The sequence below is a fragment of the Ananas comosus genome, linkage group 11 (assembly GCF_001540865.1).
Source record: "Ananas comosus cultivar F153 linkage group 11, ASM154086v1, whole genome shotgun sequence".
NCBI lineage: Eukaryota > Viridiplantae > Streptophyta > Magnoliopsida > Poales > Bromeliaceae > Ananas > Ananas comosus.
In genome coordinates this window covers 11,145,851-11,263,611 of record NC_033631.1, presented here as the reverse complement: position 1 = coordinate 11,263,611, position 117,761 = coordinate 11,145,851, and the positions used below count along the sequence as shown (strand labels likewise).

Below are 117,761 nucleotides of genomic sequence, written 5' to 3'. Positions count from 1 at the left end.
AACAACGCACTATTCTTCTTATTCTACCTATTTCAATCAAACGCTATTTTTTTTATATCCGGATTAAGTTCAATTCTCAACCAAACACAAAATTACTCTAATTTCATTTTAATCCTGAATTTAATTCTATTTCTAGAATAACTGGTTTTTACTTAACCCCGAACCAAACACTATGCTTTGTCTGGACTTTTGGCTCCTGTTGGCCAATTGCTTATGCTTGCATAACATTAAATGGTTGCTTTAGGTTGATATGAGTAATACAAACTGGATTTTAAGCCATATGAGAAAAAACATATTTAAATCACAAACCTGTTTTGATTTGTAGCGCGCACTTGATTTGTTACCTGCAATTGAAATAAGGGTAGTTTGAGTACCTAAACATTTGATTAACTGATTTTATCTGGATAACAAAAATTTCTGCTTTTTGGATAGGCACCACGAACTAAATTTTATATTATATATTTAAATTTTCATCAGTTAGTACGTGGACTAAACCCAGGCCGCATATATCCGCACAAAAACTCGACCTCGACCTTGGTTCGCACGAGTCGCGCCGGAGTTAACTATACTCACTTATCACTGGCACGTGCGAATCGCCGCTCTTCTATTTAAGTAGTTGGTAACTCTCAAACTTTTGCCCTAGGGGGATCGCTCGAGAGAAGAGGGCTCTCCCGCTCCGCCGCCCCGGCCCCGAAAATAAATAAATATAAATAATCGGCGGCTCCTCGTCCCTTCTCTTGTTTACACAAGTTTCAAAATCTCTCCCTCCTTTATTCGGATGCGATGAAGAGACGCAATTAATCTCTTTCGAAGGTCGTCGTCGTTTCGCAACGATCGGTCGATCGATCTGTATGAGAGATCATCCCATTTGGTTCGTATTCGCTGAGCATCCATTACCTTTTCCTCTCCTGTTTCTCGTTTTCATTATTATTTTCTTATGATTTTTGTTTTTTGATTCTTTCGAAACAACGAAGGACCTATGGATTAATCGCTTTTGCCAAAAGTGCGGTTTAATCCAAGTTTGCCTTCGGATAGTAAAATCGGCAACGCTTTTCGGATCCCGCCGGATTATCAACTGCGCTTTTGAGTTTGGTCGTTTCGGATCCATCAATTTGCCACATTTTTTCGGGAGAGAATTTAAGGATTTTTTTTTAATTAAATTTTTTTTAAAAAAAGACGGTGCGAAGGGCCCAGCGGAGGGGTGTAAATCTCCTACTATTGTTGAGACCTCTCTAACGATTGTATCTAACCTTCGTACATAAGTCACAGCCGTTTCGTAGGACGCGTGGATTGCATATTTTGTTAGGGTTTCACGGCGTCTGAAACCGCGGCAACATTGACGACCCCTGATCTTCTTTTTCTTTTTTTTTTTTTTCCTTTTTTCTTTTTTTCCCCTTCAACTAATCAATCTATATGAGCAACAGGGGAGTAATATAGTTGGAAACAATTACTATTCCATCCATCCTATGGGTACTTGATTCCAAGCTTAACGGGTGGAAACGATTTTTCATACCCCGTATTGGAACCGAAATTCACATTGTTGCAACTAGAGGCTATCATCATTGCAACAACCCAAATCTAAACACTTTCAATTTACAACATGAAAATCAAAATCATCTGTTTCTCTCCGGACAATTAACTTGCAATCATCTAACAACTTCGAACATGGACGACGATCGAGCAGTCCATGAATTAGCTCTTGTAAACATCGATAACAAGCTGTCAGTTCCTCTCGAGCTTCGGATAGGCCCACAACTTGGGAAGCTGCCGTGCTCTGCTCGGCAACAGGTCCTCGGAATCACTATTATCACTATCTGAAGAGGAAGAACCATCAGAGGACGACGATGTCAACTTCGCCGCACCCAACAGATACTCCACAACCTGGTACCAGGAAACGGCTATTATGTCGTTGAAACACTAGATAGCAATGCAGATTTAGGTACGTAGATAGGAGCATGTTGTTTGAAGTGATGAATCTAGAATTTGCACCAGCATTACATGTCAAGGAGAAGAAAAAAAAAAGTCTTTAAAGGGCAAGAGAGAAGTTTTTGTTTTATTTTTTGGGAATGTAAGCATAGAGCTGATCATATATACCAGAGAGTATGCCATGTTAAAACTTATTATTTTTGAACTCCATTTTTCGTAAAAGTTTCTTCAACATATAGTTAACAGTATAAATGATCGCATTAGAGAGGCAAAATATGTGGAAACAAACATCAGCAGTCCAAATTAATTGAGAGAATTACCCGACTAGTGGATATTGGTCTTATTTTTCCTTCATAATTCCCGAGCTTGTGGCAGTCGTGTGGGGTAGCACATGTCAGATTACTGAACCAAAATTTTGATCCACAGCATGTGCAAAATGCCCTAATTGGTGTGAACTTGAACGATGAATTACCTGTAATATAGTTATCCACTCATCCATCATAGACACTAGACAAGAGAAACACTGCTACTTCACCACAACCATGGAAGAAAATAAACAACCAATGCGAAAGAGAAGCAGAAAATATAAGATGTATCCAAATTGCAGTTCAATATTGGAGCCATCCATGTAGCACAAACTAAAAGCAGGAAGGTATTTTTCAATGGCGAGTTTTTCTTCAGGCTGTAATGTCTTCCCTTAATCCTAATCATGCGAATGCCTGAAATGTCTAAGATGGCTAGGTTGCTAAAATAACCAATGATTAAAAGATGATGAGCAACCATATGAGGGATAAGACGAACATGACTAAATAAACTACTTTAGTGAGACGGAACATAAGCGGCATACCAGAGGAATAAGAGAACTGATCAGCGGAGATGAAAGATTGCTGAAAACTCACAATTTAGGAAGAGTATAGAAGAACAGAGATTACTGCAGGTAAACAATCTCTGGTTCTTGATAAATGTGGATACACGCAGATGTATATAAAACACACAATTGCCATAGATAAGTGGAGTCAAGGAAATAATGTGTCGGATCGTTGGCGCTAACTATTAATCCCAAAAGCTCGAGCTGTTAGAAATACGCAACCAATTCACTTAAAGCGTACAGAAACAGCGCCCACGGGTCTCGATTGTGACTCGGCCCACCTGGCCTCACGCCACTTCGAACATGACTCGGCCCAACCCAGCCTCACGCCATTTCGAACATGACTCGGCCCACATGGCCTCCCGCCACAGGGCAGGATGCTGGCCCATTTAAGCCAACATAATGGAATATCAAGAACTATCATTCACATATTATCCTCTCTTTACTGTAATTTTGGTACCCTTTTTTTTTTTGGCGGTAGCTTTACATGTTTATGTATTTTGAATATAAAGTGCTAGAATAATGGTGCCCAAAGCAGCTAGCATATGAAAGTTACCTGAAACATTACAAGGAAAAGATTGTACCTGTATATTTCCTCCGGAAAGCCCTTTTCCAATTAAAACTGCTCGCTGGATTCACATCTGTTATTCTTTCTGGACCTATCCTGTTGTGCTGAATAGATTGATAACCTTCCTCTTCACTTCCACAAATCTTATAGCCATCCCCGAAGAACAGCGAATACAGCATCTGCCACAAGTTATTACCATTTGCAGCAGAGTTCCATGCCCTTCTAAGAGAAGATGGATAGTGTTAACAATAGGCAAGAAAATTATTTGCGTGAATTGAGCATGAAAAAAGCAGCATACCAGCAGACCAAACTCACAGCTACTAAAGATCGCACGTCCAGATATCTGAAGATGTGAACAAGCAAATCATACGGTAATTGCACCGAATCTGACGAGGAAAAATAAGTCAGTACTGTACAATAGAGTAACATCCAACAGCTCCCGAAGAGAACAGGACAGAGTCTCTAGTAGGCTATCAGAAGCATCATCTAGCAATGAACTGCAGTTTAATTGGTTAATGAACATTCTTTTAATTGGTAATTAGGTCTTAAAAGTTCAAAGCACATTTGGAAACTCAACATCTATGCTGCTTAAATTGAACTAGATAATTTGTAAATTATGTATGTTTAGTTGTATATACAGCATCTCTTAGCTACCTCCAACTTGGTGCGCTTTCGCACGCCTCAAATGCGCAATGACAGAGTGCTTGTACTCCGAAGCCACCAGCGCCTTTTTCTGTTTGGGCAGTACAGCTTCTGCAGCTTGTACAAGGATGTTGGCTGATGATATCGCATTCCCCGTCTGCGCACTGCAGCACCGGCAACTCAGCTAATTTCTTTCACGCATACTAAAACCAGAGAAACAAACCAAGAAACATATATCTATCGATAATACCCTATACCATTTTTAATGAAACATGATATCTGACGTTTTAGGAGAACATGACAAGGTACTACAATGGAAAATTTTCCAATATAAATTGTTAGAGATCAAGCAACAGAGTCGTAAACACCTGCAATCATGTACAAATATGATCCAAAAAAAAAAAAAACTCCTAGTTCGCAGGAATATCAGTAATAACAAGAAGTGCCGATTTATCCATAATAACTCGTGAGAGAGGATTAAATCACATCGCCAATAGATTTAGACCTAAATTGCGAGTGAAAAACTTGCGATTAGCAATAAAATGAAACGAAGTTCGAATCGAGAACAATTCAAAACTACGATTAGCGTGCGCGGAGAAATCGAGTTTACTCGGGGAGGATTCGGAGGGCGAAGAGGGTGTCGTCGAGGACGAGGGATTTGAAGCCCTTGGGGAGGGGCGCGTAGGCGAGGCGGAGGGTGCGGGCGAGCTCGTAACACGCCCCCGCGTAGTCGGCATCGCGCGAGAGCGCTTCCCTGAGCCCTAATCGCTCGTACCTCTCCTCCGCCGAACTCGCCTCCCCCATCAACGCCGACTCCGTCCGCCGCCGACTCCTCCTCCTTCCTCCCCTCCGGCGATCTTTGGCTTGACGCGTTTCCGGTCGTTAGGTTTCGGGGGGCGACGATGATGCAACTCCGGGTAAAAATGTATGGCCGGTCCCTGTACTGTTCTCTTGTTGCGAAACGGGGCTTGGTTGCTTCTGAACTTTTCTGAGACTTTGTTTGGTTCACCAATTTTACATTTTGGAATCAGATCAGAGTTTGCTGATTTTGATTATTGTTATTTGTTTCACGGGAATCTAATTTTGATACCTATTTTCCTTTTAGAACGAAAATGATTCAATGAATTTATGACTCAATCGGAACCTCTAAATTCTGAATAAGCTCATTATAAATATCTTTTCTCTCTCCTTTAATCACTCTTTTTTTTTTTAATTAAGATTCTCTCTTAAAATTTTAGGTGTTCATTTTGGTTTCCGTTTTAAAAATAAACCAAATATTTTTTTGGATGGTTCATTATTTTATTATTTATTCTAATGCAATTTAATTTAATTTTTTTTATTTGTACCTCAATCATGAACTAAATATGCCCTTACATTACATTATAGTTTTAATTCTGAGTGTTGAAATAACTAGTGCTGCAGTGACTAAGCTATTTACATATGAAAAGAGTGCAGTAATTATTTTATCAAAAATTTTAAATGCTTCAGTAAAAAGTGTAATTACCAAATTGCAATATAGGATAGTGAAGGACGATCTACAAATTTTACCCTAGTTTCCTATTTCGCCATTTTGGTTTTATTTTTTTTAAAAAAAAAACAAAGACAAAATTTCCAACAAATCGGCAGTAATTTAGGGTTCGAGGAATGGAATGTGCAGTGCACGAGCCAAGAACATACAGTGAAAACATGTATTAAAAACTATAAATATGCATCTTCCAACACGCGCGCAAGCACACAGCTGAGAAAGAGAATAATCATGATTCATTCAACCTAAATACACTACCCCACCAAATGGGAGGGATAAATTTATACAACCAAATGCCAAATCTAATTGACAAATACAAATACATATCTACATACCAAATATATATATATATATATATATAGAGAGAGAGAGAGAGAGAGCGAGAGAGAGCTAAGAAAGAATGTTACAATATGATTGTGATTCATAAGTGGTCTTCGACAGAGGAATGAAGAAGTTCTTAGTAATATGAAAGAAACGACTCTGCTAGAAAACCGCGTGTATGTAAACTAGTGCCATTTTAAGGGCCAAACCACATGTCCAAATGTACGTAGATCGGTCGGCGTTCTACAAGAAGTATGACAACTGCTGCTTTTTCCGAGATCCCCCTTCCCCGTAGAGATCATTCCACTGCTTCAATTCACCCATAACAGAACCTTCGGCAGCAAAACTAGCAGCAACCTGAAAGGTATTGTTTTGTCAAATAACTTTAGTCGGCAGAAATGGAAGATCTTATATGCCTAGAGCAAGAAAATTTTGGGCATGTCAAACATGCTGCTTTTCAACATAAACAGAGCATTTGAACAAACATAAAAACTCACCTGACTCTTTGCCTGCCTCAAGTCTTCCATGTTTAATGGTCTGAGGGTGATTTTCTGCTCTTCATTATCTTCCTTGCTTTCAGCAGCCTCCGTGGCACTCTCGCCACTGTCAGTTTTTTGTTTCCTCTCCTGCCATGTAGAGTATTTACTGCTTTAAAAGCTTGATCAACAAATAAAACAGGTATCGCAGCTTCCACAGTTAAGGAATCAAAGAACATCAAACAAGCCGAAGCAAGAGAGGAAAGATTATGCAAGAGAATTAAGGAAGAGATAGGTTAATGTAACCCTTTCATTTAATAAGATTCACCACATAGATAGATTTTCCGTTTTAGTGAGAGGCAAAAGTAGAATGATTGCTAAAAGATTTAAATAGAGGAAAAAATGTCTTATCCAGATGCAGATTCTGCTTTCTTTTTCAACCAAAAACTATGAACGCATCAAAACTGCATAGAGAAGTAAGGAAAACAAGTTTTACCAGTTCTTTTTGTCTTTCTTTCTGAATCAGCTCCCTAACAGGACGATATGCAGCCGTCACACACAGATTCTGTGCCCAAATTTTTCACAGTTAGCAATTACTCATATTGTTGTTACAACAATATTAAAAAGATACAGACCTTAAGATCACTCCCACTGTATCCTTCAGTCATAGTCGCGAGTTCCTTAAAATCGAGCCCTTCCTCAACCTTTTCTTTCGATAGAAGTGTTTTCAGAATCAATTCCCTGCTCTCAACAGTTGGGAGGCCAACCATGATCCTGTTCATGAAAGGACGTAAGAGCCAAAAAAGAAACATTTACTTTCACCATGAAATGACTTAGGTCTCTGAAGTTTGCCCCATTTTTCAGTTCTACGAGTTTCAATTTTAACAAAGCAATCTAACATAGTGCTAACAGGACTTAGTAGTTACATGAAATAAATTTCAATGACTAAATTGGTATAATCAGAACAGCATAGACGAAATCAATATCAGTGTCAAACTTCAGGGATTAAATTCGGAATTTCTCCAATAGCTTAATTACTCTTACGACATCTGTGAATTTTATCACTAGACTAACCTGCGCTCAAACCTCCTAATAATCGCTTCATCGAGGTCAAATGGCCTGTTTGTCGCCGCAAGAACAAGGATTCTCTCCTCCAACTTTGTCAAAAGCCCATCCCAATGAGTCATGAACTCATTCTTGATCTTCCGCATCGCCTCGTGCTCCCCAGCCCTAGTTCGCTGCCCTAGCATACTGTCAACCTCATCCACAAAAATAATAGTAGGGGCAACCTTTGCAGCTAAAGTGAACAGAGCCCTGACATTCTTCTCATCCTCCCCAAACCATTTGGATGTGATAGTGGACATTGACACGTTAATAAAACTTGCACCAGCTTCATTTGCTATGGCCTTTGCAAGCATCGTTTTACCTGTTCCAGGTGGACCAAACAGCAGTATACCACGGCATGGCTTTAAAAGGCCACCTTTGAAGAGGTCGGGCCGGCGAAGAGGGAGCATGACTAGCTCTTGAAGTGATTCTTTTATATCGTCCATCGCACCAATGTCATCGAAAGTCACTCCAATTTCATTGGCTGGAATAACCTCTGGTCTGATCCGTTTCTCGAATTCATTGTCTGGAGCTACCTCCTGCTTAAGGAAATCAGAAAAAAGTTCAAAAAAAAAAAAAACAACAACCTTCAGGNGGGGCGGAGAATATGTTCTGGTATTGCTACTTTAGACATACCAAATATAATCAAACTTACAGGAGGTTTTGTTGGCAGAGATGAACTCTCGCTGTCCTTAGCCACTGCTGATGCTGACTTCTCTGGGTCACTTTTGTTTTCATGGGTTGATGCTTTACTAGTACCCTCAGATTTGGTGGCAGCTGCATCATCCTTTGGGGCTTCCTGAAAACATACTTACGTGAATCACTTGCTTTTATCTTAACACAACACCGTATTTAATTATTCATCTGGAAGCTTTGCATACCTCTCCTGATTCAATATTCACTTCCAGCTTCAGGGTATCCTTCCCAGAATTCTTGCTTTCTTGGAATATGCTCAATCCATGAGATAAGCTATTCACACAAACATATAATTAGAAGAAGCAAGAAAACAATCCAATAAAAAAGATCCCCAAAATCATGATGCACAATCTGACCTGTTTAAAGAAATAACAAGCTTTCCGCTCCTGTACTCGGGTTCCTTATTATTCATCAAATGATGAGAGACTGCCGATATAATAATTTCCTCTATGTAATTGCTGAGAACCAGAGTGTCCTCTAAGCAGATTGAGCCCAAATCATCACAGTCGAGATCATTAGCTGCTAGAACCTCTGTGATGTGGTTTCTGTTATCCTGAATTTTGATCAATTTCATGTCGTCTTCAAGCTGGGATTTCCAGCTGACAAGGTGGGTCTCATCTTCAGGAGGCTTAATTTCTATGTTGTATGGGAATAGAATGCTAAGCCTCCCTTCAACATCTTTATAATCACTATCAGGCTCCAGCAACCTTGAACCAAGTATTAACACCGGACCAGATAGTTTGTTCAACATTTTCTGAAACAAATTGTACATCCTTTGTGATCTATGCAGAAGGCTCTCGACATCCCTTATGTAAAGGACAATGGGATTGCTTGTGGAGATTGAATCAAGAACCTGGACATACAGTTGTACTACATTATTTCTCAGGGCTAAGGAATATTTTTTGTAAAGATTTGAGGATATCAACCAATACTGAATTGTACCTTGTAAAGTGATTGAACAAGAACTTTCTCGTCAAAAGACCAACTGATGTTTCGTTTATGAGAAACTGCCCAATTGAAAAATCACGAGAAAGTAAAAAAAAAGGGGGGGAAATAATGTCAAGGGAGCACTTAGTAAAGTTTAAGCACCTATTTTACTGGCTAAATTAGAAATGACTGAAACTACCTGGATTACTTGTGTTTTGTTGCGAGAGGCTGCTCATATCAGTTGAAACTGAGGCATTTTTTCGAAGCACAGGTTCATTGCCAGTGCAATCTGAACCCCTGAGAAGAAAGAGCACGTGTCAATAAAATAAAATGAAGATATTCATGGTGAATGTGATCATTAATACAATTAGTATAGTACCTTGACCTTAACTCCACACTGCTGCTTCGCCTTCGCAGTACTCCTACAATAACTTTTACAATTAATAAAATGTATTTATGAATGGAGGGGCAAGTTTATCTGTGAATGAGTCAACAAGCATATTTGCCAGTAATTTACTATCACGGTATTGTGCATACTATCACTTTAATCTTTAAAAGGGCTCAACAACTATAACAATTGACAGGAATGCAGCAAATAGGAATCCATTAATACCATTTTGTTCCTCCCTCTTAGTAAGTATTGAAAAAGATCCGAGTAAATCAGACATCTTCTCCAATGTCGCCTCCTTTATGGATCCTCTATTGGACTGAAAGCAGTAGAAGCAGAAATTATTCCAAATATAGCATCCAATCTCGCCATATGGACTTCAATTACAAGATGTATACACTTCACAATTATGCAGCAACAAAATGTTGATTTGAATTTATATGCAATCACAATACATGAGTCTAATAAGTGACTTCAACATCAATTACTCACACCAATATTGATTACCCAGATGTCTCTTTTCTCCCACAAAGGAAGCGAATATGCAAAGAAATAATGCTAAACAATACAAACTAAATGTGGTACATATGTAACATAAAGTTGTTACCAAATCTTTGTTGCATAAACCATATTTGCTCTGGATCTGCAATTCAATAATGTAGGTAAAGTCAGAATCACTATCATTTAACACAACCCCCAAAGAAAAGAAAAGAAAAGAAAAGCATAGCATTTAAGTTACCTTAAGTGAGAAATCAGGAACATCTAGCAGCAGCAACTTGGACTCAAAGTAATGTGCAAGGGCTTTGGCAAGCATCTGCTGGTAAAGCTCTTCAGACAGATTCTCATAATCAGCTTCAAATAAATGATTTAAAACACAGAAATTAAGGAACAAGGAATATGATCAAATAAATAACAAGTTAAATGTTACCTGCAGGGCCTGAAAGTAGAATAGCCCGGCTAGCAGGAGTAAGGTTTCGCGTGTACTTGGACATTTCTGTTTGCTTCAAATGAACATAGGCCACACTTGTTAAGACAGCTCGCGTCTGCTCACTGTCAAGAAGATCCAAAGCAGTAAAATTTAGAATGTAAGAAAGAGATACTAGCAGTATTAACTTCTGACACTAAAGATAGAAAGAAAATCAAACAGGCAGAAGAATCCAGTGTATTTCTCCTTCAGAAATGGACAAGAATTTGCAACTTGGCAATTCATTCACACGCCACACATAAGACCTCTGGTGTCTGAATTGAATGATAATGAGTTGAAGGTGCTAAAAGGCTTAGCATGCTGAAGTTATGAGGACAAAAAAAAGGAAAACAGATAGCTGATTCCGTTAGTGTATTGAAACCAAAGTTATACTCTATGGATACTTCTAGTCACCATCAAATTAAACAATGGAATATTCCATGAGCATTCCCAGAAAGCGAATAATGAGAGACAGCTTTAGTTTATTAAGGAAACCCTGTCAACTAAACAAGACACTCCTGATCCAACAGGTTGAAGCTAAAATTTGTGTGCATGGCATTTACCTGACTACATGTGCATAAGTAAAGAATGTTCACTGGCCAACTAGGGGGCTCAAATTAAGTTAGCTTAGCCGAAAAATAGCTCGACAAGGGCGGTATACAAATATAGTGCCAATCATCCATAAATTCTAATTTAACCCTCAGTCGGAAATCATTGAGAACATACTAAAAGATGGAAAAAAATTTACAAATGGTAACCAAAGGATAAATGCAACATTAGTTATTATGTTATTTCTCATTATTTCTACCCGTAATCCAATTAAAAAGATAAGAATATCTCTGTCGTGCAAGCTTAAATCTCTATTCACTGAAAAATGAAAAAAAAATTCCCACGTTGGATGACAGTAGAATAGGTAGAGTGGGCAAGCACAAAATAAGTAAGATTGGCTGTTGTCTGTTGTAGCAGCAAAATTGGACAATGCCCATTACTCAAAATTCCCATCACCAGGATGAAAGTCCTTATAATTGTAGAAGAACCAAAAAAAATTACCTTGACAGAGTATACAACAAAGTCCAAGTGAAACCATCAGAGTTCATGTTGTATACTGTTGATAGTAAATGAATAGTATTTACTGTCAACTTTGTGGCCCTTGGATCGATACTACTCCACCTACCCTACTAATCCCTAGGCACCCAAAGAATAAAAAGTTGATAATAAACACTATTCTTGGCGATATAGCGTTGGGATATATTATAATACCAGCCTCATTCCGCATTGGGAATATATTATAATACCAAAAATCCAGGACAAGTTGGCGATATAGCGTTTGGCTTTGAGTTATTGGCATAATTATTATTGCTTGCCCCCCTGTTCTTTCAAGGCATGGCAAAAATGATGTAATAGGAGAACTACAGAACACCCCTATTGGTGACCCCATCTGACACAAAATCCGCCTCAGAGAACCACACAAGCATTAAAGAAAAAAAAAATCCCAAGAATAACAGACACCAATTGGAAACAAAAGAAGCAGCCCAACAAGTACTATTTTATTGTAAACAATTTAATAAGGGAATCCATAGGACAGAGAGGATCCAATAATTTCACATAAAAGACGCTTTTTTTTTTCTTTTGTTTTTCAATCTCCCTTCACAAGGCCTCGTGATTACATTCGGCGGTATGAATTAAATATTGATAAAACTTAAAATAGATCCAACGAAAGAGATAGAAAAGATACGGGTTAATTGTACCATTTAGTTTTGAAATTTTTATTTTTTACAATTAAATACTTTATAATAATTAATTATTTTAATTAAGATATTTTGTGAATACTAAACTATGTCAGCCGCATCAGCTCCAAAGCTTACGGCATGGTAATATTTATCTGAATAATTGATATTTTATCAAAAACATTTTGGAAATAATTAACAGATACTGTGTACTCAATGTTGTATTGTTGTTTATTTTGTTTTTATAAGTAAAATTTTACATAATGGGATATGTCTAACGTGATTTTTTGTAGTATTCTTACCATTGCTAGTTAGCTAGCTTGGAAATACCACACACACAAAAAAAAAAAGGTATCAAATTTGTTATAGTTTTGTTGCCTAAAAATTTTCACAAAAACAATACTCCTGAACATGAAATTATACTAAAAAATGATAAAAATTACAAATATCAAACGAAACCTTAGAAACTAAATTAATCGGAAAAAAAAAATGGAGAGAGGAATTAATCAAATTATACAGAGGTAGAGCCAAAAAAGAGAAATTTACCTGAGGTAATACGGAAACTCATCGAAGGTGACTTTGCTCTCCCTCCCATCCACCACCTGCCTCATCAGCTCCGCCTCCACGTCGTCGGGCGCCGCCCCGCCCGGCGGCGGCGCCGCCGCCGCCGCCCACTTCCCTACGCCGAGCCCCACCCCGACGCCGAGCCCCACGCCGAGGGCCGATACGAGGAATCGCCTCTGCTCCATCTCTCCTCTCCACCATGCACGTACGGACCCGACCTCGAGCTCCGGACAACGCTAGATATGGCGAAATCGCAAAGAGAGGAGGGGGACTTCGGATACTAATTTTAGGGTTTTGTGGATTCGAGCAGGAGCTCCGAGAAATGCTACGAGGAATCGACCCAAGGGTCTATTTATAGATGTACTTGGGGAGAGGGCACTTACCAAAAAAAAAAAAAAAAGAGAAAAAAAGAAAAAGAAAAAAGAAAAAAAGGCGCTTTTAGAAAAAGCCGCGCGAAGGGAAAGCGGGTGCAGCAGCAGCGGAGGAAGCGTTAGTCGAAGCCGAATTGGTGGGTTCCCGCTGGAGGGCTCTTTTTCGAAATGGCTTTTCCGAAAAGGGCTTTTTGGCGAATGGGAAATGGAATCTTAGTCGAGGGAGAGGGGCCGGTGTTGTTCGTGGCTGTGGAGGTTGACGTGTTCCCGTGCTGTTTTGACGTTGCTTCGACACTTTTGAGGGCCCGAAGACACCGCTCCTTTTTCTTCGCCACTGTTCGGAATCCTGCAGCTCCAAGTACAAAAAGATTTGTGAATCTAACAAACTCATCTATTTTTATATTTTATAATTTTATAAAATAATTATTGTGCTCTAAAATTTAAATAATTCTAGAAGCTTGACGTGACTTTCTTGCGTGATTCAAATTCAGAACCTTCTATTCTGATACCATATAAAATAATCATTATATTCTAAAAATTTGAGCTATTGAAAAACGGTGTTTATATATTTTTATATTTAATATGGTATCGGGGCCAAATTTTAGATGATCTTGTATGAAATGACAATCGAGTTCAATGTGTTTCGTTCGCTCCTGAAAGACGGAATTCTCGGCGATATGCAGTGCGGCCTGATTATCATAAAAAATTTAAGTTGTTAGAGAACAGTATTTGTATGTTTTTATATCTAACAAATTTCGGCACCAAAGCACATGCCATGCATGAAGACTGCTTAATTTTTTGGAATCGCCAATTAAGCACCTGAGATTCAAAAAAATACAAATAAATTTTTTATTGCGTAAGTGGTTGTTACTGCACGTTTAGACTATATACCTCTTATCTATAGAGGTCAACTATAAAATATAAAACAATAATGCGTTGAGATACGATCACTATATGTGATAGATGTTAGAGTTAAAAAAAAAAAAATTAAGGAGAGAATAAGGATACCTTATTGCATTTTTATTTGGACTAGAGAGATGAATTTCAAGTTCTCGAACGGAAGCTTAATTTGCGACTCTTGCTTTTTTCTGCTAACACATTTGTTAGAGCAACATAAATGAAAAGATAATAAAATCATAAATTATCCGCAAAGAAAATGTTACACACCGATCGTCCCTAAAACAAGTGGTAAAGGACTTGATGATTGGTACCCGAGACCCAAGTTCGAATCCTAGTTGATTCACATTTCCAGCTAAGCTTATTTCTAAATAAATAATCGAAGCGGGTACGTAGTATGCTATCTATCTCTTTCAAAAAAAAAAAAAGAAGAAAATGTTTCACTTAGTAGGTACCTAAATTTCTCTTGCATAAAAAATTATATTGATTTTAACTTTGCTTTTCAGTTACTAATCATTAGAAATAAATTGAAAAAATTGGAATGCATGATCGTAAGTTTTCATACAAAAACTTTATTTCAAAGTCTTGGTATATTGTGTCCACTTTATAACTAAGGCATAGTTTTATATTAATATAAAGACAGAAAAATTCAAAATACTTTGAACCTTCACTTGTTAAACGTCATAAAATTACTGTGAAAGTACTCAAGTAGTCACTAAAATGCAAGTAACGCTTATTTAATTCCTCAGTAATGGTTTAATTTTATTATTATTTGATACTATTAATGAAGATGATGTGTAAAATAGTTTTTAAATTTTTTTTAGTCTATATAAACGTATGTATTTTTAGACAAATGGCCCTTCAAACTAGTCCTAGGATTAAATCTAAATCAAATATTCATGTCCACAACAGCTCTCGATCCTAAACGGATTCAATATATGCCACCGTAGCTGTAAATTTTGGTAACACACAAGTGGAGACAAGCACGTGTAAATGTTGGCCACTTCCCAGAGCTTTTTTTTTTTTTTAATAAGTTTCTGATAGTTTTTGTTATTTTTTTTACTTTAATATTCTATAATTTTTAACAATAAGTCTAATAAAATATGTTATATTTTGAATCCGCAACTGAAGTATTACCAAATATGTACACAGACTCGTCAAATTGACAGAATTTTTTATGTCCGTCCAAAGTGTGTCTTAGCCTACCTGTATAAAACATTCCAAATCTGAATAATACACAAGAACCCATATCAACTTGACAAAATATAAAAAAAAAAAATTAAAAAAAATACGGTTAAAAATATAAAATAACTAGATTTTTATAAGTTATAGAACCTCAAACACTAACCATAAGATGAGAAATTCTATACTGCCACGCTTGCACCACACCATCAAGGGCTTTTTTTGCATTTAGACCCCTGACAAATTTTTATTTTAAAAATGGCTCTGTCAAAATTTAATTTGCAAAAATGACCCTGGGCCTGCCACGCAGGCGCCACGTCAGCACCACACGGGCAGGGCCAGGGCCAATGTGTTAAGTTAAACACGGTGAATCATTCATCGTGTTTAGACACGGTGAATGGTTCACCGTGTTTAGTATGTATATTTTGTATGTTAAAAGGAGAAATATGGAGTAGGGATGTCAATAGGTATGGATATCCGAAATATTATCCGAGCCCAAACCCGAATAAATTATATATATATATATANAATCTATACCGTTGGATGAAGATCTAAGAAATAAAATTATTAAATATTTTATATATTGTATAAATAAATAAAAATAAATTACGTATATATATAATTTATTCGGGTTTGGATTTGGATAATATTTCGGGTATCCATACCTATTGACATCCATATTCCTTATTCCACTTTTCAATATACAAAAAATACGTAAGAAACACGATGAACCATTCACCGTGTTTAGACACGGTGAATGATTCACCGTGTTCAACTTAATATCCTGTCCCCAGCCCTGCCCGCGTGGCGCTGACGTGGCGCCTGCGTAGCAGGGACAGGGCCATTTTTACAATTTTAATTTTGATAGGGCTATATTTAAAATAAAAATTGCTCAGGGGGCTATTTGTAAAAAAAGCCCCACCATCAATAAGACAATAACAAATCAATCACATTTTTTTTTTTAAACAAAAATATAACAAAAATATTTTTTTATAATCATGATGATGAAACATATATATCTAAAAAGAGATATTTAATTGGTTTGTGACGCCACGTCACCAATATATATATTCTAAAATTTTTCCCTTAAGACCCACAGTAAAATGTCAAGCAACTGTGATTGACATCTTTCAATTCAACTTAAATTTAGAATGAGCTTTTATACTAATTTTCTCTTTTATATTTATCCTACGTTGAGGCCCTTAGACCCAATAATTCTATGTAATTTTTTTATCAAATTAATGAAAACAGGATTACATGATAAGTTTTACATTTTAATGTTTGTATCGTGAATTATAATTCGAATAAAATAAAATTTTAGATATTCTTTTTAGACTTTTTTGCCGCATTTAAATGCTTATTAATTTTCGTGATAAAATTTAGAACTTTAAATACTACGCCAGATTCTAATGACGAAAATTTTTAAATAATGAAAAAAGATACATAAAAATATTTTGATTATTGCAGATGAAAGGAATAAGAGAAATAAAACAAAAAGAATAAAAATATTTTTTGTTCACATTTTAAAATCTCTCCCTCACGGAAATGTCTAAAGAAGAAACGCTGTAGCGTTTCTCCTTCCTCAAGAAATCTAGGCTTTACACGTGGCGTCTTGTGGTCCGTCAATTTTCGGCGGCCTCGTGCTTTGTCCCTTTGCCTCGAAGTCCGAGCCCTTTTTTTTTGTACTTTTGGCGCCCGCCTCAATGACCTCATGTACCAATAAAAACACTAAAAAACGTGCCCTAAATCGAAGGGAGGTTTCTCGGATGCAAATGGGGGCCAATCCGGGTCGGGTGGAGTTTCCAATCTTCCGCCCGATTATTTTTTTTTCCCCTTCTATGGATCAGAACGGATTTGAGGTAAAAATTAATTTTTACTATATTTTTATCCTCTTACATACCGTTTTATTTTGAGAGGGGCAGTGCTGAGTGGTAGCTTTTTTTTTTTTTTGACGAATTTTTAACAGATTGAATAAAAGACGGATTCAAAATTTAGATTATTTTTCTTTTAATTTTTTGCCTAATATGGATTAGGCTTCACCACTCTGGATCCATTAGCATTCTTAACTTTTGGTGCAATTTAAAAAGGTGATCCAAAATGCACAGAAAAAATTAAAGATTTATTTTTTAAAAAAAAAAAAATTTATTCTGCCATATTAAAGTAACTACAAGGGCTTGGTTCGAGATTAATTAATTCTGTTCTACCCATTATCACACAGTGTGCACATGCCAATCTACAATTTTACCTACCCAAGTTTTGAGAAAGGCATTGGAGCACAAACTCGATAAATAAGTATAGAAATTAATGACGAACACCATTTAGAAGAATATAATACTCGAAAGGAAAGAAGAAGATAATGATATTGCAACTTATATACTTACAAAGATTCCAATCCAAAACGAACTAAGACAATCGCTGGACATGCGTGTTGCGGTGCCCCTACCATAACGGTTATAGATAATTCTAACGGTCCTAGACCTAAATAGCGACGATAATTGTAATGGTCCTAGACCTAAACATTCGCGACTATAATAGGACATGTACTAACACAATAATTTTTTTCTCAAAAAAAATAACCTGCAATACCAAACGAAGCATCCAACTACCGCACCGACAAAAAAGAAGAAAAAAAAAAACACGAAAACTTGAAAGGTTATCGAAAGCATACAATAAGTTATCAAAAAGGATCCATGCACGATCTACATTCGCATTCACTTGTCCCTTTTCCCCACATCATGGTAGTGCAACTCCAACATGCAACACTTTCTTTTAACTACTTTTCTTTTCTTTTCGCGGCCTTTCAACATCAGAAGCAAAAGATTTTTTCAGAAATGAGCGGCGAGTAACTAACGCGAGAGGAGATTCCGATGCCCCCCCTCTAATTCTTAAACTTGAACTTACTAGGAAATGTGGATTTTTCTTTGATGTAAAGCATCTCTCGCGAGCCTCGGCGAATCGGAGGAGGACAGCGAGGCGCGGATCAAGTAGAATCTAAGTGGCCAAGTTCATGAGGATCCTTAAAATGGTATGGTGGTGGTCTCTCCATGTTGCTATTGGTGTTATAGGCTAGGGCATCTTTTTGCCATAGCCAGGTCATTCTCCACTTGTGTCAAACAAAGAACATGGGATAAAGGTAATCTAAATACTATTCTTTCCTCTAAGAATGAGTATATGTAACAATGGACCATCAAATGTAGTGCACAATACATTAACTTAAGTGGGGAAAAATAATTATGAGGGCCACACCAATTATGGGTTGTTATGATACAAATTGTTTTCTGTCGCAAATAGTGTAAATTAATTGTACGTTTAAATTTAGATACATTGACCAGTACCTGCTCAACGTTTGGAGTAAAATTTGGTAAGAATCCAGTAGGTACTCATATAAAGTACATGTTTGCATGCAATGTTTACATGTTCCTACAAGTTATCTTATAACTTGTACTCTGTTATGGGAGCTTTGCTTTTGAGATTAATTGATTATAGTCTACGAGTTGATTTTCGGATATTGCGGGATCTTTATAAAATCCAGCTTTTTAGGCTGGTAGCTAGGTTTATATGTCAATAAGATGGTTAAATTTATTTCATGAAAAATAATATTGTAGGAGTTGTATGTCTTACCCCGGTATAGATTCCTTTTCTTAGATGCTTTTTACATAAATAAATCCATTATGGAATACTATAAACAATAAACAATTTGGCGTCTTGTTGGCTTTGCTATAGATAGTACGTATAATATTGTTTCGATGAAATACTATCAAAGTATTGCTATTATCAGAAGCAATATATAGTGCAATATTTGGGATGGACTATTTCAGTGACACAGCTAGAAGCAACAAACAAGAGCTTCAATTTTTGAGAATATATATATTTAGAACCTCGTTTTTACATGGCTACTAAAGTTTGTTAATTGTTGTAAAATGCCAGAGATATCAGAATCGAACTCAAGGTCTCTTAGAACAGAGACGGCTTAGGATTGACCTCGATACCTATCATGTTATCCAAAAGATCAGTCGATCTCAATTAACAGAATTTCACACCACTTCACGATTCCAATTAACTTATCACGCATTCTCCTTTAATTGCCTGCTAAGTATCAAATCGAAGGCATCATCAGTGTGCAATATTTTACAGTTCATGAGCCAAATGCACGAAATAATTGGTACTCACAATGATGAGGACAAGAACTAAAAATACAAAAGAGGAGAGCTTTGTCGCTTTAAAGGTGTGAGCTTACACTATATTCTTAATTTTATTGCATGGGAGTAGCACATGGGTTTCCCACATAGTGCTAATTTGCTCAAAAAAAAAACTTATTTGCACATGGTAGCCAACAAAGCCTCCACTTCTCTCTTCTGATCACTGTTTAAATTAAACACGACCAAGCAATTGGAAAGTGGGCTTCAACTTTCAAGATTTTGGTAGTCTACGGACAAGAATTTTATTAGGTCATGCTTGTCCTGAGGCTAATTTACTCTCGCTTCTACTTTTGCTTCCGGCAGCAATAATTATCAATACAGTATTGGATAAAGCAAAAGCTGTAGATCGAGTTTTTTGCTGTAGCAGAAAATAAAAATAAGTTTCTGAGTCTCAAAAATAGATGTGCCAATTTGATGTTTTTAAGTGCACTAAGTTGAAGGTACGGCTTACGACGGGGACTCGAACTTCTGACCTCTAGATGGGCAGTTGGACTCATATCATTAGATTAACAGATCACGGGAATGCAGAAGTGGCCCTTGCCGGTCGATAAATTTCGAGGGTGTAGTTAGAATCCAAGTTCATGAAGGGCCAAGATGTGTAGGTTCTGAAAACAACAGAAAAAGGAAATTAATAAACTATTTATTGGTTTTGGATAGGGGATGATCCTCTCAACACAGTGTGACTTAGTCCGTTTAGGTAACTGATAAAACCATATCATATTCAGCGAGTACATGTCGTCTAATCTCGTCGTATCTAAAATGGACACTCCTAACTGCTTCAATTAATGAAAGTATGGCGCAAACAAACTTAAGGTTATTTTGTTGGGTAACAAGTGAGCTATTCTAATCAACTCTACAGTGCTGTAACCAATCGTCTCTAACACAAGTAGCAAAGAATTTGATATTTGATATACGAGATTTCCAGTTCAAAGTCTAATTGTATCACTCTTTCAACTAATTTTTTTTTTCTAAAAAAATGAAGTAATAACATACTACCATTCTCAACAAAAAAAACTCTCAAGTATTGGGACTAAAATGTCTCGACAAGTAGGATTAATTAACCAAACTTGCAAAAAAAGAAGAGATATTGGCTGAATATTTCCGTCGCTCTTAGGGCCTGTGTGAATAGCTCAAAATTTGGCATAAAATTATGCATAATTATATAGGTCCTGCATGATATCGAAGTCCATCTAATATTATTAAGTAAAATAAAATTAGGGTAAAAATATATAGAGATATACTTTTTCTTTTTCTAAAGGAACGGTAAAAAAATATATTGTAACAGATACAATGCAGTATGCACAACAACAAAGCTATATGACATACGAAAACAAGCAAGAATTTTTTTTATTATATTTTTTTTAATTGCACGTAATATAATTTCTCCCTAATCCCGAACGATGCCATAAAACTATAGAATAGAGGTTGTGCCTCGTAGACAGTATAACTTACAAAAAAAATTTTACATTCATAGTTAGCAATAGACCTGAGTCCATCAGAGCCCGTGGTCCATAAACTCAATAAGGCCCCTTTTACATCAACTTCAACTATTAATTGGACCGGCCCGGTCCGGCCTATTACTAGCCGTCGAAGTATGAAAAGTTTTCTCTGCACATGGTTCACCACGTCATCCATATGACGTGGAGCCGTGTCCACCCAAACTTTTCGCTCTGAACACCGTCCCCTGCGCTGCTGCGCCGGAACCCCCCTCTTCTTCCCGCCAAAAAAAAAAGGGAACCCTAATCGTCGCCTCGAGCCGAAACCCTAATTTCTCCCGCGCATGACTTCTCCGACGAGTGGCGCTCCCTATGGCCGTCGCCTCCGTCTTCGCCGCCCCAACTCCTCTCCTCCTCCTCCTCCTCCTCCTCCTCCTCCTCCCTCGGCCCCCTCCTCTCTCCCCTCCCCTTCTCCCTATCCCCTCCTCTCCTCTCCCTCCTCCCCCCCCCCCCGCCTCCTTCCCCGCCTCGCCCTCCTCCTCCCACCTCCGCTCCCTCCGTGCCTTCTTCCGGTCCCCCGCCAATGGCGCCTTCCTCCCCTCAGCCGCCCTCGACTCCCTCGCCGCCGACCTCCTCCCTCCCCCTGCCCCCTCCGCCCACGCATCCAACAACCTCGTCGTCCTCCCATGGCGCAGCCACCGCCGCGGGCTCATCGTCTTCTTCCCCGCCGGCGAAAACGCCGACTTGATCGGTTTCCTAGGTCTCTCGTTCGAGGGCCCGACCCCGGAGGTTAGGGTTGATGAGGATGGCGACGTTTTCAAGCAGAGGGAAGGGTTCAAACACCCTCACCATAGAATTCTCAAGATGTCGGTGGTCTCAGCTTCGTCCTCCAATTCGTGGTTCCCCATAGCCGATTCGGCTTCCCCAGGTAATCCCCTCGTTGAGGGCTTCTTGGTTGCCACCACTCTGTATTCAGTAAATTGGTTTAGGGTCGAGACCAGGGTTTTGGATTCGGGCCGTGAGACGCCGTTCCTGGTGCCTCTGGCGAAGCAGGGTTTTGATAGCTCCGTGGTGGATGCCTGCTGGAGCCCGCATTTTGAGGAGGAGAGCGCGGCTCTGCTGGAAAGCGGCGACCTTTGTTGGTTCAATCTGGACTCGAAGTGCGGAGGGAAGATTAGGGTTTCTCTGGGCGGCGGTGCTGATCCTGGCGAGTGGCTGAGCTGCAATTTCGGCGGGCAACCTTGGATTGTGATTGTCGCTTGTTCCAAAGCTGTTGCTTTGGTTGATCTAAGGCGCACTGAAGGCTATGAGCACAAAGTTTTGGCTCGGATCGAAATGCCGGGTTTGTTTGATGTTGCTCCTTCAGTGGAAAAAAAGGGGAGTTTCCTTGCTTTCTGTAAGGCTAATTTTAATGATTTCCATTTCTCGGTGGTGACCGAACACCAATTGCTCCTCTTTGATACACGGCAGCCGTTAGTGCCTGTATTGACGTGGGATCACGGCCTCGAGAACCCTAGCTATATTGCCATGTTTAGGCTGTCGGAATTGAGGCCATCGGATGAGTTCAAATGGGCTTCAGATTCAGGGTTTGCTATATTGGTGGGCTCTTTTTGGAACGGCGAGTTTAATCTCTTCTGCTATGGGCCTAAGGAGAAAGGAACTCTGACTGATACTACCCTATATGCTTGGGAGCTCCCCTCATCTTTTCCTTTGACTGATCAGGTCTGTGGGGATGGCAGCAGTCTTATAAATGAATTATTCTTTCGAGAGAATTTCTCAACCGAGTATGACTGGCAAAAAAGGAAAGACATGGTTGTTGGCTTCTGCGTTGTCCCATACAACCTTTCCTCGGAGAAAACAGAGTCATGTGGCTTTGATTTAATTCGTGTAACCTCATGCAGAAAGTTGGAGTTACAAAGATATAATGCTGTATATAATATATCTATCGAGAGGTCCTATAATGAAGGAGGAGATCCACCAGAGCTCCAGGATTCACTCATATGCCCAACAAGTCAGGAAGGTAAAATATCCAGTAGATATGATTTCTTGAATTTACGGTACCTCTATGGATATATGAACGGCAATCTTTCCGATGCATTAGCCATGCATTATTCCCAACCCAATCACAAGGAAAACAAGCAAATCACTTTGGTTCGTGACATGCAAGAACTTGCAAGCGACACACAAAGATGCCGTAATTTATCACTTTCTACTTTGATAGGTGATGCCAGCATCCCAACTAGCATATTTGAAATGGCATCGCGGAGAATATTGAGTTGTCTTCGGCCAGATCTTTTGCCTCTGGCCTTCTCAAAATATTCAGAACTATTTGGTGGTTCTGCAGAGTATTCTTTTGAATTTCTTGAAGTTCCTAGCTGTTTGCAGCGCGGTGAAGTGCGGCCTTTCCTCGTCGTACAACCTTCACGAAGAGGAGAGAAGTCATCGAGTAAAGCATCACCTGGGGAGGGTCTTGTTGGCCCGGTTATACCCATTCCTTTTCTTCTTACCCTTCAAGAAAGGAATATAGAGGAGAAAAGTTCGTTTGTTCCAAGAGAAGAGCCTGGTGACGACTTGTTAGACCTTCAATGCAAAAAGATTCTTAAGCATGTGTACCCTGAAATCTCTATTGCCGACATTGGAAACTGCAATGGATGGTCTGCATCGGAAGAGCAGCAAAATGACAAAACATTTTTTGTTTATGAACCCAGTAATAAATTAATTTGTAATAAAACTGGTAGCATGATGACAGAGGTGCTAGATGATGAGAAATTACTAAAAGACAACACGATGCAAGCCAGTTTGGTTCCGCACAGAGATGAAAATTTTGCCACGTTTATATGTGGAATTGTAGATAGGGCGTGTTCTGCAGATCATGGGCATGATTTATTTGGATCGAAAGTGTCTGATCTGAGCCCAGTGAAATTAGATTTTGATACTCCTAGTGTTACATTTAAACCAGGTGATCAGAAAATCTATAAGTGCTTGAAGAGACAGTTTTCAAAATGGCAGGAGAGTTATAAACCATATCAAGATTTCTGTACTTCGTCCAAAATACCGAAGATAGCTCAGTGATCACTCCATGCCTTCTTGCAAGCTTAGCTGAGATCATACACAAGCTATGTAATTGCACGTGACAAGTTGGAGGGAATGCTAAATAGGACAGTGATTTACTTGCGAGGTATGAAAAATTCATATGCATTTATCCTACGTGCTGTAGGCGCCTTGTCCATATCTTCCTGCAGCCAGCTTTGAAAATATTGTTCATTTTGTCTTTAGAAGCTAGTTCCTGACATTGTTTTTCTTTTGGAAAATTTGAATGAATTTTTAGGCCCTAATAACTTTTTTGAACTTCAAGAAAGCTAAAAACATCTTAAAGCAGCTGCAAAGGTGCTTTCATGAGATTTTATGTTGACATGAATGTACTATCCTGTAATTTGTTAAGTGTCAGTGTCAGTGTTATTTTCACACGAGAACCCGTCACAATGCTTAAAATTATGAGAACCATCAAGAGGTTCAAATTTCATTGCACTCTGATCAATCCATGAATGTGGTAAGGTCCTAGACTTTTATCAATAATCATTTGTTCTGTATTATGCAGTCAACTTTCTGAGACCGTGCCAAAGTATAACTTCAGTCTTTAGGAATAAATTGATCTCTTTAGTGTTTGCCTATTTGACTAACTAGAAGGTCAAGTCAGAACTCTGTTATCTGACTTAAGAAGTGTTCAAATTTGCCTGCTATACTTGAGCACTCCACTTTATGACATTTCTAATGTTAGCTTACACAATTCTGAGACCTTCTGTAACTGAACATCTATGTATGGAAGTTTCTTACAACCCTGTCAGATAATATTGTCGTGAAAAGCTATTATTTGTCTTTCTTCCTGGTAGATAGTGGCGTGAGTTTGAAGGACCATTACCCTTTTTTCTCTTTTGACCATAACTGGATAAAGGTAAAATTTCTTCCTCATGGACATCTCACAAGCTAAATCCATTATAACAATAACTTAGTTTGATTTTCATTCTTCCAAGTTCTAAGATCAAAACTTATTCTATGACTTGGACACAAAACTTGGTCTACTCAGATGATAGAAAAACTTCAGAATATACTACTACCGATTGGGAAACTGACACAGCATCCTTTTCCTTCAAGCTAGGATCACTGCTAGATACAAGTGTGAACTCTCCATGTAGATATTTTCTTTTATTTGTAATCTTTTCAAAACTTATTAAAATGCTTAACATTCCACCAAAGTAACAAAAAGTTACTGCTATCGGCATCTGCATTTATCTGTGATGCGTCCCAACAAATTGAATTTAATAATGCTTTTCTTTTTTCACATCAAATTATCCCAACCATTAATCCAGATTTTATTTGACAGGTATGCTCATTTTTGGCTCAACATCCATTAGTATTTCGCTTGTAATCAGTGAGGGGAGGCAAATGGGGTCGACAAAGGTATACATCTTTTGTTTTCATTGTTCCCTCTGTTCTATTTCTCCCATGTGACCTCTTTGCTACCCCCACTGCCTATCAGCCTCTAGTAGTGGGCCTGACGCTCTCAGCGGACAGAAAGGATGTTTTCGTCATGTGAGGATGACAAATTGCTGGTCCTAAGATTTCATCGCCACTGAGAGGATCATCCGAAACTACAGTTTTGGGGTTTGATCATCCACAAGTATTTGAAGTCTTGGGCCCATAACACTGATTTTCTACCATCTTAATTGGCTCTACCGAAGCTGATATGGACTTTTGCCGCTAGGCCACGCCCTTCATCACCATCATGTGCAAAATTTCATATTTTATAGGGTTTTTCTCCTGGAATCTACAAAAATCAAATTCGGCATCAAGTACAGTAGCCAATCAATTTCATTCTCTCAAGCCAATGAGATAATGTAAGCGCATGTTCTTAGTTCAAATGTCATCACACTTTCAGCTTAAACATGTGTACTTGTGAGTCTTTCTTGCTTTGGTAGGCAAAGTCTCTTTCTCTTTTTGGTGTGGTTCTCTGTCTTATGTGCCTACAGAAGGTAGCAGCATGCATGATTGCTGCTTTAGACTGGGGATGTGATAGGAGCATTCTACTTACTTGTATATCTCTAATTAGTTTAGAGCCAATGATAGTGAGAGGATGTATATAATTTGTTGTTTTGAGTGATTCATTGCGTCTACAAAGCTGTTGTGGATCGCAAAGACGTTCCAGAGAGTGTGTTTTAAGCAGAATAAAGAGGATGTACTTCCTCAGACCCACTTTATTTGGTGAGCAGTGACATCAACTGGAAATCCTTGAAACTGTGACAGTGAACTGAGATCTCAAACTGCTTATTTTGAGCTTTGCATTGATCGATTTGCGATGCTATATTTTTAAAAAAACCTGTTTTGTTTCTCCTTCAAAATTTTCCTGGAAAAACAATAATGAATTATAGAAGATTACAATAATGAATGATAATCATCCGATCAAATAATGAATGATTACTATAGTTTAGTTGCATTTAAAATTCAAATAACTGAATTTCTCCTAAATTGTCTCTTTGGATGAACCTGGTGACTATTGGATGAATGAACGCCTTTTTTGACACTAATTTCATACAATTTGATGTATCATTAAAAGTTTTTTTTTTTACCTCTTGCTTTTGTAGTTGGTTAATTTATAACACACTCCGACTAAAGCCTCGTTTAGTTTAGTAAAAGTGCTTCAAATATCCCCCCTTTTTTTTAATGCTATAAATTTGCAGCTGCAATGGCCACTAGAAAAGTGTGCAACCAAGAATTTTTGTTTTATTTTTTAAAATTTTTGGGGTCTTTTAAGTGACGGACATCAACTTTATTTATTTATTAAATATTTTTGGCTCGACAAACATCTTAAATGTAAGGATTATGCAATCTGCAGTCTCCTCTTTCGCTTTCATATTGAATTTTCTATTTCGTAGAAGAATAAAATGACAATAATAACAAGCAAGGCCCACTAATGAAGTTTGATACGCAACACGAATCAAGATCACAACTAGCTCAACAAATTTATGGATCTCGAATATCTATAGCACATCACATATAAATAAATACATAGGGGAATCACTCTATCTTTTTTCCTTTTTCACACAAAAAAAAGGGGGGAAAAAAGAAAACTCCATGACACAACTGCAGTTCGCTAGATGATGCAAGTCACGTGCACACTACAATACAATTCCCATCACTGCATGCAGGTGGAAAGAGGTAGGCTACATATTTAACTATATATTCCTGTAACACCCAAGTAATAATGAAAACAAGCTCTTAATTTGCCTCTCAAAAGCTGTATTAAATAGCATCTGCTGCTCCTTTCGTAAAGTTAATTAATCGCCATGCAACAGTGGATCGAGAAGCAACACAAACTACATGGTTCCTCCTTTCTCTTCTTTATTTGTTATTATTATTATTTTTTTATGTTCACTTTATATATCTTCTTTATCATGATCACCTTAATGAAGCTGCCTCTTTCGGTTACATCTCCTTCACTCCTTCACCTACATGACAAAGTAAGAATAAAAACTCAGAAGAGAAGCAAGATACCATGAATATATATATATATATATATATATATATATATATATATGTATGTATGAAGATGAATAAGATACTAGAATCTAGAAGGAAGAAACCTACCGCATATATATATATTGAAGTATTATTCTCTAAACAAGTTAAGTCTTAGACACAAAAATAAATTATTATTTTACAATTCAAAGCTTTTTTTCTGGAGAGAGAGAGAAAGATTATATGCTATTTATTTGCTTCTTTTTTTTAAAAAAAAATGAACTTAATAAAAAATATAAAGTAAGTAGACTTCAAATTTAAAATCGAAAATACTACTACTAACCATCAAAATTTTTGCCACTTTCATATCACCAGAGACGGTGATGTCAAGTTCTTAATTTTCAGGCTTTTATAGTCTCGTATTAACTTCCTCTTATATTTCAAGTCCATGTTCTTGTCCAATTAATTAAAAGACCCTAAAACCAACCTTGATAAATATAAAATATTTGAAGAATGTTCATTACTAGCTTAAGATTTTCCCAAAAAAAAAAGGTTTTTCATTTTTTTTTTTTTGATCCTATCTATGAACCACAAGTTTGACGCTTGAACTCACCATTGATAATGGAGTTCTTGCAATGGAGAATAGCATCCTCGATAGCATTCTCTCTACCCAAATCATCACTTGCCCTATCTCCAACCAACCAATCGAAACTCGCCACCGCATCTCTCGCCGTCGATCCCGCGGCGCCCTCCGTGCAACTTCTCGACGAGCCGACGACGCCACTTCTTCTCTTCCTCCTCCTCCTCCTCCTGCTTCTTCCCATCATTCCTAACCCCTTCAGGAGAAAGCTCAAGTACTTGTAAATGAACCTCTTCGAGCTCCTTGCGCACTCTCCGAAGAGCTGCACCGCGAGCTTCTCCCCTCCTCCCGATGACAACGACGACGATAATGACGACGCACTGCTCTTTGAAGAGCTCGACGAGCTCAGCATGCCCAGCGCAGCACTGAATTGCACCGAGGCGGTGGCGGTCATGAGGTGGAGGGGAAGGAGGCGGCCGTTGTTGAACATCTGGTCGGCGTGGGCCATCGCAGCGGGGTCGGCAACCGGCGGGCAAAAATGGAAGGACTGGCTCTCCGTTCGGCACACCGCGACTTTCGGGTCATCTGCGAAGGCCCCGACGGCGTCAAGGGAGAGGCGGGGGCTGTCGTCGAGGCCGGAGGGGTCGACGAACGAGGGTTTAGGGTTTATGAGCCAACTGTAGGAGAAGCTATCATTGGAGAGTTGTAAACTGTCCATGGGAGGTGGTGGTGAAGCCTCAAGAGGGTTTGAGGGAGGAGGTTTGAGGAGGAGGGAGATGCATGGAGAGATATAAATTAATATATCATGGTTTTGGGGTGGAAGAGAACAAAAATGGAGTTATCACGAACCAATAACATAACATGTGAATCTATTTGATGACCATGGTGCATGGCCCATGCTATATTATTATTATTATTATTATTATTATTATTATTATTATTGCTTGGTAGAGGTAATATTTAACATATATATATATATATATTTTAAAAATATTATATATGTATGTATCATTTTTTAGTCAACTCCCTGTTGAACAACAGTTAGGATATGTAATATATATATGGTTCTTGATTTTTTTTTAAAATTTACTTTTGGATAACTTATATGGGAAAACTTCAAAAACCCCCCCTGTGGTTTCGTGCATTCTCACTTTGCTACCCTGTGGTTTAAAACGTATCAATTTACCCCCCTGTGGTTTCATTTTTATCTTTTCGGAAGCTTTTTCGTTAATATTTCGTTAAATTATATACAAAAAACTTCAGATAACCATCTATATTTATCGAATAGTCACTTTAGTATCCTTTAATTTTAACTTTGTCACTGATTTTAAAAAATAATAATAAAATTGATAATAAAAAGATAAAAACGAAACCACAGGGAGGCAAAATGATACGTTTTAAACCACAGGGTAGCAAAGTGAGAATGCATGAAACCACATGGGGGGTTTTTGAAGTTTTCCCAACTTATATTTATGGCCCTGGAACGTATGAGGGCCATGATACTTTAGTTTTTATACTTTAATTTATTATAATTTTATATTTAAATTTTATAAATTATTACAAGTAATTTTTACAATTCAATTTAATTGGCTAAATAATGATAAGGTGCTGATATAAAAGTAATATAAATCTTAATTATTGTCGTATAATCAATCGCAATACTACTACCTCACCGCTCAGGCCATATCAATATTTGGCACATTAAATTAGATTGCGAAATTTAATAACAATAATTTAGATAGTTCGAACTAAAAATTATAATAAATTAAAGTTTGAAAATCAAGATGCCACGCGCCTTGTAATTTGAGGATCAAAAGTGTATGGAAATTAATTATCAAAAATTCTGAATAGAATTTGTGATCACAAAAATGAGATAAGAGAATTGAGCTACTACGTTGAAAGCAACTTATTAATCGACCATAAGGAATAAAGTTGGAACTCACATGTAGAATAATACTATCCATACATTTTAAACTAGGGCGTAAGATATACACCTCAAAATGGATTGTAAAAGTAGCACTTCCCCACATATAAGTTCATGTTTTGCATGTATACCCCTCAAAAGTGATAGCATGTGGTTTGCATTTATACCCTTAAAAATAGTTGTATTTATACTTGTATGCCTCCAAATTTACATTTTTGCGACCACATGCATAGGGACAATCCATATTTTTGCCTCAGCATAGAGCTTTTACAACAGAAAAGAAGGGTCAACATGTAAACAATTATATGGGCTTACTACAATTTGTAAGGATACAAAATGCAAATTGAAACTTTTGAGGGAGGAACATGCCAAGATGCGAGTTCTTAGGGGCAAACATGCAAAAAGTTCTTTTGATTTGAAGGGAAGAGGCCTCTCAATCATTTCAAAGTTCAAACAAGCAATTGTTACTTATATATACTAAGAATTAAATTGGTACGTTTGATTTGCTACTTTTGGATTGAACCCTAAAGCCAAACTAGGAGAATGTCAAACAGTGTATCATTATTTATTTGTATTATTATTATCATTGTTATTGTTTTTATTATTTTGATATTTTGTTGTGAACAAATGGTCTATCATTCATTAATTGTACTCCACAATAACCCTCTCAAAAGCTTATTATTTTGTATGGAGGTGTTTGGTTACTCAGAAAAACATGAAACAAATTATTTTTCAAAAAAAATGATACAAAAAAAAATCTAAAAACGAAATGCTTTTTTTACATAAAATCTGAAAGAAATCTAAAATTTAAATTAATAAAAAATATTTTCTAACTAGAAAACTATATTTTCTTGATATTTTTTGGAAAGCACATGTCCCCTAATAGAATTTGGTCACATGTATACAAGGGCTCTCCTGTGGATCGATGCTAATGTTTTAACCACTTCTATACACGGGTCTTAGTATTAGATAGAGATGCATTTGGGTATTATATGCCAAATTTTATTAATTAAATGCTACATTTTTAATTAAGAATTAGATTTAAAAGGGTCAAAGAGGAAAACTTTTCCACCTGAAGTGGACCAGTGATTTGACATTTGCCTAATTTAATAAGATATTTTTTAGAAGGGAATTAATTAACATCACATGAAATTATAATTTGTTGACAATTGTCTAATTAGTTTTGCATCATTCAGAAAAAAAAAAAAAGCAAAAAGAAAAAGAAAATCATAGTGTTCACTGAGCTTGGATGGCAATTAATGATCCTGATTCATTGACCAATTGAAACATATAGTAGTTTAAAATATAAAAATATAAAACTTGGAAAGTTGAAGAGCTCATAATAGTTTTAAGATGTATCAAGCTATGAAGCGGCCATGCATATGCATACGCAATGCAACGCAATGAATTTTATTTTAAGCATATGGATGATCATTTATAGCAAGTCTCCACTAAATTTAAGAATTTGATGCATTTAAGTAGTATATAAAAGGCTACATTAATACATAATATTGTTTATAGTCTATAAGTGGATTAATTTGGTTTAATTGGTACTAGAAAGATTCATCTTTGAGCTTAATTTTGATTTCGGTCGGCGAAGTTTGACCTGAATATCAAATTTTCATTGTCATTAGTTTCAACTATAAGTTTCGAAAAATTTATCCCACACGAAAACTATGCCTTTTGTTTAGTCTAATCTTTTGGCAGAGACAAAAGAAAACTATGTCGAACTTTATATATAGATGAAACTGAAATCAAAACCAAGCTTCAGGAACCGAAACTTCGGGGACGAACACGAAACCAATCCAACCCAAAAATAATGAAGTGCTATATATTCATCTTCTTCTTTTCGCGGGCCGTGTCACACATCCTGCAGGGACTGGACTGGACATGAACACGGCCTAGCGCGAGCCGAACTCAGGCTCGGGCTAGAGTTGGATGGTTTTCGCTGGGCCATATTGGGTCGGGTCGGATTTTATTCAAAATAATAGTGTCAAATAAAGTTTATACATGAAGTGGCATATTTTGCCTTCACAGTTCACAGGGCAACTTCAGTTGGATAGGATTTGAAAATTTTCTCAAGCTGAGTAGGGTTGCAATTAATTAAGGAACCTAAGTTCTTAAATATACTCATACTAAAGAGGAATTTCGAATCTTTTGTATATTGTAGTACTGTTCATTAAAGTATCACGTATTACTTAGAGAAGTAAAGTAGTGAACTTTTCCAGTAACTTCTCTATGTGGTAGAAGCAGAATAAAATATACAAATTAGAGCATTAGATTTTTAGATTTAATTTATAATAATCTCATTTTAACTTCCGACCATAATAAAATTTGAGACCTATGAACGTATATTCACCAAACACTTAAGTAGAGATAACTGTAACTAAAAATAGAAACAGCCTCTACGGCTCCAAAATATTCACTTACCTAATATGTGAAATTTAATTTTCCGAAGCACGATATCTTCCTTTAATATTGTAAAACCAGTTTATGATCAAACCCAAGTTAATAAAACTACTTGTTCTTTAAAAAATAAAAATACAAGATAAATGTTTCATCATCTTTGTAGGTGACACAATTCACACATGATAGAAATAATGCTACAAAACCTTGTATGCAGCAAAATGTAGTTTCAATGCAATTAACAGCCATATATGTGAGAAGGGAAACCAGCATTAATTGAAGGAATAAATAAATAAATCAAAAGGTTTTCTAAATGCAGCTTTTGTTATAGGGTTAATTAAACCACATAACATATACTTTGAATTTTTTCCCTTTTTTTTTTCCATATGTATATATTTTAATCTGAATATATAGTAAAACCAGCTAAGGAAATTCCAATAACATTTCTTATATAATCTCACACTTTTAAAAGAATCACTGAACTGGCATGCTGCGACGAATCACAACATGCCACGGGGCAAAGAAAAGATTCAACAACATGGTTACAATAGCTAGCATGGGACCCCATTAATGTATAAAAAAATGTAGTTCATTCTCACATGTATGTGCAAAATAATTGCGCATTGTATTCTTGTTCTTGTAGCTTATCCATTCGCCTTAACCTATCCAAATATTCTTTTCAATTTTTCCTAGTTTCGTTTTTTAATAGAGAGGAAAACAAATTAAGGGGGGTAAAAAACGAAAACATTGGGAAGTAATAAATTTTGCTTGTTATATCTTTTTCAATTTCATTTAGTACGTAGAATAAAAATTCCACATAGGGAACAAACGGTAATTAAAAATGGTCATATATATATATATTTGCCAATATCTTACAAATAAACTAGCTCTTGAAGTACATATATCATCCTAGTTTACTATATGAGAAATGCATTTAGTACAACAACTTATGAGATCGATGTATATCTTATAACAGATCTATTTTACAGTTTAGATAAACTCTTTAGAATATTGTTTAGTATATTTTAAGAAAATATAGAATGAGAAAATTATTGTGAAAAAAATAATCTTTTCATGATAACATTATGAAATATACATTAAAAAAGTTGACCACACAAGTAACATTGCTTTTATTTAGAATATATTAGGTAGGTGCTATCCATATTGTAGGTGTCCTCGTGCACATGGCCATGTGCATGTGTGACTTATTATTATTAGCATGACCATAATTGGAGATACATAGATCTCTTTGGTCTCACTTTTGGATTATTTTTTTTAATTAATACATCAAACTCGTAATTCACACCGATTAATTCCAAGGGCAACAGTACTAGTTGCAATAAAAGTTTGCACAGCGGGGAAAAAAGAAAAGAAAAAAAAATTTGTTTAATCACTTCTAGTTACAAATAAAACACGAATTTAGACTAAAGTGACTGATATTTTTGGACTAGATTAGGTTATTCGAGTCTCGATGATATTTTGTTATGTATATTATATTTTTTATAATTTAATAATATTAAGTTTTAGTGTTTAGATGTCACCTTTATCTATTCATAATTAGAAAGTAATATTTTTATTTAGAGAACCAGAGCATAATTAATGCACAAACAACGCCACATGATTTTGCGAGGATTCTGAGAACTAGGCCTGTGCCTAATCTTTGTGGCGGCGTGCCACATTGTTGCCTGCACCATGTGTATAACTACGTACCACACACCGTAGTTTAAAAGAGGATAAACAACATACCATACACTGTAGTCCAAATCATTCTTATTTTTTCATTCTGTAATTCTAAAAATTATAATTAATTATTATGTGATTTAGCTTAATGGTTCGAATGTTACATTTATCTATTCTGTAGTTATCAAGAAATTTATTTTACAATTTTATTTAATAGTAAAGTTTTTGAATATAAATAGAAATAAAACTACCTAATAGTTTAGCGTAAACTATAAAGAAACAAATTGATGTTTAACAACAAAAAATTGCAATAAAGGCCTGAAAATTTCACATAAAAGAAAATTAAAATTTGATCAATTTTCTGCTATAAAATTGTATAATATTATTTTTAAATGGTTGATTTTTGAGACCACATGATGTGGAGTAATATATTCTCAAAATACACACACACACACACACGAAAATTTACACATTTTTTTTTTTACCGACCGTTCCTAGAGCAAGTGGCAAAGGGCTTGATGGTTGGTATCCGAGACCCAAATTCGAATCCTAGTTGATTCATATTTTCAGCTAAATTTTTTTCTAAATGAAATAAACGAAGCGGGTAGAAAAAGAAAATTTACGCATTTTTCTTCAAAATTAGATAGGGTGTGCAATAGAGCATGCGTGTACACCCGGTTCAGGGAACAATTTACTTTCTAACCATGAGACGAGCCCAACTACTCGAGTACGACCCAACGCGGTGTGGGGGCCCACCTAATCAACGCCCCATCAACCACAACCATGTCCTCGTGGGCCCCACGTGTCAGTGTCGTGGCACGTGAGACGCACGCAAGTTTTGGCCGTCGCAATCAACGCACCAAACTGACCTAACCCCACTTGCACCTACTTCCCCAGCCACCTCTCGAGGAGATTATTGCGTAGTCCTGGTCTATGGAACTTTCTAAGCCATATATATATATATATATATATATATTCTTTTTTTAAAAGGAAATGCATGTTGGTATACATGCAATTTTTTCTTTTTATTTTTTTAACGCTAACTTCTGCAAGTTCCTCCTTTTCTTTTTATAGTTTCACTCAAAATATAATTTATAAACCAATGAAAGTTGTGTTTCCTTTTTAATGTTTTGTAATAATAGTTTGCTAATTTCTATTGTTGCTAATTAAGCATTCACTCTATATATATATATATATATATATATAGAACTAGGCTGGAATACTACCAATAGCACCAAGCTATCGGTGCTATTAGATTTTCTGCTGTTGAATGATGAATGTACGATTAGTATGATATGAATTCTCTACAATGATATGGATCCTCTAGAATTGAGTAAGTTGTTGGTTGAATATTATAATCTAACGGATGAAAATAATCAAAATATTAAATATAATGGTGGAAAACTCGACAGCACCAAATATTTGGTGCTATCGATAGTACCTCAGCCGGACCCTTTTTCTCTCTCTCTCTCTATATATAGTTATATTTTGTTAGTGAGTGACTAAGAAATAAACAGCTCACTTGCTTATGCATGATTGATCTATATTTATCGTATATTAATAGATAGACTAAAATACTAATAAAAGTCATTAATCATACTATAAAAGCCGATAAATATCGCATAAATTTAGAATAACTATACAAAAAATAATAGATTAATAATTTTAAAGCTGGCTTGTCAAATTTTACGAAGATGTAATATTTTATTCCCTAATTTGTGTCTATTAAAAAATTATTTACTATTAGTAAAATTATATAGTTTGTATTATCTTAGAAATTAAGTGAAAGTTTTTTTTTATCACAATGTAAAGTAATTATGAATTTCAAATGCTAAAGATCAAATTTTTTGCCACTTAACGATCGATTGATTATTTATTATTATTATTATTTAAACTATGCTTTGTGTTCAATCGATGATCTCATGTTAATGTTTCTCTGGTCCGGTTCATGGATGACGTGTTACGCCGGGTTCACTCTCCACGGCCTTTCCCCCTTCGGGGTACCGATCCAAAACACGCTTCCCGGCATTGCTTCGATTTCACTCCCTCTTTTTCTCTTCCTTCTTAAAACCTCTCTTGCCCCCCATTTTTCCAAAAATAAAATAAAACCAAAAAAATTTTAAAAAAAACGCAAAAACTAAAAGAGAAAATCTCCTCCCTCGTCGTCTCCGATCTCGAAGCCGAAGCTTGGAGAAGAGAAAGGATGCAGCAATGGCGGCCGGAGAGCTCCGCCATGACCTTCGACGAGGTCTCCATGGAGCGGAGCAAGAGCTTCGTCAAAGCTCTACAGGTGCGCCTCCCCCTCTCTCTCGCCCTCTCCATGCCCTAAATCTTCTACGCTACAGAAAATGTCTCCGGATCTGGCCTGTTTTAGCGTAGTGTCTGTGTTAGATCTCTTCTTATTGCCTTCCTCTTTTTCTTTTTTATCTTCGGCTCTATTTTGTCCTGTTAGATCTGATGTTAGGGTTTCTTTTGTTGACCGATGATTGATCACATTGAGAAATTTAACTTGTCTACTATTTTTTTTTTTTTTTGTGAATATGATGATGTTTATATAAATTCTTGTGATCTTCGACTTAGTGGGCTCCCTTTCAGCAATTCTCGTAGTAGTTGAAATTGGGTTGACTTTATAAGAAGAAAAGAGGCTAAACCCGGATTTTCATGTAGTAAGCAGTGCGCGGGAGTGAGTTTTGCTCTAAATTGAAAAATTGCTGTTGCAGAGATTTGTTGAGCTAAAATTTGGATTTTGTGACTGAAATTTGGAAATTTCTCCTTTTTGGGGGGCGAATTTTGTGGTATCTGCTTCAGTGAAACCCTCAGTGTTTTTGAATTAGTGTTGGAAAATGTTGATGCAGATCTATATGTGCTTAACAAAAAATAATTGCTTTTTGCAGGAACTAAAGAACCTGCGGCCTCAGCTTTACTCTGCTGCAGAATACTGTGAAAAGTCTTACCTTCACACCGAACAGAAGCAGATGTAAGAGTTCTTCTTTGGTTGGTTCCTCTTGTGATGTTCTCTTTCCATTTCTTTTAAACTGTTCATTCATCTGTGCGCTAATTAGTTTTGACTTTCTATAGGTATTAAATGGAATGCTTTTAAAGAAATCATTGTGTAAGAACTATATAAATAGCTACTTTCAGTGATTCGAGGGCAAAAATCATCATTTTCACAATGTTCATACCGAAATGGCTGGTAGTCTGTCCATGTTAGACTTGTATGAATTATCTGAAAAGGTTTATATCATCTTGCCGAAAAATGGAGCTTCCGTTCTTTTTTTCCAACCACATTGTTCCTTGTAATGGGACATTGAGATTTGTGCTTCCATTCTTTTTTTCCAACCAAACTGTTCCTTGTTATGGGACGTTGAGATTTGTGGCTGTTTTATTTTTTAAACATACCACTATACCAGTAAATTGATCTGATAATTTTATTCCCAGGGTGTTGGACAATCTTAAAGATTATGCTGTCCGAGCCCTTGTCAATGCTGTTGATCACCTTGGCACTGTCGCTTACAAACTGACAGACCTGTTTGAACAGCAGGCCTCTGAGATCTCGACTTTGGAGCTCAATGTGACGTGTCTGAATCAGGTAAGTAATATCTAATGGCGCAAAGCTTCTTTTCCAAGCTTTATTTAGAAACTGACATCCCTCTGACTGATAGAGAATCCTCACTTGCCAAAGTTACACCGATAAGGAAGGTTTAAGGCAGCAGCTGATGCTGGTAACAGCACCAAGACATCACAAGCACTATATCCTACCAAGTAAGACTAAAGCTGAGCCATTGTTTTTTGAGATTATGGGATACTGGTTTTAACTTTTTAAAGTTAATTGCCAAACTAGATTCCGCTAATAGAAGGATGCAGAACATTCAATACGGCCAAACAAATGCTCAAGCAACACCTCAGCCATACCCAGGTGGAGAAGTTATTTGTGTATATCCGCTTTCTCTGTTGGTTTTATTTGTTCCTATTCTCATCAGAATCCTTTGGCAACTGACTTAGTAGGTTCCCCTGCATCAAAAACTCTTTCTTGGCATCTAGCCTCAGAAAATCACTCTGCATCAAATGGAGCATCGCAGGCAGCACCAAAGTAAACTTCTGTTGTTCTATTTTCTTCTTTTCCTTGCAGTTATAGGTATAAAATATATGGATAGTCCCTGCACTACCCTGTTTAGCGATTCAGTGGTTGGACTTTTTCCTCAAAGACTGTAGTCTTTGAACTTTCTCCTGCTGAATGGAATCCTTATTTCAGTATTTGAAGCCGGATGAAAAAGTCTTTTATAGAAAATGATTACGTGTTTTCATTTTTTTTTTCCCCATGATCAGGGATGGATTTGTTATATGAGATAGTTAGAAAGTGAAGTTTTTAAATCAGAGGTCCGGAAGCTGCAAGATCATGATAGTACAGCCATACATTAATATTGATTCTGGAGGACATAATATAAATATTTGTCATTGTCTTATCCATTAGTTAATAACTTGTATATTTATTTTCCTTAGAAAAGAAAAAAAAACCTTACATGTTTACTTTCATGCAGTGGAGGAGAGAACAGAAAACCTAAAATCACTTCTGAAGCCTTTCATCTTCTGGGTAGGTTTGTCATGTCTATTATTTGTTATTCTTAGCGTCCTTTTATTTGTTAATCTGCTGGATTACAATGCATTATTTTGTCCAAACGCTTCCCACGTGTGTTCTAAAACTTGTTCGTCTCAATGCATTACTAAATTCAATCTGGTGGGAGCATTTGAAGTCCACTAACAAAAGAAAATATATTGCAATCTCAATTATGTACAACTCAAAATGACTGAAGGCTCAATCTGTTGTAGAATAGTGAATTCCATATTGTGTTTATTATCCTGACGTTGTTGAGCATAGGGTTGTTTTTCAGTTTCACCTGAAGTCATGTAAATTTCAGGTAAGGAAGAGGCTGGCGCACGATCGCCCTTGCCAAGGCACCTTCAGTCTACTAATGGGAATCTTGCTTCTGTTTTGACCGGGCAAAGGCTTGTTCTGAGGGTAAATAACCATTATTTGATGTTTCTGTTTCATGGCCACTGCATGCATGCTTTGTCCTTCCTGCATGAGATCTTATCATTTAGTCATTTCTTCGTCCTTTTCTCCTCTATTGCCGCTACGGCCTATTATTGTACCTCAAGGGAACTTTCTCCTAGTATCTAACCGTGCTTTAGTTTTTCCCTGTTGCCTGTATGGCATATTTGTGATGACATTCTTTTGTCCTCACTTTTTCCATTAATATGATTGCTTTTGTTTCAAACTTCCTCTAGATTTCTTGTTGTTCTTCAGAGATTACAAGTTAATAATCTCATAATAAGTGCTCGACTTGTATCATGCTAGGAAAATTTGGAGGCCGGGAAGCAATTATCAGCTTACAGATCCTTTGAGAATACAGGACGTCAAATTCAACAGGCTCCTGCACGCAGTAAGAGCATGTTGGCTGCTTTCTTTGTGAAGCACAAATCCTCAAAGCTGAAAAAGATCTCCGTCTTATGATCAGAGAATTCCTCGTTTGCGGCATAATATTCTCGCAACCTCATGCTTATATGTATTCCATCTTCTACTGATTGTGTATATCACCTCCTAGCTGGTACAAATTCTAAGTTGTTATGATTATTTGTCACCTTCTATGTGAACCGTTGAAGCATTACCCGATGAGAAGAGTCTTATTGATCTACCGGAAAAAGCACTTCTGTCAAAATCAGCTTCATGCAGGTCCTGCTCTAGAGCTCTGATAATAGTATAAATCCACTAGTCATGCCCTGATTGTAAGGGAGTGTTTTGGTTCTCTGTAATATAAGCATCTTGTGCCGAAACTCTGGTTTCCATGTAGCAGAATTTTGTTTTTCAAAACGGATCTTATGTTCAGAATATTCAGATACTCTTTTTCTGAGACCGTGCGTGTTCCATTACAGCGCCAAAATGTCAAAACTTTGGAGGGAAAAAACCAGCAGGTGAAAGCTGTGTAAAGCAATCGAGAACAGTAGATCAGCTAGAAGAGCTTCCTATGCTGAATCCGGCGTGTTTATCTCTCTAATCTCCGACTTCAGTGTAAACTCTGCGCTTTCAACTGTTTCACCCCCTGAAATTGCCCTAATCCAAATGTTTCAACCCCGAATCCAGTTTTTATTCTGGCCTAGACTTGGTTTGGAATTGCATTTTTAAAAACACATTTGTCATAAAAGGAAAAACTATAAAGGTTCTTGTAAAATTTTTGGGGACTGAGCAAATTCTTTTAACCAGTGCAATTTTAGATTAGGCCTAACTTATATTAAACACGGCAATGAACGCTAATTCGTCACCGACATGCCGCATATCCCCTGCGTTCCTTCCCCAACACGAATCTTATGGTAGCGGCGACTACTTCCCGCCCCCTACGTGCTCATGCAATGGCGCGCACTCGTTCCAGTACAATTAAACCCTAGCGCTCGCCGCGTCCCCGTCCATGCCCATTCTCTCCCCCTACCTCTCCCTCATCTCCCGAAACCCTAGTTTCCCCAATCTCTTCTTCCTCTCGGCCTCCGCTCGCCTCGCTCCGCTCTCCCCGCGCCCTCCAATGGCGCCGCCCAAATTCTCCGTGGAGTACGCGAAATCGGGGCGATCGTCGTGCAAGAGCTGCGGCAAGGCCATTGCCGCGGGCGCCGTGAGGCTCGGCTCCCCTGACCCCCGATGGATCGATGCGCTCAAATGGTATCACCTCGATTGCTTTCCTACTAAATCTCATGCCTTTGCGACTGTGGAGGCGATAACGGGGTTCTCATCCTTGAAGGTTGGGTGATCGATTGATCTCTCTTGGTAAATGCACGATCTTCACTGCTTTTTTAAGTTCTAAGGTTATTGATTTGTATTGGAGGATTCAGAAATCTGATCAGGAAGCGCTAAGGAAGCTAGAAGCTGGTGCGATAGCAGACGAGACTAGCAAGGTTTGACTTTTTATTTCCTTTTTGTTCTCTTCGATAGTGTTGTTAAATCCCTTTGCCTGGGTTATCGGATAATGAGGTTTTAAGAGAAATTTCCCACATTTGTTAGCTTTTATACCACACAAGAATTTGTACTTGTAAGGGAAGGGTTACTTTATTGTTGACTATTTTGAACGTGATCATGGATCCACCTTCCACATTCCTTAGTGTCATTTGTACAAGAATGAGGTGCTCAATCACATTCTGAGCTTGTGAAGTGGAACACAGCCAGGGATATTATTTATGTGGTAACAGAAATATAGTGATGATAGAGTTCCATACTGTACCCAGTCTTAGTTCAGATAATAGATATGCGTGTGAATGTTACTTCTCAATATTGACATTGGTTATCTCTCAGTTGCTTCTTTGAGCATGTTATGAGGAAATGGAACTAAGGAGAGTAAAACTAACAAGTGCGAGAAGAAAGTTTCAACTTTCAAGTTACTACAGTCAAAATTATGTGCTGTTTTATGTAAAATGTTCAGTGTTTTTCTCTATTGTTTTTAGGTTCGTAAGCGAGATAGCATTGTTGCTGATGAATCTGAGGAATTGAGTCCAAGTAAAGGAAAGGTTAACCATTTTCTCTTTGCATCATAATGGCTATTAGACTCTTGTCTGTTTTGTAATTATTATTTTGGTGACCATTTTGATACGTTTAGGTCCATAGAGTGGATAGAGCTGAGAGTAAGGATCTTAAAGGAAAAGGCACAGAGGAAGCAAAGGTATCCTTCCAAGCTTATTTGAGAAGTCAATTTGATATTTCATGTGTAGAACCACTGTTTCTTCTATTACCTTGCTGTTTGGAAGTGGCTGGTATCATTATTTGCTAGTTGTTGCCCAAGTTACAGCTGACCTTTTGTATTCTGCTAACTTACTGACAATTTTCTATCATTGAATTTCTGTCACATGTTTATTATTTCACATGTTTATTTTTCTGCTGATTCATACTGTAACTCTCATTTGATATCATACTGTAGTTTGGGGGCCACCTCCTTCTCCCTATTTTCACCCTATTTTACCCCTTAAGAACGAAATTAGCAAGTATTATGCATTACGAAGTTACTAGTTTGTCCTTATATATTTCTCTTTAACCAGTAGTCATAGCTGAGAAAGCTTACTTTATCTATTTTAAATCACTGGATAGTGATTGTTGCGTTGATTTTACCAAGTTGTGCATGCAAGTGAAAAAAAAAGAAATCTACAGGAGGAAGGCAAGAATTGCACACACACACACACACACACACACACACACACACACACACACAAAGATGGATTTGTGCATATGCCTGTAAATACAGCCAATAGTAAGGAAAGAGACCAGTAAAGTATGAAGGTTACCTTCTGTTCAACACTTCGACCTTTAAAGGTTCCATAAAACCATAATGAAAACAGTGGTGAAATTACAAATTTGATGCTTCTTAAATCCATTTAGATGGACTTCTAACTAGCACTAGTATATAACATTGTGACTCGGAGCATAATTTCTTGCTATAAAGGGCTTCTAGAATGATAAATACCGTGTTTTCCTGGGAATTTGTTTTCTGTTTCACCTTTCAGTAGGATTTTGATCACTTTGATCACTGCCATCATTATGTTTTCAGGAAACATCATTCCTCTAGCTTTTATTTGTCACATAGTTCTTGTGTTACCCTTTGGTTGGTTTGTAACCATTAATTTTTAACTTGTACCCAGATTTCTGGAGATCCCAAAAGAAATGGCTTGGGGCTGGTGTTTTCTGCCTCCGAAATAAAAGATAAGTACAAGGTAGTCTTTTCTTTTCAAAATCCATCACCTCCCCACCTAAGAACATTGCTGTAGAAATTAAACATTATCACTTTATGTTAATGGTGTTGTTTGTGTGGAGATAGTTTGGTAAGTCCTCTTACTCAAGGATTCAAGTGCCGTGGCATGGGGTCGTATCGGAAACTTGCCGGCACGGTGTATGTCGAGCCGTGCCGATATGTGCCAGTCAAAAAAATTCTTGTGTGCCGACACATAATACCATGAAATATTTATTTTCTTTAGCAACAAAATATTCTAACTATTTATTATGTCTTTTTATCACATCTTTTGAACTTTATTGAGGAAATTACTTACTAATTTAAAGAATAGAGGGTTTTGAGCTGTGTCATCGGTATGGGGTCTGTATCGTGCCGCTATCTTGTTGGCACAGTACGGCACGGTGGATATGACCCGTGCCAACGGGCACTTAAAACCTTGCTCTTTACTATTTCCCATGGAATGCATTACTTCCTTTCATTTCTTTGCTGTACTTTAATGCAGGAAGCTATCCTTTCACCAAATTGGAAGGCTTTCAAGACGGTGATTTTCCGCGAGCGGGTAAGATCATTAAAAATCTTAGGAGTATAGCTGTTGATGTGTAGCCATCTGCCAAAGCAGAAGGCTCCTTTATTTTTCATATTGTGTAGTTAATGTGCTAGGATATTATTGTTTTCTTGTTTAACCTTCTTATTATTACGCCCAGTAATGAGTATTCATTTAATAGAATAAACTATCTTTTTAATTGGAATTGTTATTTTTGTTCTTTATTTGTTTTGACTATGTTCCTTTTACTTAATAGGAAGAGGGTCTTCTTGATTCAGCCAAAATTGCAGCATTTGATTTTGATGGGTGTCTTGCAAATACCTCTGTGAAAAGGTATTATGGTATTATGCTATGCTTTATAAATATCTGGATACAACCCATTATTACATGTATTAAGTAAGAAAAGTTTTGTCTTAATGCATGATAGTTGACCTTTTTATGGAAGTAAAAAATACAAATTCAACCAAGAGCGAATCCCACAAAAAAGATCCAACAAAGACTGGTGATATGGTTGTTGCATGGTTAAATTTCTATTTAAGGAAGGTTGTTCGTTTGGTGCATTTCTCAAGTAAACAAGTATGTACCAAAATGTGAAGCTTCTATCATGTACTGAGAAGAACTGGATTTTAGCCATCATTCGATATAGTCAGATGATGCTTCTATTTAGCTGTGTGTGGAAGTTTCAAAGGTGGCTCTATTCTGTTGTTTAGAGAATTGCTCAAACTATGATGAACAGCACAGAGAAAAATGACCAGGTCTTTTAACTTCATAACCTTTATAAGATTTTGCCAGGAAAGCAACCGTCGGGCATTCTAATTTCTTCAGATTATAGTATAAAAATAGAGCACTAACTTTGATTATGATACTTCTTCTTATGTTTTGAGTGACTTTTCACAAATGTTATAGTTATGTAATCATTGCTCTCAGCTACCTTGTTCTGACTATATTATTACCAAAAGAGAGAATATCAACATAACTCTTGTACTGCAGACATGGTGCAGATGCCTGGTCGCTTCTGTATCCATCGATTCCAGAGAAGCTGCAAGGACTATATGAAAGTGGCTTCAAGCTGGTTCGTATGTTGTTTTCCTTTATGTTGTTCCTTATATCAATTTTTTGGTAGCGTTTCATTTTGAGTTGTCATTGCTCAAAGAGCCATTCTGTTGTGGAACTGATTGCCTTCGGTGTAATCTATTAATTCCTCTTATGAATAAATCATGAATTAGGCATTAATTTGTCATATTTGTCGTTAGGTTATCTTTACCAATGAATCAAACATTGAGCGCTGGAAGAATAAGCGACAGCAAGCTGTTGATTCCAAAATAGGGCGGCTTGACAGTTTTATAAAGTGTGTTAATGTCCCAATGCAGGTAGTCCGGGAACCTTTTGTCTTTATTATTCCTTTGCTGTCCTTGACTTTTTGATTGGCTGTTCTATATTTGCAATATTATGTTGCTTACTTGTGGCTTTTGCAGGATATCTAGCTCTCTCTCATTTTCTCCTGCTATGTGACACTCTTGTCTTTTTAATGTATGTCTTGTATGCCATGCGTGCCTTGTATGTAGCGCATATATTAAGGAAAACCAATCAGAACAACAGTAAGTTTTAACTACAAATAACAATCTGAACATTGAATTAAAAAAGCGTTAGTTGGAACTACAATGGTTGCTGTTTTTGTGCAAAGTCAAGGAATATGGACTTATCTTCACTAATTCTGAATTATCATCGAAATCAAACAGTTAAATGGTAAAACAAATGCAACAGTTTTTTAATAAATCATCCTTCTACTTTTTGCACTTTTGACTTTCCATGTAGTGGTGCCAACCGAGTTTTTATATTTTATTTTTTGAATTGGGTAACATGGTGACATCTCATTTCAAAAGATAACTCTTTCATATTTTCAAGTTTTATTAGGACATAGCGAGTGCATACTGGCTTAGTTAGCTGGCTGATTCTGGTTACATGTGGTTACAGGTATTTATAGCTTGTGGTTTGGGTGAAAGCAAATATCAAGCTTGTGATCCATTCCGGAAACCCAAACCTGGAATGTGGAGACTGATGGAAGAACATTTCAATTCGGGGATTGGAATTGACTTGGAACAGTTAGGTCTCTTCCTTGTTATCTTACTCTATTGTAACGTCATGATCTGAAAATATGTATCCAATGCTTATTTCAATCAAGGAAATGCATGTTGGAATTCATATAGGATTGTGTTATAATGTGATGTGTTAATTTAGAAGACATTTGCCCGGCTTGAAAGATGCATTTAGTTTACTGCACCATAATTTTTTTTTTCTCCTGTCTAATTTAGACCTTTATGAGCCAATTAGAACATTTGATCACTGGATTTTTGTTGCTTAAATACTTGTATGCATGTCTTTTGAAATCTCTTGAGAATTAGAATTTATTTAGATTGTGGTCCCAAGTATGCTGCATTCCTCTTGCATAACCTAAAATGAGCCACTAGGACATGTTCAAGTTTAGGATGTTCTTGGATTCAGTGGATTATCGCTGTTAGATAATTTCATATGGCTTTAAACAATGGACAAGAAAGGAGAAAAAGAAGTTCAGTCAGGTATCCTATATCGTAAATACATGTATATGGAATCATTTGACGATAATAGACTCCAAATCTAAGGTGGATTGGGTATCTCTGGGAAATAGCTTTGATTTTCTGGTCGCCTTTATTGATCTAAACCATTCCACTTCTCTGCACTTTATATTACATTTTGCAGATCTTTTTATGTTGGTGATGCTGCTGGGAGAGCCAATGACCATAGTGATGCAGATATAAAATTTGCTGAGGTACAAGGAGTTACTTATCTTTCATTAACCATAACAATTTCATCTTGAAAATTCTCCGAGTTATTTCTTCTAGCCTGATTGACTCTTTATTCTTAGCCCAACATTCAACTTGACAAGTCATCCTTTCCTAGCTCTGTTTTGAACTAAGTACAACTGGGACTGTTATTTTATTAATGCCTTAAAAGAAATTTTCCGAGTCATTATTAGTATGTTCAAGTTTTAGCTAATCTGATTCCACTTGCTTCAATTTGGAATTTTTATTTAAGATTAGCTTAAATGCCTTTTTACATGAAAGAAAGCCTTTTCACTGCAAGTGTGCAATTCTTCTTTCGCAGCAATTGTCAAAGGGACATCTCAGTGTTTAATTTCCTATACATTTCGTATTTTATTTTACTAGTTATTATTGCTTCATTTTAGTTGCTAATATATATACTTGGTTAATGATCTCCTCAACCGTAGGTGATTGGCTTGAAGTTCCATGTTCCAGAAGATTTTTTCAGCGCCTAGCTTTTTTCGTCCGTCGTCATCCTTAAACTTCGTTCGTGTTCCTTTCAAGCTAATGCCAGCGATAAGTTTTTGGAAGATGGATTTATGAACAGTTCCTCGATTTTCAATCCTAGGATATAACTGTAGTTACCGTGTTTCTCCATTTAGATGTTCGCGAGGAAGTAGCCTTGTGTATATGCTTAGAAATGCTGTTTTCTTAAATCCATCCTTCAGGTTCAGCAAACTTCATGACCATGCAGTAAGCATGATGAGATTGAAAAGAATTACAAAGATGGTTATTATCAGTTCTACCTTTTTAGAGTATTTACAGCTTGATGGTTCTTGGAAAAATTGTTTGTAACACTGAAATTGGATGCAAAGGTAAAAAGCACATGCCCAAATTGGATAGGCAATTAGTCCGTAACTCTACGCTGCTTTTTTAACAAAACCTATGTTAGATCACATTGAATTATACAAAACTGTTCAAAAGTGTTTGTAGCCACACAAGGTGCATTCTCTGAATTAATGTTAAAACTCGAATTACACTGTACAGTGAATTGTGCCAACAATTTTCTCAGCTTGTGTATGCGAACTCACATCGTTCTGCACAGCTGCACACGAATAACAAGAGATTTCGTGCGAAACAAACACTTCTTTTTTTGTTAAAAAAAAAAAAAATCTTTCTTAAGAGACTTTGGCAGTACACATCCCATTTCCACTTATAATAAACTATCTATAAAAGCGCAAGTTATGCCGCTCCATATGTGGGAATGATTGATTGGCTAACATGTTTGGATTCCCGTCAAAAACAACAATTTTTAGGAAAACACAAATTATGAGACCACTTTGAACGAAAACATACCTTATATCAAATATATATTATATTAATCTTTTTATGTGCAATTTGTTTGAGTACTAGCTTATTTAATCAAAGGCCCCCATGTTCAAGTCTAGGTTACGCCAAAACATTGGGTATCTGGGTTTTGATTACGGGATGTGTCAAAAGAGACAAAAAGAGAAAATTAGCTCATTTTTCTTGTTCTGTGATTAGAAGAAGCACAGTACTGAGGAATTTTGGTATTTTACTTTGAAGATTTTTTCAAAGTTTTCGGGCATTGAGCTTGAGAATTCACCACTGAACTCATACAATAGTTCTAAATTATTTAAAGAATAATGTTGGGGCACTTTAGAAGATACTCCAAATATTATTGATAAGTCGTCAATTCTCTTACAACAGTTATATTATATCAAAATCTGAAAAAGTTAAATCATTAATGTGCCGACCCATCATCGGCGGTTCTCAAATGCAACTTATCGAAGTGAAGTGAAACCACATTGACATCTCTATCAACTTACCTTGCCTGCTAATACATTCAGCATTATTAATTACTTGACCGAGGATGAATCAATATACGGTCTTGATTACATCTGATTTAGGAGCATAACACTGCATTGCATGATGGAGACACTTGATGGGCACCAAACGCAAAGCTTCCTACACCCTCTCAATACTGAATGAACTGTTATGCCTATTTTAATTGTTACGTGAAATAAATGAATTAATTGTCACCATTTTGAGCTTCAAATGCTCCTCGTGTACTTCCCAACTTAGAAAAAAAAAAAATTTGCTATATTTAGTTGTCCCATCTACGTTAACATGTTATATAGTGTATCAATTACATGTTGTGGTTTAAATAGCATGCAGATACCACAACCCACATGTCAAAATCACTCAGAAACAGTCCGAGACATGCGAAGAGGAGTTTGTGTAACTTTACAAAATGAATCTGAGATCTTAGCAGTTATGATTCGTAATTAATTATAGAGGTTTTTTTTTTTTTTTTTTTTCTTTTAATAACACACTATTTAGGTTATAGAGCCCCATTAGTCTAAATAATATAATAGATCCTATCCCACTGTGCCAATCATGCATTGATATGCTAGAGAAAATGAAAGCATTTATTTTTCCTCTACCTGCTCTACCTGTTTCCCTTTTTCTTTTCTTTTTTTTTTTTTTTTGTNTTTTTTTCTTTTAATAACACACTGCATTATTTATAGAGCCCCATAAGTCTAAATAATAGAATAGATCCTACCCCACTGTGCCAACCATGCATTGATATGCTAGAGAAAATGAAAGCATTTATTTTTCCTCTACCTGCTCTACCTGTTTCCCTTTTTCTTTTCTTTTTTTTTTTTTTTTGTTTCTTTTTGGTTTGTGAGGGATTAAAACTTAAACGAAATACTTAGGTGTTTAATTATAAGGCTATTAGTGATGTTTCATTCCACTCTCGAACTACATTGGCTCTTAATCGTACCAAGTAATTATTATCATATAAAATATATCAGTGCCTAAATGGGCTCGCGCGTTCTGATTTTTCAAATATTTTTTTTTTTCAATTTTTAAGAATAACTAGTTTGAAGTTTTCAAAGTAATAAATCTTTTGGAGAAAAAAAGTCTCTAGCATGTGAATTTAAAGACTTAAAGTCAAGCGACGATTTGTAATTATTATTATTTGGGCACTTATATACTTTTTTAGAACACAATAAACATGAGGATTATCGATTTCTAACCTTAAACTTTGGGTCGAATTTGGATTGGATTCGGATCAAACCCTTCCACCCCGCCCCCTTTTCTTTCAGGTGGTATAATTAATGAAGAGGATCTTTAAAAATTCCAGCTTAAGTTAATGGTTTCTCAAACCTTGTATTCAATGTGCAACAATGCACATGAGTCCAAAATTTGAGAGTGATGTGGATAAGTACTACACCTGGTAGGTATTGCATTTGGTCCACCTAATCTTTCATTTAAGTACATAATATGATAATAATCCATTAATTTGATCGATATTTCAATATACTTTTAATTCGAATTATGGCGAGCATAGTTTGGCATTAAACATATAACAAAGTCTTTGTATTCGCATCAATGAAAAATTATATTCATTAGCTATATAAGTTTCAAGGTTACTAATTTACATTGCATTTGAGGTTACTTATTTTGCTTAATAATATTGAAGGATCCACCCATATTATTGTTGCGGGTACACACATTGACGTACTTATAATGGAAACACGCGTCATATTTTTTTTCATCATTAGTCATCAGGACCTAAAATGGTTATTATTTTATATAATATATATATGTGTACACATTACAAAATTAATGCGTATGGAATGTTAGGTTTCACGATACAAATTTTCTAAATTCGTACACAATAAAGGACAAAAATTACAAATAAAATTAGAACCTACCACGTTAATAGGAGGATTCCTAGCTGTAACTCTTTAGCATTTTCTCCTCCACATATATATATAATAATTGATTAAAAGCAAAAAAATCAAACATATGATAAAACAACAAAACAAAAATGTCAATGTGTTAGATAATTTACCGACCGTTCTAGAGCAAGTGGCAGAGAGCTTGGTGGTTGATATCGGAGATCCAAATTCGAATCCTAGTTGATTCACATTTACAGTTAAGTTTATTTCTAAATAAAATAAACGAAGCGGGTAGCGTGCTACCTGTCTCTCTCAAAAAAAATAAATGTGAGATAATTTGACCGCTCATATCCGCTCGTACTTAACCCCTACAAATTTGTGATCGAATTAATTCTCGAAGCGAGATCTATACTACGAAGTAGAAAAGAGTATTGATATAGTCGATATGGTCGCGATCGACAATACAGTGTGTTACTTTTTGCCATTCATAATATGTGGATTTTAATTGCTAAACACTGCAATATCATTAATTAGATTTAGTTATGTTTAGGTAAGTAATAATCTCTGTTACTCGAGCAAAAGCATCTCGGATTTAAATTAACGTGTTTTACACCTCTTTTTTTTGTTATTTATTTATTATTATAAATACTTATTAGGATAAAGAAGCACCCAAAATATAGATCCGATCCGAAATTCACATGTCACAAATTAACTACACCGTTCCCCCAACACCAAGCATCCGCTGCAGGGGTACTTTCGTAAAATCACGTAAGGGCACTCGCGTCTTTTAAGTCAACAGTCAAAATTAACCCCGCCCCTTTACTTCTCGCGGTTTGACTCGACGTGGTCGTAATTCGTAAACACGAGCACGCGTTTCACACGGTGGGAAACGCAATGCTTCGTTTCCTCGTGTTACTATTTTATTTATGCTGCTTTGAGATGAGTGAGTTTTATTTAATGCGCCATAAATTTAATCATTTTAATTTTTTAAACTCTTGCTATTATAAAAATAATTAACTTTATAATTTTACTATTTTTTTTGAAAAAACTTCAGAAAACCCCCCTGTGGTTTCGTAGTTTCTCACTTTGTTCCTCTGTGGTTTAAAATGTATCAAATTGCCCTCCTATGGTTTTATTTTTATCTTTTCGGTAGCTTTTTCATTAATATTTTATTAAATTATATACAAAAAAACTTCAAATACCTATCTAGATTTATCAAATATTCATTTTAGTACCCTTTAATTTTAACTTTATCACCGATTTAAGAAAAAAAAAATAAAGTTGATAAAAAAAAGAGAAAAAAGAAACCACAGAGGGCAAATTGATATATTTTAAGCTACAGGGGGGTAAAATAAGAAACTACGAACCACAGGGGGTTTTTTGAAGTTTTTCTTTTTTTTTTTTATAAAATAGTATGTATACATTTTTTGAAAGTAATTTTTTATTCTTTATTATTATTCTGATTACGGGAGATATGGAGTTTTCGAAATNCCCCCCCTCCTTGAGGGGCAATTCCGGTATTATAACAAAATTACCGTCAACAGGTTGATCCTTCGCGGATATTTAGCATTTTAGCCCCCGCGCTTCCCTATATTTACGCGTCACCTCCGCTGTCGACGAACAAAGCCTTCGCAATCCCAATCCGGTACCAGCTGTCACCTCAATCGTCTTCCGAACCATCCCATCTCAACCCTCCGATTCTCGATCGACGCCTCTCAACAGTCCACGTGTACTTCCTCGGACCGCCTCTCCCGCTCCCCGCTTTATAGTCCTCTTATTTTAACTCCACTCACAGGAGCTCCCACCCTCCGTTAATGGCGAGAGGGAGCTCCCCGTGATCGCGTCGTGGAACCCTAGTAGGAGATGGGCTCGTTGGAGACCGGGTTGCCCCCGCTGAAGAGGGCGCCGCTGCTCCGTCGCTCGCCATCGTCGGCGGCGGCGGCGGCGTCGGCGGCGGCGGCGGGGATCCGCCCGTTCCTTCTCCGGCCGAGATCGAGGCTTGCGCGCTTCCTCCTCTTCGAGAAGGTTGACTACCTCCAGTGGATCTACACCGTCGCCGCGTTCTTCTTCGTCGTCGTGCTGTTCCAGGCGTTCTTACCTGGATCCGTGGTGGAGCGATCGGGGGACGCGGTGGAGCGAGGGGGATCGATCGAGTCGGGGATGGGGGAGGTCCTGGGGGAGTTCAAGGGGTTGGAGTTCGGGGAGGGGATCAGGTTCGTGCCCTCGAAGCTTCTGGAGCGGTGGGAGAAGGATAGGAGGGAGTGGAATTCGAGCATGGCTGTGCTGGGCCGCACCGTGGCGAGGGTCGGTCTCCGGAAGCCGCGGCTCGCGATGGTGAGTTTTTTGGGGGGGTTTTTTGGGGGAAGTTGTTGGGGTTGGTTTAGCTGCAGTTCGAATTTTTGGTGATTTTGTTGGGGTGATTCAATCTCTAGGTGGTAGCGGATCTGTCGCCTGATGCTATTCAGTTGCAGATGCTTAGCGTTGCAGCTGCATTGAAGGAGATTGGATATGAAATTCAGGTATTAAGCTGAGAAAAAGGGGAAATCTTTTCGAATTTAGATTTAAACTGATCACTTTTTTTTTCTATTCCTTTTTTCTCCTTCATTTTAGTTGAAATTAGTACTCCTGTAGCTTAGAAAGTAATTAGGTGTCTGGTGCATGTTACTGGCTCTGTGTATACAGTTTAGGACTCAGTTGTGAAAATTAATGTAGCTCAGTGGTGGTTAAATAGATTGCTGTTGCATGTTCTTTGTAGTGCTGCTGCACACACTCTTACTTTACATAGTAATTTTTGTAGTCACTAGTCAGTAATATTTGAAAGATGAGACAAAGCTCTTCGATTGTTTTGCATGCATAACACAAAAGTGCTTGTAGAATTGCTGTTGTCAATCATGGGAATCCCGTAAGTGAGAAAGCTGCAGTTGGACTAGAGTATTGTCTAGCTCAACAAGTAGAGAAGCACATTTTTAATCATCTGAGTTCACTTGATTGACTGTAAATGAAATGCCATGCACTCGTAGTTGACCTCTTCAGGAAGAGACTGTTAACATATGAAAGAGACATTCACTCGATTGACTGTAAATAAAATGTCTGCATTCGCAGTTGACTTCTTCAGGAATAGACTGTTAACATAGTTCACTGCATGCATGAAAGAGACGATAGCCTGTATTTAAATTTGTTTTTGGTGGACCAAACTATGCTAGTGAGTTTTACCTTAGTACGGTAATCTTACCAGTGTGCTCATAAATCTAAGCATCCTAAATATAGGTGATATCTAATCTTGGCCTCAATGCATAAGATGTTTCTCTTTTTGTTGTTGGTTATGCTGGATTATCACTCTCTTGTGATTATTAACATGCTTTGCCTGAACATAAGTTCAGTTGGAAATCATATCCTTTGGCTGTTAAGATATAATTATCTCATTGGTTTTGAATTGTCGGCTTCTCTCTTTATGAATCATGCAGGTTTTCTCATTACAAGATGGTCCTGTTAATGGAATTTGGAGATCATTAAGGATACCTGTTGACATCGTGCCGCTAAGCACGAAATGTGAAATAACTGTAGATTGGCTGGAGTAAGTTATTATTATACTTTCTTTAGTGGCAGCAGTTTTTAGCTTTTATCTGGATTTAGAGCTACTCTAATGCTGGATTTTTTTTTCTATATTCTCGTTTTGCCTAAACTAAGTGCTGGTTTTCCTTTGTTTGATTATTGTCCTCTGATCAATTCTCTTTGCATACTTTGTGCAGCTATACTGGCGTACTTGTAAGTTCTCTTGAGGCAAGACCTATACTTTCATGGTAAATGTTCTTCCTTATGTTATATTTTATCGGTAATTATTTATTGACTTTTTTTTTTCTAATTCTTTATTGTTTGTGAGCATAGTTGCTGTCTGATCATGTGAAATAGCATACACATAATGTTAGCCTATGCATATCTAACTCTAGTATTAATTATGAATTTTCTGAATCATGCCTATAGTCTATATTAGTTATTGTGAAATTCAAAGATATTTATGTTGCTTGATTTTGTCCTTTAGATTTTTCTCTTTTCAGTGGTTCCCTTATAAATTGTTCTCCACTAGTCAGAACTCTGCATAAGCATTGGGCTTTATCTGCGTATGTGCAAAATATCTGGTTCTTCTCATCATCAGGTTATTTTCATGTATTGATAATTTCCTGCTTTTTGGTCATGAGAAATTATTAGTTTCCTATAGGATGTTTGTTGTTCTTATTCAGTCTGGTACAATATTTATTCTTTCAACGTATTTAAATTTAGGAAGCTCTTATTTATGCTTTTGTTATCATTTGATTCATTTTCTAAAGGATTTGTTTGAGAATTTAGAACATGACTAGCACATATTTCGCATTACTAGGACCTCGTGGATTTTTAAGTTATTTCTGCGAGTAAATGGATATGATCGTTCAGTGACTTTTGGCCTTACTCTTCAGTTTGCACCTTTTGTTCTAAGTTGTGACTAAGTTATGAATCTCATCTTCTAGGCTTTCTACATGTTGTAAATAGCATTAGAGAATAGCTCCTTGGACATCATAGCCAATTTAAACAAGTTGACATAAGTGCTAGAGATATTGAATATACTCATCTCTCGGGTATGAATCTCTTTAAAGTGGAATGTTAATACTTGTTTACAGTCTCTTGCAGGAGCCTTTCAAATCAATACCCGTCATATGGACGATACATGAAAGGTCCCTAGCTCTTCGCCTACATCAATATAATACGAGCGGCTGGGATCAGCTTATCAATGACTGGACACGTGCATTTAACAGAGCTACTGTTATAGTTTTTCCAAACTACATATTGCCTGTACTTCTTCCTGCACACACTTAAACCAAACTGAGGATTTGTAGTTACTTCCAACCGAGATTTGTTATGTCTAAGTTTGTAATGTATTATCTCTGTGCTTCCAGATGATGTATTCTGCTTTTGATGCGGGCAACTATTTCGTCATTCCTGGTTCGCCAGCTGAAGCATTGGGAGCGGATACTTTTTTGGCCTTGCAAAATGGCCATGAAATGAGAGGCAGTTTGGGTTTTGGAGCAGATGATTTTCTGGTTGCAATTGTAGGCAGTCGATTCTCATATAGTGGTATGTGGATTGAACGTGCGCTTATCTTGAAAGCATTAGCACCATTACTTCAACAGTTCCTGTCTGTGAATATGCATTCTCGGCTAAAAATTGGAATCTTGAGTGACAATTCGTCTACTGCATATGAAACGTCTATTGAGGTAGTGATGTTTATCAGTTTTATTTCCTTCTATAGTGTCTATATTTTTAATGTAGATCACCCTGCAAATTTGATTTTTACACTTGTACACCCTAGAAAACCTGTGTGTGGCTTTGCCAGGGTACCTGTTGAAATTACATAAATAACCCTGGCAAGGGCATGAATGCAAATAAAAAAGGTGCACACATGTAAATATCATCTTTACAGGGGTATTTATGTAATTTTCTCATTTCAAGGGTAATATGTATAAAAGAACACTCTTTTCGTCGTCCATTCTCCTTTAATGAATTCATGATAGAATAATCTGTTTCATCTGTCAAAATGCTAACAACCTATGTGTAGTAAGTAACATAAATGCCATTTTCTGTTATTGTAGACTTTTGCCTTCCAAGTTGGCTACCCAAAGGGAATTATCAGCCAAATTACTGATGACGAAGGCATGAACAATTTCCTCGGAATTGCAGATCTCGTGATTTACGGATCTTTTCTTGAGGAGCAATCCTTCCCTACCATATTGATGCAAGCTATGAGTCTTGGGAAACTAATAGTGGCTCCTGATCTCAGCATGATTAAAAAATATGTATGTTTGTGTGAGTGCAGCTGTTAATTTGAACATTCCATCAATTCAATTAGTTACCACATTTTTATACTGATTGCACAGTTTATTGACTTAGGTTGATGATAGGGTAAATGGATATCTTTTCCCAAAGGAGAATGTTGGCATGCTGACCCAGGCTCTTCTCCAAGCAGTATCAAATGGAAAATTATCTCTATTTGCTCAAAGAGTTGCTTCGATTGGCAAAGCACATGCTAGAAACCTATTAGCTTCCGAAAGTATTGAAGGCTATGCGGTAGTACTGGAAAATGTAATAAAATTACCATCAGAATTTGCATCTCCAAGGACTTTCAAGGAGATTCCATCAGGGTTAAAAGAACAATGGCAGTGGAATCTGTTTGAGAATATTACTGACATAGAACGTCTTAACAGTAGTTTTAGTAGCTATAGAATTTTAGATAGGCTTGAGGAGTTGTTACGTAGTCAAATGAACAATTCTGCAAATACTACATCAAATCTTGATGAAGCTTTCTCCTCGATGGCATGGGAGGAAGCAAAGAAAATTGAAATGGCAAATGCTAGAAGGAGAGTAGAAGAAGAGGAGGTAACATATGGGGATTAATTTTCTTTTTGTTGACTATTTCTTCTAACAATTTTCATTGAATTTTGAACCACTAGTTCATGGATAATTTACTAAATAATTTTAATGCAGCTGAAAGACAGGAGTGAGCAACCTCATGGAACTTGGGAGGATGTCTATCGCAATGTCAAAAAGGCTGATCGGGCTAGGAATGAATTGCATGAAAGAGATGATAGAGAGCTTGAGCGGACAGGTCAGCCTTTATGTATATACGAGCCTTATTTTGGGGAAGGAACTTGGCCCTTTCTCCATCAAACATCACTCTATCGTGGCATTGGCCTAGTAAGTTGTTATTTATTTATCCAAGATATAATTTGTGAATGTTTATTTGTGAGTGGCTATAGTAGACATTCTTAATTGGAAGCTAGAGGATATTTTTTATTGAAAACTAGTCATACATCACTTCTCTTTATATCATGTAGCAGATTGTATCTTGCTGATGATGGGAACACTTTTTTCTGTGCTAATATTAAATGTATATTTGATAGACTTTTAGAGGTCGAAGACCTGGGTTTGATGATATTGACGCTTCTTCTCGCCTCCCACTTCTAACTAATGCATACTATCGAGACGTTCTTGGTGAATACGGAGCCTTCTTTGCTTTGGCTAATCGGATTGATCGGGTCCACAAAAATGCGTGGATTGGCTTTCAATCTTGGAGGGCATCTGCCAGAAAGGTTTGTGGTAAACATTTTCAAATAAAACTTTGTAAAAATGGCGTAACAGTTTTTTTTTCCATTAATTTAATGATTCATTTTCTACCACTATTTTTTCTGTAATATATATTGATACACCCTGTAGTATCCCACTATCACTTTCACTTAAATACTTTTGCCCCTGAAGGTCTGAACTTTCTCATACATTGCAATTTCATTTCTGCCTGTTAAACATCCAAGTTTTCTTGTAAATTAATCATTTTACCCGTTTTGTAAAGTAGCTTCTGGTTTCAGTTTACTTGAAACACAGAGTATAAGGCATTTTATGGGGAAGGACGTGTTAGTCAATATTATTTTAGCCGGTAGGGATGGATTCACAATATATTATAAAGTTCAAGGCCTAAAGCGTATGAGTGAAAAGTTACATAACTAACTCAATTGGGATTAGTACACCGATTACCCATATATTTTACCAGCAGTAATTTCTTATCTAAATAAGATCTTATTTTATAGTAGAACACTAGATGTAAAGAGTTTTAAAACAAAGAGGTTTAAAACAGAGTTTCATGCGATGCACAAGTAAACCTCTATATTGGTGTTCTTCAATGCACCGATCTGTGCTGAAATAGATGTTTTATTTTTCTTCGCAGGCTGCATTATCTAAGAAAGCTGAAACTGCAATATTAGAAGCAATCCAAGCTCGAAGACATGGGGATGCCCTTTACTTTTGGGTTCGAATGGACCAAGATCCAAGAAATCCTGTGCAACTAGATTTTTGGTCCTTTTGTGATGCGATAAATTCCGGAAACTGCAGGTGAGACATCAATACTGCATATTCATACCATTACTTTGGTAAAATATGCCGGTTACCCTATTTTACATTTGCTATTTTTGTAAAATGAGAATACAAGAAGCCTACAAGAGTCTGAGGGGATACCACATTTTCCATTCAATAGCACTTCGAGCTCAATAATATCCCTCCCATTGAGCAAGTAGAAACAACACTTGTTGTGCTTCTGTTGTTGAATTCGATATATTGCTGCAAACATCGGGGCATTAGTTTTGATGTATTGATATCTAAAAGTTCTTTCGTTGCTTAATATGCTGTAATTCTTCTTCTTTTTTTCCATGGTATTCACTCATTTGAAACTTCGAACATTGGTTGAAGTAAAAAACCTAAGTAGGTTGTAATGTTGCGTTTTTTTTTTTCATTTTCTTTATTCTTTTATCAGTTTATGTGTTTTCTTTTGGATGCCACCATTATATTGTATATTAAGTGATCTTTCCTCTTTTCCTGGGTTTTAAAGGATCGCTGTGTCTGAGGCTCTTCGAAGAATGTATGGTGTACAGGATGATTGGAATTCTTTGCCACAGATGCCTAGTGATGGAGACGCTTGGGCTGTTATGCAGAACTGGGTCTTGCCGACGAGGTCCTTTCTTGAGTTCGTCATGTTTTCAAGGTACTAATGATGCCTTATAAAGTGATAATTCGATACTTGAAAATGTTAAAATGTTATCTTTTCTGGCAAATATCCCTTCCTTTGGTTCAAGTTAAGAGGAACAGACAAAAGTAGTTCCCCCACGGAAGCCATTTTATTCTGCAAATTTTCAAATTCACAAACCAGCATGTTTTCATAGATATGCATTATTGTTTGTCATGGTGCTGGTAGTGATTTAATAATATTGCCGTTTCTCAGAATGTTCGTAGATGCTCTGGATGCAGAGATGTACGATGAGCATCATCGCAGTGGGCTTTGCTACTTAAGCGCATTTAAGGTTAGCCTTAATCTCACCTATTTATATTGTCCATAGTGTTAAAATCTATCATTAACACCAACTCTTCTACAGGATCGGCACTGCTACTCCCGCGTTCTTGAGCTACTGGTCAATGTGTGGGCTTATCACAGCGCGCGACGCATGATATACGTGAACCCCGAAACAGGAGCAATGCAAGAACAGCACAAGCTTAAGAGCCGAAGAGGTCAGATGTGGATCAAATGGTTCTCCAATTCTATGCTAAAAAGCATGGACGAAGATCTCGCCGAAGAATCGGATGCTGATGCCACCAACCGGCGGTGGCTTTGGCCGGATACTGGTGAAGTCTTTTGGCAGGGTGTGTATGAGAGAGAGAGAAACATGCGGCAACAGCAGAAGGAGAGAAGGAAGCAGCAGAGCAAGGATAAGATACGCAGGATAAAGAAGCGGGCGCGACAAAAGACGCTTGGAAAGTACATTAAGCCACTCTCTGAGGATATGGGTGGTGGCGCGAACAATACAAAAACTAGTTGATTTTATTTCTTCTGCCATCCTGATCATTTGATTATTCTTTTGTTTCACATTTTTTGCCTTTCTCTTTTTTTTTTTTCTTGGTTTTTTCTTATTTTATTTTTCTCAATCTCATTATTGCAGGATGCACAAATGTGATTAGTTTTGTGCTTCACTTTTAACCATCAGCTGTTTTTTAGTCTTTGCAGCGTTGTATCATTGTTAACAAATTTTGGAACAGTTCCATAGGCAATTAAAGGTGTACATCTTACCACACTTCGGACTTTTACTGCATAAATTACCCAATCATATATTCTTATCATCAGTTCGCAGCTCATTTTCAACGGTTTATTAAATTAAGATTGAAAGAGCCAATCAAGATAATTTGAACAAATCAATTTCATCGATCAGGGTGGCCTTGCGAGCTTTGTTCATTTTCTTGTTGCTGTGAATTTTTCTCTATATTGAGGCTGCTGCTGCTGCTTATTCTAGATCATGTGATCTTACGGACGTTGCATGCGGTGAAGCATTTTAACCTAGTGGAGTGTCACTTCGGTACTCATTTTGAATTAATGCTTCTAAGTCGTGCGACCATGCCTTTCTCATGCCATGTGAGAATAGGAACATTATCCAATTGTAAAAAAACTGTGTTGTCATCACATTATTTTTCATGCCACACATATAAAATCATAATTTTTTTATTTATTTTCCATAATAAATATGATTGAATAGTTTTTTTTGGTACCTACTAAACTTTTTTTTTTTTTTCTATTAGAACAATTTTTAAAAATTTTAGTGATTTTAGGACTTGACTTACCTGCAGAATCTTTAACAATACAGTATAGCATTTATCCAGTAAAACCTCGCTATTTAGAACATTGACCAGATACATACTCTGATATGCCCAATAACCGTATTCAACCCGTACACTACTGCGTTATTCTCTCTACTGTTCGTTAACTTTTATTTGCTGTCGTATTTTCAGACTTATTTTTCTGTTTTCAGGATGTGAAAGTACATGAAGATGTAATAACTTTATTCTCTGATCCAACAGAATCAGATGTTTGCTTAGTTGGTTCAACTTGACCAAGGATTTTATTTACTCAAAACGTGTTGAAACTTGCAGAGTTTACGCGTAACATGTTCACTTATACCTATATGGTGTTTCCACTACCAGGAGAGCTTGATGAACTTGCGAATCTCTTCTTTTTTTCTTTTTTTTTTTTTCTGAGTTTTATTTGGTCTTTTCCTCTATTATTTCCAAGCATTGATTCTTTGGACTGAGACCGCTATGCAAACTCTTCTTTAGCCCTTCAAATTCCACCCTTTTTGATCAACTAAGCCTTTCAGTTTATGAAAAACTAAACCCCTCGCCATCCCTTCTAAGCAAAGCAGGGAATGAATGGAGAGAAGGATAGCGTCGAGATCGATGCGAATCTGTCTCCGAACTCCGTTCTACCCGAATTCTGTAAAAGATCAGAGAGTAAGGAGAGCTCCGCGCTGCGTAAATGGATTCGGGACGTGCGCGAATTCGCCGTGGAGGACACAAACAGGGTGGCCTTCTCGCTGAAGGCGGGCCTCGCTATGCTTCTCGTGTCGCTCCTCGTACTCATAACTGCACCCTTTGAGATCTTCGGCGCAAATATCATCTGGTCTATCCTCACGGTCGCTATCATGTTCGAATACACCGTTGGTTCGTCCCTCATCTATTTCGCTCTACAGTTGTGAACTATACTCAAACTACATTTCGTCTAAGACGAACTTATGAATTGTTCAAATTTTCTGTACATAGGCGCCACGCTCAACCGAGGGTTCAACAGAGCCGTCGGAAGTTTCATAGCCGGAGTATTTGCTGTAGTTGTGATTCAGATCACGTTGAACAGCGGCGACAAGGCGGCTCCATACATCATTGGCCTTAGCATATTTCTCGTCGGTATGCGAATTAATTCTATTTTAGTTGAGGATGATCAAATGTTACATGGTACAGTATTGTCTCAGTTTGAGTTTAACCACTTCATGTATGTTAACACTTGTGCAGGTGCCGGAACATCCTTCATGAAGCTGTGGCCATCTCTGGTCCCTTATGAGTATGGCTTCAGGGTCATTCTCTTCACCTATTGTCTCATCATCATCTCCAGCTACCGCATGGGGAATCCGATGAAGACCGCGATGGACCGCCTCTACTCGATCAGCATCGGAGCAGTTGTCGCCGTGCTTGTGAATGTTCTCATTTTCCCGATTTGGGCCGGCGAGCAACTGCACAAGGAGCTTGTTAGCAGCTTCAACACCGTTGCCGATTCGCTTGAAGGTGCGCAAAATCGGAGTCTCAGGAGCATTCTAATATATATATATATAGCTAGAGTTTCTACAGAAATGTAGTTTGACTAGAGCTGTTTCGACTCTACTAACATTTTTTCTTCTCACTCACGTGCATAGTTAAGATCAAATCAATCTGTAAAAGAAATTTTCTAAGCATGACTCAAATTTTGGTGTAGAATGCATGAGGAACTACCTAAGAGATGGCGAATCCGACCACCGCAATTTCTCCAAGACCGTCGTCGACGAATTCCCCGACGAGCAGGCGCTTCAACGATGCCGGGCAACGTTGAACTCGTCGGCGAGGCTCGATTCGTTGGTGAGCCTAGTTTGAAACATTTTCTTTCCATATCTTTTTCTATACAATAATAAACATATGTAAGTTCCATATCTATATCTATACATCGATACTATGTTTATATAGGCAAACTCTGCAAAATGGGAGCCACCACATGGGAGGTTTACGCAGTTATTTTACCCGTGGTCGCAGTATGTTAGAGTGGGAGCTGTGCTACGCCATTGCGCCTATGAAGTAATGGCACTACATGGTTGCTTGCATTCGGAGATTCAGGTCAAGTTACATCACTATATACCTTGCTAGTCATGTATAGCTATAGTATATTTTTAGTATAGTGAGGCTACTATGCTATCGGAAGCACGGAGCCTTCCGTGCTTCCAGCTCGTTTTCGATGTTGCGACTTTCGAATCGTCGATCGGCTCCGTTAAACTTGATCTAGAGTATTTGAAGTACCTAGAAAATAAATTTTATGACTTTACGATATCATTTGCCGAGTGAACGAAGGGGCTCAAAATCAACGGCTGAAAATAAAAATCTTACAAAATGTAATAATATGACATTAAAATTTTAAATCAAAAATATTGATCTTGTTTTATATAGTATAAAGAATTTTTTATCAAAATTTCACGTGATTTGGATATTTCTACACCGTTAAACTTACAAACGGCTCACTACGGCTATTGAAATTTGTTGATTTTGAGCCCATTCGATCACTAGGCAAATGATATCGAAAAATAATAAAATTTATTTTCTAGGTACTCCAAATACTCTAGATCAAATTTAACGGAGCCGATCGACGATTCGAAAGTCGCAACATCGAAAACGAGCTGGAAGCACGAAAGACTCCGTGCTTCCGATAGTATAGTAGCCTCACTCTTTTTAGTATGGGTAGTTCAAAAAAATAATAATTGTAAATTTAATGTGAAATAACTTAAGTTTTAGAGATCCCACGCGTAATTAAATAAGGGTAGGGGTCCGGTAAAATTCGAACGAAGAATCTTTTGTTATGGTGTTATGTAAAATTATATAAAACAATCGTTATTCTCGAAAAATTTAAACTGTTTAGAAAATATTATTCTTAAGTTATTTATTTAACAATAATAGAAGAAAAGCTTCTAAAACTAGCTCAATTATTATTCTCTTTATGATCTCTATATTAGCTTTTCAGAGATACAAATCCTGTAACTTATAATAAATAGCAATTTACTAACTTTTTGAAGTGCTAAAATTTGAATAGACTAAGAATTAAAACTATTAGACAACTCATATATGTGACATTTATTTTAAAATTTGGATACTGTAAAAGAAATTCAACATTTTATTTTAAAAGAAGCAGATATTAATGAAGTTAAGGTTCTCAAATGTTGAATATGCGTTTAATTGTGTATGGAAAGGATCTTGAAAAGATGTGAACGCACAAGAAATACCTTAATTAGAACTATTTACAGTATTTGGCATGCCTTTTGTTTTTTCTAGTAGAAGTATTATTCTTCATCAACTCGACACGTTCAAAGAGAGTTTATATTCCTTTAAACCAAGGGATTTAATTGCATATCCATTAATCAAACCCAACTTAATTGCTTTACACATTCTCCTCCGAATTTCTAAAGCGTGTGCGTCTGTGCTGTTCCAAGACACATAAAAACAAAACCAACATAATATTATTTTAATAGGCATTATTAAGGAATATATCTTCCACCATAAACAGCTCAAAAAAAAAAAAAATGTAACGTTATAGTCCTCAAAAAGCCAGGAATTGTTCTCTATCAACATGTGATTCGATTCTGCTCAATAATCTAAAAGTACTTCCAAAAAACCAAGGAAAAGGAAAAAGAATCCCCTACTTTGGCACTCTATATATAGACAGTTAATTAATGTTTCTAGATGAAGGGGGGGGGGGGGGGGGCCGCGCGCGCGCACGTCCGGGTGTGTGTGTGGGGGGGTGGGGGGTGTGTGTGTTTGTGCGGGTGTGTGTCTTTCTCGTTCTTACTAAGGCCTTAGCTGCCTCTATATTTTGTAGCTAAATTTATTTTCTTATTGAATGAAGCAGGTAGCATGCTATTTTTTTCTCAAAAAAAAATGTTTCTAGATGAAGTGGAAATTACAGTAAACATTGCTTTATTCTCCTCTTTAACTTTAAGTATGATATAGTTTGTTACAGTAATTGTATTCTGTTGCAAAAAGCTTGATGAGAATTAAAGAACTGAGTTTATCTTTGATGGAGTAACTAAGAACTTGAAAAGGAAAAGTACGTTCTATTTGGGAAAATGTTCTACCTGATTGCAGATTAAAAATTTAACATGAAAAATTAATTCGATCGCTTCAGTCAAATATCTATCTAAAATTAATTCATAAAGTATTCCAATAACATCAAAAGTTTAAAGCTCAAATGGTGATCAGTAATTTAACTGATGTTCAGGGATTCCGGAAGTACAAATTTTTGAGTTTTTTAAATTCAAATATGACTAGAAATCTAGATGATATACAATCAGGTCAAAATTCAGATAGATTCGAGTGTTTTCCTCCTCTTCATATAGCTATAGTTAATTTGAAAACACTACCAACATTTTGTTACTCTTGCAGGCTCCATACAATCTCCGTATGGCATTTCGTTCGGAGATCGTCGACGCCGCCATTCATGCTGCGGAACTCCTCCGCGTGCTTGGAAGCGATGTAAGCAACATGAAGCACACTCTCCGAACACTAACCCTCCTAAAGAGCGTTCACACCTCCACCTATCACCTCCAACACTCCATGCAACTCCACTCCTACATCCTCACCCCTACTCAACTACACCTCTTAGACTTAACCAAAAAACCAACCACAAATACATTCTCCAACACTCTCTCTTTAGGTGATCATGAACACTTGAGCTGTCATGACCACATCATGAAGAAGCAAGAAAGGAGGCTCCATTCGTGGCCGTCAATAGAGGTGGATGAACTGGAAGAGGATGGAGGGATTGACACCGAGATGATACCGAAAATGCGCACGTTAGAGAGCACCACGGCGCTCTCGCTTGCCACTTTTACTTCTCTTCTCATCGAGTTCGTCGCGCGGCTCGATTGGTTGGTTGATGCAGTTGATGAGCTTTCCAAATTGGCCAAGTTTAAGCAAGAGGATGTTGGGCCTTAATTACTCATGAGACATGAAACTCCCTATAGTAATTTTGTGACCTTACAAAATCTCTAAAAAAGGCTGTTAATATACAGGCTATTTGGAGACGTGGTCTTGTTCGACGACCCGTCACATTAGACAATAACCTCCACTCACCGCCGGTGGGCCGTGCGCAGGTAGGGGAAAAGAAAATGAAATGCAGCCTAATTAGCTTTTGAATATGAGTTTTCGTTGTAAATAGCCTTTGCCATAAACTATAAATAAGTTTAATTTTACTTTTGCAAAATACTGTAACCATACTGAATCGAAAGAAGCGAGAAAAAGATTAGTAAAACATGCATTTAATCATTAGTTGGTGAGAATCATGACTTTCGCCGTGGATGTGTTTGATGCTAAATTCAGTAAATTACGGCCGGACAAATAAAGTGACAGAACTTCGGCTTTTGCATTATTTAGCTCCCGTAAAACAGATAGTAAAGATGAAGCAGCTTTTGTTCTGAAATGATAAACTTTCTATTAAACAAACAAAGAAACGATTCCATGCACATAAACTTAGTTCAACCGAAGCTGGATTTCAATATAATTTTCATTTACATACAAACAAATTCCATTCAAATATACATCCATGCAATCATGTACATATTCTGTTCTCCTTTTATCCTTACTTGTAGTAGGGTTTCTATCTATATGACCGGAAGAAAGTGTACACGGCATGCTTGGGCTTCTCTTTAATTTGTGTTCAATTCGACCGATTACATGGGCGTGATCAACTTCATGGCCGCCGACCTGCTGATGAACAAGACGAGAGTTATATCGGTGGTAGGCGCGCAGGACGGGCAACTTCTTCATGAGCTGAGGGGTGGCGACTCTCTCGACAGACGCATTCGAAGGCGAGGTGTACTTCTGCCTCAAGTTGGATACCAAACTGTACGAGTGTTACTAGTGGAAAGAAACAATGAGTGTACTTGCATGGTCTTAAATTACAGCTCAGGTAAAGCGCACACTAATAAAATAGAAATGAAGAATCAATCAAGACCACTAATCAATCATTTCTCAAACGAAAATAATAGTAATATGTTTGCATGAAGGGGTTGAGAGTGAGTTATCAATTTTTAATTGTTAAGGTTTGTTATGGTTCGATGTTTGGATTTGTGTGCGCGCGTGTGTGGTTTTTTGTTCTATGATGTCTATTTTATGTTGTTGGATTACTGAGTTGTTTGTAAGTGGTGCAATTTGTGTTTCAGATTCAAAGTATTCGTGCAATACCTGCTTTTGATCTGCAAGTGTTTATTATGCACAATTGGATCTAATTAGTATGCATGCTCTTCTCAAATCCTCTTCTATTTGCCTAGTTTATTAATTATTGAGTAGGTATATATACAAGCTTATTAAAATTTTAATGTGGTTTGGTTGATCCTTTGAAAGCCCAATTATCTCATTCGGTTTTTTTTTTCCCCCCGAATTAGTTGCGAACGTATTTTTCACCTTTTCAACTAGTTTTTTTTGCTGGTTGGGGCCAGAACCAACTGGGTCAGGGATTGACCAATTCGGCTCGATCTAAATCACTTGTTGGGGTTCCTTCCAAACCGGTTTGGTCCACGGACGAAGCTGGTAAACCCGGTCCCGCAACTATTTATAAGAGTCCTTAGAAACCCAATTGCGCGCCACATCCATTGACACAATACAAATTCCTCTTTCTCTCTCTCTCTCTCTCTCTCTCACTCCATCTTCTAACTCCCTTCTTTTCACCCTCCCCACAGCAACGCAACCCAAACGAAAATAAAAGCCCAAGAATCCAGAGAAACCGAAAAAAGAAAAAAGAAAATGGTATCATCGTCGAACGGCGGGATCGCCGCGAACGGAGGGATCGCTGCGAACGGCGGGATCGCCGCGAACGGCGGGATCGCCGCGAACGGAGGGATCGCTGCGAACGGCGGGATCACTGCGAACGGAGGGATCGCTGCGAACGGCGAGATCGCCGGGACCAACTACGTGGTCCTGGTCTTTGAGGGCACCTTCAGCGTCCGCACCACCGTCACCACCTCCCCGCAAGTCGCAAGCAGCTGGATCCAACGAGTCCTCCAGTTTTGGGGCTCCCTCCCCAGCGGGTTGTTCAAAGTCGTCGGCCTCGCCATCGAGCCCGAGCCTAACCTGCTCCCCGGCGACGACCAACCCGCCGCCGTCCTCCAGCTCTGCGTCGACAAAGACTGCCTCATCTTCCAGCTCCTGCACTGCAACTCCATCATCCCTCCCGCCCTCCGCAGCTTCCTTAACGATCCCCGTTTCTGCTTCGTCGGTGTCGACATCGACAGGAACGCCAATCGGCTGCAGAGAGAGCACGGGCTCTCAGTGATGAAGAAGAAGGACCTGCGGCTGGCGGCGGCGCTGGCTCTGCAGAATTGGGATCTGCTGGGGGCGGACTTGAAGCGGCTTGTGAGTGAGGTGACGCTGGTTGAGTTGGAGAGGCCGGAGGCGGTGCGGACGAGCGCGTGGCAGCAGCGAGTGCTGTCGTCGCAGCAGATCGCCTACGCTTGCGCCAGCACCTTCGTGTCCTCCGAGCTCGGGAATATACTGTTATAATTAGCTGATTAGGAATCCTCTGATCTATTGGGCGTTCTAATGAGGTGATCCGTTTCTTGGTCGATAGAGAACACGAAGTTGATGGTGAGGGGTTCTGCACATGCTCTTGTTTTCCTTTCTTCTTCTTTTCTTTTCGTTTTTTTTCTCCTTAAGTTTTTTGTTTTTGTTCTCTTCTGATGATCAAGAAACGCAGCGGTTACCATGCATACTCGATCTGTAGTAGGAATTACAAGACTACTCTTTTCGTTTTTTTTCTTTTTTGTTATTTCCTTGCATAATAGAAGAGCTGCACTTCAGATCGAGTTTGAGAACGATATTGGAGCAAATTAATCAAAAAGGTCCACGCCATTATTCTCTCTCTCTCTCTCTTTTATTTTTTCTTTTCTTTTCAGACCTAGTTGTAATGTTCTTTTGTCTATGGGCATTTAGATGTTTGAAGCTTCTTTCGGAAAATAATTTGATGATCAAGAAATTAATGCATGTTGGTTCACGTGAGATTTGTTTGTTTTTTACATTTTTTATATATTTATAAAATATAGAATTAAGTTGGAATACTATTAATTGTATTAGGAGTATTTTGCTATTAAATTTTTAATTTTTGGATTAAAAATTATAGGGTTAGGATAATAATGGTCCCCTAAAATTTAGTAATAATTTCTCTAGATCGAGTTGAGTGAGTAGTTGGTTAAATAAAATGATCTAAAACATAAAATTGATTAAAATGTAGATTCATTAATAGTCAAAAATTTTAATTATTATTAATAGTATTCAAGCTGAACTCTATATATGTATATATGTATATAAAATTTTTGATTTCTAGGGGCACGCTTCAGTATTTTCGATCCCAAGGCCTTCTCGTACGCTCTAAAATTTTTACAGTGAGATCAAGGTATTTATGTGGCTAGCTACGAGGAATCGGCTCTTGACAGCCGATTTACTTGCTAAACGAGGATGGCATAGATCTTCAATATGCGTGCTATGTTCCGCCTATGATGATAATCTGGAACATCTTCTCTTTGGATGCATCTATTCGAGATCTGTTTGGTCTTTGGTCCTTGATAGTGCCGGATCATCTGCAGACCATATGATTAACCGAGCGAGGGACATCCCAACCCGGTGGAATCGCAATAGATATATGCTGTCGGGAACTATAAGAATACTATTCGACCTCTGTTTTACTGCAGCCTGTTGGGCTCTTTGGAAAGAGCGAAATTCGAGGATCTTTCGCAATTGACGAGTCACGCACGAAGAAATGGAAAAATCCATTATGGCTGAAGTAGAGTTCTGGAGATCCATCTGGGCGGGATGATTGAGTTTGGATTGTGGGTTCAACTTATGTAATTCATTTTTCTGTATGTGCTGATTTTACTCCTTGTTCTACTGTACTCCAAAAATAGGGTAAATCCCTGTTTAATCAAAAAAAAAAAATTTTACAGTGATAATTAATTGTTACTTTTTAGATCAGATAGTAGTTTAAATGTAATTTGCCTGATTCATCGATCTCACAAAAGCATTTTGTTTGGACTAGTCTTTTGCACGTGTGACCAAGCCCGGCCTAGTTGATTGGTTTGGATCGACAAAGTTCATAAAGGACTCTGACATCACATATCGACCTGACTCGAATTTGAAATATATGTTAAAAGATCCCAACCAAGCGGGGTCTGGTCCAAGCCAACTAAATATAGCCACTTCCTAAATTGGTTTAGTCCACGGAAGACCTGGTGAACCACGTCCAGCTAATATTGGCCAAGGAAAACTAATTGCGCGCCAATTCCATCTACAAATTACTAAATCACTTGTTGGTGTTCCTTCTAAGCCGGTTTGGTCCACGGACGAGGTGGTAAACCCGGTCCTGCTACTAGAGAGTCCACAGAAACCCAATTGCGCGCCACATCCATTGAAACAATACAAATTCCTCTCTCTCTCTCTCTCTCTCTCTCTCTCTCTCTCTCTCTCTCTCATTCCATCTTCTCACTCCCTTCTCTTCACTCTCCCCACAGCAACGCAACCCAAACAAAAATAAAAGCCCAAGAATCCAGAGAAACCGAAAAAAGAAACAAGAAAATGGCATCATCGTCGAACGGCGGGATCGCCGCGAACGGCGGGATTGCCGTGAATGGCGGGATAGCTGCGAACCGAGGGATTGCTGTGAACGGCGGGATCGCCGCGAACGGAGGGATCGCTGCGAATGGCGGGATCGCCGGGATCAACTACTTGGTCCTGGTCTTTGGCGGCCTCTGCAGTGTCCGCACCACCGTCACATCCTCCCCGCAAGTCGCAAGTAGCTGGGTCCAAGAAGTCCTCCGGTCCTTAGACTCCCTCCCCAGCGGGTCGCTCAAACTCGTCGGCCTCGCCACCGAGTCCCAGCCAAACCTGCTCCCCGGCGACAACCACCCCACCGCCGTCCTCCAGCTCTGCGTCGACGACAACTGCCTCATCTTCCAGCTCCTGCACTGCAACCCCGTCATCCCTCCCGCCCTCCGCAGCTTCCTTAACAATCCTCGGTTCTACTTCGCCAGCTTCGACATGACCAGGGATGCCGATCGGCTGCAGAGGGAGCACGGGCTCTCAGTGACGGAGAAGAAGGACCTGCGGCTGCTGGCGGCACTGATGCTGCTGCGGAGGGATCTGGTGCGGGCGGACACGAAGCGGCTGGTGAAGGAGGTGATAGGGCTTGAGGTGGCGAGGCCAGAGGCGGTGCGGATGAGCGCGTGGCAGCAGCCAGTGCTGTCGTCGCAGCAGATCGCCTACGCATGCACCACCGCCTTAGCGGCATCCGCGCTCGGGAATATACTGTTAGCTGATTTGAAGTCCTCTGATCCATCGCACGATCTCTCGCAATGAGGTGGTCCGTTTCTTGGTCGATAGAGAACGCGAAGTTGATAACTGGGGGGTTTGCATATGCTGTTTTTTTTTTTTCCCTTTTTTTGGTTTTTTTTTTTTTTTTTCCCCTTCAGGTTTTTGTTTCCGTTCTCTTCCGATGATCAAGAAACGTAGCGGTAACATGCATACTCTGTAATAGGAATTACAAAACTCTTTTTGCTTTTTCCCCCCTTAATTTTCGTCTATAATCGTCATTACTCTCTCTCTCTCTCTCTCTCTTTTATCTTTTTTTTTTTTCTAAGATCTAGTTCTAATGTACTTTTTTCTATGGACTTTAGATTTGTGAAGCTTCTTTCCGAAAATAATTTCATGATCAAGCAATTAATGCATTTTGGTTCACGTTAGATTTTTTTTTTTTTTCGTCAGATAAATATATATATGTACAATTTTTGATTTACAAGCGCACTCTTCAGGGCCTTCTCGTGAGCTCCAAAATTTAGATGAGATGATAGTTTAATTGTGATTTGCTTGATTGATGTCACATAGACATTTTGCTGGGACTAGCCTTTTGCACGAATGATCAAGTTTTGTCTAATTCATTGATTTGGAATGGACGTAAGATTTTTTTAAAAATTTTAAAAAAGATTGGACTCCGTCATCACATATTGACTTAAACTCGAATTTGAAATACATATTAAAAGGTTCGGACCGAGCCGGATCTGGACCAAGCCACCGAAGGAAAACTAATTGCGCGCCAACTCCCCTACAAAGTACAAACTTGTTGGTGTTCCTTCTAAACCGGTTTGGTCCACAGACGAGCTGGCAAACCCGGTCCTGCTACTATTCAAAAGGGTCCACAGAAACCCATTTACGCGCCACATCCCTTAATACAAATACAAATTCTTCAATTTCTCTCGCTCTCTGTCCCCTCCATCTTCCAACTCCCTTCTCTTCACTCTCTGATCTGTAACAATTCAACCACAAAAAAATAAGCCAAAGAATCCAAAGAAGCCCCAAAAGAAAAAAGAAGAAAAAGAAAATGGCATCATCGACGAACGGCGGGATCGCTGGGATCAACTACGCGGTCCTGGTCTTTGGCGGCGCCTACGGTGTCCGCACCAGCGTCGCCGCCTCCCCGCAAGTAGCAGGCAGCTTGGTCCAAGAAGTCCTCCGGTCTGTCAGCTCCATCCCCAGCGGCTTGCTCAAAGTCGTCGGCCTCACGACTGATTCCTAGCCCAACCTGCTCCCCAGCGACAACCACCCTGCCGCCGTCCTCCAGCTCTGTGTCACCGACAACTGCCTCATCTTGCAGCTCCTGCACTGCAACTCCGTCATCCCTCCCACCCTCCATACGTAGCTTCCTCGACGATCGATGCCTGGTTTAACTTCGTCGGTGTCGACATGGACAGGGATGCCGATCAGCTGTAGAGGGAGCACGGGCGCTCCTCGTAATGAGATGATCCATTTCTTGGTCGATAGAGAACACGAAGTTGATGATGGGGGGTTCTTGCGCATGCTCCTGTTTTTCCCCCTTTGTTGTTTTTTTTCCTTAAGTTTTTCGTTTTTGTTCTCTTCCGATGATCAAGAAACGTAGCGGGCGTACCATATTTGCATGGTCGATCTGCAGTAGGAATTACAAGACTCTGTTTGCTTCTCTTTTATTTTTCCTTTTTTAATTCCCTGCATAATAAAAGAGCTGCACTTCAGATCGAGTTTGAGAATGATACTGGATCAAACTAATCAAAAAAGTCCACGCCATTAATGATATATATATATATATATATATATATATATATATATTGTACTTGTCCTGATTTAGATTATTTTTGCATCGGTAACAGTAAAAATTGGTCAGATAATATCAATTTTCTTTAAAAAAACCTACAAGTATAATCCTAAATTTCTAACTATTAGCCCTTTTAAATTTTTCATAAAACATAAAAGTGTGCTTAAAAAAAGTATATATATATATTATATATATATATATATATATATATTATATATATATATATATAGTTATATATATATCTTTCAAACAGGTTTGAAATTTCTGCATCTTGGTTGATCACATCTATTAAGATATTTTATTATTTGATCCAATTTTTTCATTCTATAAACAAATAATACAAAATAATCGTTATTTTTAAAAATTTTAAGTTATGCGAGAAAATAGTATTACTGATATGTTATATTCAACGTCTTGGTTTGATCATTTTGAATTGGACTCTGAGATACATATCAACTAACATTATCTCAACGCATATGAGATTGAGCTCTGGTCTACAAACCGGTTGACTCCGTCGCAGACCTGGTAAACCAGGTCCACGTTTTAGTTCCTCGAGTAATCCAATTGCGCTCCTCATCCATAACAACTCCCCTCCACTTTCTCCCCCCCTCTTCTAGCATCTCTCTCTCTCTCTCTCTCTCTCTCTCTCTCTCTCTCTCTCTCAACTACGTGCTCGACCACAAGCCAAGAATTCCAAGAAGAAGAAGAAGAAGAAGAGAAATGTCCGCGGAGAGCCGACTTGTCGGCACGACGCACATCGTGACCTTCCCCGGCCTGGCCTTCGCCAGCCCCCGCGGCATCTTCACAACCGCCACCCGCTCTGCCGCCATGGTAGCCAACTGGGTCGACCGAATCATCGTCGCTTACGGCACTCGTGGCCCTCTCAACCCCCAAGTCGTCGGCCTCATCGTCATGTCCCAGCCGGAACTGCACGTCAGCGACAACTACCCCATCGCCCTCCTCCAGCTCTGCGTCGGCAGCGACTGCCTAATCTACCAACTCCTGCACCGCGATGCCGCCCACCCTCCCGAACTAGAAAATTTCTTCAAAGACCCCCGCTTCTGCTTCGTCGGCGACGCCGTGAACGAGCACGCCGATCGGCTGCTGTCGGAGCAGGGGCTCTTGGTGAGGAATACGGTAGATTTGGCGGACGCAGTGGCGGAGCGTCTGCGGCGCCCGGAACTGCGGTCAGCCAGGCTAGACCGGCTGATGAGGGAGGTGATGGGGGCGGAGATAGAGATGCCGGAGGACGTCCGGCTGAGCTCGTGGCAGCAACGCGTGCTGCAGCCACACCAGGTCGCCTACGCGTGCGCCGACGCATTCATCTCCTACCAGATTGGGATGGTATTGTTAGGTTAGGAGTTCGATCCGTCGATAAATACGCCCTTTGTCGAAGAGAACATGGAGTTGATGATGTATGTACATGAGGAATTTGTGTTTTTAGGTTTCTTTTTTGGTTCTCTAAGATGATCGTAAAACGTATTTTGCTAGTGCATGTAAGATGCATGAATATATGCAGTGGTGGAACATCACCTAACACATTACATCAAATATAAACATATAATTGGAGCAAATTTACGGTCCGTGTCGACACCTTAGAACCAATTAATCTTTCCTGGTTCAGTTTTCAAAGATTACAATTATATTCTTCTTTCTTTTTCTTTTTTTTTTTTCTCCCACGTATACAAAAATACAATGAGATTCTTTTAAATTTTTTTAAGTATACAAAATATGTGGATGTTGTCTGTTCGATTCTGGGACGCAAATTCTCTTTGTATTTTTCAGTTAGGTGTTTGACTTAATTAGTTCATGTAGTTTTACGTATTACACTACTTCGGCTCTGAAAAAAATAATTTAGTATTTATTACAAAATAAATTTTCAATTGTAGTTCAATTAATTTAAAATAATAATTAATTGCAGAGGTGAAGGAGCAAAACGGCTACTTCAAAAATAGTAAATTTTATTTTTTAACATTCTTTTTTTTCATGTAACTTTTTTTTGTTTTACTTTAAACCAATTATTAATTTATATATAACATGTTACAAACAAATATATATTATATAAAAATTACACATTTAATTGGCCAAATACATGTGCCAATTTCCTCCTAAGAAAAACTTAAACAAACAAAATTAATAATAATAGTTATAAACTTTTCCCCATAATTTTATTCTTTTTGGCCAAATTAACGTGCACAATTAATGGATGCACGCTAGAGGTGTATAAATCCACCATCCATCTCTCTGATCACTTCTCTCCTCCCTCCTCTCTGTACTCAAAAACCAAGAGGCAAGAACTTGAAAGGAAGTAAAGAGTGAGAAGAGAGAGAGGTACTGAAAATGGCGATAACGTTGCGAAGCCACCAGGACGGCTCGTTCACTGTGGGCTTTGCACTCCACTCCGTCCACACCACCATCACCTCCTTCAGCGCCGACGCCTTCAGGTGGCTCGTCAACCTTTACTGCCGCCACCCCCGCTTCTCCGGCCTTGTTGTTGGCCTCGCCATCGAGCAACGCCCCGTCCGCCCCTCCTCCACCGACCAGCGCACGGTCGCCGTCCTCCAGCTGTGCGTCGACCAGCAATGCCTCATCTTCCAGGTCGTCCTCGCCGACCGGATCCCCTTCTTCCTCGTCAGTCTCCTCAACTGCCGCACCTGCCGCTTCGTGAGCATGGACGCCGCAGCGGTCGCCAACCGGCTGCGCAATGAGTACGGGCTCGCGGTGAGGAACGCGGTGGATCTCGGAGAATTGGCGGCGGAGCGGATGGGCCGGGCCGATCTGCGGCGGGCGAACGTTTGGTTGCTGGCGCGGGAGGTGGCAGGGATAGAGGCGAATACTGGCGCTGTGACAAGCCGGTGGGATCAGCCCGATCTGTCGATGAACCAGATCGTGAAAGCGTCTGCCGATGCCTTCCTGGCGTTGGAGGTCGGGAGACGGCTGCTCCAGTAGGCTTTTCGATCGTCGACTGAATCCATTAACTGGTCGGAGTAGACGCTGCGCAGATTCGTTCTTGATTCGATCTTCTTGTTGCTCCAGTCGGTCGTCTCTAGTTGTTTCCTCGGCCGCGCTTTGCATTTTGTTTTCGCTCTTCGATTGAGAAATAGTACTGGATCGCAAGTGTACATATTCATGAACTGGTTACAAAGTAGAACTTACGGTTTCCCTACAGTTTTAAAACTTGTAGATTTCAAATTTTGGAGCAAAATTGGTTTTATTTCATTTTATTCTTGCCCCATTTCCTTTTTGGCCAGGTTTTGGAGCAAATCGGTTTATTTATGTTCTTCCTTTAAAATTTGCACCTTAAGCCCTATATTACCTTTTTGGGAAAATAGTGTGGCCATGTTGTTTTTTGAGAATCGGTAGCACGTTACCTGTTTCATTCATTGAATAAGTAAATTAGGCTACAGAGGTGAAGCAACCAGGGCCCCAAATAGAGGAGAAAAAAAAAAAAGTCATAGATTGTCTTTCCAAGACAATAAGGGCCACACAAAGTGTGGCCATATTGTTATCTAATAGTTTTCTGTAAAAGAATGCGCAAATTAAGATGATCAAGTATATATGAAGTCCCGTTCTCTTGATCCGCAATTCAGAATATTAGTCAATTGTGCTACACAATAATAGTGCTCTCGGAGAAATTAATTTGAAGTATACCTTGTATAGCATAAATTTAATAAAGCAGTACTATCAGTGCACCAAAAAAAAAAAACATAAAAATTACCTCCTATATATATATATAAAATTATAATATTATTTTCTTTTAGACCTTTTGCTCTCTCATAATAGCATAAAAGAAAATGATTAAATTTGAGGTAATATACTATTCCACTTATCTGTTACATTTATGACTGATACATAGTCTCTACATGGCGTTTTCAAAATATGGAAATAACCAACTGTCCGGAGAACTCTGTGCGCCTAGCCCACCACCTCATCGTTGGACACCCATCGAACCACACACACCATCCCTTATAGGTTTTGCTAAATTACACTTTTCGTCTACAGACCAGCAGTAATATTTTGTCCTTTAAGTTTTATTGTATTATAAATTTTTACTTAAACTTTTTTTAATTACTATAATTTTATCTTACAATCAAAATTAATTGACTAAATATTAATATGCTGCTACTATAAGTGATGTGATATTATGATAATTGATGAGACGATAATAATTAAGATATTCTATTACTTTCGTACCAGTGACATGTCATTATTTAATCAACTAAACTAGATTATGAGACTTTATCGTATCAATTTATAAATTTTTCTAAAAAAATTCAACATATTAAAGTTTGAGGGCTAAAGTACTATACGCTCGTACCCAAAAGTATAATTCAGCCAAATGTATATTTATATTTCTTTTAATTGATTAAAAGAAAAATATATTAAAACGCAACAAATAGATTATAAATTAACAGGATAGTCCACGGTGATTTGGTGAACCATGTCCGGGCAATAAATAATTTCGTCCAACCGTGCGCGCCACTTTTTAAATCCCCTCCCTCTCTGATCAGTCCTCTTCTCCCTCCTCTCTATACTCAAAAACCAGAGGCAAGAACTTGAAAGGAAGTAAAGAGCGAAAAGAGAGAGAGAGAGAGAGAGGTACTGAAAATGGCGATAACGTTGCGACACCACGGGAACGGCTCGTACACCGTGGGCTTTGCTGCAGCCCACTTCGTCCACGCCACCGTCACCTCCTCCGGCGACGAGGCCTTCAAGTGGGTCCGCAACCTTCACAGTCGCCACCCCGGCATCTCCGGCATTGTCATTGGCCTCGCCATCGAGCAACGCCCCTCCGCCGACCAGCGCAAGATCGCTGTCCTCCAGCTGTCCGTCGACCACCAATGCCTCATCTTCCAGATCGCCCGCGCCGACTGGACCCCCTCCTTGCTCCGCAGGCTCCTCGACTCCCATACCTGCCGCTTCGTGAGCGTGGACGCGGCAGCGGTCGCCGACCGGCTGCGCAACGAGCACGGGCTCGTGGTGAGGAACATGGTGGATCTCGGAGAATTGGCGGCGGAGCGGACGGGCCTGGCCGATCTGCGGCGGGCCAATGTTTTGGTTCTGGCGCGGGAGGTGGTGGGGGTAGGGGTGTATACCGGCGCTGTGACAAGCCGGTGGGATCAGCCCGATCTGTCGATGAACCAGATCGTGAGAGCGTGCGCGGATGCCTTCCTGGCGTCGGAGGTCGGGCGGCGGCTGCTCCAGTAGGCGTTTCGATCGTCGACTGAATCTGTTAACTGGTCGGAGTAGACGCTGCGCGAATTCGTTCTTGATTCGATCTTCTTTTTTCTCTGGTCAAGAAACAGTATTAATCGCAGGTGTACAAATTATGCTTACTTGGAATAGAAATTAGTGTCTTTTTTTTTTCTTCTTTCAATAGATTTTTTTTTTTTTTTTGTCAAGAAACAGTATTAATCGCAGGTGTACAAATTATGCTTACTTGGAATCTTAATTAGTGTCTTTTTTTTTTCTTCTTTCAATAGATTTTTTTTTTTTTTTTTAACTTACACTTGAAAATTTGCAAGGTTTTGGGGCGCGAGGTACGTTTCATAGATTCGATAATTACGATTATTTTCTCAGATTTAAAAAAGAAGTTCCTAATTAAGATGAGTGTGGGCGTTAATGCTGCGAAAATTGAAAGCGTCGAGACCACCTTGGCCCAGTTAAAGGATTAGTAACATATTATTTTATGAAAGTTCCATACAAATTAATTTGCGATTTATTTAAATAAAATTTTTTAACTGCGTGGAATCTGCGAGCGACTAGGATTAGAACAGGGGAAAAAAAAATACTATACTTATAATAAGCAGTTCTACAATTTCTTCATACACATGAATTTTAATGGCTATTTATATTGTCAAAAGTTTATAAACGATATTTCTAAGCAAACTTTGCTAAAAGGAATTAACCTAAAATTACATTTTTAAAAAACAGCTACGTTTATACTAAAATTTCTCTCTCAAAAAACAGGTATGTTTATAGTAAAATTTATTTGATTTTCATTTCTGCACTGTTGATCTTCTTTTTTTTTTTTTTTTGGACTGTTTAGGTGCTTTAAAAATGGGCGCAGTCTATTCACTAATCCACTTTCAAATTTTTATTATTCTTACAGAAAATATTAAAATGTAACAACATAAAGAGATTAAAGTCTTTTTTAGATGTCAGAATAAGTTATATAATGATAAGTTATTTATTAAAAAAATTTATAATGATTGTAAGATATAATTTTAATATTTATAATGCAAAAGCATTGCAAATTTTTTTACAAAATAATTCATCTTATTCAAAAATAAAAAAAAATTATACAGAATATATATAATAACTATTCTTAAACATTTGATCAGAGTGCTTAACTATCAAATACTACCCACCTTCTTTTTATAGAGTTAGACTTAGTTTGGTATTGAGACCTATCTAACGCTATTAGATAAAATGGAGTTGTGAAAAAAGCATATAGGGATATGCTTTTGCGTTCTTCGGTGGAACCACAAAAAATATATCATAACTGACTCATCGCGATATGTGGAACGCAATATTACGTACGGAAATAAAGAGGGTATTTTTCCAATGTACTCTCTTACCGCACGTAACGCAATCTCCCCGCAATCCCAAGAAGCCTTAGTTGAAGAGATGATCCCTGGCGGTCCACGAATGACTTGGTGGAGCCGGTCCAGGGAATTTATAAGTTGGTCCAACCATTCCTTTTAAATCCCCCCTCCCTCTCCGGTCACTTCTCTCCTCCCTCCTCGCCATACTCAAACCAAAGAGCCAAGAAGCAAAAGAAAAGAGAGATAGACGCATCGAAAATGCCGACGACGATCCGCCGCCGCCGGGATGGCTCATACACCTTGACCCTCAACGATGGCCAAACCATCCACACCGTCGTGACCTCCTCCGCCGACGACGTCGAGGACTGGTTCTACAACATCGGAACTCTCCCCAGGCGCACCATTGTCGGCGTCGACGTCAAGTGCCGTCTCCCTCTCGACCCCGATGATCGCGTGATCGCTCTCCTCTCGCTGTGCATCGGCCGCCGGTGCCTCGTCTTCCAGATCTTCCACGCTGAATCGATCCCCTACGTGCTCCGCACCTTCTTCCGCTACTCCGGCTGCCGCTTCGTGTGCATGAGTGCGAGGGGGGTCGCCAACGACCTGTGGGATGAGTGCCGGCTCCGAGTGAGGAACCGGGTGGATCTTGGGGAATTAGCGGCGGAGCGCATGGCCCGGCCCGATCTGCGGTGGGCGCCGCTTCGCGTCCTGGAGCAGGAGGTGCTAGGGGTGGAGGTGAATATTCGGTGTGCGATAGGCGCCTGGGACCAGAACCCATTGTCGAAGGTGCAGATTGCGAGGGCGTGTGCCGCAGTCTTCATGGCGTCCGAGATTGGGAGGTGGCTGCTCCAGTAGGATACGTTCGCAATTTGATCTTTTCCTTCTTCTTCTTCTTCTTCTTCTTCCCTCTGGCCTGTGTCTTTGTTTCCTCGGCCGTGTTTCGCGTTTTTCCGCTTCACTCTTCTTTGTTTGGTTGACAAATTAAACTTGCTTGAAATAGAAATTGGTCTCTCTTGTTCTTCTTTCAATGGAATTCCTTTTTAAAAAAAACTTTACTTACACTCTAGCTACTTGGTTTTTGGGGCGTGATCTGTTGCTATTATTTAAGATGAGTGCGAGCATTAATGCTGTGAAAATTGAAAGGGTACGTAGAAATTCTTCTTTGGGACCAGCTTAGCCCAGTTAAAGGAGCACTCACATATTATTTTATGAAAATTCCATACTAATTGTTTTGCATTTTACTTAATTTGTAAATTTTTTAACTAATTTAATCGTAATTTTAGGTTAATAATCTTGGAATGGAAACTAAATTGCACAACCAAAATAGAGTTTTTGTGAATTATTGCATTCCTTGCTGGAGTTGGAATTTTTTGAAGACGCACGTTTTCTAACTTAATTTTGGCCTAACATGGGATTCTTTGTGGAAGCTAATCATTTTTTATCCTACATATTACGAGAAATAGTGTTGATCGCCAGTATAGATAATAAAACTTGCATGGAATATAAATTATGGTCTCGTTTTTTTTTTTTTATCAATATCGATTATTTTTCCCCTTGCATTTTAAAAACTTTAGGATCTAAACGCTGTGGATTAAATCGATTCTTTTTCCCCCTTTAAAATTTGCGTCTTCAAACTATAATAGTTCTTCAAGAAGTCGACGTGGTCATGTTAATTGTCCTAACCCTTCAAACTATAATTTTTCGACATCAGCATCTGAGGAGGCGACGATGGTGTGGGCGGTGTCGACGTGGTTGGAGACCACGGCATAGGAGCCGTCGCGGCAAGGGTGGATGCCTGTCACCATTTTTGTTCGTATATATCTCGCTTTTCTTAATTTGGTGTATTTTGAGTACGGAGAGGAGAAAGGAAAGAAAAAGAGAGGGAGGGGATTTGGAACTTGGAAGGAGAGGATCGAGAGGGATTTAAACGGAATTTGCGCGGCAAATTAACTGCCTAAACCAATCCATTATCCACAATCTCCATTATCCATAAACTTATTTTATTTATCTATTTATTTCTGATTAGATTCGGGAGTTAGGCTTTCTATAACCCTATCTCGAATCCTTCGAATCCACCGAGGTGCATTATCGTTAGAATATATCAATTATTTACTTCTTATGCACAGTTATAAAATAGCAAAAATAATATTAAAAAAATTTTAATGTTTAATTAATTATATTGGGCACTCTTATCATGCAACTTCGATAATTTTTTTTTTCCAAATTTAGTGATAGCTAGCAAAATAAAACTAAAAAGTTAATAAGTTATGGAAACCAAAGTTACTGAAATAAATAACGTTTCTAACCTAACTAATAGAATAATTCAAATGAAAAGAAATTGAAGCTAAAAGGTATATTAATTAAAAAAATGAGATTGAAGTGTCTATTTCAAGATGTTTCATTACATTTTTACCTTACAGATTTTTACCAACAAAGTTGGAGTACACTTGTAGGGCTTTCAAAATGAATCTTCGACAAATTAATATGGACCTGTTGATGTGCTCCAATATTCTCAAACTGAATCTGAAGCGTACGCAGCGTAGAAGGAAAAAAAAAGAAAAAGAAAAAAGAGTTCACTTTAAATCTTACGTAGTGCAAGAATATGCACGGTACACATGCAACGTATGCGTTTCTTGATCATCAGAAGAGAACAGAAACAAAAACGCATTCCCTACACCATCAACATCATGTTCTCTATCGACCAAGAAACGCGCATGATCGTATGGGATGTATTGGGGGTGATCGAACTCCTAACTCAGCAGTCTGCTCCCGAGCTCGAAGGACGCGAAGACGTCGGCGCACGCATAGGCGACCTCCTGCAGAGACAGCTCTCGCTGTTGCCACGCGCTCCTCTGCACCTCCTCCGGCTTCGCCAGGTCCACGCCCAACGCGTTCTTCACAAGATACTCCAGCCCGGCCTGCCGCAGACACTGCAGGCCCGTCTTCTGCGCGGCAGCGTCACGCAAGTCGACCGTTTCGCTCACCCGGAGCGCATGCTCCCTGTGCAGCCGATTGGCGGCCTCCCGCACACCGACACCGACGAAGCAGAAGCGGGGGTCTGCCAGGAATATGTTGAGCTCGAGAGGAAGGAGGGTGTTGCAGTGCAGGAGCTGGAAGATGAGGCAGTTTTTGCCGATGCAGAGCAGGAGGAGGGCGACGGGGTGGTCGTCGTCACCGGGGCGCAGTTCGGGCAGCAGCTTGGTGTCGAGGCCGACGACTTGCGGGTTGTTGGGGGTGCTGGATCTGCTGCCTTTGTAGGCACTCTCGATCCACATGGCGGCGGCTTCGGCAGACGGTGTGACGCTCGCTCTGATGTTGTGGATCCCAGCGAAGGTCACCTCGTAGAGCCGCGCCATCTCTCGGATATTCGTTGCCATTTTCTTTTTCTTCTCCTTTTTTTCTCTTTCAATTCTTGGCTTTTTGATTGACTAGTTGCAAACAGAGAGAGAGAGAGAGAGAGAGAGAGAGAGAGTAAAAGGAAGAGGCTGGGGCTGAGGTTGTTGTAGGGGGGGGTGCAATTTGTAATGGAATTGGCGCGCAATTTTTCTTTTCCTCGGCTTACTTGGCTAGTGGACAATAGTATGTGGACGTGGTTCAGTGGGTCTGATCTGTGAACCGAACCAATTTAGAAAGTAGAAATATTTGTTGTTTTGGAGGAGACCAGGCCTGGTCCGGACCTTTAATAGTATATATTTCAAATTGGAGTCAGGTCAATATGTGGTGTTGGAGTCAAATTTTTGTGAACTTTAAATCTTACGTGGATCCCAAACCAATAAACTAGGTGCGGCTTGATCATGTATGAAAAGGTTAGTCCAAATTAACAAGAGGCCACCATGAATCAAGCAAGTCACACTTAAGCTATCATCTGATTTAAATAGTAACAAATATCGTTACAATAGACTTAAATTTGAGAGCGTACAAGAAGGCCTTGGAATCGAATCAAAAACAGAGAATAAGAATGTTGAATGATGCGCTTATAAACTAAAAGTTTGACATATATATATATGCATGTGACGCAAAAGAACAAAAAAAAAATCTAACGTGAACCAAAATGCAACAATTGCCTGATCATGAAATTATATTCCGAGAGAAGCTTCACACATCTAAATGCCCATAAACAAAAGTGCATTACAACTAGGTGTAAAAAAAACGAAAAACAAAGAAAAAGAGAAAGAAGATCGAGAGAGAGAGAGAGAGAGAATAATGGCGTGGACCTTTTTGATTAATTTGCTCCGATATCCTTCTCAAACTCGATCTGAAGTGCAGCTCTTTTATTATGCAGGAAAATTAAAAAAAGAAAAAAAGAAAAAGAAAAAAGCAAACAGAGTCGTGTAATTCCTACTACAGATCGAGTATGCATGGTACCGCGCGCTGCGTTTCTTGATCATCAGAAGAGAACAAAAACAAAAAACTTAAGGAAACAAAAAACAAAAAAAGAGAAGAAAGGAAAACAAGAGCATGTGCAGACCCCCTCATCACCCCCTCATCATCAACTTCGTGTTCTCTATCGACCAAGAAACGCTCAATAGACCAGAGGATTCCTAATCAGCTAACAGTATATTCCCGAGCTCAGAGGACGCGAAGGCGCTGGCGCAAGCGTAGGCGATCTGCTGCGACGACAGCACTCGCTGCTGCCACGCGCTCGTCCGCACCGCCTCCGGCCTCTCCATCTCAATCACCATCACCTCCCTCACGAGCAGCTTCATGTCCGCCCCCAGCAGATCCCAATTCTGCAGAGCCAGCGCCGCCAGCAGCCGCAGGTCCTTCTTCTTCATCACTGAGAGCCCGTGCTCCCTCTGCAGCCGATCGGCATTCCTGTCGATGTCGATACCAACGAAGACGAAATGGGGATCGTTAAGGAAGCTGCGGAGGGCGGGAGGGATGGCGGAGTTGCAGTGCAGGAGCTGGAAGATGAGGCAGTCTTGGTCGACGCAGAGCTGGAGGACGGCGGCGGGGTGGTCGTCGCCGGGGAGCAGGTTAGGCTGGGGCTCGATGGTGAGGCCGACGACTTTGACCAACCCGATGGGGAGGGAGCCCCAAGACCGGAGGACTTGTTGGACCCAGCTGCTTGCGACTTGCGGGGAGGAGGTGACGGTGGTGCGGACGCTGAAGGCGCCCTCAAAGATCAGGACCACGTAGTTGATCCCGGCGATCCCGCCATTCGCAGCGATCCCTCCGTTCGCGGCGATCCCGCCGTTCACAGCAATCCCTCGGTTCGCAGCTATCCCGCCATTCACGGCAATCCCGCCGTTCGCGGCGATCCCGCCGTTCGACGATGATGCCATTTTCTTGTTTCTTTTTTCGGTTGCTCTGGATTCTTGGGCTTTTATTTATTTTTGGGCTGCGTTGCTGTGGGGAGAGTGAAGAGAAGGGAGTTAGAAGATGGAGTGAGAGAGAGAGGGAGGTACGTATTTGTACTGTGTCAATGGATGTGGCGCGCAATTGGGTTTCTATGGACTCGTATGAATAGTTGCGGGACCGGGTTTACCAGCTTCATCCGTGGACCAAACCGGTTTGGAAGGAACCCCAACAAGTGATTTAGATCGAGCCGAATTGGTCTATCCCTGACCCAGTTGGATCTGGCCCGAACCAGCAAAAACTAGTTAAAAAGTTGAAAATACATGTTCGCAACTTAGGGGAAAAAAAAAAAAAAAAAAAAAAAAAAACCGAATGAGATAATTGGGCTTTCAAAGGATCAACCAAACCACATTATTATTATTATTTTTTTTTTTGAGAGAGAAAGGTAGCATGCTACATACTAGGGAAATAGAAGAGGATTCGAGAAGAGCATGCATACTAACTAGATCCAATTGTGCATAATAAAGACTTGAAGATCAAAAGCAAATATTGCACGAATACTTTGAATCTGAAACACAAATTGCACCACACATAAACAACTCAGCAATCAGAATCTTGTAAATCTGATGATGAGTTACGTCGCATGCAACATTATTACCTCGAAAGTTATATATCTAGATCACTATTATATGATGTATAGTACAGTTAACAATAGCGAATTCAAAGTACACTATATATGGAATTATTTGTTTTGTGGTCCTTTGGTTCTTTTGTTATTTTAACGTTGAAGATTAAGTGAACATTATCGTAACCTTTATGCCTAACGTTATAATTTTATTAGGCACAAATCTACTTTCCAACTATACTACTTACAAAACAAAAACAAAAAAGCTGCTATAGGCGCAGAATAGTCGATGCATTAAAACTTTTCTTTGACCATATAGAATAGTGACGGTTAATCTAACTTCTTATATACCATCTTATATATAGAGATTAAATGCCAATTATATTTTATCAAAAAATTATATTTTATTGATATATCCTAATTAATTTTAGGTGTTTTCATGAGATTGGTGTGTGCCGAGACATGCAGTTTATTATTGTGTTCACTGATACGTCAGAGTTTTGCTTATATGGTGGAGAACAGATTGAACTGAGTTACAGCTGAGACCTATATGTGCAGTGTCTATATACTTGTTTTAGATGAATTGCTTCTCAGTTTCTAAAATTTTGAGTTTTTGAAATTGTAATTAACGCCAATGATTCAACAAATAATTTTGCCATGTCCGATATATGTACAGCCGCCGTAACTACTTCATCAGTAAAGAAAAATAAAATTGAGCCAGGAATGGCCCGGCCCATTGAGAAATACTATACTAGGCCGAAAAAGCCCCACAAGGATTTTGCACCCAGCCCATCGAATTTAAATAAAAAAATAATAAGAAGGAAAGGACTATCCATCCTTCATCCTATCATATTGGTCGAAAAAATAAATAAAATTTAAAAAAGGGTAAAATTCGAGAATGGATCCGAACTAGATCGGACCCGCGAAATTGTTGACCCGATCGACCCAGTCACTAATCAACACTCCGTAGCTTCGGAACAACAAGGGGTTATTCAAAATATTCGATCCACTTAAATTGTACATACGATCAGCAGCGCAGTCCATATAAAATGCTCAAAAAAGGAAAAAGAAATGGAGTGATTTAGTCCGAGTTATTTCAAGTCGATCATTGAATTCATTTTATATATTCGTTTCCATTTAGATATTCCAAAAGTGCTTGGATTTTTACATGCAAGCATTTGATATGAAAAATTTCATCAATAGGCTAGATTTTTCGAACTCAAACCGTGGAAGAAGCTCGTGGAAGTATTAAGTCCTTAATAAAAGATTAGATACTGTATATTACGACGTAATGATGTGGACCTTTCTCACTGTAAGGGCCGGTTATTCGGCGTACCTATTCAGGTCGCCGCAAAAAAAGACTTTTTTTTTTTTGCATTGACTAGTCGAAGTTCAGAAGAATAAAAAAGCTCAATTCAAACCACAAGAAGTCAACTAATAGGGAAAATGCAAAGCACCAGTCATATTCTTTCCTTTATTTTCCGCTCCACACTTCAATTATTCCAAGAATAACCAAAATGCAGAGGAATCATAACATCTGAAATCCCACAGATGGGCCATATGCCCACTCCTTATTCAAATCGTTATTATTATTATTATTATTAGTATTATTATCATAAACTCTGAAACTCTAACTAACAAATCACACGCTGCCATGGACTGCAGCACTGTATCCATTTTGAACGTCGTAGTAGCGGTTCCACAGCATGATCCCGCCGTACTTGGCAGAGCCCTTGATCGCCGGCAAAACCTGCGACGTCAACACGTCGGGGGGAATGTAGCCGCTCCCGGCAGCGTCAGAGGATGCCGGGAGCCCCATAAAGATGTTGGTGGCCTGCACGCTGCTCGTCCAAGTCCCCCACGAGCTGATCAGGTTGCTCGTGCTCCCTGACGTGTACTCGCACCCTGGATTGTTGTAAAACTGCACCCAGACGTAGTTGAAGAGCCCCGTCTGGAGCGCCGGCCCGAGGTTCGCGTCAGGGTACACGCACTGAGGGGCGGCGGTCAATATTACCTGCTGAGCACAGTTAATTAAAATACCGTTCTCTGGTAGCTTAAACTTTAGTTCGAGACGAAGTAGTTATTTTCACAAACCTGCTTCTGCGAGAGGAAATTGGCGAGGTCATCATAGTGGGCGGACCCTCCGGATTCGATATCGAAGTCGATGCCGTCGAGCACGGCGGAACCGAGCGGCCGCGATGAGGAGCTCCCCCCGAGGAAGTTGTTCCACAGGTAGTCGGCGACGCTCTGCGCGTCGGCGGTGGAGGAGAGGGAGTACGAGCCGGAAGCGCCGCCGAGGGAGAGGAGCACCTTGACGCCGCTCGACTGGCAGGACTGGATGTCGGAGGTGAGGCCCGTGCAGCCGCCCGAGGAGGGGTCACAGTGGCCGGCCAGGTTGAGCACGGGGGTCTGCCCGTTGCCGAAGGTCGTGAGGAAGGCGAGGTTCACGTAGGCGTAGTAGCCGGTGGCGCACGCGCTGGCGAGGGTGCCCTCGTTGCCGTTCTGGCCCCAGTACACGGCAATGCTGCCGCCGCGGGAGACCGCGGCGAGGGCGGAGAGGAGGAGGGCAAAGAGGAGGGATGAGTAAGGCTTCTTGTAGGCCATTTTTTTTTCCCCCTAGTACTTAGAGATTTTTTAACAAGCTACGTACTTGTTTGTATGTAGGCAATGCCGAGTTTAGTTACATATATATAGGGAATGTTGTGGGGAATATGGAGATAACGTCTGATTCGTTTTTCCAAAGGTTCGTGGAATTCGGCGACGGATTTCCATTGGATCACGGCATTAGGACGACTTCTAAAGTTGGCCTACCTGCGTACGTTCATGCTTTACTGGTCGAGTAACAATTGCCTATGTATCCTCATCTTAATTTCCTGTACCACATCATTACTTAGAACCTTATAATAAAAGCCGCATTATCAGAATTTTAATTAATGAGGTGTGCTCAATCATACATTTGAATTGTCGCCGTCTGTTCCTATCGTAAGTGGTAAGTGATAAGGAGCTCGATGATTGATACTCGAGATTCTAAATTCGAATCCTGATTGCTTTACTTTGTAAGCTAATTTTATTTTTTTGAAAAAAATAATAAATGCAACAGTTAGCATACTATTGTTCTCTCAAGAATATTTTTACAACGATCTGTCACACACGTTATATATAGAAATTAGATGACTCCCGCTACTATGTATATATGTTCAAGAACTCTCGTAAGGCCTCTTGAGAAATATAATCTTTAATACAAAAGCCTACATACAAAAAAAATGGACACGTATTGTCTGATGAATCTAATACTAATGCTTTTTTCATACAGTTAAATTAAGGCTATACTTAATGTTTAAATAGTAACTTTTAAAATTAATAACTATTTGCACATAAATACTGTAGACAACCTGTCACATTTGTCATATATATTTTTAATTTTAAGCTATATAGATTATTAAAAAATAGGTGCAATATATACGGCATAGGTAGATAATAATTTTTCGCATGTCTAAGATCGACTAATTAGTGCACAGCTCTTAAAGCAGGTCTTCGCCGTGTGCAACACAACTGGGCCACGTGTCTCGCCGTGCATAGAATACAAACTGATTAGTGGATTTAATGACCGTAATAATTAATTAATGCTGTGGATTAGTCATTGGTCATCAAAGAAAAGTAATAGTACGATTGTGTAGAAGCGGTGTTTGCGTGATTGAAGGTGTGATAGGACAAAAAATCTTTTTTGCGCTATGAATCTTCTGTTAATTATCTTTCTTTCCATATTGAAAATTACATCTATTACTTCTGGGTATGGTTTGTGCCTGAATTTTTCCGCGCTTTTGGAGTGACTATTCAATTTCAGACCTGAGCAGAGACCAGATAGTGTTAATTGCAGTGAAGCCCGGACGAAAAGTTCACGATAAAATCGACTTATATGATGGTGGATCATCTGGAATGTCAGGAATGATGTAATCTTTAGAAAAACCCTGCCCAATTCCTTGTCTACGGTCCATAAGATCAACTGTTGGATGAACCTATGGGAACAATTCCTTTCTACCAATCGCTGCTTCTGTAATCGCTAGAGGTTTTTTTTTTTTTCGGGCGGTACGCCCATAATGAGGCCTTCGCTGCCTCACCTTATTTCACTTAATTCATCATTTTAATAAATAAAATGGATAGCATATTACCTTTTTCTCAGAAAAAAAAAAAAAAAAAAAAAAAAAAAAAAAAAAAAAAAAAAAAAAAAAAAAAAAAAAAAAAAAAAAAAAAAAAAAAAAAAAAAAAAAAAAAAAAAAAAAAAAAAAAAAAAAAAAAAAAAAAAAAAAAAAAAAAAAAAAAAAAAAAAAAAAAAAAAAAAAAAAAAAAAAAAAAAAAAAAAAAAAAAAAAAAAAAAAAAAAAAAAAAAAAAAAAAAAAAAAAAAAAAAAAAAAAAAAAAAAAAAAAAAAAAAAAAAAAAAAAAAAAAAAAAAAAAAAAAAAAAAAAAAAAAAAAAAAAAAAAAAAAAAAAAAAAAAAAAAAAAAAAAAAAAAAAAAAAAAAAAAAAAAAAAAAAAAAAAAAAAAAAAAAAAAAAAAAAAAAAAAAAAAAAAAAAAAAAAAAAAAACCTACATCTATTACGTATCCTTTTATATTTTGCTGCAGTTTCATACGGAACAAAAATTTTGAATAATTATTAACTGTTAAACTTTCGAAAATATAAATTAACAGATAAAATTAGTTATTATTAATATATATATAGAAGGATTATCTAAATTAAATAACATTATGTTAAAAACTATCGACCAATTTTTTGGTATTAGCAAAATAAAATATCTTGCTCACATAATTTTTTATATATATTTTGCGAGCTGCAGAAATTAGATAGATATTAAGATGCGAAACAAAGCTATATATCAATTTATTTAAATTTTACAATCTAAGTAGCCAATTATGTTTAAATTTTTAGATTCATTTAAAATAAATGCTAAGAATAGGAAATATGCCAAATTTTTACGCACAAATTTATTGCTAGAAACGAAAAAAAAAAAAAGAAAAAAAAAAAAAGAAGAAGAAAGAAAAGTTGGCCTCTCTCCTTCTCGAGATAGTCAACAACTTCCTTGGTACGTAGAATTTTGGTAGTGCTTTACCTGATCATGCTTGAGATTGGGATCGAGTAGATGCAGCGAAACTCTCCTCTAAGAAATACTGGGTCAGATCATAAATGTTGGAATTGGAAGATTTATTGAATCTGGTCCACGAAATTTAAAGATTTTGTTATGTGTCTCAATCAGAGGGCGGGTTTAAAACTTCTTGTCCAGTGCAAACCTCTTTAGATCTAGAGAGAGAGAGAGAGAGAGAGAGAGGCTGCTATGCCATCAATAGCATCGATATCAAGCACTTGGTGCTATTAAGTTTTCTGCCGTTAGATTAATCCTTTTGATTATTTTTACCCGTTAGATTATTTAACTAACCACCAATTCAACCCTAGTAGGCCCACATCATCCTAACCGCACATTTCTCACTCCAAGGACTAAAAAACTAATAGCACAAATAACTTGGTATAACTTGGTGCTATTGATAATATTCCAGTCTAGTTTTATATATATATATATATATATATATATATATATATATATATATATATAAAATGAGTGGAGCTAGAATACTTTTACAAGTATCACTTGGGTGGTGCTTTAGTGTTTTTAGCCCTTGGATGGAGAGATGTGAGGTTGAGATGATGGTGGTAGGTGGTGGTAGGTGGTGGTAGGCGGAATAGTGTTTGATCCAAGGACTATTAGTAATCAAGGAGTAGATCCAATGGCTAAAAACCTAATAGCACCATGGGGATGATACTTGTAAAAGTATCCTAGCTCAACTCTATATATATATATATATATATATATATATGTAGAGAGAGAGAGAGAGAGTTAGGCTTGTATACTATCAGTATTACAGAGGCCTCCGTTCTACCAAATTGTTGCGGCTTCCAAATCGACAATCGGCTCCGTAGACTTGATCTATATTATTGAAAGTATTTGAAAACTAAATTTTATCATTTTTCGACATCATTTGGCTAGTGATGAAAAGGTCTCAAAATTAACAATTTTAATGGTAGATGTGATACGTTTGTGAATTTAACGGTGTAAACAATCCAAATTTGATGAAATTTTTATAAAAAATTCTTTTCACTATTTAGAGTAAGATCATTGCATCCGATCTTAAATTCAAGTCTTTTATCATCATTGGTTATGAAATTTTTATTTTCAGCCGTTCATTTTTAGACTACTCGTTTGATAGGTAAATAATGCCGAAAAATTATAAAATCTAGTTTTCAAATACTTTTAATAGTGTGGATCAAGTCTAACGGAGCTGATCGTCAATTTGGAAGCCGCAATATTGAAAACAACTTGGTAGTGCGAAGGCCTCCGTGCTACGTATAATATACCAGCCTAGCTCTCTCTCTTTCTCTATATATATAGAGAGAGAAAGAGAAAGTGAATTAGGCTAGAATAATATTAATAGCATTAAGTCATTGGTGCTATTATACATTGCTTAGGTGATTATAGAGAGTACTATTTCAGAAGCCAGGCCAATATGATTTATTTGGTATTCAAAAGTATCACTCACATTATTGGATCAAAAATAGTTGGGACAAAAATACATAGATAACACTATACTTATTTATTTTTTCAGTAGAACCATAGAAACTATACGGTAACTGAATATTTATTACAATTTACAAATTAAACACCATTCATTGCAAACTGAATATTTTCTCGCCATACTTTCTCATCTTACACAATGTATTGTAAAATGTAAACGCAAAGGGTTCTAATTAAAGCTAGAGTTCTAGGATGAAAAATTCTTTTCATGTACACCATGCTCTGAAACTTGGTGGGGAGTCCTCGAAGCGTAAGAGACAAGCAGATGAAGAAAAACAGTATTTTCCATGGAAGATCGATGCAACGTTCAATCCCAGAATAGACTTAAGTTTGGACACCAAAACTTCAAAAACACATGCACGTTTTAATGACAGGTTCTCTTTTTTCTTCTTCTTCTTATTATTTTTTTTAAGAGTGAGAGAGAAAATGACTGAAGATAATGCGACAGAGACGGCCCGTCGGCAAGATTGTGGAAATCTGCTTCCGTGAGTCAAAAGCCGCCACGCTAATCACTTGGCTTGTTTCGGAACACACGTTAGTCGATAAAACTTGCTTAATTAGCCTCTAATTTCTTCCTAAATACCATAGTTTATAGTTGGTGAATCAACTCTAGATATATATCAAGCTTTGTTTTTTTCTCTCTTCAACTCTGTTTGGATTACGGACCGAGTATTCCGCATGCGGTGAAGAAAAATGCAGTGAGAAAATACTAGCTTCATTTATTTTTACAAGCAAAACATGTCACTAATTAGATCATACTTATCCGACTTAGATATAGCTTCTTCCATTTATTTATTATGTATAGATTCAAGGGCAAAAATTTTATGCTTACTTTTCTTAAAAGAAAGATAACAAGTTACTCACTTCAATGTGAATCAATTAGATTTCGAACTTACAATTTCGGGTATAAATCATTAAGCTTTTAGTCGACTGTACTGGATACTGTCGAAAGTAGCTCAACTCACATATATTCATTTACTTCTCCACTGGTTCAACCCATGCATCGGCCATGACCCAAGTTGAACCAAATCTTCTCCTAAAAATGAATCAACAAAAAAAAAAAAAAAAAAAAAAAAAAAAAAAAAAAAAAAAAAAAAAAAAAAAAAAATCAGTCCAGGTTGATAAATGGCTGATCTAAAGCAGATCAAAATCTAATCAGATTAAATTTAATTTATAGATTGTATGAAAAAGTACTAGCGTACAACCTATCACATGGCTTTGTTCTGAACTCAAATGAACCAAGGCTGGGCCAAAGCAGGGTCCGGGTCGATCCTAACTTCGGATCGGGTTCATTTGTCTGATTCAAAGTCCGATCCAATCCGGAAATTTTACATCTAGTTTGAACATGAGTGCGACCCAAAATGGTCGAGCCGGGTCAAATGGAAAAACTGCAGGCCAAACTCGGGAGCCCGAACCGAACTTTGTTTGGGGCCCAAGATAACCAAGACCCAATGAAACTGATCTGGCATGGCCTGCATATTGTTTGCGAGTAAAAAACACAATACACGTGTATAAGTTTAGTGTTAGAACAAGATGAAACAATATTTATTCATCATCTTCTTACACCTTAGTTATTCAAATCTTACATGCAATATACGTGCTACCCATCGCACAATTCGAAATAAAGAACTGTTGATAAAAGGATTATATATTGAACATTTATAATAAGTAGTTAGTTTAGAACTTTGTTAGTTAATTCGCGAGTTATTAAAAATCCAAATTAAACGGTCCGTTTACGAATTTTTTCCAAAAAAAAAAATTATTCGCGAATTTTTAGGCCAACCGAATAATTCGCGAATAATTTACAAATTATTCGTAAATTATTCATGAATTATTGAAAATCTGAATAAAAAATTTATAATTTTTATGTTTAAATATAGATTATCTTATATTTTATATTTTATACTGAATCTCTTTTTTAAGCCGAATTTTTCAACAAATTTTAAAAATAGAAAATTGTAATCTTACAACCTCACCCATCCAACTCCCTCTTTTCTCCTTCTTGTCTCATCATTTTTTTTTAATACTAAAATTCAAAAAGAGATTGGCAAATTCTATAACTCTTTGGATGAGAGGTTGTAGGAATTACAACAAATTTGAGTTGTAAACTTAGCATTTTTCAAAAGCCTATGGGTGCAAGTTTTATATCTATAGATAGTGTGTATGGGTACGTAGTATTGCTCAATTTTTATTTACTTGTCCCTATTGCTTTTTCAATTAGAAAAGTAACCCCTCCAAAAGTACCTTTGGAAAGAGAAGGGCTAAGGGATTTAATAATATCTTTGGATAAACTTATATATTGCTGCTGAAAAGTTTACAATTAGCCAATTGCTATTATGAAAAGAGTCAAAGACTCGTAAGGTATAATGAAGTTGATTCAATTTAGAACAAATTTTGGCATGTAAAATAGGATTTATCTCTGATTGTAGCAAAAAATAATAATAATAATTTTAAGAGCTTCATAGAGAGTTGTATCCGTAACATGCTATGTCACGGACATAAACCAAAAGTTAGCACAAAATGCAAAATTCTTTTTATCTCTTTTGACACCTTTATTTTCAAAAACATGCAACTGAATCCTTTATTGGTTTACAATTAGACATTGAGACCAAAGATCCCCACTTCTCGTTTTTTCTCTTTAAATCTAAGTTCACATCAAAAGATAATGCATGTCACACCCCACCCATGAAGTGTTCTTTTGGCTCTAATATCTTACAAACTACAAGCTTCAAAAGCCAGTTCTTGCTTTTGGCTTCTGGAAGAAGAGCAGCATCTCCTTAACCAAAAATTCCAATACCCAATGTGCCTTTTGGATTCTCCACAGCTAATTATATTATATTAGGTAACAACCCATCATCTTAAAAAGAGCTGCATAATTGCATTTCCCTTTTACAATTTGCTGTGTCTCTATCAAACAAAACGCTTTATTCCCTACCTTGTTTTGATCTATGTAGTATGCAGGCCTGGCCTATCCATGTAGGGGTGTAAACGAGCCGAACACGAGCGAGCTGGGGTCGGCTTGTGTTCGGCTCGTTTATTAAACGACCCGAACACGAGCTGGCTCGTTAAAGTATCGAGCCGAAAAATTCAGCTCGTGTTCGGCTCGTGATTAACGGCCTACGCCAACACACCGCTGGCTCCGACCCCTCGCCTGCCACGACAAAATAATTAAAAAAAAAATTAGATTAAATATTAATATAAAAATAATTATAAATCTTATCTATTAGGCTTTGATCTATAGTTGAACTTACATATAAAGTCAGTCTTTTTATAATTAAAACTCCAATTATATTTTTATTATTTGCTAAAATTATAATATAATAAATATATAATTATATATATATTTATTTATTATAAAAAAATATATATTAAATAAATTATATAATATAAAATTATATGTACTTTTTCGAGTGTATATCGGAGCGAACACGATGCGGAAAGCCGACCCAGTCTGTCTTCAACTTTTTATTAATAACCGAGTGAAATCCTTTGTTAAAGCGTCCGATCTCGAGCTTATTTCGAGCCGAACATGAGCTGGCTCGCGAACAGCGAGCTGGATTGCCACCCCTATAATCCATGTATATGACCATAAATTGGACATAACAAAGGCCTCATATGGCAAGCATGACTTGCTTTAATTACTGCTACAGAGCTGAAACTCTATCAATGATCCCTGCACACTATTTATACATCACTGAAGAATTTATGACCATCAGAAACTAAAATATTTTACAATTGAAAGAGAATATAAATTCCATTTAATAATATTTTGTAAACAACTGGCAAGGCCATTCCTCCAAGTAATTAACAAATTTGGCAAGATTAGTGTTCTCTTCTTTTTCTGCAGAATATCATTCAGAGGCACAACCAACCTTGTGTGAACATCTGAATTAATTACAAAGAACTGGTTGCTCAGATATGAGAGATAAAACAGAAAAAAATATATATTGCAAAATACTTGATAATTTCTCTGGTTAGTACTATCTATACCCACAAAGCATCATCCCATTTGTACAGCAGGAATAGAGATAAAGAAGGAAACAGAGACTAGACTTAAATCTTAAGAAATTTTAGTATAAAGCTGTAGTAAGTGGAATGCAAGTAGACAAGATATGAAAGCGATTCCAGCGAGACAAGCTGTAAAAAGCCGACGTATGGATTATTTTTGAAAAAAAAGAAAGGATACAAGGAAAAAGTGAGGCAGCATTTCTGCCATTCTATAGATCAACACTATGCCAAAGTAAAAAAACACAGAATGCTCCACCGACAAACATATGAAAGAACAAAAATCATCAGAAAGATTTTGTCACTGATACCTATACCAGTCAGCAACTCCTATAAGCCCCTCAAAAGTAATAAAACCTTTCTAAGTGTCTCTCCGAAAGAAAAAGAACTTCGTAGGCAACTAGTCAAATCCACAAAACTTTGCTTGAGAGGAGATTCGAACTCAGGGGCCAACTTCAAGCCTAGGTTCGAAGGTGAAACCTGTAAATAGCTGCAGAGGAAACCGTTTAGTCACGGGACACTTCACCGACCATCTCCATTGCTTCTGGCTCATGTCAAAAACAAGCAACGCAGTCGCCCCGTAGCTCTGTATGTATATAAGGCCATCCGTCCCACTGCTCGCAAAAACATCGTCAAACTCACCAAACCCTTGGAAAAACTTGTGGGGCATCCGGGCCACCTCTCGCCACTCTTTATTGTCATAGAGCTCCCAAATTCCTATTCCTCTAATGATATCCGGCCTTTCGTTCTTCGCTATCCCGCCGACCATAACCAGCCTCTCCTTTAAATTCATCAGCCGGCCGCAGGTGAGAGAACAAGGGGCCGGGATCGAATCGTGCATCAAGGAAGTGCGAGAAGACCGAGCCGCTAGATCGTAGATGATGAGGCTATGACGAAAGTTGGAACTGCCCAATATGCCAGTCGAATGGACCAAGCAATACAATATTCCATTACAAATCACACTATCATCGCCTCCTCTCCAACCCATAAAAACCTCCTCAATAGAAGTGATCCAATTTCGACTTTTTGAATCGTACATGTGTATCGAGAAGTCCCACTGAAGAAAATCGCCAGGAATTTGTTTTGATTTTGCCACTGCAACAGTGTAGTCGTAAGAAGATCGGTCAACAGATATAGTAAGCGTACTATAGTCAGGGAATTTCGCACCAGGTGGTTCGAGAAGCTTAACCGAATCTCTAGTAATTGGGTTGCAAACGAAGATGCGGCTCCTGCTATCGTAGTCCATAAAGCAAACTAACCCACAAGACGAAGCGATAAACCAATTGCTTTTCTCAATGCAAGGGAGACCGACGTTATACCATTTTCTGAAGATGGGATCATACGCATACCCAGCGGCAGCGTCGTTGCATGTAAACATGAAGTACCACGGCTTTTGAGGTGACTTGTTGGCCCATAGAAACCTCCTTGAGCGGACTATATCGCGCCATCTTCTGCAAACGGATGTAGCTCTAACTATGCTCGCGACGGGTAAAAAGGAGAGTATTTTCTCTAATAAATCATCCGGCAGAATGCTATCCAGCGAAACCATGAATTGTTCTTCTCCATCGTTTCGCTCGGGAACCGTTCTGAAGTTGATCATATCACTCGCGAAATGGTCTGTGGAGAGAGACTCCCATGATAACTCATCATCCATGAGAGCAATCATATATGACGCGAAACTCGAATTACCTGAAAAGTAAGTCCATGAAATCCAACGAAAAAGGAAAGACGAAGAAACAAAATAAACAGAATAGCATTCCAGATTTCGCTATCGAAGGACAGATAATTCGACATCTTCCTCGACGAAATAGATAACTTGATGCTGGGCGCAAATTATTCTAGGTTAGAAAACGACATATGAGGACCCCAATCACTTTCAATCATCGAGAAATCGAAACTATGGAACAAATTCTTTTTAATAAATAAAGTTAGAATCAATAACATTAAACTTTTTAAGGCATGGACCAGGACTACTCAAAGACAACCCACAGTGATGGAAATATAACCCTGTAAATGGACCAAATGACATTAACATGATAAGTATTGTAACATGCCCATAGAAATGGAGCTTTCAACTACTACAACCACTTAAACTATTCAAAGCTTGTTTTTTTATTTAAGATGACCACCAAAAAGAGACAAAGTAGTGACCTGCCACAATGATCAAACCCTAAAAAGCGCCATGGTAACTAATTATACTTGGACACACTGATAAAACTTGCAAAATGGAACCCACTACTAATGGGATGATGCAAAACATAAGATAAAAAGGAAAAGAGCCAAATTCGTAGCATATATAAAAAAAAAAAAAGGTGAAACAGAGGGGGGAAAAGGAGAAATGGGTTTTCTCCGATACCTCAACAGGATAAGATACAGCAAAAGGAGAAGACCCCCCAAGATCACGCCTTTTGGGCTTCTCCCAATCCGAACACCCGTTTCAAAAGAAGGGTTCTTCGCGATTTCGCCACAAAGCTCGGATGAGGGGGGGGAGGGAAATGGTGGTGAAACGAAGCAAAGGTGGCTCTTTTACGCGCGTATGACCACTACAAGCCAGGAAAACCACACGGGTCCGCGTCGTAGCGCACCCCACGCTTCGGAGGAGAGGAGAATAAGGAGCAAAAAGGACCACATGGAGAGATAATGTTTGTGCGCTTCGGGATCGAGATCGAAAATAGAGAGGAATCGAAGCGCGCGCGCGCGAGAGAGAGAGAGAGAGAGAGAGAGAGAGAGAGATGAAACAGTTGTTTTTAACAGTGGTTTTAAGCACGGCTAAGAAACACAAAACGACAGGCACGGGCCAAAACCAAACCCCGAAGTGGTTTTCTCTTCCCTTTCTCTCTCTCTCTCTCTGAAGTGGCAGAGGTCTCAAGAGAAGAGAGAGAGAGAGAGGACATGTTGTGTAATGTAATGTTTATGGAGAGTATATTTATATGATTGTGTTGAGAGCAAAATATAGTTACCCATACATCCCCACCACTACAAAGTGTATGATTTACCGACGGTCCTTAGCGCAAGTGGCAAAGGACTTGATGATTGATACCCGAGGTTTTAAGTTCGAATTCTAGTTGATTTATATTTCTATCTAAGTTTATTTCTTAATAAAATAAATGAATCGGTAGCATGTTACCTATCTCTCTCACAAAAAAAAAGTGTATGATTTATACTCATCTATTTAATGAATAATATTTTTTTATTTACCGCATTATATATAAGTCAAAAAAATTTACAGATAAGTGTGATGCAGGAAATACATTATTTTTGAAATGTATGAATAATATTGTTTTTTTTTTGGGGGAGATAATAATATTGTTATTTTTTAGAGTGTAAATTGCGCCACTAGTCTCCTTATGTTTTACTATGTTTTATCTTGATTCTCAAACTCTCACGTTAATAAACCACTTTAATTTTTTATATATTTAATATTAAAAAAAAGCTACTGCCTCCACAAGGTGCATCAACATATCTTTATACTACTATCACATATTTCAATTTTACCAAGCTTTATTTTTTAGACCAAAATGAAAATTGACTCAAAGCTCAGGGACTAGTTAATGCAATTTAACCAATCTTTTGGACTAGCTACATAAAGGGCCAACTTTGGTTTCCTCCCCTTTTTTGTTCTTCTTTCTCTTTTTTTTTTTTTCCTTTTTCTTTTTACTTTGTCAAAACTTTAAAAATAAATGGAGAAAAACTTTGGTCCCTCTCTCTACTTTTTAAGCTTTTTGGTTAATTATTTTTTTCACTTTTTGTGTGCTGTGGTATTAGGGGGGCTATTGTTGTGTACTTGGGATAAAAATTAAAAAAGATTAAAAAATAAATTAAAAAAATCTAGGCTCACATCATTAAGATGCACCACAGCACAAGCCAATTAATTACAGTAGTGCAGAGTAATGACTTGTTAACATTATTTTTTTATATATATATTTTTTTAATTTTTGCATCTTACTTTACAAATATGAGAGGCTATAATATTGTAAGAATATTTCATGGAAAACTTTCTCCTTATTTGAAGTTTGCCTTTGTTTCAAATATTAACTGAAGAATATCTATAAATTAATAATTAATGACTTGTAAGTTTATTATATATGGTTATATAGTATTATTGTTTTCTTGCACCTTAAATGTTCATATAGAAATAGAAATATTTGGCTGCATAGATTTTCCTTCTAGTTCAAATTTTTTATTTTGGTTTTGAATGCTGAAAGGAATTAGACCAAGAAATTTGAAACTATGGCCCCTCAATTGTTTGGATCCATGCATCTACTCACATTGATCTGAACTGCTAAGGGTTGTAATTTGTTTCTATTTTGCAAATTTCATTAAAGAGTTTCTTACTTGCCAGAATTAGAAAAAACAAAACTGATGCCTAAAGAACCCCAAGTATGTTTTCATTCATTAATGCTAAATAAATATGAATAGATTTTAACGCATGTTTTTACAACGCATTCAAAGATGTAAATATGATTGATTATGGCTCCCAGTTTTTGATACATCTATATAGAAAAAAATAACTATTTAACAAGAGGATATATTATAAGCTTATTGTGTGGAACACATCTAGCACAACACCACGTGATTGATTAGATGATGTACATTTGTATCATGCATGTAGATCAAAATCTGTGTCCATCCTAATCCTGGATGTGTTCTATATAATTTTCTTTCTTTACGGTGCCAAGCTTTGTAGAGAGCATAGGGCACATTCTCACTCTACAACCATGTAGGTGATGTAAAGCTCCTTTTTTTTGGACCCGATAACTTCTACGCCTCTTATTTCGGTCTTCTGAGTATTCGACCGAATCCGATCCGTTAACATCCTTAAACAAAGATTAAGGTCAGGTTCCTTTCAAGGTTGGTAGAGGCATCTTGGACGTCCTTTTCTTTTTTCCATACCTACCTTCATGTCTCACATCTTCATCCACTCTTTTTAAAGTTAAATTGTGGCATGCTCCTCTAAACCTTTCATATTGCGAATAATGATGTGTACATTTTGTACCCTTCCTTTTTGCTATTAAAATTTACCCACGAAAACAAAAAAAGTTAGGTTAGAGAAGAATAAAGACAAACTATTACTTCACAAGGACTCTCCACACAACAAGTATTGCTAATATACCGATCGTCCCTAGAGCAAATGGTAAAGGACTCGGTGGTTGGTACCCGAGGTCCCAAGTTCGAATCCTAATTGATTCACATTTCCAGCTAAATTTATTTCAAAATGAAATAAACGAAGCGGGTAGCGCACTACCTATTTCTCTAAAAAAAAAAAACAAAAAAAAAGCAAGTATTGCTAACATAGTCCAAGTGAATTAAGATTTTTTTTCTTTTTTAAAAAAGAGAAAGACAGCATGCTATCAGTCTCGCTTTTTTCTTTTAAAAAAATAAACCAAGTTAAAAATATAAAATAATTATATTCTAAATTTAGAATTTCGAATATCAACCATCGGTACTTTTTTTGTTAGTTCTATGTAAGGTTGATAAGATAAATATTAATTGTTGTTGCTTTGACTCTCTGTTTTTTTTTTCCTTTAATTTTTTTAAGTTTGGATTGATTGGAGGAGATACGATGTGCGAAAAGAGAATTTGTTATCTATGGGAGGGGATATGCGCAGGAAAGAGGATTGGCCGACACCGCGAGACTCTGACGTGTGTCTCAGAATGAGAAAAAGGACAAAGAAGTTGCTTACACTATTCGGTGGCTTCCCAAACAGTTTCATATTGATGTTAAAAAGGACAGTAGAAATATCCTTGCATCCTAAAAATTTACTTTCTACAGTAAAAATTTACTTCTTACAAATAGCATGCTAATGTTAAGATGATCTAGTCCTATCACGTGACAACAGGAATGAAAATATACGCTATAAAATTGTTTGGGCTAACTCTGATACCACGTTACTCAATCTAATAAAGATTACTTTTTTTTGGAGTATATGAAAAGGCATATTTAGTCCAACTTATGTATAAGTACAGTTTAAATAAGTATTTTACAATAATAATAAGAGATTCTTCATTAAAAAGTCATCAACAATGTAAAACTAGAGCTTATGATATCGATGCCCTGAAGTTTGTTTTTACTTCAACTACATATCATAAGTAACTATATAAGGCTTCAGCTAATAAGATGCATATGTGAGTACATGCATGTATTTGTGTAGCTTGTGACCTTACATCCAGATCTATTTGATTCGCCTGTAAACTCCAAGAAGTTACGTGTTATGAGTCAGAGAAATTCTCAATTTACATTGACAAATCATTCTATAATGGACTAACGGCATCAATCCTAACATTTTTCATCCTGATTTGCAGTAAATTTGAACAATCCAAGTCATAGAAAGTATATATTCCTCAAAGGAGATTGTGGGGAAACTCAAAAAAAAAAAAAAAAAAAAAAAAAAAAAAAAAGTGACAATGCCAACACATGTTTTACTTAAAGAAAAAAGGTATTTTAGTGGTAAGCTCCTTCCAGATTAAGCATTACACATCTCAAAATGGCTTTTGCTTTCCATCATTGAGGAAAAGGATTCATGACAGGTTGTAGTCATCTATGGAATGTTACAAGTATATGCAACAGTACAACTAAAGTAAGTGCAGATTCCACAAAATATATAAAGAAAAAAGGGCAATAATAAAAGCCAATATTTTGATGTGACAGTGCTCGATAAGGCTCGGAAGTCGCATGGGAGGAAAGGGCTATTGAAGAGTGGAAGCAATTGAAAAATAGAAAGAATGAAAAGTCGATGATGCCGCGACTTTCCGAAAGATCCAATTCATCAAATTTAGATGGTGGAGGAATTGGGTGATGAAGTGAGAGCCCATTCAAAAAAGAGAGGATTCGGATCCAAGTTCAATTGGGTGGAGCAGATGGTTGGTTGTCCCTGTATAAGAGTATCTTTCGACAAAACTACATGTATAACCCTACAACATCATATAAGGCTACATATGTCCGTTGAAAATCTGAAATTCCATATGTATGCATGAAAACTTAATTCGACATGCGAGCACATTCATACAATTAAAAACTCAGTTAAGAAGATAAAAAGCCCGCAGATCAAAGTTTGATGCTTCATACTCGAGAAAAAGATGTTGGTGGTAAGAAAATGCAATCCAAACGAACATGAATTAGAGCGATTTCAAGATTTTTACAACATGTAAATAGAAAATTTGCAGGGGCCTATAGATAAAAGCCAATAAATTTTTTAAGTATCAGAATCAATGGATATCCACGACCTGACGAAGCAAACGGCAGTGGCGGCAGCAACTTCGATCGAAGATTATGTGGATTGCAATTGGCGTATGTTGTTCAAAGCAAAAATTTAATGGTGAAGTGGGTCATATGGTGAAGTGGCCCCGTCATCAACTAATTCTTTAAGGCTCGCCTTTACAGAAACATGCAGTGCCCAATCAGCGCATTAACATAAAGAAAACATCTCTTTCCATCTTATTGCTTTTCTTTAGAAAAGAAGAACTACTAATTTCTAACACTATAGTGGCCATTTGTTTCTCTAATTGTACATAAAAATAATAATGCTAAAGGCACAAAGCCTTATATTAGATGAATCTGGACAATCTTTGGGCAGTATACGCAGAATATGTCATCATCACGAATAACACACAAGTCAACATCTAAAGCAAATAAAAGCCATATGCAAAAGAGGCAAATCTATGTTGAAAACAATGGAATCAATCTTAGAATACAGACCAACTACATTAAGACAAGTGCACGGTAAACTCCAATACGTTAGAAAGCAACATTAATGACTGAATGATTCAACAAGCATCTTTATGGTCATCAGATCGATCAAACCAATACCATCGATGTCTACAGAGAGAGGGCTCCGAGTATGTGAAAGGAAAACAATAGGAAACTTTTCAACAGATGATAAGAATGAGATAATAACATCAGTAATACTGACCAAAAGATTCATAACAGAATAGAAAAGATATTTCAGAAGCACCTAAAAACAGGTAGGATCTTTGTTCCAAGGAAAAATGGCAAACTAATAAGAGTATGTAAAATAAAGACCAATTGTAAAAAGTAACAATTAGTGCAAAAGAAGAGAGATAGAGAGAGAGAGAGAGAGAAAGAGAGAGAGAGAGAGTCCTTGATATTGCTTGCTATCAGCTAAACTCCACGTACTTGTCTTCGATTTTCTCACCATTATAGATTAGCTGCAACTATAGCTTTATAGGAATTTCGTAAGTCCACTGGACTTAAAGAGTTATGATTTCCAATAGCTACTCTGATGTGGGATAGAGGAGCTGGTCCTCAGATTTTAGGATGAATCTCAGATTGTGGATGAAGAGAAGAGGATATCTACAAATTAAAGCTCTTCATGACAATTAGAGGGAATGCCCTTATTCTTTGAGGCTTATTCTAATATACAAATAAACAAGTCAAAATCTAGCAATAGGTGATGCTTGTCCAGAGGGAAATAGATAAGAGTTAACATCTGTAAGGAAACTTCTCTGAAGATTCAGAGATTTGACGAGGAAAAATTGGCGATGGAAGAATGTAGGTGGATAAGAGTTGAGAATAGAGAGATTATGGTATCGCGTATTCACGTGATAAATAAGGATAGTGGAAGCCCTAGAAAAGAATCTAAGAATTTCATACACGGATTTACTATTTAATAAACCCATGTAATGATTTCTCATGTTCCAAACAAAATGCAAAAGCATATCACATACATTCACAAATATATTTAAAAAGAAAAACATAAATTTTATATGTAGGAGCATGCAAGCAAATCTAAATGTGCCTAAATGTATGCATAAAAATGTGTGCATTATTGGCATCAAGCAGTAAAGCAGAATTTTTGATAGATTGGCAGATGAAAGTCAATGGCTAAGCAAAGAGCATACTTATATATTCAACATGTATATCAGTTTGTGTCACTACGAAATATATGAGGAACATTGTTTCAAGCTGCATTTTTTTCACAACAGATGTTGGAAAGGCTAATGTTTCCTAATTCCCATAATCAAATGTCAAACAGAGATCAATATTTGAAAATTTTAGCCAAAGTATGCATGAGATGAATGGGGGTACAGAATATATGGAAACAATTGGAAAAATGGAAAACAGAATTTAGTAGAAGAAAGTTTGCAGCTGTGAAGGCCGTATAAACTAGATGCATTTCACCTTATGAACCACTCGCAACAGTTTTGTTGGTTTATAAATTAGTTAAACATCCATTATAAAGGTATATCAAAAATTCTGATCATCATGCAAATAAAAGCACTAGTCTCATCAGTTAATGAATCTATTGGCTCTATTGAAAATCTTGGAGATAAAAAAAATGTCAGGTAACTACTTTTACTATTACCATAAATTTTATAATAGTTAGCACACAATCAAATTATTTTATAATAGAAAGCACACAATCAAATTCTCTTTCATAGCGATGTCACTGATATGACATATTTCATTAGATGTAGCATACAGAATATCTTGGACATCAAATCAATTAATAAGTTAATAAACTCGTGTGTTGAATGTTATAATAAAATATGATTGGGAAAGTAATGCAACAACTATTTATAAGCCTTATAGCACCTAAATATTAGTGGGGTCGGCTCTAGTGCGTTCTATTAAATCCATTCAACTCTGTATAAGGCAAGATTCTTTGTCAGATCAAGAATATAACTTTATAAAGGTCCCCGATGTAACGTTGTTTCGATGGGAAAGAACACCTTAATACCACACTAAAAGAATGGCTCATAAATAATGCAATTAATGGTTGAAATAGCTCAAGCTAAAGAAGGTATCCAGCCAATTATGTAGAAAGGATGAAATGCATCTTTTGATTCTGTTAATAGTGCCAAAAAATATTCTACAGCCATAATTATGGACATATATATCTGTCTGCTAAGTACAAAAAGAAATGTAAGAAAGAAATCATTCTATAATATTTTTTTTGATTAAACAGGGATGAACCCTATTTACAGAAGCGTTTAGACGAAAACAAATCGCGAGTAATGATACCCGAGCACACCCCCATGCACGATACAGAGAATATCCCAATCCCACCCTCGGCACTAGCTCTAACAAAGCAGATCCCGAGCACACCTCCAGACAAAAACACAAGCACACTAGCACAAGCACAACTAGCACACCTATAACCTAGTTGACAGAGGTAAAGAACACCATTTTCCAATAACCTAGTTGACAGAGGTAAAGAACACCATTTTCCAATCATTCTATAATATAACGTAGCAAATTTTTAAAGAACTTGTTAGTCAGAATATGATTTTGCCCCAACCAACCAAACAACGAACAATTTCTTGATCAACTCAAATAGGCATTGATACGACCACACCGGTCAAAATTATTTTACTAATTACGAACTAACCTCGAGAAAACCAATGTAGGACATAACAGGACATGAACCGACATCCCCTCACTTAAGTAAATCATCTGTTTCAAAGTTAAGGCCGTGAACTGATACATAACAAGATCAATACTGGCAAGTTTTCATACAAAGCAAGCTGACTCTACATAGGGTCAACATTCAATCGAGTGTTAATTACATTAATAAAGGAGACGTAGATAATCAAACAAGGATCCTTCTTGTAGCTTCGTTATTTGATGACAATCCCTCGTAGACGGTGATGATTCATTCTAATCCATAGTGTGACATAATATCTCAAACAAGAGAAAAGATACAACAATGCTAAGGTAGAATATCAACATAAAATGAATGATCCAAGGACAAGTAGACCTCAAAATGACACCAATCCTATACATCAATACATGAGCTTCAAGAATCTGAAAGCAGCATAAGTTTATCCTCGCGAGATGTAAAAGAATTTTGGTCACAGCAATAACAAATCGACCTACAGAGAGAAAGAATGGGCAAGAACAGCAGCAGCAACAAGAGAGAATGCCTAAAACATGCAGAGCAGATCAGGATTGAGAGATCCTGACCGTCCATCATCTGATGGTAGGGTTTTCCTCAGGGTACGGGATCTGGAGGTTCTGATCCGACGGGCTCAGATGAATCCTCCTGGGGAAGGGCATGAAGCAGGGGCCGCAGAACACCACCCCACCGTCCGATCCCCCTCTCTCCTCCGCCGCAGCCTCCTCTTCCTCCGACGCCTCCTTCGTCCCACGGCCGCTTGTTGTCGCGTCGCGGTTCGCGTCCTTAAGGGCGGTGCGAACCCTAGACGGGATCCGCGGGATGCGGGCGCGCTCATCGCCCATGAGGTCGCGGTACCCCACGGCGGGGCTCCACGCGAGGGCCTCGGCGGCGCGGAGGGAGACGCGGCTCAGGATGGCGGCGCCGACGTTGAGCACGCCGTGGATCCGCCCCGAGGGGCGGCGGATCCCGACGGCGGCGAAGGCGGGGGCGTCACGGGGCCGGCGGAGGAGGCGCTCGTTGCCGATGAGTAATCGGACGGTGCCGACGAGGGAGTCGGGGAGGTACCAGCCCCCGGCGGCGTAGATCTCTACGGATACCGCGGAGGGCGAGTCGTCGGCGAGGAACCCCGCGGGGACGTGGAAGATGAACTTCTCGTTCCAGGTGGGGTTCTCGCCGCCGACGCGGTCCACGCGGGTCCGGAGCTTCGCCGAGGGGTCGACCCACGCCACGGCGTAGCTCTGGACCCGCCGGAGCCCCGGGGGCGGCTTCAGCCGCTGCGCGGAGATCAGGTTGATCTCCAAGAGCTGCGAATCCATGGCTGCGGAGGCGCCGGAGATGGCGACGGCGACGGCGACGGCGACGGCCACGGCGGAGGCGGAGAGAGAGCGCGCGCGAGTGAGAGTAGTGAGGAGCGAAGTGTGAGAGCGCGAAGGGGGGTTTAAGAATCAAAAAGAGGGGTTGGTACGGGATCTTGAAGCGGGCCAATATAGAATAGCGGAGGGAGAAATCAACGGACGGCGAGGGTGTCAAATATTGATCGGACGGTGATGGTGAGCCCGCGCCAAATTCGTGTTTCGATTTCGTAATCGGGTGCGTCGGGGGACCTGAATCGCACCGGCCCCGGGTTTGAGGCTTTGAGCTTCGATTCGGGCCTCTCAAACAATTGGGCTCACCATCACTCAGGCCCATCTCATCCAAGTTGGCCCTTGCGGCCTCATAGTTTTACTGGGTTGGACTTTAAGGGTTTCAATTTAGCGAATTTATGCATGTAATTTGATCCATTTTTCACATAGGGATTCTTAGTTGATTGATGTTTCTATAGATGGCCAGGGTATTTGTTGCTAGTTCACTCACTCACATTACAAATTTATCATATGCTTTGTAGATAAACAATAAAAAGAAAATAATTTAACAAATTCACATTAACAAGGGACAAATTAATTTAATTAATTTAATAAACTTATTATCATTTCAAATTGCGAAAATTCATGTATTCATTTTAAAACTCGAGCCATGTTTTTGAAAAATGATCCTTCCACTCTCTCAAAGGGCGGAAATAATAATTTAAAAAAAGCCCGAACGCACAATTAATAAATCCTTTCCCAACACGGTAGGAGAAACCATGGCTCAGAAAATAATAAAACTTTGAAACACTTTCACACCTACTAAAAATATTAAGATATTGCCATATTGGAGATCAAGGAGCTACTTGAAATGGGATAACACATTACACAACCATGCCAACGTTAAAATGGAACAAACTATTGGGGAAGTGACACCTGGGTGCAACCCCAAAACTTGTATCGAGACAATTAAGATCTCAGCACTATTTTCAAAGCATGCAGGGGTTTTAAGTTAAAGGCGAAAAATGTCACATTTAATGTGACCATGCCGCATTCTTAGTCTAAGTTATAGAATTTGAAAAGCACGCTTCTATTTTAGTCAAGTATATTTGACATAATTTGAGCTTATTTTGTTATATATATTTGCAAGTAATTTAGATATATATATTCTACCTGTTGCATATTTCTCAACAAATTAAATAAATACTAACACCCAATATATAATTGCACCAAAAGCAATTGCTCTTGCGTATAATATATATATATATATATATATATATATATATATATATATATATATATATATATATATATATATAGCAGGACTGCTGTGCTCTCAGGAGTACAGAGGCCTTCGTGCTCCTGAGCCGTTTTCGATGATGAAATTTCCAAATCGACGATCGGTTCCATTAGAGTTAATCTAGCGTATTTAAAGTTTTTAGAAAATAATTTTTGTGATTTTTCGATATCATTTACCTAGCAATCAAAAGGATTCAAAATCAATAATTTTTAACGGCTAAAAATAAAAATTCTATAAAAAGTGGTGATATAGCCCTAAAATTTTCGATCAGAAATATTAATCTTATTGTAGATAGTATAAAAAATTTTGTATCAAAATTTTATCTAATTTGAATACTTCTATACCGTTAAACTTGAAAACGGCAGATATCAACCATTAAAAATTATTGATTTTGAACGCTTTCGATTACTACATAAATGATATCAAAAAGTCGCAAAAATTATTTTCTAGAAACTTTAAATGCGTTTGATCAAGTCTAACGGAGCCGATCGTCGATTCGAAAATTCCATCATCGAAAACGGCTCAGGAGCACGGAGGCCTCCGTGTGTGTGTGTGTGTGTGTGTGTATATATATATATATATATATATATAGTGAGGCTACTATGCTATCGAAAGTATGGAGCCTTCCGTGCTTCCAGTTCATTTTTGATGTTGCGACTTTCGCATTGTCGATCGGCTCTGTTAAACTTGATCTAGAGTATTTGGAGTACCTAGAAAATAAATTTTATTATTTTTCGATATCATTTGTCTAGTAATCAAATGGGCTCAAAATCAACAAATTTCAATGACCGTAGTAAGCCGTTTGCAAGTTTAACGGTGTAAAAATATCCAAATCATGTGAAATTTTAATAAAAAATTCGTTATACTATATAAAACAAGATCAATCTTTGATTTAAAATTTTAATGTCATATTATTATATTTTGTAAGATTTTTATTTTCAGCCGTTGATTTTGAGCCCCTACGTTCACTAGGCAAATGATATCGTAAAATCATAAAATTTATTTTCTAGGTACTTCAAATACTCTAAATCAAGTTTAACGGAGCCGATCGACGATTCGAAAGTCGCAACATAAAAAACGAACTGGAAGCACGGAAGGCTCTGTGCTTCCGATAGCGTAGTAGCCTCACTATATATATATATATATATATATATATATATATATATATATATGTTTGAATTGGAACATGTACAGTCCCTGGATGAGAGAGAGAGAGAGAGAGAGAGTGAGTGAGTGTGTGTGTGTTCTTGGGCAGAGTTCAAAAGCTCAGCCATGGAGAAAGAAAAGAAAAGTAAACAAGAAGTACCACCACCTCGTGGCGGGAAGGTCTCTGATTGGTCCACAGAGCCACCCAAGTGCAGTGCGAGATTCTCCTCGTCCCCCATGTATGCTCCCATATGGCCCATGGGGATGGGCAATTAGCCAATTAATCCACACGTGTAAGTAATCCAAGATGTGATCATCTCTCTTCTTATTCACTCCACTTCACTTGGGTTAGGGTTAGAGTATACGGTTTCAGAGAGGCGCAGCACCTCTCTATCAGGAACTCGGTATGGTATCAGTTACACTTAATACCGATTATTAGGATCAAAATTTAGGACTATTATGAATATAGGCCCTTTTCTATTCATAAATTTTTGATCGTTGGGTGAAGAGATATATGGTTAGAATGATAATGATCTCCTAAAATTTAGTGGATGGTTGGTTATATAGTATGATCTAACGGATAAAAATGGTCAAAAAAAATAAATTTAACAGTCAAAAATTTATAAGTACAAAAAAATTTATATTCATAAGAGTATAATAGCCACCGGACTCTTAACTATGAATGAAAATCATAATGAAAAATAATCAAAGTTTCTTGCGCCTATCTAACCAACAATCTCCTCTAACTCTCGAGCATTCTACTGCTTCGGAATCATTCGTCGAACATTCGCATCTTCTGCGCTCAGAAGCACTTGTAGAGGAAGCACTTTTCTTGTCCAGCATATTTTTTTGAATTAAGTAGAACACTAGTGGTGCTTGAAAGAGCATTGGATAGAAATCATAGAACTATAAGAGATACTTGAGGCGACAACTCAGCGATCCGCGTAAATCTCTTCTTTACACTGATCAGAAACTATATATACGTCTGTGCATGGCATATGACTCTGCATGGTATATAATGCACAGTCGTATTGATTCAAAGATAAATCAAATACCAGTATTAAAATCACAAATACATAAACACATTTCTATCTAAGTTTATTTCTAAATAAAATAAACGAAGCAGGTAACGTAAATACATAAACACATTTCTATCTAAGTTTATTTCTAAATAAAATAAACGAAGCAGGTAACGTGCTACCTATCTCTCAAAAAAAAATAAATAAATAGATAAACACATACTAAAATTAGCCTCTCAATATCTTTTTTCCTTAATACTAATTTCATATAACTTTATATATCAGTAGAAATTTTATTGTTATAATTAATTAGCTTACAATTCAAATGATAAATAACATCTTAATTACATATAATAATAATAATAAAGAAAGAAAATATTTTCAAAATATCTTTCTACCAACATATAAAGATCTTAAATATAAAATTACTTACAATCCCTCACCTCTCTCTATTAATAGTTTTTGTAAAAATTTCACTTACATAAAGTTACGACAACAACACCAACGAAGGCCGTAGATATCCTTTTTTTCTCACAATTTTGTGGTCAATAATTACACCAGATGAGATCATTACACTCCAACTTTTTGTGACCAATAATTACACCAGATGAGATCATTACATCCAACTTCAAATCTCTGGCGATAAATCTCATTCAATTACTGACCGTCCCCAACACAAATAACAAAAGACTAAATGGTCTCTGACGATAAATCTCATTCAATTACTGACCGTCTCCAACACAAATAATAAAAGACTAAATAATTAGTACCGAGTTCCAAATTTGAATCCTAATTGATTCACATTTCCAGCTAAGTTTATTTCTTAAAAAATAAATTAAACAAAGCAAATAGCATACTATCTTTCTCTTAAAAAAAAACTCATTCAATTGCCTCCACGTCTTTGTTTCGCATAGGAATAACTAGATAAAAGCAGGACGAAGGAATAACTGATGTTCATGCAAATTTAAACCGCTACAAATGAATATTGACAGTAACTTGATCGGCCAACATCAAACGCTTCTTAAGCCCGCCGGATAGATGCTCCTGCATGGCCCATTAGGTTGAGAACAAGTACAGCTATTTGAAGGTGCATGAAGAGTTGCAGTGTAACCAGCTAAGTATCTTCTGAACGCAAGGCGCCATCACGGAAAATCTGTAGAATGAACACAGCAAACATAAATGATCATACAAGTCGACTACCAATAGAGCATATAACAACATACACAATTCGCTACAACCCATCTCTAGTAAAAAATTCGACAAATATAAGCTTTGTGGTTTGAAAGCAGATGAAATTTTTGAGGTTCAGAACCAGAAGCATTAATACAGGACTTCAGCTGCTCATGCAAAGACGAGCTCGCTGGGGAGAACGCACAGAGAAACTTGCTTATAATTGTAAGTTGGGGTTTGCGGTCAATTCAGAGCTTTTGTGAGGCAAACAGATATTCCAGTAAGTATATAATTGGTACATGCTACTCAACTTTGAGGATGCATTGCAGTATAGAAACAAATTAACACTCATATATTCTCCCAAGCACATCATGACCACATAAAATACTCGGTACACACGGCTCCGGTGATGCGGGCCTGAGCTACGAGTATGCAAACAGCACCTCATCATCATACACAACAACTGGATCAAGCAAAGACAACCCTGAATGCACGCTAATGCTCAACAAAGAGACTTCTGTAACTGAATCCAACAGGATAACCTAAATGCCAGTGCTGCCACGCCAAACAAAGTCTTAATGTCGCCTACAATGCACTTCAACCTGAAAAATCAATCAAATATATAAGCATCATATATATAGTATGCGAGAATTTAAGAATAACACTTGTGCCTGTCAGCGAACAGAAGAACAGAATTACTCATTTGATTGAATATTTACAATTTCATATATTCACAACTTCAAATAACCACACTCAAAAGAGTAACCAGCATTACAAATCAGGTGAGCAACTTGCATACCGTGTCATTCCCATATCAGTTGCTAACTTCAGATCTTCATTCAATATTTCACTCAAAGACCTTGTTTTTCTATTAACTATAATCAAAACAAATCAAATAACAAATTTAACTCCCCAGCAGCATAGGCCACCGCAAGAAAGTTCGCTATGAACTTGATTAAAATTACCACATAAATGATGAGCCATGAAATGACAACTTTTAATTAATTATGAATCTTCATATATAAGAGAATTCTTCAATTACAGCATACAAACTGAATCAAAAAGAGCTAGATGCCTAAGGAGCATTGCCCATCTCAAGGATCACATTACAGAAGACTCCGATGACAACTTAGCACAACAAGCCACTGAGATTATTTAGAACAATCAATCTCAAGAAAAAAAGTAGACTATGCTACATGAGACAAGGATGCCTACACAGTACACAATGGATGGTAAACAAATGATTTGATTTAATTTTGAAATGAATAGCACATGGAGGTATAGTTAAGTCATTTTGTGGAATTAAGACAAAAGAAATTAAGACAATGTTAGCTACGGACAAATTATGCTAAATCTTCACACCATTACCCTACTTAATTAACAAACAAAATAAACGTAAATTTTTGCATTGTAAAGATCCTATTATAAAAATACCCGAAGCTATTGTATGATAAAAATCTATACTCAACATTCAGAAACAATTTTCGTTGGACTAACCCAATGTTTCGTATGGCTCGTTAATTAGAAACTACCGCACAATAAATAAATACATAGGAAGAACATACAATCGAGTTCCCTTAATTTTTGAATAAGTCAAAGAGAAGGGCTGTCAATGATGCCAACACAAGGGACCATACAAATGAAAAACAGGAAGAATAACATAGAAGCATAAAAATTATTTCAATAAAACTTGTGATGTAAGTAAAACTTCTGGCTACAATCAAATGGTTATTTCATATAATGTTTTGAGACTGCAAAGAAGAAGCAAGGAGCTTCTATACCCTACCCAGATAGGCCTCTCAGGTGCAATAGAAGTCGTAATAGACACGTCGACATTTTTTTTCTCATAGATGCATGGTATTCTACAAGAGTGCATGCTTGGGTGGGGGCTATATAATTCAATAGCTCACAAGATCATAGAAGATTACAATTTATCTAGCTACCCTCATACATACCAAATATAAGCAAAACATATGACTTTGTGAAGGAAGAGAAAATTACATGCAAATCAATAACTTTGAAGCAGATTATGCAAAGAAATCACTTACGAGAGATCCTCTTTTCTTCAATATGTATGCTGCAACAATAACTGAGCAAATGCATGATCTTAGGCTTACAGAAGTATAAAATCCATCTGAACCCATGAAGAAACATGTCTTTTACTTCTTTTTCTTTTCCCCGTGAAAGAGACATGCTGAAACCTACTTTCATAACTTAACAACAGCAACAAAAAGGTCATTATTGAAATTTCGTATGACTCAAAAACAAGCATGCAGCTATCTTAAGCTCACAGAGTCAAGAACCAAACGCAAAACTCAATCCACAAACATTACTAAAAAGAGAAGAGATAAATTGAACTAAGAGTAAGATCTACGGCCAAATTCAACAACTAGATCATAATCTAACTAAACCTAAGAACAAATTAAAAAAACACTTCCTACAAGAAACTCACAAGGCTTTATTGCATAAGATGACCATAACTACAAAAGCAGTGTAATTAATTAACAAGCATTTACTTGAGATAAGATCCTGCATGAACTTGCAAGTGATTCCCCAGAAAATATCAAAATATCTAGATACAGACAAAAGAGACATATAAGAGTGAAATAGAGATGAGTACAGCATACATATATATATATATATATCATATAATTGTTTGCATGGGTTTGTAACTAAGGGAGCTCCCTTCAGTCCAAGCATAGGCAGCATAAGGTCCAACTTACCTCCCGCATCATCCACTCAGCTACCAAGAAACTGATGCTTCATCTTAGTATTTGAATGAATGAGTCGGCAGCTAATTAAACCCTAAATCCACCCATGAGTGGACTGAAGGAAGCTCTCTTTCGCTAATCCAATCTAAGCTTACTGAGTAATGTGCCATATATAAAACCCAACAAAAGGTAAGCAACTTAACTGAAAACGAAGAGAAAAATAAGCATTTGTTCTATCATACAAAAAAGCATACAAAAAGCCCATGCTCACCTTGCTAGTTTTAACTACTATGACCAAGGGAAAAAAAAAAACCTTCAAAAGAACATGACATATCCTTTTGATCATTTCCTCTCCTCCAAAATACCTCAGCACATATTCAAAGTTTAGGTAACATGGGCTTACAAGAGATCTAGCAAACTTCCAATAGTGTCTATATTCATAGAAGGAATTTGTGACTTACTATTTTAACCTATTTTAGCAAACACTTCATAGTTGATAAATACAAAAAAACCAACAAAAGAAGATGAACAAATAGAAGAGAGTCAAAGCAACTAGAGAAGATGCCAGTGAAGGTTAAGAGAGTCGCTTCAACTATAGAAGACGAAGCGACTACAAAAAGATCAAAGAACCCAAATGAAATAAAGAGTAGATATGAAGTGGCTCCCTTGTTGTGTTGTCAAAAGTCCATGGATTGGAACACACAGGAAGAGTGCCCCCTTAAATAGCCAAGAGAGAGAGGGCCACATCATATCAAAGTGTACAACCAATATGGTAAAATAATAACTTAGGGCACTATCGAACATGTAGCAGTAGAGTTCCACAAGAGAGAAAATTATAGCCCACCTCTTGATGTTCTCTCTTTCTTCTAAGCGACACTTGAATAAAAGCTTTTTACTCCATCCTTTTGTCTCCTCTCACCTCATGTGGTTTTAAATTCACTTCTTATGCCCTCCCAAGGAATCATATTATATTGGTATTAACCTCCTTAAGGTTATATACCTATATATATATTATATTAAATCACAGCAGCTACAATGTGGCTTTCCCACTTTAGTACAGTGTCTTTTTTATTTACTTTTAGTAAAAACAAATAAATATTTGTCCACAACTAATTTTTGAATTAATTAAAAATAATTTTTAATTAAATTTAAGCTTAGATAAAAATTATTTTTTTTATTTGGTCCGTAGAAAATTAGCCGCGTTAAAATTATTATTATTTCACCCTTTTTCTATATTACAAAAATTCTCGTGCTTAGATATAAAAAATATAATAAATAATAATAAATAGTTTTTATTTTTAAAAATATTTTTATAATTGTTTTTTTTATTATTCAAAATAAAACTAATTATAATATTAAAAAAATAAAACTATTTTAAAATAAAATTATAAACTAATTTTATCTATAAAATCAAATATTAATGGAAGTAGGCGTTGTTAATTTGCCCCAAATAACTTCACCATTTTTTGGCTTTTTAGCTAAATCGACATGCCCAAAGTGCACCGACTGGTCATTTTGGAAGTAGAAACTTGCAAATATAATTGTGGCCACCGAATGCATTCACAAGGTCCTGTGAAAAGTTTTATTAGAAGTAATATTTTATATTTTTACATTTGGTTTTCAAATCTTACTTTACATTTTATTATTTGGTTTTTGAATCTTAAACATCAAAACAGGACAGCACCGTTGCGGTTAAACTCAATAGCAATGTTAATCAAATCAGCTTACACATGAGAAAAGGGCGTATGCTCGACTAGCTAGATTAATATAGGAGAAACTTCAAAAAAACTCCTTGTGGTTTCACTTTTTTTCACTTTGTAATTTAAAATGTATCAAGTTAGTAGTTTGTGGTTTATCACTTTATCACTTTAGTATCCTATGGTTTAAAGTGTGTCAAGTTAGTACCCTATCGTTTTGCACTTTATCATTTTAGTACCCCTGTGGTTTAAAAATCACAGAGTACTAACTTGATACAAAATTAAAACCACAGGGTGCTAAAGTGATAAAGTGTTAAACCACATGGTACTAAAGTGATAAAGTGCAAAACTACAGGGTACTAACTTGATAGACTTTAAATCACAGGGTACTAAAGTGATAAAGTGATAAACCACAGGATACTAATTTGATATATTTTAAAGCACAGGGTACTAAAGTAATAAAGAATGAAATTACAGGGGGGGTTTGGAAGTTTTCCCATTAATATATAATAGCTAGTGAATTTTCACATATACTGTTTATTACATTGACGGTTTTTATTATGATATGATTCTGAGTATAACAATTTTATCACTCCATCATTATTATCCTGCACCTTTGTCTATGGGAACATGTGTGCTTTTGAATAAGGCATTGTAATTAATTTCAATGTGGATTTAATTTTTCGATCACCACATTGAATTGCTTACTTTTATAGGCTAAATAATTTGTCACGCTTTAAAATTTTTAGACATGCTAATAGATCTGTCGTATTTACAAAAAAGCTTCCACATATACATATGCTAACAGATCCGCCGTATTCACAAAAATGCTCCCACTTACACGAAGCGCGCTATATAAAGAACTTGCAAATCTCATATATATATATATATATATATATAGAGTTGAGCTATGATACTTTTACAAGTATCACCATCATAGTGCTATTAGGTTTTAAGCCATTGGATCTACTTTTTGATTATTAATAGCCCTTGAATTAAACACTATTCCACCTACCACCACCTATCATCATCATCTCAACCTCACATCTCTCCATCCAAGGGCTAAAAACACACAAGTATCACCCTCATGATATTTTTACAAGTATTCTAGCCCTACTCTATATATATATATATAGAATTGAGCTAAAATATTTTTACAAGTATCATCCCCATGGTGCTATTAGATTTTTAGCTATTGGATCTACTTCTTGATTACTAATAATCCTTAGGTCAAATGCTATTCCACCTACCACCACCTACCACCATCATCTCAACCTCACATATCTTCATCCAATGGCTAAAAACTAAGAAGTACCACCCCCATGATGCTTTTAAGAGTATTCTAGCTCAACTATATATATATATATATATATATATATACAAAATGCATGTGAATAGATGTATTACAACTAAAATATAATTATACTGTCATAGATAGCTACAACGAAACCAGTCACCACTAATTAAACCAAAAACATCGATATATACAACCTCTCTCAATATACAATATGTACACTCCATCTCTATCAGAGGGTCGCTCCACTAACTTATCCACAGTAGGAGGTCTTATCTAGCTTGCAATCTCCTTACCATAATTTTCTGCCGGCCGGCGTCTGTGACGGCTCCGAAAGAAAATTAATAATAGAAGGGTTTGATTATCGCATGCTTAGTTCTAATGATATGTTCTGTTAGTAAAATTTAAAAACAAATGTTAGATTGATTGAGAATCTTGCACTTTGAACAAAAGTTGATAATTCAATAGAAAATTGTCACTACAATAAAATTAGATTAAATGAACATATTTTTGAAATATTTTTATATAAGTATCCTATTTATATCAAAAAAATTTTAAAAAAATCTATCAAAGCCTAAATATAAAGTCCAATTCAACAAAAAATAGAAATAAGTTTATTTATTCAACCAACCCCACCAAGTCCACTCG

General features: G+C 37.7%; 19 protein-coding genes and 1 long non-coding RNA gene across 25 annotated transcripts; 11 read left to right on the top strand and 9 right to left on the bottom strand.

The window, feature by feature from the left end:
- LOC109717498 (F-box protein At5g52880) lies at positions 1,487–5,102 on the bottom strand. The gene is made up of 6 exons (XM_020243319.1): positions 4,615–5,102; positions 4,017–4,168; positions 3,661–3,748; positions 3,379–3,581; positions 2,247–2,398; positions 1,487–1,881 (listed from the first exon to the last, which is right to left on the bottom strand). The coding sequence occupies exons 1-6, from the start codon at positions 4,806–4,808 to the stop codon at positions 1,723–1,725; spliced, it is 948 nt and encodes a 315-aa protein (XP_020098908.1). The 5' UTR covers positions 4,809–5,102; the 3' UTR covers positions 1,487–1,722.
- On the bottom strand, positions 5,744–13,128 carry LOC109717484 (putative cell division cycle ATPase). Of its 2 annotated transcripts, none has more exons than XM_020243298.1 (16): positions 12,679–13,128; positions 10,370–10,491; positions 10,181–10,269; positions 10,049–10,084; positions 9,667–9,760; positions 9,433–9,475; positions 9,253–9,350; positions 9,069–9,133; positions 8,483–8,979; positions 8,312–8,399; positions 8,086–8,229; positions 7,401–7,972; positions 6,962–7,100; positions 6,823–6,891; positions 6,348–6,476; positions 5,744–6,207 (listed from the first exon to the last, which is right to left on the bottom strand). In XM_020243298.1, exons 1-16 carry the CDS (start codon positions 12,879–12,881, stop codon positions 6,094–6,096), a joined length of 2,502 nt encoding a protein of 833 aa, XP_020098887.1. In that variant the 5' UTR covers positions 12,882–13,128; the 3' UTR covers positions 5,744–6,093. The 2 variants fall into 2 exon arrangements, with proteins under 2 accessions (XP_020098887.1, XP_020098888.1); XM_020243299.1 differs by having other exon boundaries at positions 7,401–7,969; positions 12,679–13,112.
- LOC109717176 lies at positions 21,292–25,939 on the top strand (the record flags this gene model as incomplete). Its single annotated transcript, XM_020242849.1, has 2 exons — positions 21,292–23,959; positions 25,163–25,939. A coding segment is annotated over one exon (2,562 nt), but the record flags the coding sequence as incomplete, so codon positions are not given.
- LOC109717653 lies at positions 27,039–28,632 on the bottom strand. Its single transcript, XM_020243525.1, has 2 exons — positions 27,908–28,632; positions 27,039–27,284 (listed from the first exon to the last, which is right to left on the bottom strand). The coding sequence occupies exons 1-2, from the start codon at positions 28,590–28,592 to the stop codon at positions 27,262–27,264; spliced, it is 708 nt and encodes a 235-aa protein (XP_020099114.1). The 5' UTR covers positions 28,593–28,632; the 3' UTR covers positions 27,039–27,261.
- On the top strand, positions 35,928–39,793 carry LOC109717432 (probable protein ABIL1). Of its 2 annotated transcripts, none has more exons than XM_020243219.1 (9): positions 35,928–36,174; positions 36,779–36,861; positions 37,323–37,473; positions 37,547–37,646; positions 37,726–37,800; positions 37,887–37,974; positions 38,423–38,475; positions 38,801–38,901; positions 39,241–39,793. In XM_020243219.1, the coding sequence occupies exons 1-9, from the start codon at positions 36,088–36,090 to the stop codon at positions 39,394–39,396; spliced, it is 894 nt and encodes a 297-aa protein (XP_020098808.1). In that variant the 5' UTR covers positions 35,928–36,087; the 3' UTR covers positions 39,397–39,793. The 2 variants fall into 2 exon arrangements, with proteins under 2 accessions (XP_020098808.1, XP_020098809.1); XM_020243220.1 differs by having other exon boundaries at positions 35,929–36,174; positions 37,890–37,974.
- LOC109717431 (polynucleotide 3'-phosphatase ZDP) lies at positions 40,126–46,804 on the top strand. 4 transcript variants are annotated; one of them, XM_020243216.1, is made up of 12 exons: positions 40,126–40,590; positions 40,670–40,823; positions 41,367–41,429; positions 41,519–41,581; positions 42,552–42,623; positions 43,143–43,199; positions 43,441–43,517; positions 44,175–44,256; positions 44,438–44,554; positions 45,159–45,291; positions 45,921–45,990; positions 46,450–46,804. In XM_020243216.1, the coding sequence occupies exons 1-11, from the start codon at positions 40,346–40,348 to the stop codon at positions 45,977–45,979; spliced, it is 1,122 nt and encodes a 373-aa protein (XP_020098805.1). In that variant the 5' UTR covers positions 40,126–40,345; the 3' UTR covers positions 45,980–45,990; positions 46,450–46,804. The 4 variants fall into 4 exon arrangements, with proteins under 4 accessions (XP_020098805.1, XP_020098803.1, XP_020098806.1 ...); XM_020243214.1 differs by having other exon boundaries at positions 40,144–40,590; positions 45,159–45,286; XM_020243217.1 differs by having other exon boundaries at positions 40,151–40,590; positions 40,754–40,823; positions 45,159–45,286.
- Positions 51,354–59,333, top strand: LOC109717365. The gene is made up of 14 exons (XM_020243114.1): positions 51,354–52,029; positions 52,128–52,214; positions 53,160–53,269; positions 53,445–53,495; positions 54,348–54,519; positions 54,624–54,941; positions 55,317–55,520; positions 55,615–56,100; positions 56,209–56,418; positions 56,625–56,813; positions 57,443–57,606; positions 58,100–58,252; positions 58,490–58,568; positions 58,641–59,333. The coding sequence occupies exons 1-14, from the start codon at positions 51,559–51,561 to the stop codon at positions 59,079–59,081; spliced, it is 3,135 nt and encodes a 1,044-aa protein (XP_020098703.1). The 5' UTR covers positions 51,354–51,558; the 3' UTR covers positions 59,082–59,333.
- On the top strand, positions 60,344–65,077 carry LOC109717715 (aluminum-activated malate transporter 9-like). The gene is made up of 6 exons (XM_020243593.1): positions 60,344–60,750; positions 60,850–60,990; positions 61,096–61,365; positions 61,553–61,692; positions 61,798–61,944; positions 64,255–65,077. The coding sequence occupies exons 1-6, from the start codon at positions 60,456–60,458 to the stop codon at positions 64,804–64,806; spliced, it is 1,545 nt and encodes a 514-aa protein (XP_020099182.1). The 5' UTR covers positions 60,344–60,455; the 3' UTR covers positions 64,807–65,077.
- On the top strand, positions 66,613–67,368 carry LOC109717175. Its single transcript, XM_020242848.1, has one exon. The coding sequence runs from the start codon at positions 66,613–66,615 to the stop codon at positions 67,366–67,368; it is 756 nt and encodes a 251-aa protein (XP_020098437.1).
- Positions 69,433–70,212, top strand: LOC109717174. Its single transcript, XM_020242847.1, has one exon. It carries the CDS (start codon positions 69,433–69,435, stop codon positions 70,210–70,212), a length of 780 nt encoding a protein of 259 aa, XP_020098436.1.
- LOC109717173 (Werner Syndrome-like exonuclease) lies at positions 72,698–73,442 on the top strand. The gene is made up of 2 exons (XM_020242846.1): positions 72,698–73,321; positions 73,422–73,442. Exons 1-2 carry the CDS (start codon positions 72,698–72,700, stop codon positions 73,440–73,442), a joined length of 645 nt encoding a protein of 214 aa, XP_020098435.1.
- LOC109717172 lies at positions 74,318–74,926 on the top strand. The gene has a single exon (XM_020242845.1). The coding sequence runs from the start codon at positions 74,318–74,320 to the stop codon at positions 74,924–74,926; it is 609 nt and encodes a 202-aa protein (XP_020098434.1).
- LOC109717171 lies at positions 76,586–77,185 on the top strand. Its single transcript, XM_020242844.1, has one exon. It carries the CDS (start codon positions 76,586–76,588, stop codon positions 77,183–77,185), a length of 600 nt encoding a protein of 199 aa, XP_020098433.1.
- Positions 78,784–79,380, top strand: LOC109717170. Its single transcript, XM_020242843.1, has one exon. It carries the CDS (start codon positions 78,784–78,786, stop codon positions 79,378–79,380), a length of 597 nt encoding a protein of 198 aa, XP_020098432.1.
- Positions 81,276–81,881, bottom strand: LOC109717169. Its single transcript, XM_020242842.1, has one exon. The coding sequence runs from the start codon at positions 81,879–81,881 to the stop codon at positions 81,276–81,278; it is 606 nt and encodes a 201-aa protein (XP_020098431.1).
- On the bottom strand, positions 83,067–83,810 carry LOC109717167. The gene has a single exon (XM_020242841.1). It carries the CDS (start codon positions 83,808–83,810, stop codon positions 83,067–83,069), a length of 744 nt encoding a protein of 247 aa, XP_020098430.1.
- Positions 85,884–87,120, bottom strand: LOC109717864 (acidic endochitinase-like). The gene is made up of 2 exons (XM_020243812.1): positions 86,543–87,120; positions 85,884–86,462 (listed from the first exon to the last, which is right to left on the bottom strand). Exons 1-2 carry the CDS (start codon positions 87,050–87,052, stop codon positions 86,091–86,093), a joined length of 882 nt encoding a protein of 293 aa, XP_020099401.1. The 5' UTR covers positions 87,053–87,120; the 3' UTR covers positions 85,884–86,090.
- LOC109716917 (F-box/kelch-repeat protein At3g61590) lies at positions 95,201–97,990 on the bottom strand. The gene is made up of 2 exons (XM_020242533.1): positions 97,432–97,990; positions 95,201–96,764 (listed from the first exon to the last, which is right to left on the bottom strand). The coding sequence occupies exon 2, from the start codon at positions 96,739–96,741 to the stop codon at positions 95,518–95,520; it is 1,224 nt and encodes a 407-aa protein (XP_020098122.1). The 5' UTR covers positions 96,742–96,764; positions 97,432–97,990; the 3' UTR covers positions 95,201–95,517.
- On the bottom strand, positions 105,640–106,749 carry LOC109717166. Its single transcript, XM_020242840.1, has one exon. It carries the CDS (start codon positions 106,747–106,749, stop codon positions 106,006–106,008), a length of 744 nt encoding a protein of 247 aa, XP_020098429.1. The 3' UTR covers positions 105,640–106,005.
- On the bottom strand, positions 110,933–114,788 carry LOC109717070. Its single transcript, XR_002218102.1, has 2 exons — positions 113,460–114,788; positions 110,933–112,013 (listed from the first exon to the last, which is right to left on the bottom strand). It is a non-coding gene; the product is annotated as an uncharacterized LOC109717070 (long non-coding RNA).

Excerpts from the sequence above, each read along its gene's own strand:
- LOC109717365 (XM_020243114.1), top strand. The coding sequence starts at position 51,559 with ATGGGCTCGTTGGAGACCGGGTTGCCCCCGCTGAAGAGGGCGCCGCTG. Across the intron at positions 53,496-54,347 it reads GCAAGACCTATACTTTCATG|TCTCTTGCAGGAGCCTTTCA; the intron begins GTAAATGTTCTT and ends ACTTGTTTACAG. Across the intron at positions 56,419-56,624 it reads TCTATCGTGGCATTGGCCTA|ACTTTTAGAGGTCGAAGACC; the intron begins GTAAGTTGTTAT and ends TATATTTGATAG.
- LOC109717432 (XM_020243219.1), top strand. The coding sequence starts at position 36,088 with ATGCAGCAATGGCGGCCGGAGAGCTCCGCCATGACCTTCGACGAGGTC. Across the intron at positions 37,474-37,546 it reads ATGTGACGTGTCTGAATCAG|AGAATCCTCACTTGCCAAAG; the intron begins GTAAGTAATATC and ends TCTGACTGATAG. Across the intron at positions 38,902-39,240 it reads GGCAAAGGCTTGTTCTGAGG|GAAAATTTGGAGGCCGGGAA; the intron begins GTAAATAACCAT and ends GTATCATGCTAG.
- LOC109717169 (XM_020242842.1), bottom strand. The coding sequence starts at position 81,881 with ATGGCGCGGCTCTACGAGGTGACCTTCGCTGGGATCCACAACATCAGA.
- LOC109717431 (XM_020243214.1), top strand. The coding sequence starts at position 40,346 with ATGCCCATTCTCTCCCCCTACCTCTCCCTCATCTCCCGAAACCCTAGT. Across the intron at positions 40,591-40,669 it reads TGGATCGATGCGCTCAAATG|GTTGGGTGATCGATTGATCT; the intron begins GTATCACCTCGA and ends TCATCCTTGAAG. Across the intron at positions 43,518-44,174 it reads GCAAATACCTCTGTGAAAAG|ACATGGTGCAGATGCCTGGT; the intron begins GTATTATGGTAT and ends CTTGTACTGCAG.
- LOC109717175 (XM_020242848.1), top strand. The coding sequence starts at position 66,613 with ATGGTATCATCGTCGAACGGCGGGATCGCCGCGAACGGAGGGATCGCT.
- LOC109717173 (XM_020242846.1), top strand. The coding sequence starts at position 72,698 with ATGTCCGCGGAGAGCCGACTTGTCGGCACGACGCACATCGTGACCTTC. Across the intron at positions 73,322-73,421 it reads TCTCCTACCAGATTGGGATG|GTTTCTTTTTTGGTTCTCTA; the intron begins GTATTGTTAGGT and ends TTGTGTTTTTAG.
- LOC109717715 (XM_020243593.1), top strand. The coding sequence starts at position 60,456 with ATGAATGGAGAGAAGGATAGCGTCGAGATCGATGCGAATCTGTCTCCG. Across the intron at positions 60,991-61,095 it reads CCTTAGCATATTTCTCGTCG|GTGCCGGAACATCCTTCATG; the intron begins GTATGCGAATTA and ends ACACTTGTGCAG. Across the intron at positions 61,366-61,552 it reads CGTTGCCGATTCGCTTGAAG|AATGCATGAGGAACTACCTA; the intron begins GTGCGCAAAATC and ends ATTTTGGTGTAG.
- LOC109717166 (XM_020242840.1), bottom strand. The coding sequence starts at position 106,749 with ATGGATTCGCAGCTCTTGGAGATCAACCTGATCTCCGCGCAGCGGCTG.
- LOC109717167 (XM_020242841.1), bottom strand. The coding sequence starts at position 83,810 with ATGGCATCATCGTCGAACGGCGGGATCGCCGCGAACGGCGGGATTGCC.
- LOC109717172 (XM_020242845.1), top strand. The coding sequence starts at position 74,318 with ATGGCGATAACGTTGCGAAGCCACCAGGACGGCTCGTTCACTGTGGGC.
- LOC109717653 (XM_020243525.1), bottom strand. The coding sequence starts at position 28,592 with ATGGACAGTTTACAACTCTCCAATGATAGCTTCTCCTACAGTTGGCTC. Across the intron at positions 27,285-27,907 it reads CAAGAACTCCATTATCAATG|GTGAAGGAGTGAAGGAGATG; the intron begins GTGAGTTCAAGC and ends TTTGTCATGTAG.
- LOC109717170 (XM_020242843.1), top strand. The coding sequence starts at position 78,784 with ATGCCGACGACGATCCGCCGCCGCCGGGATGGCTCATACACCTTGACC.
- LOC109716917 (XM_020242533.1), bottom strand. The coding sequence starts at position 96,741 with ATGATTGCTCTCATGGATGATGAGTTATCATGGGAGTCTCTCTCCACA.
- LOC109717174 (XM_020242847.1), top strand. The coding sequence starts at position 69,433 with ATGGCATCATCGTCGAACGGCGGGATCGCCGCGAACGGCGGGATTGCC.
- LOC109717484 (XM_020243298.1), bottom strand. The coding sequence starts at position 12,881 with ATGGAGCAGAGGCGATTCCTCGTATCGGCCCTCGGCGTGGGGCTCGGC. Across the intron at positions 8,400-8,482 it reads CTTGTTATTTCTTTAAACAG|CTTATCTCATGGATTGAGCA; the intron begins GTCAGATTGTGC and ends TTGTGTGAATAG. Across the intron at positions 7,101-7,400 it reads ATTAGGAGGTTTGAGCGCAG|GATCATGGTTGGCCTCCCAA; the intron begins GTTAGTCTAGTG and ends TTTCATGAACAG.
- LOC109717864 (XM_020243812.1), bottom strand. The coding sequence starts at position 87,052 with ATGGCCTACAAGAAGCCTTACTCATCCCTCCTCTTTGCCCTCCTCCTC. Across the intron at positions 86,463-86,542 it reads ATTTCCTCTCGCAGAAGCAG|GTAATATTGACCGCCGCCCC; the intron begins GTTTGTGAAAAT and ends TGTGCTCAGCAG.
- LOC109717498 (XM_020243319.1), bottom strand. The coding sequence starts at position 4,808 with ATGGGGGAGGCGAGTTCGGCGGAGGAGAGGTACGAGCGATTAGGGCTC. Across the intron at positions 4,169-4,614 it reads GCCCTCCGAATCCTCCCCGA|TGCGCAGACGGGGAATGCGA; the intron begins GTAAACTCGATT and ends CCGGTGCTGCAG. Across the intron at positions 3,749-4,016 it reads GAAAGCGCACCAAGTTGGAG|ATTCGGTGCAATTACCGTAT; the intron begins GTAGCTAAGAGA and ends TTTCCTCGTCAG.
- LOC109717171 (XM_020242844.1), top strand. The coding sequence starts at position 76,586 with ATGGCGATAACGTTGCGACACCACGGGAACGGCTCGTACACCGTGGGC.